This window comes from Trachypithecus francoisi, unplaced genomic scaffold, assembly GCF_009764315.1.
Source record: "Trachypithecus francoisi isolate TF-2019V2 unplaced genomic scaffold, Tfra_2.0 Lachesis_group12, whole genome shotgun sequence".
Classification (NCBI taxonomy): Eukaryota; Metazoa; Chordata; class Mammalia; order Primates; family Cercopithecidae; genus Trachypithecus; species Trachypithecus francoisi.
The window spans coordinates 109248258-109360823 of NW_022681457.1; the positions used below are offsets into that span (position 1 = coordinate 109248258).

General features: G+C 45.2%; 1 protein-coding gene across 4 annotated transcripts; it reads left to right on the forward strand.

Annotated features, from left to right (window-relative positions):
• Nucleotides 1-2611: 2611 nt before the first annotated feature.
• FBXO42 (F-box protein 42) lies at nt 2612-104080 on the forward strand. 4 transcript variants are annotated; one of them, XM_033228232.1, is made up of 11 exons: nt 2634-2851; nt 20235-20376; nt 37047-37313; nt 44839-44955; nt 56111-56245; nt 93590-93743; nt 94518-94628; nt 96908-97004; nt 97487-97543; nt 98551-98667; nt 99187-104080. In XM_033228232.1, the coding sequence occupies exons 3-11, from the start codon at nt 37064-37066 to the stop codon at nt 100297-100299; spliced, it is 2151 nt and encodes a 716-aa protein (XP_033084123.1). In that variant the 5' UTR covers nt 2634-2851; nt 20235-20376; nt 37047-37063; the 3' UTR covers nt 100300-104080. The 4 variants fall into 4 exon arrangements, with proteins under 4 accessions (XP_033084122.1, XP_033084125.1, XP_033084123.1 ...); XM_033228231.1 differs by lacking the exon at nt 20235-20376 and having other exon boundaries at nt 2612-2851; XM_033228233.1 differs by lacking the exons at nt 2634-2851; nt 20235-20376 and adding an exon at nt 34065-34086.
• Nucleotides 104081-112566: the final 8486 nt, after the last annotated feature.

The window sequence follows — 112566 nt, forward strand, 5'->3', positions numbered from 1 at the left end:
AGACCAACTTGGCCAACATGGTGAAATCCTGCCCCTACTAAAAATACAAAAATTAGATCTGGTGCGGTAGCTCACGCCTGTAATCCCAGCACTTTGGAAGGCTGAGGCAGGTGGAGCACGAGGTCAGGAGTTCGAGATCAGCCTGGCCAGCATGGTGAAACCTCGTCTCTACTAAAAATACAAAAAGTTAGCCGGGCATGGTGATGCGCACCCGTAGTCCCAGCTACTCAGGAGGCCGAGGCAGGAGAATTGCTTGAACCTGGGAGGTGGAGGTTGCAGTGAGCCGAGATCATGCCACTGCACTAGCCTAGGTGACAGAGTGAGACTCCGTCTCAAAAAAAGAGAAAAGAAATAAATAAAAAAAATAAAAATAAGGCCAGGTGTTGTGGCTCACCCCTGTAATCCCAGCACTTTGGGAGGCCAAGGCGGGCGGATCACCTGAAGTCAGGAGTTGGTGACCAGCCTGGCCAACATAGTGAAACCCTGTCTCTACTAAAAATACAAAAAATTAGCCGGGCGTGGTGGCAGACGCCTGTAGTCCCAGCTACTCTGGAGGCTGAGGCAGGAGAATGGTGTGAACCTGGGAGGCGGGGCTTGCAGTGAGCAGAAATCACGCCAGTGCGCTCTAGCCTGGGCGACAGAGAGAAACTCCATCTCAAAAAAAACCAAAAACTACATTTGGCAAATAGCAAATTGGTTGAACCCAGGAGGCGGAGGTTGCAGTGAGTGGAGTTGGTGCCACTGCACTCTAGTCTGGGTGACAGAGCAAGACTCTGTCTCAAAAAAAAAAAAACACATAGCGGCCGGGCGCGGTGGCTCACGCCTGTAATCCCAGCACTTTGGGAGGCTGAGGCGGGCGGATCACAAGGTCAGGAGATCGAGACCATCCTGGCTAAGACGGTGAAACCCCGTCTCTGCTAAAAATACAAAAAAAAATTAGCCGGGTGCGTTGGCAGGGGCCTGTAGTCCCCGCTACTCAGGAGGCTGAGACAGGAGAATGGCATGAACCCGGGAGGCGGAGCTTGTAGTGAGCCCAGATCGCGCCACTGCACTCCAGCCTGGGTGATGAGCAAGACTCCATCTCAAAAAAAAAACAAAAAACAAAAAACAAAAAACCACATAAATAAATAAATATCAGTAAATAAATAAATAAATAAAAACTACATTGGTTCGGTGCAGAAAGACTGGAAACTTGAAGTGGGGGCTTCCACGTTATAGGTAGATTTAAAAACTGTCTGATTGGCAATGAGTTGAAAGAGTTATCAATAGGCCTGGTGTGGTGGCACACGCCTGTAATCCCAGCACTTTGGGAGGCCAAGGCAAGTGGATTGCTCGAGCTCAGAAGTTTGAGACAAGCATGGGCAACATGGTGAACCCTGTGTCTACAACAAAATGGAAAAATTTGCCAGGCATGGTGGTGCCCGCCTGTAGTCCTAGCTACTCAGGAGGCTAAGGTAGGAGGACAGCTTGAGCCCGAAAGGCAGAGGTTGCAGCGAACCAAGAACTCATCACTAGACTCCAGCTTGGGCAACAGAGCCAGACCCTGTCTCAAGAAAAAACTTATTATCAATAGAAATGAATGTCTGGGTTATGATAAGGGTTGTGGACACCAAAGTTTTATCATGCATGTGAAGCCTCCAGGTGGCAGGCAGGCTCCAGAGAGAATAGATCGTAAATGTTTCTTACCAGTCTTAAGGTCTGTTGTGTTGATGTCAATGCTGGAGGGGTAATGAGGCATGTCTTATGTCCCCCTTCCTGTCATGGCCTGAACCAGTCTCAGGTTGGTTACATTTTAGACGGCCCTGGCCTAGGAGGAAGTCCATTCGGATGGTTTTGCGGGGGGTGGGGGGGCTTAGATTTTTTTTTTTTTTTTTTGGCTTACAGAGTTTAGATGGAAGCCTTTGACTCTGTATCTAGCATTTCCTTAGACCGTATGCTGTAGGGCTGGGCTCATGAAGGTTCTCACCTACACACCAGCTTGCTCCCTTGAGAAGGGGGACTTTGGGGGATCCTATCCCCTGCTGATAGCCAATAGGAAGTAAAGGAGCTTGGGAACCAGACATGCCTGAGTTTAAAGCCCTCTTTCCCGCGCCGCCCACCTTCACTGCTAGGTGTGTGACTCTGGTCAAATAATTGATCGTTTTCTGTGCCTCAGTTTCCTCATCTTAAAAGCGGAGCTAGTAAGAACTCACACAGTGGTTGCTACAAGGCTACGGTTAAGGGAGGCTTCTCTTGCACACCTCAGGCAGAGTTTCCCTCCCCTTGGCGATATCCATGGGCATTTACATCGGCCACAGCCCTCTGTGCTCATCGGGCCCTCGGGGTAGAAGTGAGTTAGTTAATTCCTGGCTAAACGTTAGTCTCAAACCACCGGAAAAACCACCTAGTTGCCCCAGACAGTTCAGCGGAGGGTGGGTGCGGCTATGAGGTAGACGCTAGAGACGCGGCGAAGGCGGGTGCGGAAGCCCAGCTACCCCCACCGCCTTTCACCCTCCAGAGAACCTAAGTCTGGGACCACGGCCCTTCTCAATATGGCGCCGCCCCCTGGCCGCCCCGCGACAGCCCGCCGCGCTGACGTGAGTGCGCGCGCATCCTCCGCGCCCGCCCCGGCGCATGCGCGCTCCGCGCTGTCTTCTCCCGGCCTGAGCAGCAGCAGCTGCGGCGGCGGCGGCGGCGTTTGAGTGGAGGAAGATGGCGGCTCCGGGCGGCTCAGGGTCCCGCCAGCTGTGAGGAGCCCCGAGCACGGCTATCGCGTCCTGAGGCAGAGCGCCTCTGCTCTGGCCCTGTCCCTGGCTCCCTCATTACCTTCGCCAGCGGAGCGAACCCGAGAGCGTGGAGCGGGCTGGGCCAGGTGAGGCCTCTCCTCCTCCCTGGGCCGCGGTGGGGAGCCGGCGCCTCATGCCCTTTATGCCCGGGACTGGCAAGGGGCAGCGGGCGCCCGGGGCCTGGCGCAGGCCCCGTATCCCGCGCGGAGGTCGGTCCTGGTTGGGCAGGGTGCCTTGCTATCGCCGTCCTCGAGTGAGGCGAGGAGGAGGAGAAGTCCTTTCCAGCCAGCCCTTGGGTCGGGAGCGAACCCACCCCCCTCCTCAGCAGGGTGGTTCTCGTCCCCTCATCCAGGCAGTGAAGGGGTCTGTGGCCCGGGCAAGGATGGCTTTAGGGTGTCAGATAATCCTTTCATTCCTCCTCCGAACCTTTCACTCCTATGTGAGAGGGGAGCCGGGGGTCGGGTGCGCATCAAAATTGGGGCTGCGGCTAGGGGCCAGCATCTCTGAACCTGCAGCTGCAAAGGGATAATTTTGGAATTGGTTTACGTTAAATAAAACACAAAAGGCCTTTCCTATCTCCTAGCTTGCTGCGTGTTCCCCCAGAGAAATGGGAACTGCGGATCTCCTTGCTTGAGACAGCAATCCATGCTGTGAATGTGGAAGGCTTCTCTCGGCGATAATTGTGTGTGCAAAGGGAACGGTGGAGGGTGGGAACGAATTTGTAAGCTAAGAGGAAACGATTGTGAGATCTTGATGGTCGCCGCAGAGTAACTTCAGCGCTGAGTTCGTTTGAAAGCTTCGGATTGTTAAGATTCAGAATAATCAATTGTTTTGTCTGTTAAATCTCTCGACTTCTATTAGGAAAATAAAAGCTTCATTTCTTAATTGCCAGCGTCTTTGAATTTTTCTGTGGTGGGATTCTGATCGATCTAGATGAAGATTCTGATACATTACCAGTTCATACTTGCTGGCAGCGACATTGTAACTATGTTGTTCCTTTTTGAGAACAACTTTTGTTGTTTAAATGCTAATTGGGAGACTTCGATTGTGTTTCTGTCATGTAGGGAAATCGGTTTGAAGCCTTGTGGTCTCTTCCTTGAGGAATGATGACTTCATTGGACTTGTATGGGGAATTGTTGAGGCATTTGCTTTTGCTTGGACACACGAAAATACCTTTTGTAACAAATTGGTTTTACTTGTGCTTAAGAATGATGACATCATGGATTTAAAGAGACAAGGAAAATTTGGAGGAAGTACCATCATTTAGAATTGAACATTTAGAATTAAGTCTGTAGCTCTTCGGCCATCAGTGATGCTGTGTTAAATTGCTAACTTTCAGTGTATTCATGTGTGTAATCTGATTGGGTGTCTTTTCTATTGTATGTTGTCATTTTATACCCAGTAACTGTTTGCTTTTGACAAGCCAATATAAATACATGATTCGATCTACATTGATCCATAGGCATGTGGCGTATCTTAAAAAGCTTTTCACTGTTAAAATGACAGCTCTTTTAGGTTGTTATTTGACCATTTTCTTTCTTTCTTTTTTTTTTTTTTTTGGTAGTCTCTCACTCTGTCTGTCACCCAGGCTGGAGTGCAGTGGCACAGTCTCGGCTCGCTGCAATCTCCATCCCCAGGGTTTAGCCATTCTCTTGCCTCAGCCTCCTGAGAAGCTGGGATTACAGGCGTGCACCACCACGCCCGGCTAATTTTTTTTTTTTTTTTAATTTTCGTAGAGACAGGGTTTCACCATGTTGCCCAGGCTGATCTCAAACTCCTGGTGTCAAGCGATACCCTGCCCCACCCCAGGCTTGAGCCACTGCGCCCAGCCTTTTCTATTTTTAAATCAAAGACTTTTCCATAGAAATTTGTCGATTTTCTTAGTGTCTTTGCTAAAGATGTAAATCTGAACCAGCAGCTTCTCTGTGGTAGAAAATTGGAGAGTTACTTTGCATATCAATTTGCTAATAGTCATGAAATTAATGCAGTAAAACATCCTGGTGGCTCATCATTATGCTTCTTGGCATAATATGTTGCACTGTTATGCTAAATCATCATCAGGTATTGATGCAACTTCATGACATCCATGACATCATTTGCTCTCCAGATTTTGACTTTTGCAATTCCTTACCTTAGTTACAAAAAGAACAGAATCGAAAAAAATAACTTAGGATGCTTCTTTTTGTCTGATTTCTAGAAGGGTCTTTAATAATAGCTTTATGTAGTTTAAACCCTTAGTAAGATTCAGAGCAGGGTGAGTCCTACCTATTATGGAGAGCAAGCAAAGAAAATGCTAGCAAAACATCTGAGTTTTATGAGAATACTGAGGTCCCAAGGAGAAGCTATCTCAAAGATGCACAAACATGTAATTATCTTTGTGATTTCAGGATTGTTTCAGTCATTGAATTAACTCTTCGTGAGATGTAGTTGTGCTCTTGTTTCCCGGCCTGGAGTGCAATGATGTCACTCACCGCAACCTCCACCTCCCAGGTTCAAGTGATTCTTTTGCCTCAGCCTCCTGAGTAGCTGGGATTGCAGATGCCCGCCACCATGCCCAGCTAATTTTTTGTATTTTTAGTAGAGACAGGATTTCACTACATTGAACAGGCGATCCACCTGCCTCAGCCTCCCAAAGTGCTGGGATTGCAGACGTGAGCCACTGCGCCCAGCCCTGAATTAATTCTTTATAAAATCAAAAGCCATTTGATTAAATAAAGCCCTTCCCATGATTGTTAACGTGGATCAAAACAGATAGTGTTTTGAAAGTGCTTTGTCAAATGTAAAATAAAACGTAAGTATAAAATTGATTATTCCTATTTATGAACCACCTACTGAGGGCCCTCCATATGGCAGCATTTTGGGAAGTAGGTACTAATTTTTTTTTTTTTTTGAGACGGAGTCTTGCTCTGTCACCCAGGCTGGAGTGCAGTGGCCGGATCTCAGCTCACTGCAAGCTCCGCCTCCCGGGTTCACTCCATTCTCCTGCCTCAGCCTCCGGAGTAGCTGGGACTACAGGCGCCCGCCACCTCGCCCGGCTAGTTTTTTGTGTTTTTAGTAGAGACGGGGTTTCACCGTGTTAGCCAGGATGGTCTCGATCTCCTGACCTCGTGATCCGCCCGTCTCGGCCTCCCAAAGTGCTGGGATTACAGGCGTGAGCCACCGCGCCCGGCTAGTAGGTACTAATTTAAGACAGCTTTTGGTCTGAAGTTGCATACAGTATGGCTGGGGAGCCAGACAAGGAAACCCGTTAAGTGCTATGTAGTCTAAGAAGTGCACTGAATCCAACCAAGAGAGTCAAGGAAGGCTTCTCAGCAGGGATGGCTTTTCCTCAGCCTTTCCTTTTATTCTGCAGAGGCTGCCTTTAGTGAGTGACTTGCTTTTTATAAAAACTTTAAAAAAATTATGTCATGAGTTCTTTTCCCCTTTTATTCGTTCACTGTCATGATACTTCCCACACAGTATGCCCCAGTTATGCATTCTCAAAAATCCAGCCATGTTGGGAAAACCTTTCTATATGAGTCATACACACAGGCAACAAACAAATATCGTAGCTGCAATTAAAATATCTCAGATTACTAAGTGATGACAACTTTAGAGTGATGGTGCTTTTTTGTTTTTGTTTTGTAAACTAGTACAAGAGGTACTGTATTTTTAATTTGATGACAATTAATACAGCAAATATTTAATTGTTATTCCTTACAATGTTGATTATAGGTGGTTGTTAGTACTGTCTCCTTTTTCCCAACAATAAATAAAATAAGAAGATCTTAATTCCTTTTTGATTGAAGGTGACCACTTAAGTGAGAATTACACCAAACTTTTTTTTTCATTTTTTTTTGTTTTTGTTTTTGTTTTGAGACCGAGTCTTGCTCTATCAGCCAAGCTGGAGTGTAGTGGCACAATCTCTGCTCACTGCAACCTTCCCCTCCCGGGTTCAAGTGATTTTTCTGCCTCAGCCTCCCAAGTAGCTGGGAGTACAGGCACCTGCCCCGTGCCTGGCTAATTTTTGTAGTTTTTTTTAGTAGAGACAGGGTTTCACCATATTGGCCAGGCTGGTCTTGAACTCCTGACCATGTGATCCACCTGCCTTGGCCTCCCAAGGTGCTGGGATTACAGGCGTGAGCCACCACGCCCGGCCAATTATACTAAACTTTTATAGAATCTTTGTGGATTGGTGTTGCTAGTAGCTTTGATACTGAACTTCTGTATCCCAGTACAAGTTATTCACCTTAGTGCTGTAGTTGTTTTACAATTAATTTAGCATGTTGTTGTCTATATTGCAAAAACTTCGAATTTTTGGATTGAGTGGAATTTTTATGTGGCACTGTATTATTGAACATAGGGAATCTGTATCTTAACTGAAAATGAGTGCTCTAAGGTTGCAGGTGATGGAAAAGTGAAGGCGATGTGTTCATTTTTCTATAATGTGACAGCTTGCTACATGTACAAAGATATGACTTACAGACAAGTCATTTAAAAATTGTCCAGCATTAAGCTTATAATACAGCTTATGACTTATAGGCAAGTCTTTTTTTTTTTTTCTTTTTTTTTTTTTTGAGACAGAATCTTGCTCTGTCACCCAGGCTGGAGTGCAATAGTGCCATCTCGGCTCACTGCAACCTCTGCCTCCCCGGTTCAAGCGATTTTCCTGTCTCAGCCTCCTGAGTAGCTGGGACTACAGGTGCCCGCCACCATGCCCGGCTAAGTTTTGTGTTTTTTAGTAGAGATGGGGTTTCACCACGTTGGATAGGCTGTTCTGGAACTCCTGACCTCAGGTGATCCACCCGCTTTGGCCTCCTAAAATGCTGGGATTACAGGCGTGAGCCACCGTGCCTGGGTTGTAGAGTTAGGGTTTTGCCATGTTGTCCAGGGTGGTCGCAAACTCCTGGGCTCAGGCGATCCACCCACCTCAGACTCCCAAAGTGCTGGGATTACAGACGTGAGCCACTGTACCCGGCCCAGAACTTTTTTTTTTTTTGTGAGACGGAATTTCGCTCTTGTTGCCCAGGCTGGAGTGCAATGACGCGATCTTGGCTCTTTGCAACCTCCGCCTCCCAGGTTCAAGGGATTCTCCTGCCTCAGCCTCCCAAGTAGCTGGGATTACAGGCACATGCCACCATGCCTGGCTAATTTTGTATTTTTAGTGAAGATGAGGTTTTTTCCATGTTGGTCAGGCTGGTCTTGAATTCCTGACTTCAGGTGATCCACCTACCTCGGCCTCCCAAAGTGCCGGGATTACAGGCGTGAGCCACCACACCAGGCCCGGAACTTTTAAGAATATCATATAGTAGGGACCACCCCTCAAACTTAGTGCCACTTTCTTTTTTTTTTTTAAGACGGAGTCTTGCTCTGTTGCCCAGGCTGGAGTGCAGGAGTACAATCTTGGCTCACTGCAGCTTCTGCCTCCCCACCTCCTGGGTTCAAGAGATTCTTCTGCATCAGCCTCCTGAGTTGCTGGGATTACAGGCACGCACCACCACTCCCAGACAATTTTTGTATTTTTAGTAGAGATGGTGTTTTACCATGTTGGTCAGGCTGGTCTCAAACTCCTGACCCTGTGATCTGCCCGCCTCGGCCTCCCAAAGTGTTGGTATTACAGGCCTGAGCCACTACTTCTGGCCTACTGCCACTTTTATAGCTGGGACTTTGAGGAGGAATTGCCAAGGGTTGTCTCATGGTTGGTGCTTGAACCATTCTAATATTTATGTGGTTTTGGTTTATCCTTTAACTGTTGGATTTTGCAATGATAAGCCAATATCTGCATATATTCTTTTTTTCCCTTACACAAAAAGTTTTCCTACTGTATACACTGCTCAGCATCTTGGTCTTTTCACCTAAAATATTTTAGAGATCATTCCATATTGGTACAGAGGTAATCCTTATTCATTTCCACAGCTACACAGTGAGGATATACCAGAGTTTATTCAACTGGTCTGTTTTTGATGGACATTAGTAAATAATGCTTTACTGCTGATCTTTTATAAATAAATTTTGGTGTGGTGCAATAGAAGTATTGGGCTGAAAGACAAAAGGTACAATTTCTATTTTTGCTACTCATTAGCTGTATGATTTAGGTTTTCTGACTTCAGTTTCCTCATTTGTGAAATAAGGGTTCAATTGCTCTATAATTTAAGATCTCCTGCTATACTATTTTGTATTTTTCTGCAAGTTTTATTAACCATGTTTTACGCCTATTGCTCAGTAAAGTGTATAAAGCATTATAAGAAAATCATAAACGAGAACATAAGGTTAAGTTTTAGAAGTCCTACTGAGGGTTGGCTGGGCGCGGTGGCTCACGCCTGTAATCCCAGCACTTTGGGAGGCCGAGGTGGGTGGATCACTTGAGGTCAGGAGTTTGAGACCAGCCTGGTCAACATGGTGAAACCCCATCTCTACTAAAAATACAAAAAATTAGCTGGGCGGGGTGGGCGCCTGTAATCCCAGCTCCTCAGGAGTCTGAGGCAGGAGAATTGCCTGAACCTGGGGGAGGTGGAGGTTGCAGTGAGCCGAGATCGCACCATTGCACTCTAGCCTAGGCAACAAGAGTGAAACTCGGTCTCAAAAAAAAAAAAAGAAAAGAAATACTACCAAAGGTTTTCTGGATTTGGATCTGTAGTGCGTGTTGATAGATTTAAGATTTCTGCTTTCATGCCTATTTTTCTGAAACAATCTCCAGGAAATCTACCTGGTAGGTGATTTTCAATTTTTTTTAATTTACTTTTTAAATGTTTTCTTGAGACAGGGTCTTGCTTTGCCACCCAGGCTGGAGCACAGTGGTATAATCATGGCTCACTGCAGCCTGGATATCCCGGGCTTAAGTGATCCTATACCTCAGCCTCACAAGTAGCTGGGACTACAGGTGTGAGCCAGCGTGCTTGGCCAGGTGATTTTTATGATCAGGCGAGCTTGTGAAGCAAAGATTTACTTCGTGTGCACATACATCACTCACTGTCCTTTAGATTTCCTGGGGATAAGATATAATCAAGACATTATCCACCTTTCATAAATTCATATCTGTTCCAGCTGTGCAGGTATTAATAAAAAATGTATAATCTGGTTACGGAGAAAATTTACATAAAAACATAACTATGGCTGGGCATGGTGGCTCACGCTTGTAATCCCAGCACTTTGGGTGGCCGAGGCGGGTGGATCATGAGGTCAAGAGATCAAGACCATCCTAACCAACATGATGAAACCTCGTCTCTACTAAAAATACAAAAATTAGCTGGGTGTGGTGGCGTGCGCCTGTAGTCCCAGCTACTCGGGAGGCTGAGGCAGGAGAATCACTTGAACCTGGGAGGCAGAGGTTGCAGTGAGCCAAGATCATGCCACTGCACTCCAGCCTGGCAACACAGGGAGACTCCATCTCAAAAAACAAACAAACAAAGAAAACTATAGCAATATGAAATAGTATGAAACTGTGTCAATAAGTAATGGTATAGATGGACTTCTGGAAATGATTAATGTGGAATGGAGTAGAAAATGACTTGTGATGGAAGGAGGTACTCTCCTCTGGTCTAGAGAAATGAGTGTTTAGGAGGCAGAAGCAGGAAGGCATTCCTTTGCCCTGACGACCACTAGAAAAACGATAAATGACCGCTGGGCAGGGTGGCTTAGCCTGTAATCCCAGCCCTTTGGGAGGCTGAGATGGGCAAATCGCTTGAGGTTGGGAGTTTGAGACCAGCCTGGCCAACATGGTGAAACCCCGTCTCTACTAAAAATACAAAAATTAGCTGGGGGTGATGGTGCGCACCTGTAATCCCAGCTACTCAGGAGGCTGAGGCAGGAGAATTGCTTGAACTCGGGAGGCGGAGGTTGCAGTGAGCCAAGATTGTGCCACTGCACTCCAGCCTGGGCAAAAGAGCGAAACACCGTGTCAAAAAAAAAAAAGAAAAGAAAAAAGACAAATGGAAATAAAACGTTCCATTCCATCACAGCATCTTGTTAAAATGTATTATGTTCTTTGCAGAATATTTTTCTTTATCAGTGGGGAAGCTGGCTTTATATGCCACCCGAGAGATTTGATAGGAGAATTGTGGGATTATAAAGTACTTTGAATTCCTCTTGAAACACTATTGTTACCATGCTTCTGGTCTGCTCACATTTAGTGAATTCCTGGAGACTGCAGAATAATCTCTAGATTGATGAGGCAAGAGGCTAGAGTCAGAACAGTTAGGTAGGTGTCTACTATTATAGTTCAAGTGTGGATGACAATGACCAGCATCAAAGCAGGGGGATAACAATAAAAGGTAGGACATTTTGAAGAAAGAGCTAATAGAGGAAAGTGAAAGTCTATATCCAAGACAAGATGTCATGCAACGTTGTTACTATTTTTTTTTTTTTTTTTTTGGAGATAGGGCCCATGCTCTGTTCCTCAGGCTGGAGTGCAGAGGCTCACTGCAGCTTCAACCTCAGTGCTCAAGCGATCCTCCCTCATTGGCCTCCTATGTCTCAGTCTCACGCCTGAGACTACAGGCGTGAGCCACTGTGTCTGGTCTATTCTTTTCTTTTTTGAGATGGAGTCTCGCTCTTTTACCCATGCTGGAGTACAGTGGCATGATCTCTGCTCACTGCAACCTCTGCCTCCTGGGTTCAAGCAATTCTCCTGCCTCAGCCTCCCAAGTAGTTGAAATTACAGATGCCTGCCACCATGCCCAGCTAATTTTTGTATTTTTGGTAGGGACGGGGTTTCACCATGTTAGACAGGCTGGTTTTGAACTCCTGACCTCAGGTGATCCGCCCACCTTGGCCTCCCAAAGTGCTAGGATTACAGGCGTGAGCCACTGTGCCCGGCCTGGCCTATTATTCTTTGGAGGGTGGTTTAAAATTAATTGCAATGACTGATTTATACTATCTCTTAAAAAGAATAAATGGAGTCATATGATTGGGTTCAAACCTGATTCTGTATAATCATGGGCACGTTAATTTATCTGAGCCTTAATTATCCTCATCTTATAAAACAGGATTGATAATATGTTTCTCATAGGTAAAGATTAAATGAGATAAGGCACCTGGCACATACTCCCAATACCTGTTGATTCCATTTTCTCATCTAGTGTTGACATCAGCTACATTTTAGTGGTTACTTAGGACCTTGATACTCAAGGTCCACAAACTGGCAGTGCTGGCATCATCAAGGTGAGAATGCAGAGTGTCAAGTTCCACCCAAGGCTTACTGAATCTGAATCTATAAACTAGATTCACATTAAAATTTGATAAGCATTGGAACCTTAGGAGATTTTGAATGAGATTTCCTCCTTTTCCTCTTTTCATCGTGAGAGTACCTAATGATTTGGTTGTTCTTTTATCTTCGGACAGTTGTTTTGGTGTGCACTCTTAGCTGAAACTATTTTAGATAAAATATGTGCACATGTGTTTGGAAAGACAGTCCAATTGCAGAAATGTTTATATGTATTATTATTTTCGAGACAGGGTTTCCCACTCTTATTGCCCAGGCTAAAGTGCATTGGCGTGATCTCTGCTCACCACAACCTCCACCTCCCAGGTTCAAGTGATTCTCCTGCCTCAGCCTCCCAAGTAGCTATTATTACAGGCGCTTGCCACCATACCCGGCTATTTTTTCTATTTATTAGTAGAGACAGGGTTTCACCATGTTGGCCAGGCTGGTCTTGAACTCCTGACCTCAGGTGATTCACTCGCCTTGGCCTCCCAAAGTGTTGGGATTACAGGTGTGAGCCACCGCACCCACCCCAGACATCGTTCTTCTATGAATATGTCCAAATTAAACCTTGGCAAAGCTAGGGATGGTGGCTCATGCCTGTAATCCCAGCACTTTGGGAGGCTGAGGCAGGTGGATTGCTTGAAGTCAGGAGTTTGAGACCAGCCTGACCAACGTGGTGAAACCCCTCTCTACGAAAAATACAAAACTTAGCCAGATGTGGTGGTGTGCGCTTGTAATCCCAGCTACTCAGGAGGCTGAGGCAAGAGAATTGCTTTAACCCAGGAGGTAGAAGTTGCAGTGAGCCAAAATCACGCCACTGCTCTCCAGCCTGGGCGACAGAGCTAGACTACATCTCAAAAAAAAAAAAAAATAAAAGCAACAAGAACAAAGAATCATAGAGGTGGGAAGAGAGAATATTACGATCATTTGGCTAAAGGAGAGAGGAATAGACCAGAGTGAGGAGAGGCACACAAAAAGTGAGATTAGGCCAGACGTGGTGGCTCATGCCTGTAATGCCAACATTTTGGGAGGCTGAGGCGGGCAGATCACCTGAGGTCAGGAGTTCAAGACCAGCCTGGCCAACATGGTGAAACTCATCTCTACTAAAAACAGAAAAATTAGCTGGGCATGGTGTTGGGAGCCTGTAATCCCAGCTACTCAGGAGACTGAGGCAGGAGAACCGCTTGAACCTGGGAGGTGTTCAGTGAGGTTGCAGTGAGCTGAGATTGCACCATTGCATTCCAGCCTGGGCTACAAGAGCGAAACTCCGTATCAAAAACAAAACAAGACAAAACTTGAATTTTCAAGAATAGGCATTAAAACAGTCAAAAAGTTTTTTTTTTTTCCTTGGTGCAATGGAGTCTCACAGTGTCACCCGGGCCAGAATGCAATGGCGCGATCTCGGCTCACTGCAACCTCCACCTCCCAGGTTCAAGCGATTCTCCTGCCTTAGCCTCTTTAGTAGCTTGGATTACAGGTACCCACCACCATGCCCAGCTAATTTTTTGTATTTTTAGTAGAGACAGGGTTTCTACTAAAGACCAGGCTGGTCTCGAACTCCTGACCTCAGGTGATCCACCCGCCTCAGCCTCCCAAAGTGGTAGGATTACAGGCCTTGGCCTCCCAGAGTGGTAGGATTACAGGTGTGAGCCACCGTGCCTGGCCCAGTCAAAAGTTTTTGACCCAGATTTGCATCATGAAGTTTAATACTACAGCAAAATTAAGAATAGATTGAAGAAGGAAGAAGGAAGGAAGTGGGAAACCAGCTAATTCTCTGTATTGCGACAGATTAGTTAAGAAGTGATATGAGCCGGGGGCATGGTGTCTCACACCTGTAATTCCAGCACTTTTAGATGCCAAGACAGGAGGATCACTTGAGCCCAGGAGTTTGACCAGCCTGGGTGATGTGGCGAAACCCTGGCTCTACAAAATAAAAAAAATTAGCTGGGCTTGGTGGTGTGCTCCTGGACTCCCAGCTTCTTGGGAGGTTGAGGCAGGAGGAGTGATCCCAGGTGGACTCCTGGCCTCAAACAATCCTCCCACCTCAGACTCCTGAGTCGCTGGGATTAGAGACACAAGCCATCATGTTGGTAGTTTTATTTATTTTCTTTTCTCTTTTTTTTTTTGAGACAGAGCCACCAAGCCTGGCTAATTTTTTTTTTTTTTTGTACAGACAAGGTTTTGCTGTGTTGCCAAGGATGGTGTTGAACTCCTGGGCTCAAGCTATTCGCTCACCTTGGCTTCCCACAGTGCTGGGATTACAGGAGTGAGCCACTGCATGTGGCCATTATTAAAATAGTTTTTTCTTCCTGATACTATCTTAGGATCACTGTTTACCCTTCTAGAACTCCATTTAATTTGTATTTGCTTTAAGGAATTTCAATGTTTAAGAATAAAAGAACTTTGAATGTTTTTGCATACCTGTTTGCTTGTATGAGTCATCTTCATGTACTATTTAGCATTTCTCCCATTTGGGGTTTTGATTTGTAGTTTGCAGCATTAGGAAGTAACAGAGAACTGGATAACTCATAACAACCTTGGTATTATCTTTTGTATGATAACGTTATTGTGTTGTTGAGAATTCTGTTAAGTGTATGTCAGTTTAATTTTAGTTTGTAAACTGATACAGACTAGTAAACATGAAGCAGAGAAATTATGTTCTTAGTTGTGGGTTATTTTATACTTTATTGAAAAGTGAACTGTTTAAAATAGACCATATCATTGGCCTTTTGCTCCAAGTGCCAGGGAGGTGTTCTCAGGGCATTAGTCTTATCTGTAGAGTCAGTCTTAAATGAAGTGAACACTTTTGTCTTCCCCATATTTCTGTCTGGTAGCTGAATTTCATATTATAAGCTATCTTTGAATATATTTGTATTCTATACAGTCATCACTGGTTTTCATAGAAATGGTATAGAACATAGCTTTTTGAAGTTTCTGATGGATTATTACTTTTACCATACAGTTGATACAGTATGCAAAATCAATTTTCCTGAGATCATAGCAAATTTATAGAAGGTCAGAGATGGAAATTAGTTTTCTGGATTCCATCCCTTTAAATGCTGACTCTTAAAATTGAACTAGTATTAACAGTTTTTAGCCATAACACTACCCATCTGAAATACAGTATGATTCAACACACATAAGAAGACAGTTGGTACTGGCAATTTTCACATTTCTGGACACCACATCTTAAAGCATATTTTCCTTAAAGGAAACTCGTGGCTGTGCATTTTTGCATCTTGATTGCTTTAGTGCTGTTGTGACTTTATTGGAAACCATAGCAATGAGAAGTAAATTGTAGGTTTTATTTTTTCATACTTTAATTACTTTTTTTTTTTTTTAGAGATGGTCTTATACTGTTACAGGCTGGAGTGCAATCATCAAGTGATCTTCCCACCTCAGCCTCCCACATAGCTGGGACTACAGGTGCACACCACCATACCTGACATTTTTTTTTTCTTCTTGGAGATGGGGGGGGGGGGGTCTCAGTATTTTGCCCAGGCTGGTCTTGAACTCCTGGCCTCAAGCAATCCTCTGGTGTCAGTCTTCTGAGTTGCTATGATAATAGGCATGAGCTACCACTCCTGGCTCTTAATGTGGTTTTTAATTAGGCAAGTGGTTAATAAGCAAAATTGTAACTTATGAAGTGGTGAAAAGTAGAAACTATCTGTAGTATTTATCTAATGTTGGCTAAGGTCTTGTAGGCCACCTCACTCAACAAATATTTATAGCCGGGCGCGGTGGCTCAAGCCTGTAATCCCAGCACTTTGGGAGGCCGAGACGGGCGGATCACGAGGTCAGGAGATCAAGACCATCCTGCCTAACACGGTGAAACCCCGTCTCTACTAAAAATACAAAAAAAAAACTAGCCGGGCGAGGTGGCGGGCGCCTGTAGTCCCAGCTACTCGGGAGGCTGAGGCAGGAGAATGGCGTAAACCCGGGAGGCGGAGCTTGCAGTGAGCTGAGATCCGGCCACTGCACTCCAGCCGGGGCGACAGAGCAAGACTCCGCCTCAAAAAAAAAAAAAAAAACAAAAAAAAACACAAATATTTATATAACTTGGAGATAATGAAGATACTATACAAAATAAATAGAAGGTCAGAGGAATACTTAATTGGCTGGAGGGGATAGGAGAAACTCAAGCAGAGGTAACTCTTACGTAACAGAGTAGGAATTTGTCCTACTGGCAAGTACGAGTATGGTATTTCAGCAAGAGGGGATGGCCAGCAAGAGCAGAGACCAGAAATGAGAAAGGAGTTTAAAGTATTTCACAAACAAGTACTTCAGATGACTGAATAGAAATCTGTTGGAAAAAGCCTTTACTCTTCTCATTGTTAAATTCGTGACATGCTTTGGTCACTATTGCCTGATAATTTTATTCATTTTATCAAAAATATTCATTAGTCGAGGCCAGGCACAGTGGCTCACACCTGTAATCCCAGCACTTTGGGAGGCTGAGGCAGGCAGATGACTTGAGGTCGAGAGTTCCAGACCAACTTGACCAACATGGTGAAACCCTATCTCTACTAAAAATACAGAAATTAGCTGGGCATGGTGGCACATGTCTGTAATTCCAGCTACTCAGCAGCTTGAGGCAGGAGAATCACTTGAACTCTAGAGATGGGGGTTGCAGTGAGCTGAGTTTATGCCACTGCACTCTAGCCTAGGTGACAGAACGAGAGACTCCATCTCAAAAAAAAAAAAAAAAAAGAAAAGAAATTCATTAGTTGAAATGGTGTTGATAGGAGTAGTTAAACCAAATAAGATTTATTTTTCAGGGTCCAGGAGAATAACTTTATTTGCTTACTAAATCACAATATAGCAATGTCATTTATTAAATCTTTTCATCAATTCCATAAGCATTCTTTTTTTGGAGAATAATAGATATATTTAATCTTCCTTCATTCAACTATGGCAATGGTAATAATAACAATGTGCCTTCCTTCTGTGTTGCAGCAATTTAAAAATTTTAACCTATAAATTTTAAGTGCAAGCAAAGCTCTCAGTGTGTGTGATTAAATTTATTGAAGGTGGCAAAGAGGGAATTACATTTTTATTTCACTTGTTTTTCCCTGTCCTAAATCTGTTATCCCAGAATGAACAAATATGCTATATCAGAAGTGACTAAATATTAGAGTTAATGAGCTATATATAATATACTTTTTTTTTTTTTTTTGGAGATGGAGTTTTGCTCTTGTTGCCCCGGCTGGAGTGCAATGGCACCATCTCGGTTCAACACAACCTCCACCTCACGGGTTCAAGCAATTCTCCTGCCTCAGCCTCCCAAGTAGCTGGGATTACACGCATGTACCACCATGCCTAATTTTGTATTTTTAGTAGAGACGGGGTTTCTCCATGTTGGTCAGGCTGATCTTGAACTCCTGACCTCAGGTAATCTGCCCGCCTCAGCCTCCCAAAGTGCTGGGATTACAGGTGTGAGCCACCGCGCCCGGCTGCATTTTTTTTTTTTTTTTGAGACTGAGTCTTGCTCTATTGCCCACTAGTGCGATCTCAGCTCACTGAAACCTCTGCCTCCCCGGTTCAAGTGAAAATCCTGCCTCAGCCTCCTGAGTAGCTGGGATTATAGGTGCCCACCACCATGCTGGACTAATTTTTGTATTTTTAGTAGAGAAAGGATTTCACCATATTGGCCCGGCTGGTCTCGAACCCCTGACCTCAGGTGATCCATCCGCCTTGGCCTCCCAGAGTGCTGGGATTACAGGCGTGAGCCACCACACCTGGCTGGTTTTTACTTTTGTCTTGTTTTTTTGTTTTTTGTTTTTTGTTTTGTTGTTGTTGTTTTTTGAGATGGAGTCTCGCTCTGTCACCCAGGATGGAGTGCAGTGGCGCGATCTCTGCTCACTGCAAGCTCCACCTGCTGGGTTCATACCATTCTCCTGCCTCAGCCTCACGAGTAGCTGGGAGCACATGCGCCTGCCACCATGCGTGGCTAATTTTTTGTATTTTTAGTGGAGACAAGGTTTCACCATAGCCAGGATGGTCTCGAACTCCTGACCTCAGGTGATCTGCCCGCCTCAGCCTCCCAAAGTGCTGGGATTACAGGTGTGAGCCACCACACCCAGTCTGGTTTTTACTTTTTAATTAAATTATTATTATTATTTGTTTTTGAGATGGAGTCTCACTCTGTCACCAGGCCAGAGTACAGTGGCGCTGTCTCGGCTCACTGCAACCTTCGCCTCCCAGTTCAAGTGATTCTCCTGCATCAGCCTCCCAAGTAGCTGGGGACTACAGGCACACGCCACCACACCCAGCTAATTTTTGTATTTTTATTTTATTTTATTTTATTTTTGAGACAGAGTCTTGCTCTTGTTGCTCAGTCTGGAGTGCAATGGTGGGATCTTGGCTCACTGCATCCTCCACCTCTGGAGTTCAAGTGATTCTCCTGCCTCAGCCTCCAAGCAGCTGGGATTACAGGTGTCCACCACCATGCCCAGCTAATTTTTGTATTTTTATTTTATTTTATTTTATTTTTGAGACAGAGTCTTGCTCTTGTTGCTCAGTCTGGAGTGCAATGGTGGGATCTTGGCTCACTGCATCCTCCACCTCTGGAGTTCAAGTGATTCTCCTGCCTCAGCCTCCCAAGCAGCTGGGATTACAGGTGTCCACCACCATGCCCAGCTAATTTTTGTGTCTTTAGTAGAGATGGGGTTTCACAATATTGGCCAGGCTGGTCTCGAACTCCTGATGTCAGGTGATTCACCCTCCTCAGTCTCCCAAAGTACTGGGATTACAGGTGTGAGCCACCGCACCCAGCCAATTTTTGTATTTTTAGTAGAGACAGTTTTTCACCATGTTGGCCAGGATGGTCTCAATCTCTTGACCTCGTGATCTGCCCGCCTTGACCTCCCAAAGTGCTGGGATTACAGGTGTGAGCCACCGTGCCTGGCCAAATTAATTAATTTTTTGGGGGGACAGGATCTCACTGTCACACAGGCTGGAGTGCAGTGGTAAGACCATAGCTCCCTGTAGCCTCCACCTCTTGGACTCAAGCCTTCCTTCCACCCTAGCTCCACAAGTAGCTGCCACCCCACCCAGCTAATTTTTAAAATTTTTTGTAGAAACGGGGCCTAGTCTGTGTTGCCCTGGCTGGTCTTGAACTCCTGGGCTCAAGTGATCCTCCCATCTTGGCCTCTCAGAGTGCTGGGAATACAGGCATGAGCCCCTGCACCCTGCCTACTTTAAATTTTTAACCTTCATTTCCCCATTATGAATTTCCTGTCATAGATACACAGAAAGTTTTATTTACCCAAGGTATACAGGAATGAAATTACTTTCTATCCATTGTAAAACTAGCTTAGTGTCTAGCTACATCGTATGATGATAATATAATAACTTCACCTAGGTGGAGACAAGTTAGGAAGGTAGCGGAAATTATACTCTACTGCTGGAAGTGAGAGGAAAACGTACATACACAAATTATTTGGAAATCTGCATTGGAGAGTCCCCTCTCCCCCCCCACCCCCGCCCCCACCAAAGATGGAGTCTTGCTCTGTTTCCCAGGCTGGAGTACAATGGCGAGATCTTGCCTCACTCCTGCCTCTGCCTCCTGGGTTCCAGTAATTCTGCCTCAGCCTCCCGAGTAGCTGGGCTTTCAGGTGTGTACCACCACACACCTGGCTAATTTTTCGTGTTTTTAGTAAAGATGGGGTTTCACCATTTTGGCCAGGCTGGTCTCAAACTCCTGACCTCATGATCTGCCTCCCTTGGTCTCCCAAAATGCTGGGATTATAGGCATAAGTCACTGCACCCGGCCTTTTTTTTTTTTTTTCTTAATCAGTTATATCAATATGAATTTGTGGATATTCATTTTGTACTTTGGGATTCATTGATTGATTGGTTGATTGATTTAGAGATGGAGTCTCCCTCTGTCACCCATGTTGGAGGGCAGTGGTGTGATCTCGGCTCACTGCAGCCTCTGCCTCCCTGGTTCTAGCAGTTCTTCTGCCTCAGCCTCCCGAGTAGCTGGGACTACAGGTGCACACCACCACACCTGGCTGATTTTTTGTATTTTAGTAGAAACGGGGTTTCACCGTTTTGCCCAGGCTGGTCTCGAACTCCTGAGTGCAGGCACTCCACCTGCCTCAGTCTGCCAAAGTGCTAGGGTTATAGGCATGAGCCACAGCACCTGGCCTCTACTTTGGGTTTTAATCCAGTACCAATTTATTTTGTGGCCCAGCTGTTTCAATTTTGACCATCAGGAGCTCTTTGATCAGTCTCCTTTGCCCCTTTTACACAATCCCATCAATTTTATTTTGTTTTGTTTTTAGGGCACTTCCTTACTTTGTGGCAGTACTGGATTCTCCAGGCTCTTATATATTTCCTATTGTTCTCCTGGATTTTGCCATTTCACCAAGGAGCCCTGGTTTCTTTTGTTGGAGAATGGCATTGGAAAGAACATCTGGGTGCTAGGTATGCTTATTACTTGTAGGCCCTTTCAGCTAACAGAACAAGGTGGTAGATGAGTGTATACTAACACATGTATATATATGTGTGTGTGTGTATTATGCACCAATTGTAAATATTTCTATATGTAACCATCTGTATCTATTTAAACATGAGTTCATCCTGTCTCCTACTGTAATCCATTATCACAGGATCATTCTATTCTCCTTCCTTGACTGTCTGTAAATTCCCACTCCAATAAGAAACTTGGGTCTAGCCATCTGCCAACTATCTACTTAATCGTTCAATGCCAGTATACATATATGGCTAGATTAGTATTGCTAGCCTCTACTTTTGTGAGAAACAACTTTGTCAAGTAGACACTAGTGCTTATATGCAGTTTCTTTTGCCTTTACAGTCTTACAGCTGCCCCTTGTTTCCAAAGTTACTTACGTTAACACCTTTTCCTCCACCCAAGGTGGTCTCATATATTAGTAATGTAGTTAGATTATTTTGTCATAATCTGGGAACCCCAGCCTCCTACACATGTGTTTTGTTTTGTTGTTTTAAATTACATCTATTAAATTTCACTCTTTGATGCTGTGGGTTTTGACAAATGTGGATTGTTAGCTTTGAGTCTTACCGGTTTTATAGAAAACCTTGGAATTTCTCATAGTGGCAATTGTCAGTATAAGCTAAGTGACTTGGATATGTCTATCATTTTGATTGTTTGAAACTCTTCCAGCTGGGCGTGGTGGGTCACCCCCCCCCTCCATAATACCAGCGCTTTGGGAGACTGAGGCGGGCGGATCACTTGAGGTCAGGAGTTTGAGACCAGCCTGGCCAATATGGTGAAACTCAGTCTCTACTAAAAATATAGAAATTATCCAGGTGTGGTGGTGTGTGTCTATAGTCCCAGCTACTTGGGAGGCAGAGGTAAGAGAATCGCTTGAACCCACAAGGCAGAGGTTGCAGTGAGCCAAGATTGTGCCTTTGCACTCCAGCCTGAGTGACAGAGTGAGACTCCGTCTTAAAAAACAAAACAAGCCGGGCGTGGTGGCTCAAGCCTGTAATCCCAGCACTTTGGGAGGCCGAGACGGGCAGATCACGAGGTCAGGAGATCGAGACCATCCTGGCTAACACGGTGAAACCCCGTCTCTACTAAAAAATACAAAAAAAACTAGCCGGGCAAGGTGGCGGCGCCTGTAATCCCAGCTACTCGGGAGGCTGAGGCAGGAGAATGGCGTGAACCCGAGAGGCGGAGCTTGCCGTGAGCTGGGATCCGGCCACTGCACTCCAGCCTGGGCGACAGAGCGAGACTCCATCTCAAAAAAACAAAACAAAACAAAACAAAAACTTTCCCATCTTAAAATAAAAGAGATCGTGTTTACTTTGCAGTAATTTATCCAGCTCTGCTCTTAGGATGGTCACTTTTCTGTGTTACTTGGATTTTAAAATGCTTTAAAGAATTGAATGGTTTGGGCGAAATACTTTAGGCTCTATCTTTAACTCTGAATCTATTTATCTTTCTAATTTTGCACTCCTTTTAATGTTTTTCTTCTGGGACTTATCACAATTAAAAGTTAGCATTTTTGTTTTGGTTCGGTTTTTGGTTTTTCAGCTGGGCTCCTGACGGTATTGCAGATTAACATAAAAGTGTAATTATGCCTTTGCTTAAGATTTATTTTTATTTCAGTAAATTCGTCAATGAAGAAGAATAGATTTTATGCTCTACTCCCAACTAAGATGAACTGTCTTACAGATGGCTTTGTGCTTATGGTCATAAGCAAGGCCATGTGAAAGTGTGGTTCAGTGAAGTCTTTGAACACTGAACACCTCAAGAGTATACTTTGCAGCCAGAAGTGAGTCATTAACATCCCTCATCAGTGAGGGACTTTATGATCTTCATTCATGAAAAAATCACTGATATTGATAAGGTGTCTACTAATGTGCCAGATGTGCAAAGATAAATATGGCTTAGTCTCTGCTCTCAAGTGGTGTACGGTCTAATGGGAAAAAAAGGAAGTTAAAATGACGTTTAGAAGTGGGTCACAGAGAGAGATGGTGCTGTGTAAGTGAGCAGGCTTCCTGGTTGACACGTTTTGGGATTAGAAAGATTAAATGGTTCATAGTAAACTGAATGTTTTCAGAGCAGACCTATCTTGTTTAAGGGCCTTTAGCCATTACTCAGATGACATTTGTGTAGTTCATCTCCATGTTTTGTTAGTTTGTTTAAATTATGTGAGTAATGAAAAGTGTAGTTGATTCTGGCTTATGTGTTTCAGATGACTTATAAATCCTAGAAAAAAAATCGCCTATCAGAATAAGATGATTCTGGGGCCGGGCGCGGTGGCTCAAGCCTGTAATCCCAGCACTTTGGGAGGCCGAGACAGGCGGATCACGAGGTCAGGAGATCGAGACCATCCTGGCTAACACGGTGAAACCCCATCTCTACTAAAAATTACAAAAAACTAGCCGGGCGAGGTGGCGGGCACCTGTAGTCCCAGCTGCTCGGGAGGCTGAGGCAGGAGAATGGCGTGAACCCGGGAGGCGGAGCTTGCAGTGAGCTGAGATCCGGCCACTGCACTCCAGCCTGGGTGACAGAGCCAGACTCCGTCTCAAAAAAAAAAAAAAGGCCGGGCGCGGTGGCTCAAGCCTGTAATCCCAGCACTTTGGGAGGCCGAGACGGGCGGATCACGAGGTCAGGAGATCGAGACCATCCTGGCTAACACGGTGAAACCCCGTCTCTACTAAAAAATACAAAAAAACTAGCCGGCGAGGTGGCGGCGCCTGTAGTCCCAGCTACTCGGGAGGCTGAGGCAGGAGAATGGCGTGAACCCGGGAGGCGGAGCTTGTAGTGAGCTGAGATCCGGCCACTGCACTCCAGCCTGGCGACAGAGCGAGACTCCATCTCAAAAAAACAAAACAAAACAAAACAAAAACTTTCCCATCTTAAAATAAAAGAGATCGTGTTTACTTTGCAGTAATTTATCCAGCTCTGCTCTTAGGATGGTCACTTTTCTGTGTTACTTGGATTTTAAAATGCTTTAAAGAATTGAATGGTTTGGGCGAAATACTTTAGGCTCTATCTTTAACTCTGAATCTATTTATCTTTCTAATTTTGCACTCCTTTTAATGTTTTTCTTCTGGGACTTATCACAATTAAAAGTTAGCATTTTTGTTTTGGTTCGGTTTTTGGTTTTTCAGCTGGGCTCCTGACGGTATTGCAGATTAACATAAAAGTGTAATTATGCCTTTGCTTAAGATTTATTTTTATTTCAGTAAATTCGTCAATGAAGAAGAATAGATTTTATGCTCTACTCCCAACTAAGATGAACTGTCTTACAGATGGCTTTGTGCTTATGGTCATAAGCAAGGCCATGTGAAAGTGTGGTTCAGTGAAGTCTTTGAACACTGAACACCTCAAGAGTATACTTTGCAGCCAGAAGTGAGTCATTAACATCCCTCATCAGTGAGGGACTTTATGATCTTCATTCATGAAAAAATCACTGATATTGATAAGGTGTCTACTAATGTGCCAGATGTGCAAAGATAAATATGGCTTAGTCTCTGCTCTCAAGTGGTGTACGGTCTAATGGGAAAAAAAGGAAGTTAAAATGACGTTTAGAAGTGGGTCACAGAGAGAGATGGTGCTGTGTAAGTGAGCAGGCTTCCTGGTTGACACGTTTTGGGATTAGAAAGATTAAATGGTTCATAGTAAACTGAATGTTTTCAGAGCAGACCTATCTTGTTTAAGGGCCTTTAGCCATTACTCAGATGACATTTGTGTAGTTCATCTCCATGTTTTGTTAGTTTGTTTAAATTATGTGAGTAATGAAAAGTGTAGTTGATTCTGGCTTATGTGTTTCAGATGACTTATAAATCCTAGAAAAAAAATCGCCTATCAGAATTAAGATGATTCTGGGGCCGGGCGCGGTGGCTCAAGCCTGTAATCCCAGCACTTTGGGAGGCCGAGACAGGCGGATCACGAGGTCAGGAGATCGAGACCATCCTGGCTAACACGGTGAAACCCCATCTCTACTAAAAATTACAAAAAACTAGCCGGGCGAGGTGGCGGGCACCTGTAGTCCCAGCTGCTCGGGAGGCTGAGGCAGGAGAATGGCGTGAACCCGGGAGGCGGAGCTTGCAGTGAGCTGAGATCCGGCCACTGCACTCCAGCCTGGGTGACAGAGCCAGACTCCGTCTCAAAAAAAAAAAAAAGGCCGGGCGCGGTGGCTCAAGCCTGTAATCCCAGCACTTTGGGAGGCCGAGACGGGCGGATCACGAGGTCAGGAGATCGAGACCATCCTGGCTAACACGGTGAAACCCCGTCTCTACTAAAAAATACAAAAAAACTAGCCGGGCGAGGTGGCGGGCGCCTGTAGTCCCAGCTACTCGGGAGGCTGAGGCAGGAGAATGGCGTGAACCCGGGAGGCGGAGCTTGTAGTGAGCTGAGATCCGGCCACTGCACTCCAGCCTGGGCGACAGAGCGAGACTCCGGCTCAAAAAAAAAAAAAAAAAAAAAAGAATTAAGATGATTCTGGCTTGTGTGTTTTAGATGACTTATAAATCCTTAAAAAAAATCACCTATCAGAATTTTTTTTTTTTTTTTTTTCTTTTTTGAGACGGAGTCTTGCTCTGCCACCCAGGCTGGAGTGCAGTGGCCGGATCTCAGCTCACTGCAAGCTCCGCCTCCCGGATTTACGCCATTCTCCTGCCTCAGCCTCCCGAGTAGCTGGGACTACAGGCGCCCGCCTCGCCGCCCGGCTAGTTTTTTGTATTTTTAAGTAGAGACAGAGTTTCACCGTATTAGCCAGGATGGTCTCGATCTCCTGACCTCGTGATCCGCCCGTCTCGGCCTCCCAAAGTGCTGGGATTACAGGCTTGAGCCACCGCGCCCGGCCAACCTACCAGAATTAACATGATTCTGGCTCGTGTGATTTAGATGACTTATAAATCCTTAAAAAAAATCACCCATCAGAATTAACATGATTCTGGCTTGTGTGTTTTAGATGACTTATAAATCCTTAAAAAAAATCACGTATCAGAATTAACGCAAGACTATATTTTTCCTTTCTTTCTTTCTTTTTTGTGAGACAGGGTTTGGTTCTGTTGTCCAGGTTGCAATACAGCGGTGCGATCTTGGCTCACTGCAACCTCTACCTCCTGGACTCAAGTGATCCTCCTACTTTGGCCTCCTGAGTAGCTGAGACTACAAGTGTGCACCACCACACCACGCTAATTTTTGTATTTTTTGTAGAGATGGAGTTGCACCGTGTTGCCCAGTCTGGTCTTGAACTCCTGAACTCAAGTGATCCACTTGCCTTGCTTCCCAAAGTGTTGGGATTACAGGCATGAGCTACCACACCTGGCCTCAAGAAGAAAATTTAAAACTCAAGTAGTTGTATTAACAATAAAGAGACTGGGCATGGTGGCTCACGCCTGTAATCCCAGCACTTTGGGGGGCTGAGGCGGGTGGATCACCTGAAGTTGGGAGTTCGAGACCAGCCTGACCAACATGGAGAAACCCCGGCTCTACTAAAAAATACAAAATTAGCCGGGCATGGTGACGCATGCCTGTAATCCCAGCTACTACAGGAGAGTCGCTTGAACTGGGGAGGTGGAGGTTGCACTGAGATCGTGCCATTGCACGCCAGCCTGGGCAACAAGAGCGAAACTCCGTCTCAAAAAAAAAAAAAAAAATTATATAAATACACACACACACACACACACCACACACACACACATATATATAATTTGGGCATTAAAGTTCCATTATACCTTCCTGTTTTTTTTTTTTTTTTTTTGAGACGGAGTCTCGCTCTGTAGCCCAGGCTGAAGTTCAGTGGCGGGATCTTGGCCCACTGCAAGCTCCGCCTCCCGGGTTCACGCCATTCTCCTGCCTCAGCCTCCGGAGTAGCTGGGACTACAGGCGCCCGCCACCGCGCCCTGCTAATTTTTTGTATTTTCAATAGAGACAGGGTTTCACTGCATTAGCCAGGATGGTCTCAATCTCCTGACCTCGTGATCCACCCGCCTCGGCCTCCCAAAGTGCTGGGATTACAGGCGTGAGCCACCGTGCCCGGCCTCCATTATACCTTTCTACCAAATAAAACATTTTGCTGAATTTAAAACATATGGTTCTCCATATGAAATTTTCGGCTGGATGCAGTGGCTCACGCCTGTAATCCCAGTACTCTAGGAGGCCGAGGTGGGCAGATCACCTGAGGTCAGGAGTTCGAGACCAGCCTGGCCAGTGAAACCCTGTCTCTACTAAAAATACAAAAATCAGTTGGGCATGGTGGTGCATGCCTGTAATCCTAGCTACTCTGGAGGCTGAGGTAGGAGAATCTCTTGAGTGAGTTCTACTGCACTCCAGCCTAGGTGACAAAGCCAGACTCTGTCTCAAAAACAAAACAACAAAAAAAGAAAGTATATTGATGGGTAGTTTGTGGGAATACTTTATTTTTCCATTTAAAAATTTTTCTGTTTTATTAAGGGAATCTTAATTGGGTAACACACTAATGAGTTCACCATTTTTAAAAACTGCAGCTGGTATCTGTTATGAAATTTGGTATGCTTTGTAAAATAGCTTCCTGACTTTGCTTGTCGTAATAGCTCAGTTTGCTAATAGCAACAATGGTTGTGCCAAATTACTGTTTCTAGGCTTTTTTTTTTTTTTTTGTCAAAACAGACTGTCAGTAATAAGGAGTCTCTAGATTATACGCTTTGTTAGTGTAGAATTTAAAATATTAAATAGTGTGTACTTACAATAAAAACAATTGGGTAAAAAATGTGTTTTTCAGTTTTAGGTTTTTTTTTTTTTTGTCTTAAAGGTAACTCTGTTTTGTTGTTGTTGTTGTTTTGGGACAGAATCTTGCTCTATTGCCCAAGCTGGAGTGCAGTGGCATGATCTTGGCTCACTGCAGCCTCCACGTCTTGGGTTCAAGAGATCCTCCCACTTCAGCCTCCCATGTAGCTGGGACAACAGATTTGCACTACCATGCCTGGCTAATTTTTTTTTTTTTTTTTTTTGAGGCAGAGTCTCACCAGGCTGGAGTGCAGTGGCGCAATCTCGTCTCACTGCAAACTCCGCCTCCTGGGTTCATGCCATTCTCCTGCCTCAGCCTTCTGAGTAGCTGGGACTACAGGCGCCTGCCACAACGTCCAGCTAATTTTTTGTATTTTTAGTAGAGATGGGGTTTCACCGTGTTAGCCAGGATGGTCTCGATCTCCTGACCTCGTGATCCACCCACCTCGGCCTTCCAAAGTGCTGGGATTACAGGCGTGAGCTACCGTGCCCGGCCAATTTTTGTGTTTTTTATAGAGACAGGGTCTCCCTTTATTGCTTTGTCTGGTCACGAACTCCTAGGCTCAAGCAATCTGCCCATCTTGGCCTTTCGAAGTGTTGGGTTTACTGGTGTGAGCCACTGCACCCAGCTCTAAAGGTAATTCTGTGAGTGGCAAAGGATATCAGCTTAAGGGACAATAATTTGACAATGTTTAATCCCTTTATCTTCTCCAATTTTATTCTTTGAAATCTACCTATTCTTTATTTTTGTTGTTGTTTTTTGATTTTTTGAAACAGAGTCTTGCTGTGTCACCCAGGCTGGAGCATAGTTGTGCGATCTTGGCTCACTGCAGCATCAGCGTCCTGGCTCAAGCGATCCTTGCACCTCAAACCCCCTGTAGCTGGGACTTCAGGTGTGCGCCACCATGACCAACTAATTTTTGTATTTTTTGTAGAGAAGAGTTTTGTCAGGTTGCCTAGGCTAGTCTCAAACTCCTGGACTCAAGTTTTCTGCCTGCTTTGGCTTCCCAAAGTGCTTGGATTACAGGTGTGAGTCACCACACCTGGCTTCTACCTAGTCTTTAAAACTCAGCTGAAATGCTTGTCTGTGAACCTTCCTTATACTGGTTGGAAGCCATCTCTTCCTTGAACCACTAAAGCTTCTTGTTTTGTCTCATAGGTCATTTATTATATAATGCTCTGTGTTGGTATTATTAATTTATGTATCCTTGGCTCTTACTGGGTCAATCTCTTTGAGAGCAAATAGTGACATATCTTCTTTTTGTACCTTGTATGGGAGCTAAGCACAGTATATTTTTTCTTTTTGTGTTTTTAATATTTGATAGTAGTCAAGCTTGCAATAAGCACAGTGTTTTTACATATAGCAAATGTTTCATTGATATTTGTTGGATGCACAGAGTAGGGTAGAATTTTTAATTTTGTCCTTTTTCTACTTTCTATAACTTTTTCATTTGAGTTGATACAATGATAATGGTGGTATATTCATAAGAAGGCTTATTGTCTTAGATTGAATCATTTTATGGTCTATATATCTCTCATTCAACAGTATTTTATATTTTCAAGAGTAGCATTTAGTACTTAGCCTACATTAGTGCTGCTGAGGTGGTTAATTTTATGAGTTCATAATGACATCTGTTCAGGGTTGCTGCTTTGTCCCTAAAACCCCAGAAGCCCTCATGCTGTGGGATGACTGTGGGTGCCTACATTCAGTCCAGTCCCCTATTATAAAATAACGACTGGGCACAGTGACTTATACCTGTATTCCCAGCACTTTGGAACACTGGGACAGAGGATCACTTGAGCCTAGGAGTTAAAGGCTGCAGTGAGCTATAATTGTGCCACTGTACAATTATAGCCTGGGTGACAGAGCAGAACCCTATCTTTTTTATTTTATTTATTTATTTTTTTGAGACAGAGTTTTGCTCTTGTCGCCCAGGCTGGAGTACAATGGCACGATCTCGGCTCACTGCAACCTCTGCCTCCCAGGTTCAAGCAATTCTCCTGCCTCAGCCTCCCAAGTAGCTGTGATTACAGGCATGCGCCACCATGCCCAGATAATTTTTGTATTTTTAGTAGATTCGGGGTTTCTCCATGTTGAGGCTGGTCTCGAACTCCTGACCTCAGGTGATTCGCCCACCCTGGCCTCCCAAAGTGCTGGGTTTATAGGCGTGAGCCACGGCGCTCGGCCAGAACCCTATCTTAAAAAAAAAAAAACCCATGCGATCTCAGCACAAAGGTGTTCTGAGTAGACATGTCAGTAAACCGTACACTCATTTGAATGCCTAGTGCTAAGAAGACAAAGATACCTAGGCCAATGGTCGTGTCCCCAGGGAGCTCAGATTCCAGTACATTCATTCAATCCGTTGGGGAAGCTGAGAAGGTCTAACACAAATGTGAAAGGTGAGAAGGACTTCTTTTAAACAGTTTCATGAAAACTACATTCACTGAGTTAGTATACTTACGTGTGAAAAGTTTATAGGGCTTCTTTTGGCATGAAAACAAGAAAAACTCAGGGTTTCAAAATGCCTCTATATCCTTGGGGGAATGAGTGATGATTTTGTTACCTAATCATGGAAGTGAAAAAGAAGTGCTATGCAAATTGGTGTTGGGCATGTAATTACAGAGGAGTTGCATCTGAGCTCACCCATGTGTGTTCTCCTTGGCATCTGTTCCTAGGGCCAAATTAGCAAACATGCCTTCAAAGGTATGGGGTTTGATGTTTTTGTGGAGGGTGTAACAGTTGAATGGTGGACATTGCTTAATATTGGCTATTACAGCAGTATGAATCTCTTTATGTTGGCTTGCTATTGTATTTTCAGACAATTTGGAAAGAGAGTGAGTTGTTTTATTGAATCAAATTTATTCTGATTGGGAAAAATAGTAATGTAAATAATCTTTTGCAGCCTCCATTGATTCATTTTGTTCTGTAACAGACCTTAGGCTTATAGTCTGTCAAAATGTACAAGGGAGCAACTGTATTTGAGATGCTGTATTTAATTTAAATGTCAACCTTGCAGCCAAACTAATCCATTTCTTTGGACTCTTTTCCTTGGTTAATTTTAGAACTGAGTGGAGGTTAAAAACATAGGAAAGTTAGGTTGGGCACGGTGGCTCACGGCTGTAATCCCAGCACTTTGGGAGGCTGAGGTGGGTGGATCACTTGAGGTCAGGAGTTTGAGACCAACCTGGCTTAACATGGTGAAACCCTGTTTCTACGAAAAATACAAAAATTTGATTATGCCACTGCACTCAGCCTGGGGCACAGAGGGAGACTCCCATCTCAAAAAAAAAAAAAATTAGCTGGGCATGGTGGCGCGTGCCAGCTACTTGAGAGGTTCAGGTGGGAGAATCACTTGAACCTGGGAGGCAGAGGTTGCAGTGAGCTGAGATCGCGCCACTTCACTCCAACCTGGGTGACAGTGAGACCCTACCTCAAAAAAAAATTATATATATGTGTGTGTGTATATATATGTATATATATTTATATATGTACATATGAAAGTTAATAAATCAGGGAAGTTAGCCAGTAGGAAATGATAATATACAAGGGAATGAGTAAGAGGAACTATGGGAAGTGGTATTTTTCCATACCATAAAAGGCATGGTTTGATTTTTTTTTTTTTTTCCCTGATATGGAGTTTGCTTTCGTTGCCCAGGCTAGAGTGCATGGCGTGATCTCGGCTTACTGCAACCTCTGCCTCTCCAGTCCAAGCCATTCTCTTGCCTTAACCTCCCAAGTAGCTGGGATTACAGGCACCTGCCACCACGCCCAGCTCGTGTTTTGTATTTTTAGTAGAGACAGGTGAAGGGGTGGCCTGCCCCTCCACACCTGTGGGTGTTTCTCATTAGGTGGAACAAGAGACTTGAGAAGAGAAATAAGACACAGAGACAAAGTATAGAGAAAGAAAAGCGGGGCCCAGGGGACCGGCGCTCAGCTTACAGAGGACCCACACCAGCACCAGTCTCTGAGTTCTCTTAGTATTTATTGATAATTATCTTTACCATCAAAAAGATAAGGGAGTGGCAGGACAATAGGATCATTTTAGGGAGAAAATCAGCAGTAAGACATATAGATAAAGATCTCTGTGACATGAATAAGTTCAAAAGAAAATGCTGTGCCTTGAGATGCATATGCAAACATCTCCATAAACCTTTTAGCAGTATTGCTCCAGCAAATCCCACCTTATTCCTAAAGGCGGTTTTCTCTTTGCTCAGTAAACAAAGCACACAATGGGTTTTACACGGAGATGTTCCATTGCCCAGGGACGGGCAGGAGACAAATGTTTTTCTCTTACTAGAGATTAAGAGAATGGTGATGACCTTTAACCACAAGCAGCCTTTAGGCACTTGTTTAACAAAGCACATTCTGTACAGCCCAAAATCCTTTAAACCTTAAGTCACCACAGCACATGTCTCTTACTTGGGGGTAGGGTCACAGATTAACAGCATCTCAAATACAGAACCAAATGGAGTCTCTTAAATCTACTTCTTTCTATATAGACACAGTAACAGGCTGACCTCTCTTTTCCCCATAGACGGGGTTTCACCATATTGGCCAGGCTCGTCTTGAACTCCTGACCTCAGGTGATCCACCCGCCTTGGCCTTCCAAAGTGCTGGGATTACAGGCATGAGCCACCACACTCGGCATATGTTTTAAGACAGGAATTTGGGCTGGAAATGGAGGTCTCTGTTGTTTGAAAGGCCTCCCTCCAGCAAGTCAGTCATGTTGAAAAACACCTTATCCACATGAGCATGGAAGGAGGCCTAACTAGGATCGTTTTTTCTTTTCTTTTCTTTTTTTTCTTTTTTTTTTCTGGGATGGAGTCTTACTCTGTCACTCAGGCTGGAGGGCAGTGGCATAATCTCGGCTCACTGCAATGTTAACTCCCAGGTTCAAGCAATTCTTTTGCCTTAGCCTCCCGAGTATCTGGGACTACAGGCACGCGCCACCATGCCCGGCTAATTTTTGTATTTTTAGTAGAGACGGGGTTTCACCATGTTGGCCAGGCTGGTCTCAAACTCCTGACCTTGTGATCCACCTGCCTCAGCTTCCCAAAGTGCTGGGATTACAGGCGTGAACCACCACACCTGGCCTGGGATCCTTTTTCTAATACAGTTTTCAGGAAACCCATTTTAATACTCTTCTGCTTTTGGGGAATGAAGGGAATTGCTCCCTTCTCACCATCACTGGCTTTCCCCCACACCACCAGGTGGACTTAAGCCGCTCCAGTCCTTCCAAGTAGCCACCAATTGCTGATTATCACTAAGATTCTAATAGCCACTGTGCTAGGACACATTTGTAGTATCATGAGCTTTCAGCCAGTTTGGTAGATAAATTATCTTGGAAGCAATTTTATGAGTTCATGTTTTCATTTTCCTTAATGTGATTCTTCCAGTTTTAAAAGATGTTACACATAATTAGTGCATGAATTACTGCAGTGGTAGAGATGAGGTAGGAGGTTTCTGTTCTCTGCTCTCCCCACTCTGTCATTTTTTGGAACATTTCAGATCTTTCTCAAAGCCCCTAAGTATATTTCGAGATTACTCTTCTCTTCGTCCCTGCCCCCCGCAATCCAGCTTTTCCCAATTCTGGGAAGAACTGGGAAGAGAAGACACTTATTATTCTTACTTTCATCAGTGCTAGAGGGAATGCTGGAAATTTGTAAAGTGGGGTGGCATAGTAAATAATATGGGTAGATGTGTGTGGAGCAAGGGAAATAAATGTATGAAAAATAATAAAAATATCCCTTCAAAAGGACTGTCCATCTGTAAGGAAGCTAGCTGAAGCTGTTAGCTCCTTTAGTGTCTGCCTCAGCTTTGGAGCCTTCTGCCAGTGGTTGAGCGAAGCAGTGATTAAGAGCCTTGCCTTTTCTGCCCAGTACTACATTCCCCTGAGTGGCTGTCTTTGCTCCCAAGCTCTCTGTTGGACAGGCTTTGTCAGGTCTGCATTGTGGTCTGATGGTTCCTCCTGCCCAGTCCTGCTCTTTCTGCACTTCTTCCAGAAGTTACTTACTATTAAACTTTTTTCATTCTGAATTCTGTTTAGCATCTGCTTCCTGGAGAATCTAATCTGCAACACAGTTCTTACATAAAACACCCTATTTCCTTCATTTTACTGGTTTTACCTCAGACTTTGCGTATCATGTCATAGGAGTATAAATGAGGTGCCTGCCTCTGTGTGTATGTTTTCTTTGTAGAAAATTTAGGGACAACAGATAAACACAAAGAAGACATTTTTAAAATTATTAATAATATTCTCACTAGAAGTAACTGCTGATAATGGCTTATTTTGGCAAACTTCATTTATTTAAGATGGAGTCTTTCTCCGTCGCCCAGGCTGGAGTGCAGTGGAGCGACCTCAGCTCACTGCAACCTCTGCTTCCTGGATTCAAGTGATTCTCCTGCCTCAGTCTCCTGAGTAGCTGGGATTACAGGCACATGCCACCACACCACATGCCACCACACCCGACTAATTTTTGTGTTTTTAGTAGACATGGGGTTTCATCATGCTGGCCATGCTGGTCTCAAACTCCTAACCTCAGGTGATCCACCTGCCTTGGCCTCCCAAAGTTCTGGGATTACAGGCATGAGCCACTGCACCCAGCCAGTATTTTGACAAACTTTAGAGAAATGCGTGAGTATTCAGCTCAGTAAATTTTTTACAAACAAAAAACATCTGTGTAACCAGTGCCCAATCAGGAAACAGAACTTTACTAGTACCTCAGATACCTTACTTGTAACAGCATAAATTTTGCCTCATTTTGAACTTAATATCATTGTAATCATGCAGTATATATTCTTCTTTTTTTTTTTCTACGAGACAGGGTCTCACTCTGTTGCCCAGGCTGGAGTCCAGTGGTGTGATCATGGCTTCCTGTAGCCTCGAACCCTTGGGCTCAAGCAATCCTCCTGTTCAGCCTCCTGGGTAGCTGGGACCACAGATGTGTGCCACCACACCCGGTTAATTATTTTTTTGTAGAGATGGTGCCTCACTTTGTTGCCCAGGCTGGTCTCAAATTCCTGACCTCAAATGATCCTCCTGCTTTGGCTTACTAAAGCGTTGGGATTATAGGGATGAGCCACTGTGCTTGCCCATTCTTCTGTGTTCTGTTTTTTGTTTTTGTTTTTGAGATGGAGTCTCGCTGTATTGTCTAGACTGGAGTGCAGTTGCCCAATCTTGGCTAACTGCAACCTCTGCCTCCCAGGTTCAAGTGATTCTCCTGCCTCATCCTCCCAAGTAACTGGGATTACAGGCACGTGCGCCACCAAGCCTGGCTAAGTTTTGGTTTTTTGTTTGTTTGTTTGTTTGTTGAGACAATCTCACTCTATTGCCCAGGCTGGAGTGCACTGGAGTGATCTCAGCTCATTGCAACCTCCGCCTTCCGGGTTCAAGTGATTCTCATGCCTTTACCTCCCTAGAAGCTGGGACTACAGGCATACACCACCATGCCCGGCTAGTTTTTGCATTTTTAGTAGAGATGGAGTATCACCATGTTGACCAGGCTGGTCTTAAACTCCTGACCTCAGATGATCCACCTACCTCGTCCTCCCAAAGTGCTGGGATTACAGGTGTGAGCCACTGCGCCTGGCCTAATTTTTGTATTTTTTAGTAGAGACAGGGTTTCACCATGCTGGCCAGGCTGGTCTTGATCTCCTGACCTCAGGTAATCCGCCTGCCTCGGCCTCCCAAAGTGTTGGGATTACAGGCGTAGGCCACCGTATCTGGCCTTTTATCTTCTTTTGCTTAACGTTATGTTTGGGAGATTTATTTATATGTATGTAACCTGTGGTTCTTTCCTCTATAATATTTCATGGCAAATGTACCACAATTTGTCTGTTCTGTTGTTGATAGACATTCATGTTCTAGTTTTTTACTGCCTGGATCTCTTATGATATTTTCTATTGTAAATATTGCCTTGTATTTGGTATTTTAGCAAGTGAAGCCTATTCTTGGAACATTTACTGTCTTCTTTCTTTTTGTTTGTTTGTTTGTTTGTTTGTTTTGAGACAGAGTCTTGCTCTGTGGCCCAGGCTGGAGTGCAATGGCATGATCTCGGCTCACTGCAACCTCTGTCTCCCAGGTTCAAGTGATTCTCCTGCCTCAGTCTCCTGAGTAGCTGGGATTACAGGCACGCTCCACTACACCTGGCTAATTTTTGTATTTTTAGTAGAGACGGGGTTTCACCATGTTGCCCACATTGGTCTCAAACTCCTGACCTAAGGTGATCTGCCCGCCTCAGAATCCCAAAGTGCTGGGATTACAGGCATTAGCCAGTGCACCCAACCAAGAATTACTATATTTTGTAAATGGAAGTAACCACTACTAAAAACAGAATGCTATAAATAGAATGATGTCTTTTGTTTCTGGCAAAGTTAACTCGGGGTCAATGCCGCAGTTGCAGGCACTGCTGGCGAGTATTCTCGGGGCAAACAGGAAAAAGGTTAAGTGACTCATCTTGCATAAAAGCTTAGAAAAACTGTTCTTTCTTTTCTTTCTTTCTTTTTTTTTTTTTTTGAGTTGGAGGTTCGCTCTTGTTGCCCAGGCTGGAGTGCAGTGGCACGATCTCAACTCACTGCAAATCTGCCTCCCAAGTTCAAGTGATTCTCCTGCCTCAGCCTCCTGAGTAACTGGGATTACAGGCATGTGCCACTCTGCCCGGCTAATTTTGAATTTTTAGTAGAGACGGGGTTTCTCCATGTTGGTCAGGCTGGTCTCAAACTTCTGACTTCAGGCGATCTGCCCGCCTTGGCCTCCCAGAGTGCTGGGAATGTGAGCCACCGTGCCTGCGAAAAACTGTTATTTCTTTCTTTTTTTTTTTTTTTTGAGACGGAGTCTTGCTCTGCCACCCAGGCTGGAGTGCAGTGGCCAGATCTCAGCTCACTGCAAGCTCCGCCTCCCGGGTTCACGCCATTCTCCTGTCTCAGCCTCCCGAGTAGCTGGGACTACAGGCGCCCGCCTCATCGCCCGGCTAGTTTTTTTTTGTATTTTTTAGTAGAGACGGGGTTTCACCGTATTAGCCAGGATGGTCTCGATCTCCTGACCTCGTGATCCACCCGTCTCGGCCTCCCAAAGTGCTGGGATTACAGGCTTGAGCCACCGCGCCCGGCCAAAACTGTTATTTCTTAACCCATATTCTCAGAATGTTATCTTTGTAGGACCCAGAGTTAGTTTTTCCTTCAAAGTTTGAAGTCTTAGATCATTGTTACTGGCCAAGGAGGCTAGTTGCTCTTCCCTTTGCTGTCAGTCAGATCCTTGAGTTAGAGGAATTGTTGGAGAACAAGTTTTCTGGTTTATGGTTATACCAGAACTTGGCTTCCACTCTGGTTTTCAGTGAAGAGAAAAAATGTAATCAGAAGCCTTTGGGTGTGGGCTTGGTATTTGAGCTGTACCTGTCGAATTAAGGTGGCTCACAACTGGTGTTGGAAAGTGCTGAAGAGCAAATTTCTTTTTTTTTTTTTTTTTTGAGGCGGAGTCTCGCTCTGTCGCCCGGACTGGAGTGCAGTGGCCAGATCTCAGCTCACTGCAAGCTCCGCCTCCCGGGTTTACGCCATTCTCCTGCCTCAGCCTCCCGAGTAGCTGGGACTACAGGCGCCCGCCACCTCGCCCGGCTAGTTTTTGTATTTTTAGTAGAGACGGGGTTTCACCGTGTTAGCCAGGATGGTCTCGATCTCCTGACCTCGTGATCCGCCCGTCTCGGCCTCCCAAAGTGCTGGGATTACAGGCTTGAGCCACCGCGCCCGGCCAGCAAATTTCATACTGAGAGTGGAAACGAAATTATGAAGAGCTTAGATGTGCATGCCTGAATTGTTTTTGAGCTGCTTTCAGTGCGATGCTGATATTTGTGTTTTACCTATTACAGCTTATTTGTGTTTTACCTATTACAGCTGTTGAGTGGAATGTCATGGCCAGCTCCTCAGACAGTGAAGATGACAGTTTCATGGCTGTGGACCAGGAAGAAACTGTGCTGGAAGGGACAATGGAGCAAGATGAGGAGCCCCACCCACTATTGGAGGCTGACGAGACTAGACATAATAGGTCCATGTCGGAGCTGCCAGAAGAGGTTTTGGAGTATATCCTGTCCTTTCTCTCACCATATCAGGAGCACAAAACTGCGGCCCTTGTCTGCAAACAGTGGTATCGACTTATCAAAGGTACTGTGGATAGGAGAAAGGTTTATTTATTGATTTCAAATTTCATTGATTTATTTTTAGACTCCAAATTTAGTTTTTTTCCTCCCTTAAATGTATTATGGTTATAAAATCTGGTATTAGACAATACTACATTTTCTTTTTTTTCTTACCCTGGTTAGTTTAATGAACAACTTTAATACTAAAGTATCTAATCCCATTTGCATTTTTTAAAATGAGGATTCTTTTTAAAAGCTTCATATTCTTAGAGTTGATCTGGTTAATCGTATTGTTCTTTTTTTTGTTTTGTTTTTGAGACAGAGTCTCGCTCTGTCGCCCAGGGTGGAATGCAGTGGCGCAATCTCGGCTCACTGCAAGCTCCCCCTCCCGGGTTCACGCCATTCTCCTGCCTCAGCCTCTAGAGTAGCTGGGTCTACAGGCGCCCGTTACCACGCCCGGCTAGTTTTTTGTATTTTTAGTAGAGATGGGGTTTCACTGTGACAGCCAGGATGGTCTCGATCTCCTGATCCATCCACCTCGGCCTCCCAAGTGAGTTAATAGTATTGTTCTTGAATGGGCAAAATAGAAATGGATATGGGATAATAGTAATAGCCAATGTGAACATAGCTTTTATCATGTGTCAAGCACTATTGTAACTACTTTACATTCACATAGCAAACTATGACTAGAACATACTGCAAATTGTTGTTGTTGTTTTTTTTTTTTTTTGAGATGGAGCTTGCTCTGTGGCCCAGGCTGGAGTGCAGTGGCCGGATCTCAGCTCACTGCAAGCTCTGCCTCGTGGGTTTACACGATTCTCCTGCCTCAGCCTCCCGAGTAGCTGGGACTACAGGCACCCGCCACCTCGCCTGGCTAGTTTTTTGTATTTTTTAGTAGAAACGGGGTCTCACCGAGTTAGCCAGGATGGTCTCAATCTCCTGACCTCTTGATCCACCCGTCTCGGCCTCCCAAAGTGCTGGGATTACAGGCTTGAGCCACCGCGCCCGGCCAACATACTGCATTTTATAGATGACAGAACTGAGTGAGGCACAGTTAACTTATTTACATGAGTAGTAAATACAGGATTAAAGATTCACATTCAGGCAATCTGGCTTTAGAGTCCATGCTCTGATTAAGGCTACATATTGTCTCTGAGTAGCTACTTTTAGCAACTGTGCTTTCTTGAAAGCATTTGTCACCTGATTTTATCTCTAAACAGCAAAGACCCTATGTACATCTTTTACTTTGTAAAATATGTTTCTTGGCCGGGTGCATTGGCTCACGCCTGTAATCCCAGCACTTTGTGAGGCTGACACAGCGGATCATCTGAGATCAGGAGTTCGAGACAAGCCAGGCCGACAAGGTGAAACCCTGTCTCTACTGAAAATACAAAAATTAGCTGGACGTGGTGGTGGGTGCCTATAATCCCAGCTACTGGGGAGGCTGAGGCAGGAGAATTGCTTGAACCCAGGAAGTGGAGGTTGCAGTGAGCCAAGATCATGCCACTGGATTCCAGCCTGGGCGACAGAGCAAGATTCTGGTCCTTTTTTCATCCTTTTCCTAATCAAGATTTCAGCTTTTTGCTAAATGTTTAGGTTGCTAGACATGCTGTATTTTTAATTAGCAGAAAGCAGTTAGTGGCTTCATTTCATCTTAAGGAGAAAGGGCCCACTTTTTGTTTGAAGATGATCAATCAAGTTGAGTAATTTTTGATCAAGCGAGGGTTGTCTCGATGTGTTCTTTCCTGGGGGAACAAGGCAACCAGAGATATAACAGAGAACAATCTTTAGATCAGAATCAATCAGTTTTAAAATGTTTTCCTTGCATCAAGGTGGTTCTCATGGGGAGGGGAGTCCTTGTCAACTCCCAAAATCCACCTAGAGGGCTAACAGCCAGCTATATTGAAACTACTCTGTGGGCCCTGTGCTTATTTGATTATAACTGCTAATACTGGCACACACAGCCTGCTTCTATATTCTGAGTTGACGAGCTCTTCAGGAGAGATTGGCTCCCTGCACTGTGGAAATACATGCTTTCACTTCTCAAATAAAGGGAGGAAAGCCACAGGTAAGGGACTGTGATTTAATCAAATTTATGAATTTATCCTAGGCTTTTTTTGGCAGACTTATTTTGGTTTTCTTTTCTTTTTTCTTTTCTCTCTTGTCCCTATCCTATCCTATCCTTTTCTTTTCTTTTCTTTCTTTTTTTATTTTATTTTTATTTTTATTTATTTATTTTTTTGAGACGGAGTCTCACTCTGTCGCCCAGGCTGGAGTGCAGTGGCCGGATCTCAGCTCACTGCAAGCTCCACCTCCCGGGTTTCCGCCATTCTTCTGCCTCAGCCTCCCGATTAGCTGGGACTACAGGCGCCCGCCTCGTCGCCCGGCTAGTTTTTTGTATTTTTAAGTAGAGACAGGGTTTCACCGTGTTAGCCAGGATGGTCTCGATCTCCTGACCTCGTGATCCGCCCGTCTTGGCCTCCCAAAGTGCTGGGATTACAGGCGTGAGCCACCGTGCCCGGCCTTGACCCGTTTTTTGATTGGGTTGTTTGTTTATTAATGTTGTTGAGTTTTTTTGTTTGTATGTTTGTTTGTTTGTTTTGAGATGGAGTCCTGCTCTATTGCCTAGACTGGAGTGCAGTGGCACAATACTGGCTCACTGCAACCTCCGCCTTCTGGGTTCAAGCGATTTCTGGGTAATTTTTGTATTTTTAGCAGAGACAGGGTTTCACTATGTTGGCCAGGCTGGTCTCAAACTCCTGATGTCAAGTGATTCACCTGCCTTATCCTCCCAAAGTGCTAGGATTACAGACATTAGCCGCCACGCCCGGCCCTAATATTGTTGAGTTTTAAGAGTTCTTTGGATATTCTATATAACCGTCTTTTATCAGATATGTCTTTTGCAAATATTTTCTCTCAGTCTGTGGCTTATCTTCTCATTCCCTTGACAGTAGTTTTCACAGAGTAGAAACTTTTAGTTTTAATGAATTCTGGCTTATCAATTATTTTGAGTAGGGGATAAGATCTTGCTTTGTCACCCACGCTGGAATCTAGTGGTGTGATCAGGGCTCACTGCAGCCTCGACCTCCCAGGCTCACGTGATCCTCCAACTTTAGCTTCCCAAGTAGCTGGCACTACAAGCACATGCCACCACACCCGGCTAATTTTTTTTCTTTTTTTTCAGATGGAGTCTCACTTCGTCACCCAGGCTGGAGTGCAGTAGTGCAATCTCGGCTCATTGCAACCTCCACCTCCTGGGTTCAAGCAACTCTCCTGCCTCCACCTCCCATGTAGCTGGGATTACAGGTGCATGCTACTACAACCGGCTAATTTTTGTTTTTAGTAGAGACGGATTTTACCCGGTTGACCAGGCTGGTCTCAAACTCCTGACTTTAAGTGATCACCCACCTCGGTCAGCCTCCCAAAGTGCTGGGATTACAGGTGTGAGCCACTGACCCGGCCATACCTGGCTAATGTTTTAAAAAATACTTTGTTGAGACAGGGTCTCCCTGTGTTGCCCAGGCTGGTCTTGAGCTCCTGGGCTCAAGTTATCCTCACACCTCGGCCTCCCAAAGTGTTGGGATTACAGGCGTGAGCTACCACGCCTGGCCATTCTTTCTTTCATGGATCATGTCTTTGGTGTTGTGTCTAAAAAGTCATCCCCAAACTCAAGGTCATCTAGATTGTCTCCTGTTATCTTCAAGGAGTTTTATGTTTTACATTTAGGACCGTGATTCATTTTTAGTTCGTTTTCATGAAAGATGTCTATATTCATTTTCTTGCATGTAGATTTTAATTTGTGTCACTTTTGGAAAAGGCTTTTTTTTTTTTCTTTAAGAGATGGAGTTGGCCAGACGCGGTGGCTCACACCTGTAATCCCAGCACTTTGGGAGGCCGAGGCGGGTGGATCACAAGGTCAAGAGATTGAGACCATCCTGACCAACATGGTGAAACCCCATCTGTATTAAAAATACAAAAAAAAATTAGCTGGGCGTGGTGGTGCGTGCCTGTAATCCCAGCTACTCGGAAGGCGGAGGCAGGAGAACCGCTTGAACCCGGGAGTTGGAGGTTGCAGTAAGCCGAGATCGCACCACAGCACTCCAGCCTAGGTGACAGAGTGAGACTCCGTCTCAAAAAAAAAAAGGGGGGGGGGAGGGGTCTCCCCGCCAGGCATGGTGGCTCACGCCTGTAATCCCAGCATTTTGGGAGGCCGAGGTGGGCAGATCACTTGAGATCAGGAGTTTGAGACCAGCCTGGCCAACATGGTGAAACCCAGTCTCTACTAAAAATGCAAAATTAGCTGAGTGTCGTGGCACACGCCTGTAATCTCAGCTACTTGGGAACCTGAGGCAGGAGAATCATTTGAACATGGGAGGTGGAGGTTGCAGTGAGCTGACATTGTGCCACTGCATTCCAGCCTGGGCAACAGAGTGAGACTCCTTCTCAAAAAAAAAAAAAAAGAAAAAGAAAAAACACACAGAGGTGGGGTCTCCCAGCCTGAGAACATGGTCAACCCCCATCTCTACAAAAAGAAAAAAAAAAACAGAAATTAGCTGGGTGTGGTGGTGTGTGCCTGTAGTCCCAGCTACTCAGAGGCTGAGATTGCTCAGAAAGCAGAGGTTGCAGTGAATGGAGACCGTGCCACTGTACTCCATGCTAGGTGACAGAGTGAGACCCAGGCTCAAAAAAAAAAAAAAAAGAGAGAGAGATGGGGTCTCACTGTGTTTCCCAGGCTGAAATTCAATGGCTGTTCATAGGTGGGATCATTGTGCACTACAACCTTGTACTCCTGGGCTCAAGCGATCCTCCTGCGTTAGCTGCTCATGTAGCTAGGACCACAGGCATACACCACTGAGCCTGGCAAAAGGCTGTCTTTTCTGCATTGTATTACTTTTGCTTCTTTGTCAAAGATCAGTGAAGGTTGGACAATAGTGGCTAACACCTGTAATTCTAACACTTTGAGAGGCTGAGATGGGAGGATCGCTTGAGCTCAGGAGTTAGAGACCAGCCTAGACAATATAGTGAGACCCCACCTCTATTAAAAAAAAATCAGGCCAGGCACGGTGGCTCAAGCCTATAATCCCAGCACTTTGGGAGGCCAAGACAGGCGGATCACGAGGTCAGGAGATCGAGACCATCCTGGCGAACACAGTGAAACCCCGTCTCTACTAAAAAATACAAAAAACTAGCCAGGCGAGGTGGCGGACGCCTGTAGTCCCAGCTACTCGGGAGGCTGAGGCAGGAGAATGGCGTAAACCCAGGAGGCGGAGCTTGCAGTGAGCTGAGATCCGGCCACTGCACTCCAGCCTGGGTGACAGAGCGAGACTCCGTCTCAAAAAAAAAAAAAAAAAAAAATCAGTGGACTATATTTGTTTGGGTCTATTTCTTAGCTCTCTGTTCTGTTCCATTGATCTATTTGTCTATTATTTGCAAATAACACACTGTCTTGATTACTGTAGCTTTTATAGTAAGTCTTGAAGTCAGGTTGTATCAGTCTTCTGACTTTGTTCTTCTCCTTCCATGTTTTCTTGGCTATTCTGGATCTTGTGCTTCTCCACATAAACTTTAGAATCAGTTTGTCAATATTCATGAAATAATTTGCTGGGGTTTTGACTAGGATTGCATTGAATCTATAGATCAAGTTGGGAAGAACTGACATCTTGACAATATTGAGTCTTCTTATCCTATCCATGAACATGGACTATCTCTTTCTTTAGTTCTTTGATTCCTTTCATCATAGTTTTATGGGTTTCTTCATACAGATTTTGTATGTATTTTGTTATATTTATATCTAAGTATTTCATTTTTTGGTGTGAATGTATATGGTATTATGTGTTTTAATTTCTAATTCTACTTGTTCATTGTTGTATGCTAACCTTGTATCCTGCAACCTTGCTTATTAGCTCTAGAAACAAGACAGCTTTCTTTCCTCTCCATTGTTATTTGTCTGTCTTTTTTTTTGTTAGTTTTTTAAGAGACAGGGTCTCACTGTCTTGCCCAGGCTGGAGTGCAGTGGCATGGCATGATCATAGGCATGATCGCTGCTGCCTTGAACTCCTGGGCACAAGTGGTCCTCCCTCCTCTGCCTCCCAAGTAGGACTACAGGTGCAGACCACCATGCCTGACTAATTTTAAAGTTTTTTGCAGAGAAACGGGGTCTTACTGTGTTGCCCAGGCTGGTCTCAAACTCTTGGCTTCAAGCTATCCTTCTGCTTTGGCCTCCTAAAGCACTGGGATTACAGGTGTGAGCCACTGTGCCTGGCCTCTCATCTTTTAAAAAACTTTTCCTGGTTGGATGCAGTAGCTCACGCCTGTAATCCCAACACTTTGGGAGGCCGAGGTGGGTGGATCACCTGAGGTGGGGAGTTTGAGACCAGCCTGGCCACCATGGTGAAACCCTATCTCTACTAAAAATAACAAAATTAGCTGGGCGTGGTGATGCATGTCTGTAATCCCAGCTACACAGGAGGCTGAGGCAGGAGAATCACTTGAACCCCGGGAGGCAGAGGTTGCAGTGAGCCACTATACTCCAGCCTAGGCAACAGAGCGAGACTCTGTCTCAAAAAAAAAAAAAAAAACTTTCTTGAGTTATGTATTTCATAATCCATTTTAGCCAGACATGATGGTGCTCGCCTGTAGTCCCTGCTACCCAGGAGGTGGAGGTAGGAGTATTGCGTGAGCCTGGGAGGCAGAGGTTGCACTGAGCCAAAGTCATGCCACTCCAGCCTGGGTAACAGAGTAAGACCCTGTCTAAAGAAAAAAAATAAATAAACAAAACATAATCAATTGTAAGCTAATTATTATCTCTATATTTAAGACAGAGAATGCTTTATTACAGTTTCCAACTATAGATACTTACTGAACACCTGTTATATTCCAGACATTGTTTTATCATATTCTTTCATAAGGCTAAATTATCCCCTAACACCTTTGCTTTGGAGCAAATAAGATCAATGATTTTAATATGTTGCTTTATGAGATAATATAACATAAAAGGGACTAGAGTTACAGTGTGAGCTAATTTTGTAATTTTTAATGTCACTTAACCTCCCTGGACTTTGATAAACCGAAAGGATTGCCTTTCAGTTTTAAAAAATTTCCTTCCTTTGAATGAAAATCAGATAAATTTGGAACTCCTCAAAGAAACTTGTCTTATAGGCCAGGCGTGGTGGCTCATGCCTGTAATCCCAGCACTTTGGAAGGCCGAGGTGGGTAGATCACAAGGTCAGGAGTTCAAGACCAGCCTGACCAATATGGTGAAACCCCGTCTCTACTAAAAGAAAATTATTCGGGTGTGGTGGCGGGTGCGTGTAATCCCAGCTACTTGGGAGGCTGAAGCAGGAGAATCGCTTGAACCCGGGAGGCAGAGGTTGCAGTGAGCCGAGATCACGCCACTGCACTCCAGCCTGGGTGACAGAGTGAGACTGCCTCTCAAAAAAAAAAAGAAACTTGTTTTATAAAAATGATAAAAACAGGTAATAGACACAGTTTTAATAATTTGATGGATAAGTTAAGTGTCTGGACTGAAGGATTTGCTCTTTCTGTCTTAGGTGTAGCCCATCAGTGTTATCATGGTTTCATGAAGGCTGTCCAGGAAGGAAACATTCAGTGGGAGAGCCGTACCTATCCTTATCCTGGAACCCCAATCACTCAGCGCTTCTCGCACAGTAAGTATTTACTGTGAAAGCAGATTCCACCCTGCCTGTGGTCATATTTCCAGAAACTTCTTTGGAGGCATGTTTTTTTGTTTGCTTTGTTTTTGAGACAAGGTCTCACTCTATCGCCGAAGCTGGAGTGCAGTGGCATAATCACAGCTCACTACTAGCCTCCACCTCCCCAGGCTCAGGTGATCCTCCCACCTCAGCCTCCTGAGTATCAGGACCACTGATAGTAGATAGTGCTGGGGCACGTCTGGTTAACTTTTGTATTTTTTGTAGAGATGGGGTTTCACCATGTTGCCCAGGCTAGTCTTGAACTGAGCTCAAGCAATATGTCTGCCTTGGCCTCCCAAAGGGCTGGAATTACATACGTGAGCCACTGCACTCGGCCACAGCATGCATTTTATCTGACTTTTAATTAATTATTTATTTATTTTGAAACGGAGTCTCACTCTGTCACCAGACTGTGATATGGTGGCGTGATCATGTGTCACTGCAGCCTCGACCTCCTGGGTTCAGGTAGTCCTTCTGCCTCAGCCTTTTGAGTAGCTGGGCCCACAGGTATGTGCCACCACGCCTAGCTAATTTTTAAAAAATTATCTGTAGAGATGGGGTCTCACCGTATTGCCAGGCTTGTCTTGAACTGCTGGGCTCAAGCAATCCTCCCACCTTGGCCTCCCAAAATGTTGGGATTACAAGTGTGAGCCACTGTGCCTGGCCATTATCTGACTTTTTAATGAAGAGAATGTAAAATGAGAGTTTATATTAATTTTATAACCCGAATTAGGGAAAAGTGTCAGCCTAAATATATTGTAGGCAGTTTGTTAATAATTTATATTCTGCTTTTTTTTTTTTTTTTTTTGAGACAGATAGAGTGCAGTGGTACAATCTTGTCTCACCACAACCTCCACCTCTCGAGTTCAAGCGGTTCTCCTGCCTCAGCCTCCCGAGTAGCTGGGACTACAGGCGTGTGCCACCACACCCAGCTGATTTTTATATTTTTAGTAGAGATGGGGTTTCGCCATGTTCGCCAGGCTGGTCTCGAACTCCTGACCTCACGTGATCCACCCACCTTGGCCTCCCAAAGTGCTGGGATTACAGGCATGAGCCACTGTACCCAGCCCTCTGCTTTTTCTTTTTTCCTTTTCTTTTTTTTTTTTTTGAGACAGAGTCTCGCTCTGCCCCCAGGCTGGAGTGCAGTGGCCGGATCTCAGCTCACTGCAAGCTCCGCCTCCTGGGTTCACGCCATTCTCCTGCCTCAGCCTCCCGAGTAGCTGGGACTACAGGCGCCCGCCACCTCGCGCAGCTAATTTTTTTGTATTTTTAGTAGAGACGGGGTTTCACCGTGTTAGCCAGGATGGTTTCGATCTCCTGACCTCGTGATCCGCCCGTCTCGGCCTCCCAAAGTGCTGGGATTACAGGCTTGAGCCACCGCGCCCGGCCGCCCTCTGCTTTTTCATTGGATTTTTCTCTACTCCAAAGTGGTCAAGGTGTTATGGTTAGAATTTTAAACATCTCACATTATCTAAGAGGAAAACAAAGGAAAGCTGTACATGAGCGTATTTCTAAGATCTTGCTTAGAGAGTAGTCAGGTTTTAGTACTAGATCATATAATGACTATTTTAACATAGTATATGTTCAGCAAAGACAAAATTTAAATGGACTCCTACAAAAATTTTGAATGTGACAAGTATCGATTGTAAAATACAAATTTGGGCTGGGTTTGGTGGCTCATGCCTGTAATCCCAGCACTTTAGTATGCTGAGGTGGGCAGATCACCTGAGGTCAGGAGTTCGAGACCAGCCTGGCCAACATGGCGAAACCCTGTCCACTAAAAATACAAAAAAAAAATAGCCGGCCGTAGTGCCACGTGCCTGTAATCCCAGCTACTTGGGAGGCTGAGACAGGAGAATTGCTTGAACCTGGGAGGCTGAGGTTGCAGTGAGCCAAGATTGCACCATTTACAGCCTGGGCAACACTAGCGAAACTCCGTCTCAGGGACAGAAAAAAAAAACAAATTTGGCCAGGCCTTGTGGCTCACACCTCTAATCTCAGCACTTTGGGAGGCCGAGGCAGGCAGATCACCTGAGGTCAGGAGTTCGAGAACAGCATGGCCAACATGGTGCAACTCCGTCTCTCCTAAAAATATAAAAAATTAGCCAGACGTGGTGGCAGGCACCTGTAATCCCAGCTACTCAGGAGGCTGAGGCAGGAGAATCCCTTGAACCCAGGAGGCAGAGGTTGCAGTGAGCCAAGATCATGCCATTGTACTCCAGCCTAGGCAGCAAAAGCGAAACTCTGTCTCAAAAAAAAAAGATCTTCTTTCTTTTCTTCTCTCTTCATGTGAACGTGGAATAAAGACCATTAATAACCACCTCTAAAACTGGGGACAGTATCTCCTCCTATGGCATTTGGAAATCTGTAAGAAATCTGTAAAGTCGTTGCTTACTGTCTTGACTGAAAAGCAGTGTAAGCATGAAGTAGGCAAGGGGCAGGGATGCACAGCATCCTGTAGTACATAGGACAGTCCTATAAATAAAAAATTATCCTGCCCCAAATGACAAGAGCTCCTGTTGGGAAATACTGCAAGTCTGAAGCGTGCAACTAGCCTTCCATTCTTCCACCAGCAAGCTTCAGCATTAGTGTGCTGCATGTAGTTTTCATTCTGCCTGCCTTTCAAGGACCTGGCTTGCCTTTTCAGCCTGACTCACTGCTGCATCCTTAGGTAGCCAGACTTCAGCCACATGAACCTCCTTGTTATGTCTTAACCTTACCTATTAGCCCTTCCCTTTTTTTCTTTTTTTAATTAGTTTTTGAAAATTTTAATGGTGTTTTGCCATGTTGTCCAGGCTGGTCTCGAACCCCTGAGCTCAAGCAATCTGCCTGCCTGATATGGTTTGGCTCTGTGTTCCCATCCAGATATCATCTCCTCCAATGGTAATCCATCCCCATGTATCAAGGGAGTGACCTGGTGGGAGACAACTGGATCATGGGGGTGGTTTCCTCCATGCTGTTCTTGTGATAGTGAAGGAATTCTCATGAGATCCGATGGTTTAAAAGTGGCAGTTTCAGCTGGGTGCTGTGGCTCATGCCTGTAATCCCAGCACTTTGGGAGGCTGAGGAGGGCGGATCACTTGAGGTCAGGAGTTTGAAACCAGCTTGGCCAACATGATGAAACCCTGTCTCTACTAAAAATACAAAAATTAGCTGGGTGTGGTGGCAGGTGCCTGTAGTCCCAGGTACTTGGGAGGCTGAGGCAGGAGAGTTGCTTGAACCCCAGTGGCGGAGGTTGCAGTGAGCTGAGATTGCACCACTGCACTACAGCCTCGGCAACAGAGCGAGACTCTGTTTAGGAAAAAAAAAAAGTGGCAGTTTCCCCTGTGCTCTTTCTCCTGCTGCCTTGTAAGAAGGTGCTTGATTCTCCTTTGCCTTCTTCCCATAAATGTAAGTTTCATGAGGCCTTGCCAACCATGTGGAACTGTGAGTCAGTTAAACCTCTTTCCTTTTTAAATTACCCAGTCTTGGATAGTTCTTTATAGCAGTGTGAAAATGGACTAATACACTACCTCAGTCTTGCTAAGTGGCTAGATTACAGGCGTGAGCTACCACACCCGGCCTGCCCTTCTTAATTGACTGAAAGTGTCCTGTTCTCTAAAAGTCATCTCAAAGATAAAATCAAAAGCCACATTATTTTACCAACTTCTCTCAGATTCCTCACCATAGATATTAAGCTCTTTTCTTCCTCTCTGCTTCCCTAATATACTGTTCTTACCTTCCTCCATTATTTATTACCATCTGTCTTTTGCTGTTATTACCTGTGTGAGAGAGGCTGCATGCTAAAAAGGAAAGACCTTTGGATGTGAGAAGCAAGTTTCTTGGCTTGTCTGACCCACAGTTTCTTTGCCTGAAAAATGGATATGACAAATTGTTTGTACCATAGATTGCTGAGAAATGCATTTAAGAAAACACTTGTCAAAATATGTTTTAAGGTCGAGGCAGGAGAATTACTTGAGCCCAGCTGTTTGAGACCAATTTGGGCAACATCTCTATTTAAAATTAAAATATATGTATATATTTTAAGCTGTAAAAAGGTAGGATGATGATGATGTCTCTCCCACAAGATTGTTGTCTACTTGAAGATAGACAGGCTATAGCCGGGTGCAGTGGCTCACGCCTGTAATTCCAGCACTTTGGGAGGCCGAGGCAGGCAGATCACAAGGTCAAGAGTGCGAGATCAGCCTGACCAATATGGTGAAACCCCGTCTCTACTAAAAATACAAAAATTAGCTGGGAGTGGTGGCAGACGTCTGTCGTCTCACTTACTCGGGAGGCTGAGGCAGGGGAATCACTTGAACCCGGGAGGCGGAGGTTGTAGTGAGTTGAGATCAGGCCACTGCACTCCAGCCTGGGAGACAGAGCAACACTCTGTCTCAAAAAAAAAAAAAAAAAAAAAGAAGATAGGCTCCATGTCTTAGACATTTTTGTGCTGTTTCTTTTTTCTTATTTTTTAGATGGGATCTCACTCTGTCACTCAGGCACCCAGGCTGGAGTGAAGTGGCATGGTCTCGGCTCACTGCAACCTCTGCCTCCCAGATTTAAGCAATTCTCTTGCCTCAGCCTCCCGAGTAGCTGGGATTACTGGTGTCTGCCACCACGCCCAGCTAATTTTTGTATTTGTAGTAGAGATGGGGTTTCGCCCTATTGCCCAGGCTGGTCTCAAACTCCTGGGCTCAAGCAATCTGTCTGTCTCAGCCTCCCAAAGTGCTGGGATTGCAGGTGTGAGCCTTCATGCCAAGCCCTCTTGTACCATTTCACGACACCTTTTTCATAGTTGATATCTAATAAATTTGATATCAATACATTTTGATACCTAATAATTTTTGTGGACTTAAGTGCAACAAAGGTATGCACAGTACAGCGTCTTTCCTATGGAAAAGTCTGGGACAAAAAAGGCAGGTGAAGTAAAAAGGCCTATTCTAGGGCCAGGTGCAGTGGCTCACCCCTGTAATCCCAACACTTTGGGAGGCCTAGGCAGGTGGATCACTTCAGGCCAGGAGTTGGAGACCAGCCTAGCCAACATGGTGAAACCCTATCTCCACTAAACATACAAAAATTAGCTGGGCGTGGTGTTGCATGCCTGTAATCCCAGCTACTTGGGAGGCTGAGGCAGGAGAATCACTTGAACCTGGGAGGCGGAGGTTGCAGTGAGCCAAGATTATGCCACTACACTCCAGCCTGGGCGACAGAACAAGACTCTGTCTCAAAAAAAAAAAAAGAAATTAAAGACCAATTCTACCCTTTTGATGAATGTGTGCATAGCTAATCATGCAAGCTTTAATTAATGTAGAATGTCCTTTTCAGATTGATGTAGGGGTCTCCTGAGTCCCCAACATCATGCTTTGAAAAATGTTTCAGTGTTGTAGGCGTCACATATAGTCAGGTAGTTCCATACACAATGCTCATCATGCTCCTGCAGGAGCCAGCAGGCCCAGACTAGATAACCACCCTTGCTTCTTCCATAGTTACGTAATTAGAGACCTTATCAAATATGTTCTGGCTTGTAGGTGTGAGACACATGGCAGCATAGTCTCTTTAAGCATGGGATAAATGCCTCAGGATCTTTCCCTGGAGACAGGTGAAGAAACAAAAGAGAATTTGACGTCTGAAAATACTAAAGCTTATCATTCATTTAGTGAGCATTTATTGAATGCTCCATACACCATGGAAAAGCTGAAACTACTGGAAGATCTTGCACTTGAGATGATTATAGAATAGCGCAGAAGTATTCAGAACTGTGAAGAACTGTTTGCTTGCTCTGTGTGTAATTAAATTGTGACCATTTGACTTGTATTTTAATAGGGATGATTAGTATGTATCTTGTAAACTAAGCCCATTTCAGAAAACTTGAAGAGATTTACCAGTTGGAATAGACATTCTCAGTATTATTTCTTAGCCTAGTATTCATACTGTACTGTGAGCTGTAACTGTATAGCACATTCTAATGGTCTAGATGTTCTGAAAGGAGAATGTTCTGTTTGGGTGGAGAACTTGTGAAAAGAGAAATTACTACTGGAGTACTGGGAGTTGCTCAAATTCTTTTTCCTAAAAGGTTCATTTGAACCTGCCCACCCCTCCAGATCAATATATAGGTGTCTTAAATAAAACACAGGCAATAAGTAAAGTTCAGTAGGCTAGGGTGCTTAAAATAGTTGAGAGTGGTGGGGCGTGGTGGCTCACACCTGTAATCCCAGCACTTTGGGAGGCCGAGGCGGGTGGATCACGAGGTCAAGAGATTGAGACCATCCTGGCCATCATGGTGAAACTCGTCTCTACCAAAAATACAAATATTAGCTGGGTGTGGTAGTGTGCGCCTGTAGTCCCAGCTACTCGGGAGGCTGAGGCAGGAAAGTCGCTTGAATCCAGGAGGTAGAGGTTGCAGTGAGCCGAGATCCTGCCACTGCACTCCAGTCTGGGCGACAGAGTGAGACTCCATCTCAAAAAATAATAATAATAATTAAGCATATTATTGATAGTTATTTTCTCATTCCATTATATCTGAGTTCTAAATATAGCTGCCTAAATTGACTCCCTTCCTCTCCCAACTTTGTTTATAATTGACTGCTGGTCACTGAAAATACAGTAGTGTGTGAAACTTGCCATTTTAGTGCCATTAGCTTTGCAGACTTTGGGCTGTGCCCTCCTCTTCCAGAAACCTTTGTTTGCTCAAGAGAAGCAGGAAAATGCCAATTACCCTATTTTAGTGTGGGAGTAAAATACCTGTGGTAAGGACCTCAGGGCCCAGCACGTTGGCTGGGTTTTCAGTCCAAATATAGAAGAAAAATGTGGGCTGGGCATGATGGCTTGTGCCTGTAATCCCAGCATTTTGGGAGGCCGAGGCGGGCAGATCATGAGGTCAAAAGTTCGAGACCAGCCTGGCCAACATGGGGAAACCCCGTCTCTACTAAAAATACAAAAAATTAGCCAGGCGTGGTGGTGCACGCCTGTAATCCCAGCTACTTGGGAGGCTGAGGCAGGAGAATCGCTTGAACCCGGGAGGTGGAGGTTGCAGTGAGCCGAGATTGTGTCATTTCACTCTAGCTGGGGCGACAGAGCAAGACTCTGTCTCGAGGGAAAAAAAAAAAAAGGAAAAATGTTTGCTACCTCTTTGAAAAATAAAGCCACTGTGTTCTTTTGCTACACTAAGGAAGCAGCTGCCAAGAGGTTATCTATGAGGAACCGGAAGATGTAACAAACCCTTGACTCTTTTAGTTATGAAATCATGGATTTGTTTTATTAAGCAATGTTATAATGAACACTAATTAAGTGTTCAGAAGTCATAGGACATTGGCCAGGCACAGTGGCTCATGCCTATAATCTCAGCACTTTGGGAGGCCAAACATCTGGCCTCCCAGATGTTGGACGGAGCATCTGAGGTCAGGAGTTCGAGACCAGCCTGGCCAACATAGTGGAACCCCGTATCTACTAAAAATACAAAAACTAGCTGGGTGTGGTGGTGGGCGCCTGTAATCCCAGCTACTTGGGAGGCTGAGGCAGGAAAATCGCTTGAACCTAGGAGGCGGAGGTTGCAGTGAGCCGAGATCATGCCACTGCACTCCAGCCTGGGTGACAAAGTGAGACTCCATCTCAAAAAATAAATAAATAAAGAAGTCATAGAACATTGCTAATTTCTTTTTCTGGAGGTCTGGAATATCAAGAGGAGAAGAATGTTCTTTTACTGACCCAGCCTGGCACCAGTTGGCTTATTTCAAAATTGCCCCATTTTTTAGGATTACTAGGTCAAGATAGGTCTAAGAGGACCATGATGTCTGGATTTGAGCTCCTTTAGTGGAGATTAAAATGTGGCTCCAGTAATTGTCCTCTTGTTTGTCTAATGTCTTCTAACTTGATCCTTTGTTATTTGTAGTTCTTTTGTTTTTTGTTTTTGTTTTTGTTTTTTGAGACAGAGTCTTGCTCTATTGCCCAGGCTGGAGTGCAGTGGCGCCATCTCGGCTCACTGCGACCTCCACCTCCCAGGTTCAAGTGATTCTCCTGCCTCAGCCTCCTGAGTAGCTGGGAATTACAGGCGCATGCCACCATGCCAGACCAATTTTTGTATTTTTAGTAGAGAGGGGTTTCACCATGTTGGCCAGACTGGACTCAGACTCCTGACCTCAGGTAATCCACCCGCCTCAGCCTCCCAAAGTGCTGGGATTACAGGCATGAGCCACTGTGCCCAGCCTGTTATTTGTAGTTCTTAACAGATCTGACATGTAAGCCATGGATTCATTGCACTTCTTAATAGAGTTCGGGGGATACAGTAAATATTTTGCGGGTATGAGCCTCTTGATGGCTAGATGGTATTTTATTTCATCACATCTGTTTTCTCTAATTTATTTGGTAATTTTAAAAGCCTGCAGCTCCATTATTCCACAGTGTCAGAGGTCAGATAATTTGGATTTAACCCTTCCACTGACTGAGATTATGGGGTTTAAGGCACTAAACATACTGCTTTCATTACCTCTTAACTTGCTCAGTTTTCTGACTTGGCCTTCTTACTGTAGAGAGTCCCAGAGGTCTAACAGGAGGACTGAATTAAGGGGAAAAAAAATGGTGAAGAGCCAGGCGCATTGGTTCTCACCTGTAATCCCAGCATTTTGGGAGACTCAGGCGGGTGGATCACCTGAGGTCAGGAGTTCGAGACCAGCTTGGCCAACATGGCAAAACCCTGTCTCTACTAAAAATACAGAAATTAACTGGGTGTGGTGGCGTGTGCTTGTAATCCCAGTTACTTCTACTCAGGAGACTGAGGCAGGAGAATCGCTTGAAGCTGGCAGGTGGAGGTTGCAGTGAGCCAAAATTGTGGCACTGTATTCCAGCCTGGGTCACATAGCAAGACTCTGTCTCAAAAAAAAAAAAAAAAAAAAAGACAGGAGGGAAGGTTATTCCCAGAGCTAGTGTATATCACAGAGGTAACTATAGCAGTGGCATTGGATGAGTCAGCAGTAGTAGCATTTCCCTTTTTCTGAACTTGGGTAACTAGTGCCAGAGTTCAGAAGAGACCTTAAAAATATTGGTGTGCTAAACTGAATGTGACCTATAGATATGCTAGATGATCATTAAAGCCATGCGCAGTGTAATGAATCTGTGAATTTCTTGTTTTTGTTTTGTTTTGTTTTGTTTTGTTTTGTTTTTGAGACGGAGTCTCGCTCTGTCACCCAAGCTGGAGTGCACTGGCCAGATATCAGCTCACTGCAAGCTCCGCCTCCCGGGTTCATGCCATTCTCCTGCCTCAGCCTCCCGAGTAGCTGGGACTACAGGCGCCCGCCACCTCGCCCGGCTAGTTTTTTGTATTTTTTAGTAGAGACGGGGTTTCACCGTGTTAGCCAGGATGGTCTCAATCTCCTGACCTTGTGATCCACCCGCCTCGGCCTCCCAAAGTGCTGGGATTACAGGCTTGAGCCACCGCGCCCGGCCTGTTTTTTTTTTTTGAGATGGAGTCTTGCTCTGTCACCCAGGCTGGAGTGCAGTGGCATGATCTCGGCTCACTGCAAACTCCGCCTCCTGGGTTCAAGCAATTCTCTGGCCTCAGCCTCCTGAGTAGCTGGGATTACAGGCATATGCCACCATGCCTGGCTAATTTTTGTATTTTTAGTAGAGTTGGGGTTTCGCCCTGTTGGCCAGGCTGGTCTCGAGCTCCTGACCTCGTGACCCGCCTGCCTCAGCCTCCCAAAGTGCTGGCATTACAGGCGTGAGCCACTGCGCCTGGCCTAAATCTATGAACTTCTTTTTCCTTTCCCCTTCCTTTTATATGACACTGAACCATTAGTTTCACATGAACATTGAGAGGTCTTTTTTAAAAAATTTTTTATGTTATGTTATGTTATGTTATGTTATCCTCCTGCATGCATGAAATGGATGGCAAGGAAAGCTTTGCTTGGGCCTCTTCCTGTAGTCCAAGACGGCAAATGCAAGACTCTAAGGAATGTGATCATCATTTCCAAAGGATAGAGACTGCAAGGTGGCAGAACCTAGCACTCGTGCATCTTGTCTAGACTCTGGCTTTAGTCTTTGTAGTTTTAGGGTAACAGTGCTTCTCATAGTCATTGCCTCTTTTTCTTAGGAATGCCTGGTGATGTGTATACAATCATCTAATCAAAAAAGGCTTTTCTTAGAGATCTTGGTGCTTTTTAAATGTTACTGTACTGGTTTTCTGGTCAGCACCGACCAGCATGCCTTGGTAGCTCTTGGATACGTATTGGGACCTAATGATTTCCATGCTTTTTCAGTCTGTTGCTTTGGGACTAGTCCAAGGCCATGCTACCACTGAGTTTCCCTCACTGGCCTTTGAAATTAATAAAAACTGTATTTCTTCAATCACATTGGACTTTCTGTTGGTTACTTCATAGTATTGATTAAAATAGTTTCATTGTGTGTCGTAAAAAGATTCATTTATTGGCCGGGCATGGTAGCTCATGCCTATAATCCCAGCACTTTGGGAGGCCGAGGCAGGTGGATCACCTGAGGTCAAGAGTTCGAGATTAGCCTGGCCAACATGGTGAAACCCCATCTCTAGTAAAAATCCAAAAACTTAGCTGGGTGTGGTGGCTTGCACCTGGGAGGCAGACGTTGCAGTGGGCCAAGATTGTGCCACTGCACTCCAGCCTGGCTGACATAGGCAGACTCCGTCTCAAAAAAAAAGATTCATTTATTGATTTGTGCTTCAGGTTTTATTTGAAAACAAAAACAATAGGAGGACTGTAGGAAAGGAATGGGAGGACAGAGTACATGTGTTGGCACTATCTTTGCTTAGCTCTAGAGGATAATGATGCAGATTTAGATTATGTAGCTGTGCTGAAATTTCCCTCATTTGAGCACCTTTAATCTGAATTATTATGTGTTCTTGCTGGACTTACACTGTTACATCATTATCAACTTGCTTAGTGTGCTCAGAAATAAAATTTTCATAGCTTTCCTCTGGACCTTGTTTTAAAGGGTAGTATATTGATCGACCTGAAGCCAAGAGTCTGGTATTAGAAATTTGGTACTTGGTAACAAAATTGCTGAATGTGTGAAATAAATGAGTTTTGAAAAGTATATGTTATGGTTAACATGTTGGAAGGGCCTCAGAATTTTCACAGCAGTTATTTGTGTATTTTCTTTCTAGGCGCATGCTATTATGATGCTAATCAGTCTATGTATGTGTTTGGAGGCTGTACCCAGAGCAGCTGCAATGCTGCTTTCAATGACCTCTGGAGACTTGACCTAAACAGCAAAGAGTGGATCCGACCTTTGGCTTCAGGTAAGAGATGAAATGCTGATCTTTGCCTCCTTACCAGGTGACTCCCTTGGCTTGGAAACTCTACCTGATCCTTTTTGGTGCTGGTCTCAAGGATAGGTTACTGGGACTCAGGTCCTTACGTTTAATGTGCCATGTAAATGATAATAGTAATATGCTTGTGTAAGTCTTTGGTTTTTGTTAAATTATACTTTATCATTAGTAATGGTGCCCTGCCATAATTGCTGTACTGCTGTGTGAATTCATTTGCATGGTTTTCTCAGGTATACTCATACAGGTGTGATACATCATTTGGTATGAGGTTGAAGTGAGAACAGAAACACGGAGTCGTGAGAACTGTAGTTGACTGACAGAAGCTATTGTCCCAGGGCTAAGGTCTCTGAATATCTTTTGTTGTTGCCAGCTCAGATATTTTGGGAGTGTATGGGACATGCCTCTGCTAGTTACTCTTAACAACCCAGGGGTGTGGGAAGATTCTACAGTAGGTACATTCCTGCCCAGTCCCACTATGCCAGAAATCTAGCAGAAAGAAACTAGATTATTTTCTAATTTTTGACCTAATCTCTTCTGGGGGGAAAAATAAAAACAATGGTTTTTGCACTCATGAGGCAGGGCAGTTTGAGGAGGCATAGATTGGAGGGGTTGGTGTGATGGAGAAATAGAGTCCACTGAATATAAAGTATTCTGCTAGGTTTGTTGGCAAGCTTTTCTCAAAACATTCATTTGGCTTTTTAGTATTAGGACTCAGTCTTAGTACTAAGGACATTTGGGTTTCCAGTGGGCAAGTTCCATATTTATTTAGGCCTTGCCTTACTACTTTGGAGGCATCGTGGTATATTAGATAGGATAGGCGGCATCGTGGTATATTAGAAAGGGCACTGAAGTAAGAGTGAGGGTACATGAGTTTCATTTCCTGGCTTAGTCACCAATTCTCCATGTAAGTATGAATAAGTTACTGCACCTCTCTGGGAGAAATGTGGAGTAGGACTAAATGACTCGTTTTAAATGGGCTAAGAAGGCTAGTTTATGTTTCCCTTTCTATAACCGCTACTGTGAATGTCTAGGCCAGGGGCTTAAACCTATTTATGAGAAGAAGCTATATTTTGCTTCCCTAAAACTTAAGTTCCTATTCCTTCCCCCTGCATTAGGCAAATATAGGAGGAGCCTACTGAGTGGATACCATGAGTGGAGCTGGGCTTTGTGTGGATGAAGTTCTTTATCAAAAAAAAATTTTATTTTTTTCGAGAGGGAGTCTGGCTCTTTCCCCCAGGCTGGAGTGCAGTGGCGCAATCTTGGCTCACTGCAAGCTCTGCCTCCTGGGTTCAGGCCGTTCTCCTGCCTCAGCCTCCCGAGTAGCTGGGAATATAGGCTCCCGCCACCAGGCCTGGCTAATTTTTTTGTATTTTTAGTAGAGAAGGGGTTTCACCGTGTTAGCCAGGATGTTCTCAATCGCCTGACCTCGTGATCCGCCCGCCTCAGCCTCCCAAAGTTCTAGGATTACAGGCGTGAACCACCACACCCGGCCTCTTTATCAAAATTATTGGCATTTGAAGGGTAGAAGGGTGGTGGTTCAATCTGCAGATGACCACTCCAGGAGCAGGAGCTCTTATATCCCCTTCTCTTCCACTTCCTGTCACAACCAATAAAGGCCGTTTATGCCATTCATAAAAAAACAAAAACAGAAAAAAACCCACAGACCAGGCCCAGTGGCTCACGCCTGTAATCCCAGCACTTTAGGAGGCCAAGTCGGAGGCGGATCACCTGAGGCCAGGAGTTTGAGACCAGCCTGGCCAACATGATGAAACCTGTCTCCTGAAAATACAGAAATTAGCTGGGCCTGGTGATGGGTCCCTGTAGTCCCACCTACTTGAGAGGCCGAGGCAGGGGAATCTCATGAACCCAGGAAGTGGAGTTTGCACTCTACCCTGGGCAAAAGAGCAAGTCTCCATCTTAAAAAAAAAAAAAAACCAAAAAACTATTGGAATAATAAATGGTAATCGTATAAAAAGTTTGACAGCTAGAACTATTTCAGGGCCCTGAGAATTTTGTACTTTGGAGAATAACCTTTTCTAGCCCTTTGTACCATACTGCACTTAGTGCACATTGATTAATATTTGGAGTTACAGCTTCTGTTTTGTTTTGTGTTGTTTTTTGAGACAGGATCTTGCTTTGTCACCCAGGCTAGAGTGCAGTGGCACCATCACAGCTTACTGCAGTCTCAGCTGAGTTATGGATTCTAAAATGTAGAAGATCTTCTCAGCCTAAGCATCCTATTGCCACCGTGCTTGGGATTTTGTACAGGTCTTACTTCAGAGGAGCTTTGATAGTTTCAGTCACAAAATACTATTATTGTCTTTATTTTGTAACCAAGCATTATGCCTTTGATAATTTAGCATGGATGGTGCTCTTTCTTGTGAGAATGGAGCTCTGGTTTGGGGACCTTCATAGCCTCTGCCAACTACTGTGCTTATTTCTCCCTGTAATATGGAGTAAGACTTTTTTTTTTTTTAAACCATCAAGTTTAAAGACTGCTTTGTGGCCAGGTGAAGTGGATCACGCCTATAACCCCAGCACTTTGGGAGGCCAAGGCAGGAGGATGTCTTGAGGCCAGGAGTTCAAGACTCGCCTGGGCAACATGGTGAGACTCCCCATCTTTACAAAAAATAAAAATAAAAAATTAGCCAGGCATGGTGGCATGCGTCCATAGTCCCAGACACTTGGGAGGGTGAGGTGGTGGGAGGATTACATGAGCCCACAGATACAAGCCTAGGCACCTAGGCGAGAGAGTGAGACCATGTCTCAAAAAAGAAAGAAAGAAAGAGAGGGAGAGAGAGAGAGAGAGAGATGAAGGGAAGAAGAGAGGAAGGGAGGAAGGAAGGGAAGGAGGCAGGCAGGGAGGGAGGGAGGGAAAAGAAAAGATTATGCTTTGAAATTCCCAAAGTAGAAATGTTGGAGAAATAACGGCTTCAATCATTTACATTCTCTATGGAATATGAATTTTTAAAAATAGAGCTTTTGGAATATTCCCTTTGATAAAACGTACAAACTCCTGAATGTTTAAAGTAATTTTCTAACAAAAATGTCTCAAAGAATCTAGTTACTCCCTCACCCTAATCTGCAGTTAGAGGCTAGTTTTAGAAGGAGGAAAACCTGAGCTTTTTGAAATGTCTACTTATAAAAAACAATTGTTTAATGGAGTCCTGGCTGGGCACGGTGGTTCACTCCTGTAATCCCAACACTTTAGGAGGCTGGGACAGGAGGATCTCTTGAGGCCAGGAATTTGAGACCAGCCTGGGTAACATAGTGAGAACCTGTCTCTACAAAACAATTAAAAATTAGCCGGGCATGATGGCATGTGCCTGTAGTCCTAGCTACTTGAGAGACTGAGGTGGGAGGATTACTTGAGCCCAGGAGTTCAAGGCTACAGCGAGTGATGATTGCTCCACTGCACTCTAGCCTGAGTGAAAGAGGAAGACCCTGTCTCAAAAAAATAGGCTGGTCTTGGTGGCTCTCGCTTATAATCCTAGCACTTTGAGAGGCTGAGGTGAGAGGATCACTTGAGGCCAGGAGTTCCAGACCAGCCTGGCCAACATAGCGAAACCCCATCTCTACTAAAAAGACAAAAAATTAGCTGGGCATGGTGGCATGCACCTGTAACCTCAGCTAGTCAGGAGGCTGAAGCATGAGAATCACTCAAGCCCGGGAGGCGGAGGTTGCAGTGAGCCAGGATCACACCACTGCACCCGAGCCTGGGTGGCAGAGTGAGACTCTGTCTCAAAATAAAAAACAGTCATATGAGATTCTCATTTAGGCAGAAACCCCACGTAAGATGCCCTGAGACAAGTTTGTGTATGCTATCATGAGTCCTAATCAAAATCACTTCCTAACTGAAACGTCAGTGAGTCCTTCTGAAAAAAACATAGTTATTTATAAGTCGTAGTGTACCTGACTCACTCATTTTAGTGCATCAAGGTGACTGAGGGTAGAGCACTGTCAGTTGTGAGGTTGTCTTTTAACAGAGTGTGTACAGGAAGGTAATAGTTGCTTTAACAGTGTTCAGACTTCAAAAGTGTAGCTGTTGGAGAAGTAAGAGCATCAAGCGAGGAGTGGAACACTTTTGGTTGGGAGTGGAGAGTCTTGATAGAGAATACTGCTGCATCAGATGTCTTTTTACATGTGTATTTTGGTCATGTGGTTATGAGACTAGAGCATTCTCCTGTTGATTGGTGTCTTAGTCAGCTCAGAGTGCCATACAAAATACCATAGACTGGGTAGCTTAAACAACAGAAATGTATTTCTCACGGTTCTGGAAGCTGGAAATTCAAGATGAGAGTCTGGCATGGTTGACTTCTAGTGAGGACTCTCTTCCCAGCTCCTAGTTTGCAGACTGTCACCTTCTCAGTGTGTTCTCATATAGCAGAGAGTGAGCTCTGGGGTCTCTTGTGCTTCTTTTTTTTTTTGGTCACTCTGTCGCGCAGGCTGGAGTGCAGTGGTGCAATCTTGGCTCACTGCAACCTCTGCCTCCTGGGTTGGAGCAATTCTCCTGCCTCAGCCTCCCAAGTAGCTGGAATTATAGGTGTGTGCCACCTTGCCAGGCTAATTTTTGTATTTTTAGTAGAGACGGGCTTTCATCATGTTGACCAGGCTGATCTTGAACTCCTGACCTCAGGTGATCAACCCACCTCAGCCTCCCAGAGTACTGGGATTATAGGCATGAGCCACCACGCCTGGCCTCTTGTGCTTCTTTTTTTTTTTTTTGAGACGGAGTCTTGCCCTGTCGCCCGGTCTGGAGTGCAGTGGCCGGATCTCAGCTCACTGCAAGCTCCGCCTCCCGGGTTTACGCCATTCTCCGGCCTCAGCCTCCCGAGTAGCTGGGACTACAGGCGCCCGCCACCTCGCCCGGCTAGTTTTTTGTATTTTTAGTAGAGACGGGGTTTCACCGTGTTAGCCAGAATGGTCTCCATCTCCTGACCTCGTGATCCGCCCGTCTCGGCCTCCCAGAGTGCTGGGATTACAGGCTTGAGCCACCGCGCCCGGCCCTCTTGTGCTTCTTTTTTTTTTTTTTTTTTTTTTTTTGAGACGGAGTCTTGCTCTGTCGCCCGGTCTGGAGTGCAGTGGCCGGATCTCAGCTCACTGCAAGCTCCGCCTCCCGGGTTCACGCCATTCTCCTGCCTCAGCCTCCCGAGTAGCTGGGACTACAGGCGCCCGCCACCTCGCCCGGCTAGTTTTTGTATTTTTAGTAGAGACGGGGTTTCACCGTGTTAGCCAGGATGGTCTTGATCTCCTGACCTCGTGATCCGCCCATCTCGGCCTCCCAAAGTGCTGGGATTACAGGCTTGAGCCACCGCGCCCGGCCTGTTTGTTTGTTTTTTAGCTGAGACCTAAAGAATGAAGAGTGGAGGGAAGTGAGAATGGCATGTGCCTGGTGCAGCAAAGAAAAAGACATGTGAGAGGAGCTTAAAGCAGACCTTTGTGGATGTAGCCTAAGGAGCAAGGGAGAGAGTGGCACAGGCGGAGTTGAGATAAAGACAGGAGCAAGCTTATTCACAGACTAAGGTGGGGACTCAGAAACCTTTGAGATTTTAACAGGAGGAATGTCATCTCTGGATTACTTTTTCTTTTTTAAAGAAACAATCTTGCTCCGTTGCCAAAGCTAGAGTGCAGTGGCACAATCATAATTCATTGACTGTAGCCTCAAGCTCCTGGGTTCAAGTGATCTTCCCACCTCGGCTTAGCTGGAGCCACAGGTTTGCACCGCCATGTCGGGAAATTTTCTTTTCTTTCTTTTCTTTTCTTTTTTTTTTTTTTTTTGTAGAACTAGGATATCACTATGTTGCCTGGGCTGATCTTCAACTCCTAGCCTCCAATGATCCCTCCTGCCTTGGCTGGATTACAGGCATGAGCCACTGCCCTTCCCTGCCTCAATTTACATTTTAAAGCACATTTTGCTTCTATTTAGGAAATGAAGGAAGGGAAGAAAGTAAACCAGACTAGATAGAAGGCCATCAATATTGACAAGACTCAGATGAGCATGTATCAGTAAAAAACTGACAAGACTTTTTTTTTTTTTTTTTTTTTGGAGACAGAGTCTGTCACCCAGGCTGGAATACAGTGGTGCAATCTCAGCTCACTGTAGCCTCTGCCTCCCGGGTTCAAGCAATTCTTGTGTTTCAGCCTCCCAAGTAGCTGGGGTTACAGTGGTGTGCCACCACACCCGGCTAATTTTTGTATATTTAGTAGAGATGGGGTTTCATCATATTGTCCAGTCTGGTCTGGAACCCTTGACCTCAAGTGATCCGCCCGCCTTGGCCTCCCACAGTGCTGGGATTATAGACGTGAGCCACGGCGCCCGGCCAAGACTTCTTAATGAATTAGATTTAGGAGCGTGAGAAGGCCAATCAGGGGTGACTTATGTTTCAGGTTTACACAGCTACATAGATGGTGGGGCCATTTACTGAAGTGGAAAATAAATATTTGGGAGAGGTTTAGTTTTTGATTCCTATTAAACATTTAAGTAGTGTTATCTAGTAATTCATTGTTATGAGAGTTTGACTTTTATTATTATTATTATTATTATTATTATTATTATTTTGAGACAGAGTCTCGCTCTGTCACCAGGCTGAAGTGCAGCGGTGCGATCTGGGCTCACTGCAAGCTCCACCTCCCGGGTTCAAGCGATTTTCCTGCCTCAGCCTCCCAAGTAGCTGGGATTATAGGCATGTGCCACCATGCCCGGCTAATTTTTATGTTTTTGGTAGAGATAGGGTTTCACCATGTTGGCCAGGATGGTCTCGATCTCTTAACCTCGTGATCTGCCTGCCTCAGCCTCCTGGGATTATAGGCATGAGCCACTGCATCTGTCCTATTATTATTATTTGTTTGAGACAGAGTTTCGCTCTTGTTTCCTAGGCTGGAGTGCAATGGCGTGATCTCGGCTCACTGAAACCTCCATCTCCTGGGTTCAAGTAATTCTCCTGCTTTAGCCTCCCAAATAGCTGAGAGTACAGATGCCCACCACCACACCCAGCTAAGTTTTTGTATTTTTAATAGAGACAGGGTTTCATCACATTGGCCAGGCTGATCTCGAACTCCTGACCTCAGGTGATCCACCCGCCTCGGCTTCCCAAAGTGCTGGGATTACAGGCGTGAGCCACCATGCACGGCCGAGAGTTTGACACTTAAAACAAAGGGTCTGACTTCCCTTAAATGACAGCACAGGCCAGGCACAGTGGCTCACACCCGTAATCCTAGCACCTCAGGAGGCTGAGTGGGAGGATGGCTTGAGGCCAGGCCAGCCTGAGGCCAGGATGGCTTGAGTTCAAGGCCAGCCTGAGCAACATAGCAAGAGCCTGTCTCTACAAAAATAATAAAAAATAAATGACTCTACAGTCCTTCTGTTCAGTTAAATTCTTCTCTCATCCTTCACTTGTTCATGTAACAAATATTCATGGATTGCCTACTATGTGCCTGATATTATTCTATATGCCAGGGACACATGAGTCAATAACTGACAAACATCTCTGCCCTAATGAGACTACATTCAAATGAAGGAAGACAGATTGTAAAAATGACAAATATATAACAGTATGTTAGAGGATGGAAAGTGCTATCGAGAAACTACAGTATGGCTAGGAGGACTATAACTAGGGGGATCAGAGAGAAGGCAACATTAGAATAAGGACTTGATGGGTACAAGAAGTGAGCCATGTGGGTATCTGAGAAACAAACGTTCCAAACAGAATAATCAGTGCAAAGACCTAGAGTTGGGAGTGTGCTTGATATAGTCAAGGAATATTTAGGAATCCACTGTGACTGGAACAGAGTGAACAAAGGAGAGTGCACAAGGAGAGGAGGTTGGACAGATAATGACAGGGATATATCACATATGTGAGGCTTTCTGGCTGTTGTAAGGATATTGTCATAGTCACTGAATTGAATGGCTAGTTTTTTAGGTTTCTGAGAAGAGGACAAATATGGAAGCAAGGAGACCAGTTAAAAGGTGGTAGCAATAATCTAGGCCGAAAATGATAGGCACTTGGAGTAAAGTATTCACAAAAGGGTGAGAACTGGGTGGATTTGATAGAGCCAAAGGGATTTGCTGATAGTTTGGATGTAGAGTAGGAATGAGAAAGAGAGCAATCAAGATGACTCTTCAGGTTTTTAGCCTGGGCATTTGAAAGCGTAGAATTATCATTAACTGAGATGGGGAAGACTGAGTGGTCAAGGTTGGTAAGGGGCAGGAGAGATGAGAAATTCCACTTGAAAGGTATTGAGTTTGAGACGCTTATTAGGACATCCAGGTGGAGATATATGTGTATGGAGTTCAAGGCAGACACACAGGCTAGAGCTAGCCGTGTAGGGCTCATTAGCATGTTAGATAGTAATATAGTTTGGCCCTGTGTCCCCACCCAAATCTCACCTCAAATTGTAATCCTCATAATTGCCATGTGTCAAGGGCAGGACCAGGTGGAGGACATTGGATCATGGGAGTGGTTTGCCCATGCTGTTCTCATGATAGTGAGTGAGTTATTGATGGTTATATAATCGTCTGGCATTTCCCCTGCTTGCACTCACTCTGTCCTGCTGCCCTGTGAAGAAGGTGCCTGTTTCTCCTTTGCCTTCTGCCATGATTGTAAGTTTCCTGAGGCCTCCCCAGCAATGCCAAACTGTGAGTCAATTAAACCTCTTTCCTGTATAAATTACTCAGTCTTGGGTATTTCTTCATAGCACTGTGAGAATGGACTAATCCAGATGGATTTAAAGCTATGAGACTACATGAGATTACCAAAGGACTGAGTAAAGACAGAGAATGGTATAAAGACCAGGCGTGGTGGCTCACGCCTGTAAAATCAGCACTTTGGGAGGCTGAGGCAGGAGAATTGCTTGAGCCTAGGAGTTTGAGACCAGCCTGGCCATCTCCTCAAAAAATTTTTAAAAATTAGCTGGGCATGGTGTGAACCTATAGTCCTAGCTGCTTGGGAGGCTGATGTGGGCGGGCAGGGATGAGGGGAGGGGATCACCTAAGTCCAGAAGGTTGAGGCTACAGTGACCCATGTTTGTGCTACTGCACTGCAGTCTGGACGACAGAGCAAGTCCTATCTCAAAAAGAATAACAACAAAAACAAAAAAGAGAATGGTGTAAGGATTGAGTTTGGGAGACTCCAGCATTTGGAAATCAGGGGACTCGAAAAGGAGCCACCCAGTAAGGAAGGAGAACATCAGAGAATGTGGCATCTGGGAAGCCAGCATATGAGGAAAGCATTTCCAGGAAAGGAGGAAATAATGAACTGCGTCAAGAGGTCCAGTCATGTAAAGACTGAGAATTACCCTTAAATTTAGTACAGAGAGCTTATGGGGGTGAGTGATAAGGATGGAAACCTGTTTATAATACATTTTAGAAAATGAGAAGACAGTCCGGGTGCGGTGTCTCATGCCTGTGATCCTAGCACTTTGGGAGGCCGAGGCGGGCAGATCAGGAGGTCAGAAGTTCGACACCAGCCTGACCAACATGGTGAAACCCCATCTCTACTAAAAATACAAAAATTAGCTGGGCATGGTGGCACCTGCCTATATAATCCCAGCTGCTCAGGAGGCTGAGGCAAGAGAATCGCTTGAACCCAGGAGGCAGAAGTTGCAGTGAGCCAAGATGCGCCATTGCACTCCAGCACAGGCGACAGAGCATGGGAAGACAGAAGTTAAAGACATTGAGTATAAACAATACATTGATTTTTTTTTTTTTTTCTTTTGAGGAATTTTGCTAAAGGAGAGCAAGGAGCTGAAGTGCTAAGTGGAGGTAGATGTAGAATTGAGAGGTTCGTTGTGTTTGTTTGTTTTTGAGATGGGTTCTGCAGTGTCCTGGGGCTGGAGTGCAGTGCCGTGATCCCGGCTCACTGCAGCCTCCGCCACCCGGGTTCAAGCAATTCTCTTGCCTCAGTCTCCTGAGTAGTTGGGATTATAGGCATGTGCCACCATGCCCGGCTAATTTTATTTTTGTTTTGTTTTGTTTTGTTTTTTTGAGACAGAGTTTTGCTCTCGTTGCCCAGGCTGGAGTGCAATGGCGCGATCTCTCCGGCTCACCACAACCTCCACCTCCCAGGTTCAAGCGATTCTCCTGCCTCAGCCTCCCAAGTAGCTGGGATTACAGGCACGTGCCACCACGCCTGGCTCATTTGTATTTTTAGTAGAGACAGGGTTTCTCCATGTTGGTCAGGCTGGTCTCGAACTCCTGACCTTGTGATCCGCCCACCTTGGCCTCCCAAAGTGCTAGGATTATGGGCATGAACTGCTGCACCCAGCTGGTGTTTTTAAGATGACAGATTTTATAGCATATATGTATGCTGATGGAAATGATCTTCCTGGGGGAGAAGTTGATGTGGATAGAGGGCGAGAATGGTTGGAGCAGTATCTTCAAGTCGTGAGAAACACTGAATCAAATGGAGAGGTTGGCCTGAGACAAGAACATTGACTGAATATCTGTATGAACAAGAGGGAGTATGTGATTGCAGGTGCTGGTGAGTGGGTAGTTGTGGTGGATCCTGGTGGAAGTTCACTATTGATCGCTTTATCTCTCAGGTAAAATAAATGAGGGTAGAACAGAAACCACTGGAAATCCTGGCCAGTAATTATGAATGTATAATTATGTACATTGTAGTCTTTGCCAAGTGATTCTAGAAAGTTGAATGTTTCACCTTTCAGTATTGTCTGAAGGTAACACCTTAATTCTTAATCAGATTTGTATGACTCAGCCTTTGTTCAGTTCCCAAAACAAATGAGCAGTTCTTGAGACAGGTACTTTAAAAGACTAATGTTTAAACCACTGTTTCTGAAATAAATTACCCTTTATTCAAACTCAGGCTGATTTTAACATCTGTTCAATGTAGAGTCACCGTAAGTCATACTGCCTTTTTCAGTTACTTTAAATCAAGATAGAAATTTTACATTTAAATTAAAACTGGTGTATTCTGATTTTCAGAACTACTTAGAGATTAACCCAAACCCATTTACAAAAATGGAACAAATTTCAGTTTTAAAACTTGCCACAGGCCAGGCGCAGTAGCTCATGCCTGTAATCCCAGCACTTTGGGAGACCGAGGCGGGTGGATCACGAGGTCAGGAGTTCAAGGTTCAAGACCCAGCTGCTCAGGAGGCTGAGGCAGGAGAATCACTTGAACCTGGGAGGCAGAGGTTGTGGTGAGCAGAGATTGCGCCATTGCACTCCAGCCTCCAGCCTGGGCAACAAGAGCGTAACTCCATCTCAAAAAAAAAAAGAAAAAAAAGAGAAATAACTGTCTAGCAAAAACTGTCCAGAGTATTATTGTTTCCCTTATAGTGTAAATGATACCTTAAAAAGGTATTACATATGGGGCTCTCAGTCTCATTAATGAAGCTTACTGTCATGTGTCTAGTGGAAAAGCTTAGTCCTAGGTTCTCTTCCCTGAGCCTGTGGTAATATCACCAGAAAGTATCTAAACAAGGGAGTCTGGGACTGATACCTGGTATCAGGTATAACTAGAGCAGCTGACAGTAGAGTCTATTCTAATAAAAAACAAAACAAAAACAAAATAAAGACGGTAGAGTCTATTCTGGGAAAAGATTTCCCAGTCCATCCGTTGGCTTAGGTCTCAAATGTCAATGCTAACATTGAAATAGCTGGATGTGGATTTTTTTTTTTTTTTTTGAAATGGAGTTTCGCTCCTGTTGCCCAGGCTGGAGTGCAGTGGCGCGATCTCCAGCTCACCGCAAACTCCGCCTCCCGGGTTCAAGCGATTCTCCTGCCTCAGCCTCCCAAGTAGCTGGGATTACAGGCATGTGCCACCACGCCTGGCTAATTTTGTATTTTTAGTAGAGACATGGTTTCTCCATGTTGGTCAGGGTGGTCTTAAACTCCCAACCTCAGGTGATCCTCCCGCCTCGGCCTCCCAAAATGCTGGGATTACAGGCGTGAGCCACCACACCCAGGCTGGATGTGGATTTTTAAAAATTATTTATTTTTGAGACAGGGTGTCACTCCATCACCCAGGTTGGAGTACAGTGGCACGAACATGGCTCACTGCAGCCTCGACCTCTTGGGCTCAAGCCATCCTCCTGCCTCAGCCTCCTGAGTAGCTGGGACTATAGACTTTAATATGCCACCAAGCCCAGCTAATTTTTTAAATTTTTTGTTGAGACAGGGTCTTGTCCTGTTGCCCAGGCCAGTCTCGAACTTCTGGGCTTAAGTGATCCTCCTGCCTCATCCTCCCAAAGTGCTGAGATTACAGGCCTGAGCCACTACGCCCAGCCTGGATGTGGAATTATTTTATTTTTTATTTTTTTGAGGCAGAGTCTCGCTCTGTCACCCAGCCTGGAGTGCAGTGGCAAATTTTGACTCATTGCAACCTCTGCCTCCTGGATTCAAGCAATTCTCCAGCCTCAGCCTCCTGAGTAGCTGGAATTACAGGTGTATACCATCATGCCCGGCTAATTTTTGTATTTTTAGTAGAGACAGTGTTTCACCGTGTTCGCCAGGCTGGTCTCAAACTTCTGAGCTCAAGTGATCCACTCGCCTCAGCCTCCCAAAATGCTGGGATTACAAGCATTAGCCACCATGCCCAGCCTGGATATGGAATTTTAAAAAATAATGTATTAGTAGCGGGGGCAGGGAGGAGGAAGAAAGAAAAAAAATAGAATAATGTATTAATGTACTTGTTGCTATTCGACTCTGCTTTTTAACATTGTTTTGCACCTAAACACTTTATATATTTTTAAAATTATAATATGCATATGTGTTAGGAGAATGCCAGATCTGTGGCCCTGGGGAAGAAGTGGATGATGATTAACTGCTGAATATCAGACAGTAAAACAAGAGGACACACGTGCCTTTCAAATATACTCCTAGCTTCTATTCTGTCTTAAAAGCAAGTGATCTCATTGTTTTAATATTTTCTTTGTGAATGAGACAATGCAGTTCTACTCATTTGTATTTATTACCAAAATGTATTAATATCTGTCCTTAGCTCTTTCTCCTCCATGTTGAAAATCCTGTCTCCTTTAACTTGTCATTGGGTCAAACTCATGAGCCTTTTCTATTCTTTCTTAAAACCATCTAAAATAAAATCCTCGTATTTTATAGAGAAGTAGGTAGTGTCAGTGAAAATAAGCAGTGACTTTTCTTGGAATTCTCAGCCTTCAGATCTACATGTTATGATCCTGTCTGCCTACCATCTGGACAAACAGTTTTTGTTTACTCTTGGGTTCACCCATGGAGTAAAACTCTCAAACCATCTAGCATTGTTTCTCTTTATTCTCAGGTATTCGTGTAATCTCCTCCTAACGATACTTCATGTTTTATTACCACAACAAGTTTCATTTCATATGATGCCTTATCCTTGTATATCTCCAGTGCTATATAGATTAACTTTTTATGTCCTAAATGTAGTTATAAAAGGCTAATCCTAAGTGGGAGAGGAACATAAGAGTCATTTCTAACTTCTGCCTCCCAGGAATGACCCTCTTGGTTTCAAGGACACTCAGTAGTGTCATGGACCAATTCATGGCTCGTACTCAATGTTTGGCTGTTTAGTTTCTGTGTAATTTGGATCAGGCCATTTTTTCAAGTTTTCCAGTTTTCTGTTTTTTTTTTTTTTTTTTGGAGACGGAGTCTCGCTCTGTCGCCCAGGCTGGCGTGCAGTGGTGCGATCTCGGCTCACTGCAAGCTTTGCCTCCCGGGTTCACGCCATTCTCCTGCCTTGGCCTCCCGAGTGGCTGGGACTACAGGCTCACGCCACCACGCCTTGCTAATTTTTTGTATTTTTAGTAGAGACGAGGTTTCACTGTGTTAATCAGGATGGCTAGAATATGAGATCTCCTGACCTCGTGATCTGCCCACCTTGGCCTCCCAAAGTACTGGTATTACAGGCACAAGCCACCTCACCTAGCCAAGTTTCCCCATCATAACTGTGAGGAGATGTGCTGCTCCTAGGTAGGTAAGAGCTGTCATGAGTCATTTATTGACTTATAAATATCACCTTGAATTCTAGGAGGCTCCTTTGCTCTTATTTATTTATTTATTTTGAGACGGAGTCTTGCTCTGTTGCCAAGGCTGTGCAGTGGTGCAATCTTAGCTCACTGCGATCTCTGCCTCCTGGGTTCAAGCAGTTCTCCTCCCTCAGCCTCCCAAGTAGCTGGGATTACAAGCATATACCACCACCACGCCTGGCTGATTTTTTGTATTTTTAGTAGAGACGGGGTTTTGCCATGTTGGCCAGGCTAGTCTCCAACCCCTGACCTCAGGTGATCCACCTGCCTCAGCGTCCCAAAGTGCCGAGATTACAGGCATGAGCAACCACTCCTGGCCTCCTTTGTCCTTTTAAAACGCAGAAGCTATTTCTCATTCCTCCTTAAGGAGATGAACTCTTGAATTATGGCTTTTTATTTTTTGTTTTTCCTTTTCTGTTTTTGGGTAAGAGACGGGGTCTAGCTTTTTGTCGCTGGGTGGTGTACAGTGGCATGATCATAGCTCACTGCAGCCTCAAATTCCTGGGCTCAAGCGATCCTCCTGCTTCAGCCTCTCAAGTAGCAAGGACTACAGGCATGTACCACCATGCGCGGCTATTTTATTTTATTATTTGTGGAGACAGGGTCTCACTATAATGCCCAGACTGGTCTTACACTCCTAGCCTCAAGTGATCCCCCTGCCTTGACCTCTTGAAGTGCTGGGATTACAGACATGAGCCATCGCCCCTGGTGTACTATGCTTTAATTGATTCTGCTTTTCAAATAAATTGTGGCCCTGATAATTTCCTCTTTTCTGTAGTTCTCTCTAGAAGTGATGATAAGTTGTGGGTTTTATATTTGATTTGTTGGCTTATATGTTGTGTCCCTTTTTTGTCTTCTCTCCTATTTTAGTAAGCTTTCTGAAATCCCACTGCTGAATCTCAAAATGTTTCTTACTGTTTGATTTACGTATGTGAGTTACAGGGTAGATGCATTTTATGTGATGAATGGGTTCTTAAAAACCTCATATAATGAATTTTAATTCTAATAATGGATTGCTGATATTTCTGCTTACTGGCTAAAGTAATTGGTGGTCCATGTGACACCAGTAAGAACATGGTTTACAGTTTATCACCAGCTTTTACATTAGCGATTCTTTTTTAAAAAACAATATTATTCTATTAAGACATAATTTGATAGCTGGGCGCAGTGGCTCATGCCTGTAATCCCAGCACTTTGGGAGGCTGAGGCGGGCAGATCATGAGATCGGGAGATGGAGACAATCCTGGCCAACATGGTGAAGCCCCGTCTCTACTGAAATACAAAAAATTAGGTGAGCATGGTGGTGGGCGCCTATAGTCCCAGCTACTTGGGAGGCTGAGGCAGGAGAATCGTTTGAACCCAGGAGGCAGAGGTTGCAGTGAGCCAAGATTGCGCCACTGCACTCTAGCCTGGAGACAGAGCAAGATTCCATCTCCAAAAAAGAGGGGGGGGGCATACATTACTTATAGTAAAATGAGCAAATCTTAAGTGCATAACTCAGAAATTTTGTTTTTTACATATGTATACAGTCATGTCATCATTACCTAGGTCAAGATACGAAAACTTTCTTCACCTCAGAAAAGCTCCCCCTCATGCCCATTTCCTGTCTTTACCACCCCCATAGAGTTCAGCTCCTATTCTGACTTCTAACACTGTGGCATTGTTCTGTTCTTTTTTTTTTTTTTTTTTTGAGACAAAGTCTCATTCTATCACCCGGGCAGCAGTGCAATGGCATGGTTATCATAGCTCACTGCAACTCCAACTCTTGGGCTCAAGCAGTCCTCCTGCCTCAGCCTCCCAAGTAGCTGGGACTACAGATGCATACCACCATGCCTGACTAATTTAGTTTTTGTAGAGATAGGATATTGGTATGTCTCCCAGTCTGGTCTTGAATGCCTGGTCTCAAGCAATCCTCCTGCCTCAGATTCCCAAAGCATAGTTCTGTGTTCTTGAACTTTGTGTAAATGGAAGTCTACAGTAGGTAGTATTTTGTGTCCAGCTTCTTTCTTTGAACATGTTTTTGAGATTCATCTATGTGGTTGTATCTATCAGTAGTTTATTCCCTTCCATTACCGTCAGTGTTTCTTAATATGAATATATCACTTTTTTTCTTTTTTGAGACAGAGTCTCGCTCTGTTGCCTAGGCTGGAGAGTGCAGTGGCACAATCTTGGCTCACTGCAGCCTCTACCTCTTGGGCTCAAGTGATCCTCCCACCTCAGCCTCCCAAGTAGCTGGGATTACAGGTGTGCACCACCACACCTGGTTAATTTTTGTATTTGTGTTGAGACAGGGCTTCACCACATTGTCCAGGCCGGTCTTGAACTCCTGGGCTCAAGAGATCTGCTCACCTCAGCCTCCAAAGTGCTAGGATTATAGGCATGAGCCACCATGCCCGGCCCCCAATTTTTTTTTTATTATTTTTTATTTTATTTTATTATTTTTTGAGAAAGAGTCTTGCTCTGTCACCCCGGCTGGAGTGCAGTGGCGGTATCTCGGCTCACTGCAACCTCCGCCTCCCAGGTTCAAGCAATTCTCCTGCCTCAACCTCCCGAGTAGCTGGGATTACAGGTGCCTACCACTACACCCGGCTAATTTTTGCATTTTTAGTAGAGATGGGGTTTCACCATGTTGACCAAGCTGGTTGCGAACACCTGACCTCAGGTGATCCACCCGCTTCGGCCTCCCAAAGTGCTGGGATTACAGGCGTGAGCCACGGCGCCCAGTCTTTTTTTTTTTTTTTTTAACTTGTTCTCCTGTTGATGGATACTTGGGCTATTTCTACTTTGAGTATAGCTGCCATCAACAATGTTTGTATGTTTCAGTGGATATATGCACTCATTTCCTACTTGTCAGCTTTAAGAGATATTCTAGACATGGCAAGCATCCCACAGAGCGCTCCATTTCCTTAGTCCTACTCCATCTAGAAAGATCTGATGGTATAACTAAGTGTTACAGAGGTTTAGGGAAGAAAGACCACTTGGCTAATAATAAAAGATACTAATTATTAAGGGCTAGTGACCTAAAGTAATGTGAGGAAGATACTGTAGGAGGGAGGGAGGCTCGTTAGTAATACCATAAAAATGATGGGTTTTGTGCCAGGCAAGCATACTTTTTCATTTGAGCCCTGTCACTTCCTGGTTACCGGTTGTTTAACCCCAGTTGCCTTACCTTTAGGGTAGAGATGGTAATACCTACCTTTCATAGTTTTTGTTCGTATTACATACAATACAGTACTCAGTTGGAGAGCGTTTCTGGGAAATGATGATGAAGTTGACATCTTTATATACACTGAGATACTAGCTAAGGAGTAATCAGGTTCTTTGGATGAGAGGTCTGGCAAACTGGCTTTGTCTCTAGGGAATCTGAAAGAAACAAAAAGAATCAAGACAAGAACTTTACATCCATTCAACAGGATTATTTTTGCAGTTGCATGTTCTGGGGACCCTGGTTGATATTTTCATGAAAATGAAATATTCATAAGAATTCATCAAATGCTAGCTAGCCATTGTTCATACAAAGGCTAGAAGTTATAACATCAGGAAAAGCTATGGATTTTTATGTACACAAATTTTGATGACTAACATGTCCTTTTACCCAGAATCCTACTTGCTGCCACCTTGGGTCTCAGGGATAGGAAAGGTAGTTACGGATCAAAGTGTGGCTGACAGGATCCTGCATAATCTTCCTCTCTCCTCACCTCTACCTCTGTTCATACTCTTGCTCCTTCAGCCAAGCCTTTAACTACTAGAGAGTTGCAGTGATCCACCGGGCATGGTGGCTTACGCCTACCCAGCACTTTGGGAGGCCCAGGTGGGTGGATCACTTGAGTAAGGAGTTCGAAACCAACCTGACTGACATGGTGAAACCCGGTCTCTACTTAAAATACAAAATTAGCCGGGCGTGGTGGTGCATGCCCGTAATCCCAGCTACTCGGGAGGCTGAGGCAGGAGAATCGCTTGAACCTGGGAGGCAGGGGTTGCAGTGAGCCAAGATCGTGCCATTGCACTCCAGCCTGGGTAACAAGAGCGAATCTCTGTCTCTAAGAAAAGAGAGTTGCAGTGACCCTTACAGCTTGCGTCTCTGTGGACATCTGGCCAGACTTCATGCTTTACATGTTAGACATTAATCATTTTGGTCTACAGAGTACTATTTTTTTTTTTTCTTTTTGAGACGGAGTCTTGCTCTGTCCCCCAGGCTGGAGTGCAGTGGCACAATCTTGGCTCACTGCAACCTCCACCTCCCAGATTCACATGATTCTCCTGCCTTAGCCTCTCCGCTAGCTCGGACTACGGACGCGCACCACCACACCCAGCTACTTTTTTTTTTTTTTTTAAAAGTAGAAACGGAGTTTCACCATGTTGGCTAGGCTGGTCTTAAACTCCTGACCTCAGGTGATCCACCCGCCTCAGCCTCCCAGAGTGCTGAGATTACAAGCATGAGCCACTGCACCCAGCCTACAGAGGACCATTGAGCATCCAATGACTATGCTAGGTATGCAGGTATAGTACTAAGTAACAGGAGTTCCTAATCCTAAGCGGTTCTCCATCTAACAGAAGAAAACCAAACACTTCTGTGGTAAAGGAAGAGAGGGCTATGGATAGCCATTGAAAAAAGGCTATGGATGAAGGTAAGAGAGTTTGGTATGTCCATGGACTTACAAATAGGTTGGGTTTTCCTGAACCAGGATATATGAGGGGAGAGTGGTACAAGTGGGTATTAGAAAGGTAGTTAGGGGCCAGGCACAGTGGCTCACGCATGTAATCTCAGCACTTTGGGAAGCTGAAGTGGGCAGATCGTCTGAGCTCAGGAGTTCAAGACCAGCCTGGCCAACATGGTGAAACCCTGTCTGTACTTAAAATACAAAAATTAGCCAGGTGTGGTGGCGTGCACCTGTAATCCCAGCTACTTGGGAGGCTGAGGCAGGAGAATCACTTGAACCTGGGAGGTGAAGGTTACAGTGAGCTGAGATCATGCCACTGCACTCCAGCCTGGGCAACAGTGCTAGATGCCATCACACACACACACACACACACACACACACACACACACACACGGTAGTTAGGGGTCAAAGTATGGCCAAACAGGGTCCTGCATAATCATCTTGTCCCCTCATCTCTCTGACCTCTGCCTGCTGCATTCCTGCCCCTCGCTGTATTTTAACCTCACAACTGGGCCTCTGCTCTTGCTTTTTCTGCCTGGAACAGTTTTCCTGCATGTCCTTGTGACTCTCTCCTTTACCTGCTTCACAGGTCTTTATTCATATGTCTCCCTCTATGAGGCATTCCCTAACTACAGTTTGAAAGGACAACTTCCCTGACTCCTGACTCCTTTTCCTCCTGTTTTTTTTTGTTTTTTTTTTTTTTCCCTCGGCACTTACCACCATATAACACACTTTCTTCCCCTCAGCAAGCTATACGCTTCCTGGGGCCGAGGGCTTTTTGTCTGTTTTATTTACTGCTGACTCTAGTACCTGGCCATATAGTACTTGCTTAAAGAATGGAATTTTGTGTGTGTGTGTGTGTGTGTGTGTGTGTGTGTGTGTGTGTGTGTATCTCATGTTAAGTAAGGGATTTGGAATTTATCTTTTTTTTCTTCTTCTTTTTTTTTTTTTTAAGAGAGAGTCAGAGTCTTGCTGTATTGCTCAGGCTGGTCTTGAATTCCTGGCCTCAAGTAATCTTCCCACCTCAACCTCACAAAGTACTGGGATTACAGGCGTGAGCCGCTGCACCTGGCCTGGCTTTTATCTTGAAGGCTATGGTGAATAAGTGAAGGATGATGAAAAGAAAGGAACATGATTATATTTATGAATTCATCCCCAGTCTTCCCTTGGGAATTATTTTCTGGACAAATCCTAAGCACTTCAGCGTCCAGTTGTTAGGCTTAATTAAATTGTTTTCTCCTTTTATTTTTATTTTTTATTTTTTATTTTTTTTGAGACGGAGTCTCGCTCTGTCGCCCAGGCTGGAGTGCAGTGGCTGGATCTCAGCTCACTGCAAGCTCCGCCTCCCGGGTTTACGCCATTCTCCTGCCTCAGCCTCCCGAGTAGCTGGGACTACAGGCGCCCGCCACCTCGCCCGGCTAGTTTTTTGTATTTTTTAGTAGAGACGGGGTTTCACCGTGTTAGCCAGGATGGCCTCGATCTCCTGACCTCGTGATCTGCCCGTCTTGGCCTCCCAAAGTGCTGGGATTACAGGCTTGAGCCACCGCGCCCGGCCTGTTTTCTCCTTTTAATGCTGCCTGACTCCATCTAGCAGAGACACTGGAAGTGATGGGGCTTGCCACGGTTTGAATGTTTGTTTCCTCTGAAACATGTGTTGAAAGTTCATCCCCAGTGTAGCAGTATTGAAACGTGGGGTCTTTAAGAGGTATTTGGGTCATGAGAATAGAATGGATTAATTTGTTCCTGGATTAATGGGTTAAACTGGGAGTGGGGACTGGTGGCTTTGTAAGAAGAGAAAGAGGCTGGGTGTGGTGACATGCACCTGTAATCCCAGCACTTTGGGAGGCCTTGGCAGGCGGATCACTTGAGCTCAGGAGTTCCAGATGAGCCTAGGCAACATGATGAAATCCTGCCTATATCAAAAATACAAGAAATTAGCCAGGTGTGGTTTGCATGTCTGTGGTGCCATCTACTTGGAAGGCTGATGTGGGAAGATCACTTGAGCCTGGGAGGCGGAGGTTGCAGTGAGATTGAACCACTGCACTCCAGCTTAGGTGACAGAGTGAAACTCCATCTCAAAAACAAAACAAAACAAGCAAAAAACAAAACAAAGAATAGACCAGGCATGGTGGCTCACGCCTGTAATCCCAGCACTTTGGGCAGGCCAAGGCAGGTGGATCGCCTGAGGTTGGGCGTTTGAGACCAGCCTGACCAACATGGAGAAACCCCATCTCTACTAAAAATACAAAATTAGCTTGGGCATGGTGATTCATGCCTGTAATCCCAGCTACTCGGGAGGCTGAGGCAGGAAAATCTCTTGAACCCGGGAGGCAGAGGTTGCAGTGAGCCGAGATCACGTCATTGCACTCCAGCCTGGGCAACAGGAGTGAAACTCCATCTGGCACATGTGTAATTCTAGCTACTCAGAAGGCTGAGGCACGAGAATCGCTTGAACTGAGATCATGCCACTGCGCTCCGGCCTGGGGAACAGTGATACTCTGTCTTTTTTAAAAAAAAAAAAAAAAAAAAGGCTGGGCTCAGTGGCTACCACCCATAATCCCAGCACTTTGTGGGGCTGAGACAGGCAGATCACCTGACGTCAGGAGTTGGAGACCAGCCTGGCCAGCATGACGAAACCCCATCTCTACTAAAAATATAGAAAAGTAGGCAGGTGTAATAGCTTGTGCCTGTAGTCCCAGTAGCTGGTGCCTGTAGTCGCTTGAACCCAGGAGCTGAAATTGTGCCACTGCACTCCAGCCTGGGTGACAGAGAGAGACTCTGTCAAAAAAAAAAAAAGAAAAGAAAAGGCCAAGTGCAGTGGCTCACACCTGTAATCCCAGCCCTTTGGAAGGCCGAGGTGGGCGGATCATGAGGTCAGGAGTTCGAGACCAGCCTGGCCAACATGGTGAAACACTCCCATCTCTGCTAAAATACAAAAATTAACGGGGCGAGGCCAGGCGCGGTGGCTCAAGCCTGTAATCCCAGCCCTTTGGAAGGCCGAGACGGGCAGATCACGAGGTCAGGAGATCGAGACCATCCTGGCTAACACGGTGAAACCCCGTCTCTACTAAAAAATACAAAACACTAGCCTGGCAAGGTGGCGGGCGCCTGTAGTCCCAGCTGCTCGGGAGGCTGAGGCAGGAGAATGGCGTCAACCCAGGAGGCGGAGCTTGCAGTGAGCTGAGATCTGACCACTGCACTCCAGCCTGGGCGACAGCAAGACTCTGTCTCAAAAAAAAAAAAAAAAATTAACCGGGTGTGATGGTGCATGTCTGTAGTCCCAGCTACTTGGGAGGCTGAGACCGGAGAATCCCGGGTTCAAGTGATTCTCCTGCTTCAGCCTCCCGAGTAGCTGGAGTTACGGGCATGCGCCACCATGCCCAGCTCATTTTTTTGTTTTTGTTTTTGTTTGTTGTTTTGTTTTTTTAGTAGAGACAGGGTTTCTCCATGTTAGTCAGGCTGATCTTGAACTCTCAACCTCGGGTCATCTGCCTGCCTCGGCCTCCCAAAGTGCTGGGATTACAGGCTTGAGCCACTGCTCCTGGCCTGTTTGTTCTTATTAAAATGATGTGCTTTTGATTAAGAAGGAGTTAAGATGTTATTTAAGAGAATATTTTTTTAAGTTATTATATTAGCTCCTCCTTGACCCATGGACCTATTCCTGGTTAACCTTCTTTGTGAGGTGGTGGTTCTTCCTTGTTTCCTCTAGCCCTTTGCAGTCCTGTAACAAACTGGACCTGTGATGGGCTCAGGACATGTGAATGACAGCAGAGCCAGTAGGTTCCCTTAGAAAAGGAAGGAATCCTTCCTGTTTCTTTAGAAAGTTCAGATGCTGGGATTTTTCCAGAATACATGTTTTTCTAAGCTGTATACACATTACTTCCTGCTAAAGAGAAGAGTGGGAATATTTGCATAGCAGAGATCTGGGTAACTTTTGGTCCTCCCAGGGAGAGACGAAGTAAGATTTCACCGTATTTCAGTTTGGTTCACTCTCAGGACTGACTGGAGTTTTTCTGTTTTGACACCAGGCCAGAAACTTTATGACTGGTAACATTGTTTTCACTTCTTAAAGTCCCTACTTGAAAGCGTACCCCCCCCCATGCCCCCACCCCCATTAGGACTGCAATTAACAAATTATCAGATTAAACTGAGACTTTGGACCTCCTCTCCTCCCTCAGAAATTGAATCAAAAGACTACTTGAAATGGTAACAAGGAACTATTACTGGTGTTCCTGTTGTTAATGTTTAGCTGGTAAGTGCTGCCCTATTCATCAAGTGGTCTTTCATGCGGTTTTGTTAAGAAGTGAAAACAATGCCAATGGAGAATTTCCTTTAGTTCATGCCTGTGGCATAGACAGACAAGATCTAAAAGTTTCTCATGCCCATTACAAAAGTTCCTGTTATTTGGATTTTTCATAAATGACCCATAGAATGATATTTTAAAAGATGTGAATATAGTTGTAATAATAATGTACACCCTGCATCCTGAGATCCAGACAAGTTTTATCTAATACCAGTGAATGTTGATGTCAATCAGTAACTTTTCTGGCCTTTTTACAATTGAGGAGTAAAATAGGAAGAAAAAAAATGGAGTGGGTAGAGGGGGAAACCCAAATAAATGTTTGACTTTAACCCCACCCAAAGGTCGGCTGATGCCTCTAGGGTATGTTATGATTAGCTGGAGCCGATTCTGATCTCAGCTCATGAGGGATCTGTAACCATTTGGCTTCCGTGGATGGCTTCAATTCAGCAAACATTTTCATAAGAAATAGTCCCTGTCTTCTGGGATAGTATCATCTTATTGGGGAGAATCTAAATGGATAATTTCAACACGGCTGATTAGAACTACAATTAAAGAGCACTCCTGGAAGCAGGAGTTTAGGGGTTCTGTAACTTTGTATTTACTTCCTGTTTCTTTCTTTAACGCATTATGTACTTGTATCTTCTATGGGCATTTACATAAATGCAAAGACCTGTAATTATTATTGGCCACATTGATGTTAAGTTGGAAATATTTTTATTACCAGAAGAGAAACTAGTATCTGTTCCAGATAGAACCCCCTTAGGCCGCAGTATTTTGGAGACCATTCTGAATAGTGGTCTTCAAGGTGGTCATGGTCAAGACAGACTTTATACTCATGAATTTTGAAGTGTTTTTCTCAATTATCCTTTTATCCCTCCCTCTAATCACAGAACCATGAAACGTGCTTTTGTTGCTGTTGTTCCCCTTACGAAGTATTGCCTGTAAAATCAAAATAGTTTTTAGTAAGCAGTTAAATTACAACTCCAGCAGTTTTTCTTTAAGGGATCTGTTTCCTTCTAAGTTAAATGTGCCGGGATATCCTCTAATGCCCTCTAGGCTTTCTGATTCTGATGCTAATATGGTATTCTGGGAAATATCTGTCCAAATTATTCTTCCTGCTGATCTCTGAATTCCTGCTATCGAGGTCAGTCACTTCACACACTACCATGATGACAACTTTACCAAGCCAGATGCTTACTCAGAGCTTTCCAAGACCCAGCTTTGGTTTCATCAGCAAAATCCATCCTTCCCACCCCCTATACACACGCCAGTTTGAGGCTCCTCACTACCACAAAACAAAACAAAAAACACCGCATCTGTGGGTTGGGTTTTAGTTAACTGGTCTATCTGGCATTACTTTGCTCTCAAGGCCAGTTTTGTGTGTGAAGGAGCTGGAGTTACAAGTGAATGCTTTATATTGAACCCACCCTGAGAAAGCGAGTCTGCGCAGAGTGGTTAAGATGGGGAGTATGACCTGAACCTCATACTTTATTAATCCCATTGTTATTTACTGTTCTTTTTGGCAAGTAACTATAATTTTTTTTTTTTTTTCTGGAGACAGAATTTCGCTCTTGTTGCCCAGGCTGGAGTGCAATGGCACGATCTCGGCTCACCGCAACCTCCACCTCCCAGGTTCAAGCAATTCTCCTGCCTCAGCCTCCCGGGTAGCTAGGATTACAGGCATGAGCCACCACGCCCAGCTAATTTTGTATTTTTAGTAGAGACAGGGTTTCTCCATGTTGGTCAAGCTGGTCTCGAACTCCCGACCTCAGGTAATCTGCCTGGCTCAGCCTCCCAAAGTGCTGGGATTACAGGCATGAGCCACTGTGCCCAGCCAGGTTCTTTATATTCATACACAGAGTGTACACACAGAAGATAAGTCTGGAGAGGTTCAGTGTTAAGAAAAATCATCCAGAACTTGGAAATAAGGCAGAAGGATGACTAGATACCCTTTTATTGTCCTATTGGAGCATCATCTAACAGGCTCACGCAAGAATTATTAAACTCTCTAGGACATGGTTCTCAAAGTCTACTCCCCAAACCATCAGCATCACTTAAGAACTTGTTAGAAATGCCACTTCTCAGGCCCCACCCAAGACCTACTAAATAGCAAACTCAGAGGTGAGGCCCAGCAATCTGTTTTAACAAGTCCTCCAGCTGCTTCTGATATAGCCAGTTTGAAAACTACCCTAGAGCAATGTAGCTTTTTTTAACTTGCTGTTTATTGTTAGTTAGGGCTTAGGCTTTGTGAAGTTACATGTAAATTGTAGATTTTTGCCTGTAAAAGATACAGATCATTTCTGTCAAATAGGAAGATTAACCCAAAGGTTACAGTTTACTGTCCCATAGATGTTAACTAGTTTTTTTTTGAGACGGAATCTGGCTCTGTCGCCCAGGCTGGAGTGCCGTGGCCGGATCTCAGCTCACTGCAAGCTCCGCCTCCCAGGTTCACGCCATTCTCCTGCCTCCGCCTCCCAAGTAGCTGGGACTACAGGCGCCTGCCTCGTCGCCCGGCTAGTTTTTTATATTCTTTAGTAGAGACGGGATTTCACCGTATTAGCCAGGATGGTCTCGATCTCCTGACCTTGTGATCCGCCCGTCTCGGCCTCCCAAAGTGCTGGGGTTACAGGCTTGAGCCACCGCACCCGGCCAGATGTTAACTAGTTTTGTCCTTAACTTAGCAGACTTCTTTAAGAAACAGGGGGTTTGCTGTATATGGCCTAGGCTAGACTGCAACTCTTGGGCTCAAGTGATCCTCCCATCCCAGCCTCCCAAATAGCTAGGACCACAGGCACACCCCACCACACCTAGCTAATTTTTAAATATTTTGTAGAGACAGGATCTCACTGTGTTGCCCAAGCTGGTCTGGAACTCCTGGCGTCAAGCCATCCTCCTGCCTCAGTCTCCTGAGTAGCTGGGGGCTACAGAGGTGCATGTGCCTGGCTCTTAGCAGACATTTTAGCGTGCCTCTTTTCCTCAGATTCTCTTTTGAATTAGCACTACTTCCTGCTTACTCCCTTATTAATAAGTTAAATATATCCTAACACATGTATACTCTATATATGTGTGAAAGACATGTTTCTATTTTTTTAAAAAAATACTATACTTTGAAAACAGCAATGAAAATAGCCATTTTCCATGGGGTAGAAAGGGTTCTGACTTTTTCTTTTAAAAGTTCTATATTGTTTATTTTATTTGAAAGTGTTTTAAAGCACTTTCATTTTCTTAAAGAAATAAAAATAAGTAAATAAGTCAGTTTCTCCCCAAAAGTCTGAAGTGTATAAGACTCGAGTAACAGTTCTATTTGTTGAGAATGTAAGTGATATTGAGAAAATGGTAGGATTGTAAACCTGCTTCTCATCTTGTGACATTTGGCTATTATTGCCTAAGACACTGGTACTCAGAGCCAACTGTGTAGTATGCAGATCAGGACCAAAAGGCTTTGTGAGCCATATAGAGCTCCTTTAGGAGGACTTGAAATGCATTTTTTTTTTTTTGGATAGGGACTTATCTGAACCTAAACGTCCAAGGACAAGGGATTAACTCTTCTTTCATTAAATAACCCTTTAGGTTGTATTTCTTGATTACTCAGAACATGGAATTTGCTTTTTTTTTTTTTCTTTCTTTTTTAGTTTTCAGGTAGCACCTAGAACAGTTTCTGGCTCAATGTAATAAGCATTATGCATTAGCTTCAACTACCATTATTATTCATCTGTAAAATGGGACTAGTAATAATACCTGCATTTTAAGGTTATAGTGATTAAATTAGATAATAAATATAAAATTCGTAGTACTCAGTAGTTAGCACATAATAGGCCATCAAACAGTATATTTATAACACCTTAACAATAAACTAATACTAAAAAATGATCATACCATGGAGATACAAAAATATTTTTTAGACTGGGCATGGTAGCTCACGCCTGTTATCCCACCACTTTGGGGGGCCAAGGCAGGCGGATCACCTGAGGTCAAGAGTTCGAGACCAGCCTGACCAACATGGAGAAACCCCGTCTCTACTAAAAATACAAAATTAGCCGGTGGGTGGTGCATGCTTGTAATCCCAGCTACTAGGGAGGCTGAGGCAGGAGAATCACTTGAACCCGGGAGGCGGAGGCTGCAGTGAGCCGAGATTGCGCCATTTCACTCCAGCCTGGGCAACAAGAGTGAAACTCCATCTCAAAAAGTATATACATATATTTTTTAATCATGCATAAAATACAGGCATCCCCAATTAAAACAGGTGATTGTTTTATCTTGTTATCAAATAGTTGAGCTGCTCTATTTAGTCCTGGGTTCTGTGTAAATAGAAGATACAATTGTGGGAAAGTGGCATAGAAATCAAACTAGGATTTGGAACTGCTTCACTGTTTAACCAGCTTCTTTGCAAAGGTAAACAAGAATGCCATGTAATTCTACCACTTTCACATGTGAAATTTTCTTCTGATTTCATAGGAACCTTGGGAAACGTCTGAACTGATTAGCAGTTTTAGGGAATGTTAGTTCTGTTGTATAGGGTGTCTATCTGATTATCCAGTTTCCCACAACTGCCTTTTGGGCTCATGCTTTGTTTTGAAATTTGTTCCATTGATCATATCTGCTGTGCGATTTAGGAGGCCTTTGGTGTGTTTGGGGAATGAAGCCCATGAGGATGACTCCTGGCTCTAGGGGAAGAGGCTCAAGTAACATGTTCATCTATGTTTGATGTGGGCACATTTGGTCCTGTGGTGCTTGATGGGAACGACACCCTTCCTTTCTTCACTTTTGTGCAGTAATGGCACTTAAACTGAATTTAGAAGCCCAGTGTCCTCATTATTTTGAAGGCAGGCCAAGAAATGTCCTAATGAGTATAAAACCTTCATTTTATAAGTGTTCTTGCAGGAGGAGTATTTATTTCATCATATGTCACTATAGTGGTTATGTGCCTTTTTAACTATCGATGTCACCTATTCCCAGAGTACTCCATGTTGTTCAAGATTTCCAGTTTGGCCGGGCGCGGTGGCTCAAGCCTTTAATCCCAGCACTTTGGGAGGTCGAGACGGGTGGATCACGAGGTCAGGAGATCGAGACCATCCGGGCTAACCCGGTGAAACCCCATCTCTACTAAAAAATATAAAAAACTAGCTGGGCAAGGTGGCGGGCGCCTGTAGTCCCAGCCACTTGGGAGGCTGAGGCAGGAGAATGGCGTAAACCCGGGAGGCAGAGGTTGCAATGAGCTGAGATCCAGCCACTGCACTCCAGCCTGGGGGACAGAGCGAGACTCCGTCTCAAAAAAAAAAAAAAAAATTCTAATTACTCAGGTGCTAGTGTGGCAGATCTGTGTGTTTTAATAAAAATGTATTAAACCTATGTGCTGTAACTGTAACTGCTGTTTGAAATGAATTACATGCACATAGGGGCAGTTCTTCAAAGTCAAGACTTGACATTTTATCTACGGCTACTCCATATAAAAGTTATTGTTGGCCTGGCGCAGTGGCTTATGCCTGTAATCCCTGCACTTTAGGAGGCTGAAGCAGGTGGGTCACCTGAGGTCAGGAGTTCGAGACCAGCCTGGCCAACATGGTGAAACCTCATCTCTACTAATAATACAAAAATTAGCCAGGCGTGGTGGCACACACCTCAAATTCCAGCTACTTGGGAGGCTGAGCCAGGAGAATCGCTTGAACCCGGGAGGTGGAAGTTGTAGTGAGCCAAGATTGTGCCATTGCACTCCAGCCTGGGCTACAAGAGCGAGACTCCGTCTCAAAACAAAAAAAAAAATGTTTCTGTTAATAATATATGGCCATGGTTTTCTTTTGTTTTTTTGTTTTTTCCTTGAGACTGAGTTTCACTCTTGTTGCCCAGGCTGGAGTGCAGGGGTGCAGTCTTGGTTCACAGCAACCTCCGCCTCCCGGGTTCAAGTGACTCTCCTGCCTCAGCCTCCCAAGTAGCTGCGATTACAGGTGTGCACCATCATGCCTGGCTAATTTTTTTGTATTTTTAGTAGAGATGGAGCTTCACCATATTGGCCAGGCTGCTCTCGAGCTCCTGACCTCAGGTGATCACCCGCCTCGGCCTCCCAACGTGCTAGAATTACAGGCATGATCCACCATGCCCGCCCCGCCGTGTGTTTTTAAAGAAAGTTTATAGGCACTCTTTTTTTTTTTTTTTTCTGATGGAGTCTCGCTCTGCCATCCAGGCTGGAGTGCAGTGGCGCAATCTGAGCCCACTGCAAGCTCCGCCTCCCAGGTTCAAGCGATTCTCCTGCCTCAGCCTCCCAAGTAGCTGGACTACAGGCGCCCACCACCATGCTCGCCTAATTTTTTGTATTTTTAGTAGAGACAGAGCTTCACCGTGTTAGCCAGGATGGTCTCAATCTCCTGACCTTGTGATCTGCCCGCTTCGGCCTCCCAAAGTGCTGGGATTACAGGCGTGAGCCACTGTGCCCAGCTTAGGCACTCTTTAAATGACTTGCTTTTCCTGGAACTTAAAAAAAAATGAGGCCGGGCGCGGTGGCTCAAGCCTGTAATCCCAGCACTTTGGGAGGCCGAGACGGGCGGATCACAAGGTCAGGAGATCGAGACCATCCTGGCTAATACGGTGAAACCCCGTCTCTACTAAAGAATACAAAAAACTAGCCGGGCGACGAGGCGGACGCCTGTAGTCCCAGCTACTTGGGAGGCGGAGGCAGGAGAATGGCGTGAACCCGGGAGGCGGAGCTTGCAGTGAGCTGAGATCCGGCCACTGCACTCCAGCCTGGGCGAGAGAGCCAGACTCCGTCTCAAAAAAAAAAAAAAAAAAAAAAAAAAAAAAAAAAAATGAATACAGTTATGTAATTTGAATATGGCTTTTCGTGTTTTTTTTTGAAGTTCTAATAGAGACTTATTGTTTGTTTTCCAGAACTCCACTTTGGCTAAAGAGAATGTTATTCTTTGATATAGAAACTACCAAAGTTATGGCTCACGCCTGTAGTCCTAGCACGTTGGGATGCTGAGGCGGGCAGATTGCTTGAGTCCAGGAGTTTGAGACGAGCCTATGCAACATGGTGAAATGCCATCTCTACTAAAATCACAAAAAACTAGCCTGCCGTGGTGGCACGTGCCTGTAGTCCCAGCTACTTGGGAGGCTGAGGTGGGAGAATCACCTGAGCTCAAGAAGTCGGAGTTGCAGTTAGCTGAAATCAGTCACACCACTGCACTCTGGACTGTAGCCTGGGCAACCGGAGTTAGACTCTGTCCCAAAAAGAAAAAGAAATTGCCAAAATTCATGGATCCCTATAATCTCTGATCTCACCATGTGTACTGGCCCACGGTCTGGGCTCACTGCAACCTCCACCTCCTGGGTTCAAGCGATTCTTCTGCCACAGCATTCCGAGTAACTGGGACCACAGGCACACACCAGCACACCTGGCTAATTTTTGTATTTTTAGTAGAGGCATGGTTTTGCCATGTTGCCCAGGCTGGTTTCAAACTCCTGGCCTCAAGTGATCCACTCGCCTCACCTTCCCAAAGTGCGAGGATGAGAGACTTGAGCCATCACACCCCACCTGATCTCACCATAAATTCATTTGATTTATAGACTTTGCATTAAGATCATCGAGAGGGAATTAAGGACCATCTGCTTTAAACAAATTCAAAGTGAAATATGAGCCAGGCATGGTGGTACACTCCTGTGGTCCCAGTTGCTCAGGAGGCTGAGGCAAGAGGACTGCTTGAGCTCAGGAGTTAAAGACCAGACTGGGCAGCATAGCAAGACCCCATCTCAAAATATATATACACACACACACACACACATATATGAAATACGTAGATTTTTAGAAATAATGGAAGTAGGTGTTCTTTTTTTTTTTTTTTGAGACGGAGTCTCGCTCTGTCGCCCAGGCTGGAGTGCAGTGGCCGGATCTCAGCTCACTGCAAGCTCTGCCTCCCGGGTTCACGCCATTCTCCTGCCTCAGCCTCCCGAGTAGCTTGGGACTACAGGCACCCGCCACCTCGCCCAGCTAGGTTTTTTTTTTTGTATTTTTTAGTAGAGATGGGGTTTCACCGTGTTAGCCAGGATGGTCTCGATCTCCTGACCTCGTGATCCGCCCGTCTCGGCCTCCCAAAGTGCTGGGATTACAGGCTTGAGCCACCGCGCCCGGCCAGGAGTTCTTTGTAAAGGCTTCACAATATCAATTCTTAAAGTAGCAATAATTTAAAAGTATCCAATTTGCAATAAATATGCTGCCAAATATTTTATGGGTAATCAAGGTCACATAAAATATGAAATACCTGGGCCGGGCGCAGTGGCTCACGCCTGTAATCTCAGCACTTTGGGAGGCCGAGGTGGGCGGATCACAAGGTCAGGAGATCAAGACCATCCTGGCTAACACAGTGAAACCCCGCCTCTACTAAAAATACAAAAAAAAAAAAAAAATTAGGTTGGGCCTGGTGGTGGGTGCCTGTAGTCCCAGCTGCTCTCGGGAGGCTGAGGCAGGAGAATTGCTTGAACCTGGGAGGCGGAGCTTGCAGTAAGCTGAGATCGTGCCACTGCACTCCAGCCTGGGCGACAGCAGAATGAGACTCCGTCTCAAAACAAACAAACAAACAAACAAACAAAACTGATACACCTGTATCCTTGACTTCTGGTTGCTGACCTCACTGTATAAAAGCTGTATGTTGATCTCTGGCCCCTCATTTGTTCTTGTATGGTAAGTTTTTTTCCAGTTCATCCACAAATTGAGGTGGGGGTATACAATTGATTTAATTTTCCCCTACTTAGTTGAGATAATTAAGATGCTGAAATTGAGGTATTTAACTAAGATGCTGCTACACTTTGTGACATAAAACAGGCCGTGGAGATAAATTCTAGATGGAGGAGTTCTCCCTTTTCGTGGGATAAAAAGTAGAGGGAAAAATTTTGCCTTTCTAAAAGGTCAAGATATCTGAGGTGTCGTTTTGGAAAGCCTTTACGTAAGATAATCCTAGAGGATCTCTTATATTGATTTATCATTATCACTGGCCTCAGCTTACCTTTCCCTGGAGCATTCAAAGAATAAGTAAATGGTCCTATATTAGAGATGGAGTGTGTTCCAGAGCGTTGTAGAGAAAAAGAGGTTCTAGGAATAGCCTTCTGTTTAATTTATTTCTCTCTGACTAGGTTTTTGGCTTTATCGGATTAAGATTTAAGAAAGAATTTCTTCAGCTTTGAAACACTAGACCTTTTAAGGCATCAGACTTGTTTGTGGCAACTATTCAGAAAGAATGTATCTGTATGCATGAAGTGCAGCATGATATATTCTGACTTTAAAGCTCATTCTTTTAAAAGAATAGCTGGGTGAGGTGGCTCATGCCTGTAATTCCAGCACTTTGCGAGGTGGCAGCGGTGGGAGAATTACTTGAGATTAAGACCAGTCTGGGCAACATGGAGAGACCCCTGTCTCTACAAAAAAAAAAAAATTAGCTGGACGTGGTGGCCTGTGATTGTAGTCTTAGCTGCCTATGAGGCTGAGGTGGAAGGATCCCTTGCACCCAGGAAGTCAGAGGTGCAGAGCCATGATCAGTCACACCACTGTACTCCAACCTGGGCGCCAGAGTGAGACATCATCTCAAAAAAAATAAAATTAAAAATTAAAATCTGGAATAAATGGATTAGAATCCTGGCTCTTCACTTATTATTTCTATGACCTTGGGCAAGTTATTTAAAGAGTTGTGTCCTGGCCGGGCGCGGTGGCTCAAGCCTGTAATCCCAGCACTTTGGGAGGCCGAGACGGGTGGATCACAAGGTCAGGAGATCGAGACCATCCTGGCGAACACAGTGAAACCCCGTCTCTACTAAAAAAATACAAAAAACTAGCCGGGCGAGGTGGTGGGCGCCTGTAGTCCCAGCTACTCGGGAGGCTGAGGCAGGAGAATGGCGTAAACCCGGGAGGCGGAGCTTGCAGTGAGCTGAGATCCGGCCACTGCACTCCAGCCTGGGCGACAGAGCGAGACTCCGTCTCAAAAAAAAAAAAAAAAGAGTTGTGTCCTCAGGTTTCTTATCTGTAAAACAGGAATAAAACTAGGAGTTTTAGAAGGATTAAATTAATTATTACATGCAAAGCACATAAAAAGCTGCGTAGTAATTGGGCCAGGCACGCTGGCTCACAACTGTCATCCTAGCACTTTAGGAGGCTGAGGCCGGTGGATTGCCTGAACTCAAGAGTTTGAGACCAGCCTGGGCAACACGGTGAAACCCCGTTTCTACTGAAATACAAAAAATTAGCTGGGCGTGGCAGCGTGTGTCTGTAATCCCAGCTACTTGGGAGGCTGAGACAGGAGAATGGTTTGAACCTGGGAGGTAGAGGTTGCAGTGAGCTGAGATCGTGCCATTGCACTCTAGCCTGGGTGACAGAGCAACATTCTGTCTCAAAAAAAAAAAAAACTGCATAGTACATAATAGATGTAGATGCTCAATAAATATTAGTCATTACATCAGTAGCAGTAGTAAGAGTTATAGTAACAATAATTGTCATTTCTCTTGGAGTTAAGTTATTCATCTATCCCTACTACTTTCCCATACTCCCCAAACATAGGCACGCTGTTGACAAAGTTAAAACCTTCTTCTAAAACAGTGCTGTTCGATAGAACTTTCTGCAATGATAGAAATGTCCTACATCTGTGCTCTTCAGTTTGATAACCATGGGCAACATGTGGCCAATGGTGACTTTGTTGGGCAGTACAGATCTAAAGTGTAGTCTTTCCTCTAGTTTCATTATATATGCTGTGTTTTATGAATACTTTTTAAAATTCTGTGAATGTCTCCCCTTTAAATATATATATGTATATGTGTGTGTATATATATATATATATATATTTTTGAGACAGAGTCTTGCTCTTTCACCCAGGCTGGATTGCAGTGGTGCAATCTCAGCTCACTGCAACCTCCGCCTCCTAGTTTCAAGCAATTCTCGTGCTTCAGCCTCCTGAGTAGCTGGAATTACAGGCATGGGCTACCACACCTGGCTAACTTTTTGTATTTTTAATAGAGACAGGATCTCACCATGTTGACCGGTCTGGTCTCAAACTTCTGACCTTACGAGGTCTGCCTGCCTTGCCCTCCCCAAGTGCTGGGATTACAGGTGTGACCCACTGCGCCTGGCAAGAGGTATATATTCTTATACTGCATTTATAATTTCTTCTTTTTTTTTTTTTTGAGATGGAGTCTCGCTCTGTCGCCCAGGCTGGAGTATAGTGGCCGGATCTCAGCTCACTGCAAGCTCTGCCTCCCGGGTTTATGCCATTCTCCTGCCTCAGCCTCCCGAGTAGCTGGGACTACAGGCGCCCGCCACCTCGCCTGGCTAGTTTTTTGTATTTTTTAGTAGAGACGGGGTTTCACCATGTTAGCCAGGATGGTCTCGATCTCCTGACCTCGTGATCCACCCGTCTCGGCCTCCCAAAGTGCTGGGATTACAGGCTTGAGCCACCGCGCCCGGCCTGCATTTATAATTTCTTTAAGCTCAGTATCTCAAATCCAAATCCACATTCTAGCCTAGAAAGTTTACATTACTACTTTGCTGAAGCCTGTGATGTGTTTATTTGTTTATTCTTTTTTCTAACTGTTTCATAATACTGATGATTTCCAAGTTAGAGGCAAGAACTTGGAAACTTTGTCTGGTATTTCACAAATTAATTTATTTTAGAGCAACATTTGTGGTTTAACTAGACTATTATATTACTTAGGCTTTCTAATTGGGCTAGGAGATAGATCCCCTTGGGGAGGTAAACGTTTTTGACCAGGAACAATAAGGCTATATGAAGGACAACAGCCTCCTTAGTCACTATTCTTGTGGGATTTGGGGATAGAGAATACCTCAGCACTTCAGATTGATGTGATAACTCTTCCTAGAGAAGTTTTCTGGCTGGGTGAGGTGGGTAATGCCTATAGTCCCAGCACTTTGGGAGGCTGAGGCGGGAGGATCGTTTGAGGCCAGGAGTTTGAGGCCAGCCTGAGCAACATAGCAAGACCTGATTACTACAAAAAATTTTTTTTAATTAGCTGGATATGATATTACGTGCCTGTAGTCTCACCTACTCAAAAGGCTGAGGCGAGAGGATTGCTTCAGCTTAGGGAAGTCGAGGCTGCAGTGAGCCATGATCGTATTACTGCACTCTAGCCTGGGTGACAAAGCTAGACCCTGTCTCAAAATAAATAATAAATAATTAAAGACTCATTTCTACAGTCAGATCCTGTGGTCTGGATTAGTGTCAGTTTTATTTAGGAAAGTATTCAAAATAGCTGACATGGATGGGCACAGTGGCTCACACCTGTATTCCTAACACTTTGAAAGGCCAAGGCAGCAGGATTGCTTGAACCCAGGAGTTCGAGACTAGCCTGGGCAACATAGGGAAGCCCCATCACTACAAAAAAAATCAGTCAGGCATGGTGGTGCTTGTCTGCATTCTGAGCTATTTGGGAGGTTAAAGCAGGAGGATCCCTTGAGCCCAGGAGGTCGAGGCTGCAGTGAACCATAATTGTGCCACTGCACTCCAGCCTGGGCAACAGCAAGACCCTGTCTCAAAGAAAAGGAAAAAGAAACTAAAAATAGCTGATGCCAAATGGTGTTCTTAGATGCTCACCCCGTACTCTTGAGGACTGGTGCCTTCTCAGTAAATCGTATTGTTCCCCTAAGTGAGATCACAAGAAAGAGTCCTCTGCTCTGCCTTCTGAACCTTGAGACTTTTTGTAAGTGACACCATTAAAGCAATCTGAGCAGGGCTTTTCAGTGTTCCCATAATGTGCTACTGAAAGAGGAAGCAAAGCTCTCCACCTAGATTGGAGCATCTCCACTGCTGTCAGGTCCGTGTAGTGTTGGGATTCCTTCTGCTTAAGATCTTGAAAAATGAATCCTGCAGTTTTAACCAAAAAGAAAAAAAAAAAAGATTTTTTAAAAAAAGCATTCTCTTGGGAGGCCGAGACGGGCGGATCACGAGGTCAGGAGATCGAGACCATCCTGGCTAACACGGTGAAACCCCGTCTCTACTAAAAAAATACAAAAAATTAGCCGGGCGAGATGGCGGGCGCCTGTAGTCCCAGCTACTCGGGAGGCTGAGGCGAGAGAATGGCGTAAACCCGGGAGGTGGAGCTTGCAGTGAGCTGAGATCCGGCCACTGCACTCCAGCCTGGGCGACAGAGCGAGACTCCGTCTCAACCAAAAAAAAAAAAAAAAAGCATTCTCGGCCAGGTGTGGTGGCTCACGCCTCTAATCCCAGCACTTTGGGAGGCCAAGGCGGGTGGATCACCTGAGGTCAGGAGTTTGAGACCAGCCTAGCCAACATGGTGAAACCCTGGTCTCAACTAAAAATGCAAGAATTAACTGGGCATGATGGCAGATGCCTGTAATCCCAGCTACTCGGGAGGCTGAGGCAGGAAAATCACTTGAACCCAGGAGGTAGAGGTTGCAGTGAGCCAAGATGGCATCATTGCACTCCAGCCTGGGCGACAAAGTGAGACTCTGTTTCCAAAGGGAAACACCTGGATACTGGGACAAGTTACTTTGGTCTTGAGCAAAACTAAAGGTGACATGTAGAGTGAGGGATGGGGAGAAATAGCAATTGTTATTTCAAAGACAATAGATTTTGAAAAATTATGCTCCTGTAAGACATTTGTTATCTCTCAAGTTTTCCCTCACAAACCAAACTTCGTTTTTTTCAGAATTTGGTCAGTGTAGCCCAGAGGTCCAGCCTAGATGGTGTTTGGTGTAAGACTCATGGTTTCATTGGAATTCCTTCACACCAAGCCTTGAAAGTTTGTGCCATTTGTGCTAGGCTGAGGCTGTCTGTTTATGTGAAGCCCATAGCTAGGGGCCTAGAGGTCCCTATGTTAACATTTGACTCACAGGACAAATAAGAACTGTGTTCTGCCTCCTTTTCTTTACCTGTGTTTTGTAACAAGTTATTTTTAAGTTGCATCCAGGCATCCAGCCTCTATATATACTTCTCCCTGATCCTCTACCTTCTTTCTTTTCTTTGTGACCTCTGTTAAGGGGATGGGAAGGGATGCTCATTTGTTGAGCACTTTCTATGTGCCAGGTATTATGTTAGGTGCTTTGAATATACTATTTAATACTCAAAACAGCCTTATGAGATAGGTACTGTCATCCCTAATTTTAGGTGAGCAAATTATAAACATGAGAGAGGCTAAGTAACTTTCCTCTAATTCAGATTTCTCTGTGTTAATAATAAAAGACATGTGAATTAGTGACGATTTTCTCTCAGACTCTCAAACCCAGTTTTCTTTCCACCTTTCCTCTGCGCTTTGTAGTATTAGTTCCCCTTTGGTTACTTTTCCAGGGAAAGGTGATCTATGGATAGCCTAACTACGGATTTTTGTGAGATCCTGAATGCTAACCGTGGTGTTACTGACTTTCCCTAGGGTCCTATCCTTCCCCCAAAGCTGGAGCAACTCTGGTCGTGTACAAGGACTTGCTAGTGCTGTTTGGTGGCTGGACGCGGCCAAGCCCTTATCCCCTACACCAGCCAGAGAGATTCTTTGATGAAATACACACTTACTCACCCTCTAAAAATTGGTAAGTCACAAAGATAAACTCTTTAAATCTGGAAAAAAAGACCTTAAATCAGTGGATTCTTTGTTTTTTTGAGTTAAGTGTCCCTTTGAGAATTAGATGGAAAGCTGTGGACTCTTTTCCGAGGAAGGGGAAAAATGTACATATACACAGATTTTACCAACAGTTTCAGAGAGTTTACAGGACTCCCTTAGAACTCTGCATTTAGAACCCTTATTCTAAAGAGAAAAAAATAGAAGAGATTTATTCCTCTTTCAAGAAAAATGAATAAGCCAGTTGAAGAACAGTGAGCTCTTCAGCTTTGACTGCTAACACTCCAGGAGTGTTATAGATCCAGATGATTCTTTACTCCTAACTGTGTCTCCAAGACTTACTCTGAATTGTTTTTCAAACATACATTTCTTAATGACAGCAACTGCTGTTTCTTGTAATGGAATACTTAGTACATGGCGCTTGTTAGCTGTTACTGATCAGGACCATAGGGAGAGGTAGCAGGTGGCAGGTGGTGCTCTGTCAGCAAACCATGATCTTGTCTCTTGTCATCGTTTTCTCATCTCTCTCCCTCCAGACTATTTACGTTCAGAACTTGAAAGTGAAGATAACTTTAAGCAAACTTACAGGAAAGGCATAAATACCTTATGCCATCCTCTACTTATTATCCCAACAAATCTCTGCTGATGGTGATAGGATTATCATTTTAAATGGAGGCCTGCTTTCTATTTTTACATAAAGCGTGTAGTGCTGACTTCTTGGCTTCCTCCTGTCTTTTTACATTAGGTGGAATTGCATTGTGACAACCCATGGGCCACCTCCCATGGCTGGCCACTCCTCCTGTGTAATAGATGATAAAATGATTGTCTTTGGTGGCTCTTTAGGATCCCGGCAAATGTAAGTACATTTGGTTTGCTCCATATGAGCCTGAAGGTAAAATACTCCTGGGAATAACAGGCTTAAAAAGTGAATTAGGGACGGACCAGGTGCCTAATTCACATCTGTAATCCCAGCATTTGGGGAGGCCAAGGTGGGTGGATCACCTGAGGTCAGGAGTTCGTGACCAGCATGGCAAACATGGTGAAGCCCCATCTCTACTAAAAATAGAAAAATTAGCCAGACGTGGTGGCACACACCTGTAGTCCCAGTTACTTGGAGGCTATGGCAGGAGAATCGATTGAACCTGGGAAGTGGCGGTTACAATGAGCCAGGATCCGGCCGGGCACGGTGGCTCAAGCCTGTAATCCCAGCACTTTGGGAGGCCGAGACGGGCAGATCACGAGGTCAGGAGATCGAGACCATCCTGGCTAACACGGTGAAACCCCGTCTCTACTAAAAAATACAAAAAACTAGCCGGGCGACATGGCGGGCGCCTGTAGTCCCAGCTGCTTGGGAGGCTGAGGCAGGAGAATGGCATAAACCCAGGAGGCGGAGCTTGCAGTGAGCTGAGACCCGGCCACTGCACTCCAGCCTGGGCGGCAGAGCGAGACTCCGTCTCAAAAAAAAAAAAAAAAAACAATGAGCCAGGATCGTGCCATTGCCTGGGCAACAGATTGAGACTTTCAAGAAAAAAAAAGTGAATTAGGGTCAGTATTCCTGAGCATGGCTCTAATTAATCGAATTAGTTATCTCATCCTAGCATTCTATTCTCTGATCCCTTAATCACAGACCAATAAGTTTAAAAATTTGCTCTGTAAAATCATAGTTACGTAGAATCTCATTGACACGTGGTTCTGTTCAGTAGGATCAAATTCATGGAACCTCCACCTTGCCTGCTGTACTGTGCCTACAGAAGGCCAACTTCCGAGAAACAGATTGCTTTACTTATTCTACTTTATTACTCAGCTCTTTCACTTTTGGACTTTAGAGGAGGAGAGGGGGAGATTGACAGGACAACTGGAAATGGCGGGCCCTCCAAATGTGATAGGTTGGTTGAGCCACATGTAAAGGGCATGAAAAGAAAGAAAGAAGGAAAGAAAAGAAAAAAAACCAAATGGGATGGGTTGTGGATTGGGTAGGAGCAGGAAACCTGTGTCAGGCATGACACTTCCGTGATGTCATTCTCCCTACCTCCTGTCCTCTCCACTTCTGGCCATACTGGACAGCTCAAGCCATAGTCAGGAGCCAGAACATTCTATCTGTATCACTGTCTGATTCAGCGGTAGCAGAAGTCGTGGTCATTTCCCCTGTGCTCTGAAGGAGAAGTTGATGAGCTGTCAGCAGCAAGACCATCCCACCCCTGTCCTCCCTTAAGACATTTCCATCTTCATATTTTAAAACAATTATGGAGAGAGATTATAGGAGCTACTCTCCCAGTGAGAGAGTTTAGGATTTCAGATGTTGGAACTATTGTTCCTATATTTTTGTGGGTGAATCCATGACCTTAAGTGACCATAAAAGAGAGACTGCCATCCAGGAGTCTGTCCTTGTCATGTTGGTCCTTTGAGGGTTAGAGATGCCAGTTTGTCCTTGATAAAACTGCAGCTTTCATAAGTCATTGTGAAATTACTTTTTGTAGCCAGAATCGATAAAGCTTTTAACTCCTGGACCATGAAGCTGCCTTTTGAATCATTTTTTCTCTTCTTTGTGGTTTTTGCTTTTGAAAACTGTAGCTTGACCAGTATCTATTTCCTGCTGTCACCAATTAACTATTTTTTTAATCATCTGCTTTTACTTCAGTTAATAGATGGTTTAAAAAATCATCTCGTCAGGTACTAGTGTCTGGCCGCAGACATAGCTCAGATGAGGCCTTGTGGAAAGAGCAGAGGGAAGGTCTCAGGATGACTGCTAGGGAAAGTAGGGGAAGAAAGATACAGTGTAAGAGCTCAGTAGGAGCATAACACTTTGCTGCGCATCTTTATAAAGGTCCCTTCATTTATATCAGCTCCTCAGAGAGTAGTAACAGTCTTTTCATTTTATAGATAAAGCCAGAGTTAGAGAAAATTAAGTGACTTGTTCAGGCTACAGAGCTTGGATTCAGCAACATGGTCTTTCTGGTTCAGAAGCCCCTGAACTCTGAGTAGGCCATCTGTAAAACCTGCTCCAGCCCACACAGTCTGTGAAAGTGAAAATGGTATAAGTTTGCCAAATGGGCACAGGCATCTGGAACTCCCCAGCCACCATTATGGTCCGTGGGAGCTCCTAACTCCCTTTATCCTTCTGTCCTTAATTCACAGGAGCAATGATGTCTGGGTCCTTGACCTCGAGCAGTGGGCGTGGTCCAAGCCGAACATCTCCGGCCCCAGTCCTCATCCTCGAGGTGGCCAATCTCAGGTGCTCAGGAATTAAAATAACTATTCAGCAAACACTGTAGCATCTTTCAGTTAGGACGGGAGAGGGAGGAGGGAGTCAGGTAAGATGCCAATATACACTAAGCCAAAGCAAATGTATCATTCTTTTTTACTGGTATTTATTTGTCAACTTCTAATTGGTCATATTATTTATAGTGGTTTTATATTATGCTCCTTCCCAAAGCATTTACTTTGCTGTGTCATTTCTCAAGAGAATCTTGCATTTTATGTGGTTGACATTCATGTTAATATTTGATCAACAAAGAATGTATCCTTTCTGGTGAATTATCAGTAATTTGTTCACAGGGATCAGAATTGACATGTTTTTAGGAGAATGGAGAGGTTATGGTAACTAGAACATTCCCATTTGGGAGCTAGGTAGGCTATTTTCATATACCAGTGAAGCATAGAAAGTCAGAAACCTGTGTCTTTGTAGGTTTATTTTCAATGTCTTCCCCTCCCCAGATTGTCATAGATGATGCAACTATCTTAATCCTCGGAGGGTGTGGCGGTCCCAATGCTGTGAGTATTGCTTCTGTGGCATTCCCATGTGCCTGCTGCTAAGTGTTCAAAACCTGTTTCCCCTGTCTTCTTCTCTAGGAGTATACAAGACTATTTCCATGGCATTTTAATGTAAGGAATGCTTTTTGGGTTTAGCCTTTGTATTTTCTGGTCTTTGTTTCTGCTCTTTTTTAGGGTTGAGGGGATCCTTTTAATCATATATATTTGTCTCTTGAATATTCATTTCTATATTCTTCCTATTCCTATTTCCTTTTTAGGTGATAAAGTTTACTGCTATCATTTTTTCAAAGGGGAGAGGGCATTGGAACAAAAAAGCAGGTTGATAACTGTCAGAGTTCACACAGAATTTAAGAATGCACATTCAGGGCTGGGCGCGGTGGCTCATGCCTGTAATCCCAGCACTTTGGGAGGCCAAGGCAGGCGGATCACGAGGTCAGTAGATCGAGACCATCCTGGCTAACATGGTGAAACCCTGTCTCTACTAAAAATAAAAAAAATCAGCCGGGTATGGTGGCACGCGCCTGTAGTCCTAGCTACTTGGGAGGGCGAGACAGGAGAATCACTTGAACCCGGGAGGCGGAGGTTGCAGTGAGCTGAGATCACGCCACTGCACTCCAGCTTGGGCGAGAGAGCGAGACTCAGTCTCAAAAAAAAAAAAAAAAAAATGCAGATTCAGAAAGTTGTGGATATGTATTATTTATCCTCTCCTTCAATCCCCAATACATACACATAAAATTATGGGCAAGTGTCAAAACCACTTACAGTTGATTCATGGGTCACAAGCACAATTCCATATGCTAAGCCAGTGGTAATATATGAATGAATGAAAGCATAAGTGGATGCATGCACAAGTGAATAATTAACTGAGGATTTTGCTATTCCTTCTGAAGAGCCCACATCCTTTCAAGACCAGACAGGACAGCTTTGAGACTACAACTCTGTGTGTGTGTGTGTGTTTTGGAACACATATCACACCTGAGTCTTGTCATTGGTTTTTTCTCTTACAGCTGTTCAAGGATGCTTGGTTGTTGCACATGCATTCTGGTCCTTGGGCCTGGCAGCCACTCAAGGTAGAAAATGAAGAGCATGGGGCCCCAGAACTGTGGTGTCATCCAGCATGCCGGGTAAGCAGGCAGCTGACAGGCCAGCAGGAGGACAGGTCCTAAATTGGAAAACCACATTACTTTGTCAGGTCTCAAAGAAATTTGTACAAAAATAGAAAACACCTTGGTGTCACAAAAGAAGTGAACATTAGCCATAGCTCCTTTGGCATTTCTCACTAAATGGGAAAACTTATGGGGGCCCCACTCATTCGGTAAGTCCCAACTTTAAGCATCTGTTTGTCTCTGAAACTTTCCCTGGAGTCCTTCTCCTTCTAACAAAAACTAATTGTTCCCTTCTCCCCATTTTCCCCACCCCTTCTGTACACATATCTCTAATGATAGCCTATGTCACACAAAGCAACAATGGTTCCCATGTCTGACTTCTAGCGTAGAGGGCAGACTACATCATTTTCATCTTCATATCTGAGGTACCTACAAAATGTGTGGCACATTACAGATGCTTATGATAAAATGTTTGACAGCTGAATGAACAATCAGAATCATAGAAGAGTCTGTGAGCACTGGTCCTTTGTCTTCCAGGTGGGACAGTGTGTGGTGGTCTTCAGCCAGGCTCCTAGTGGGAGAGCCCCACTCAGCCCCAGTTTGAACTCTCGCCCATCACCTATCAGTGCCACTCCTCCAGCTCTCGTTCCTGAAACCCGAGAGTACCGCTCTCAGTCTCCAGTAAGAAGCATGGATGAAGCTCCTTGTGTTAACGGCCGCTGGGGAACACTGAGACCCAGGGCTCAAAGGCAGACTCCTTCGGGTTCCCGGGAAGGGAGCCTTTCCCCAGCCAGAGGAGACGGCTCTCCTATCCTCAATGGTGGGAGTTTGTCTCCAGGAACAGCAGCTGTGGGTGGCTCTTCTTTGGACAGTCCTGTACAGGCCATATCTCCAAGTACTCCATCTGCTGCTGAAGGATACGACCTAAAAATGGGACTTTCTTTGGCCCCCCGACGAGGATCACTACCAGATCAGAAAGATCTGAGATTAGGATCTATAGATCTGAATTGGGATCTGAAACCCGCTTCCAGTAGCAATCCCATGGATGGCACGGACAGTAGGACAGTTGGAAGTATGAGACACCCTCCTGAACAGACAAATGGTGTGCATACCCCACCTCACGTGGCCAGTGCCCTTGCGGGGGCTGTCTCCCCAGGTGCCCTGCGTCGGAGTCTGGAAGCCATCAAAGCGATGTCCTCCAAAGGCCCCTCGGCCTCTGCAGCACTAAGTCCTCCTCTTGGGTCTTCTCCAGGCTCTCCTGGGAGCCAGAGTTTGAGCAGTGGAGAAACAGTGCCCATCCCTCGCCCAGGGCCTGCCCAAGGAGATGGACATTCCTTACCTCCCATTGCCCGCCGCTTGGGCCACCACCCTCCACAGTCCCTAAATGTTGGCAAACCCCTATACCAGAGTATGAACTGCAAGCCCATGCAGATGTACGTGCTAGACATTAAAGACACCAAGGAGAAGGGGCGGGTCAAATGGAAAGTATTTAATAGCAGTTCTGTGGTCGGACCTCCTGAAACCAGCCTGCATACTGTGGTACAAGGCAGGGGTGAACTCATCATATTTGGAGGACTTATGGACAAGAAACAGAATGTGAAGTACTATCCAAAAACAAATGCCTTGTACTTTGTACGAGCAAAGAGATAATGTGTTCTAAACCCCTTTCCTTTTCTGTGGCTTTTAATTTGGAATTTTCCAGTGTGTAAGCATTTGGACTGAGAATTGGGAAAACAAAATTACTCCCAGAAGCCAAAACTCTTTAATTCCCAACCGAAGTCACTCCAGGCTGGGATCAAATCTCCATTAAGAAAAAAATTATATATAAGTATATATATATATATAATATAGCCAACTCTGTTTACAAAAAAAGGGAGAGATCTCCATCCTGGTTCAGATAAAATTGTTGCTGTGTTTTAACAGGGGCTGGGTTGCCTTTTTCTACCTTGCCGGTAACTAGACCAAGAAGTTAGAGAACAGACTAACATCAGTAACTTTCCAAAAGAAACTGAAGAGCCCCCTGTAAATCTTTATGTGGCCTTCTTGGAGTTAAAAAATAAAAGGGCATATATAAGTTGCAAAGGTGTAGGTTTTTAGACTCTCATGCTTCAGGTGCTGTCAGGGTAAAAGTAACTGTTCTTCCCCTTCTCCTCTTAAAACCACAGAGGACCTGTGACAGCTCTGCAGAAATGCCAGTGCCTGGCCCCCTCCTGCCCTTTATGGCTGAGGAAAGTTACCCAACAAAGGATTTTATTCCACATCTGTGTGCCGGGTCATCGTGAAATAATGTTTATGCAGCCGACATCTGTCCGCCTAGTAATGTCCATTGGTCTTTGGAGTGCTCCTTATGTGTCTCAGAAAACATTTTGTGTCTGATTGTGGAAATTTCTGACAATCAATCATACTTGGTTGCAAGTTGCCAAAAAACATATTTATTCTCCTCTTTCTTCCCTTAGAACATGGTACTTGGAAACTGCCTTTTCCATTCACTTACAGGCTGCTTTTTTCTTCTGCGTTTTTTTTTTTTTTCATATGTGGATTTTTTTTTAAAGTCCTAAAACCTGTCTTTCTGTTTCTTTTACAAAGCTCAGGTGCCTACAGAAATCAGAAGCTGCTTAGAAATATTTGTGGAACCTTTTCCCTTATGTCACTAGGGGGCCAGGAGGGAATTCTAAGATGTCAATATTGTGAGAAATCTTTGAAGCATCAGAAGATACTGTTTTTTCCCTATAGGCTTCTTTTTACTTCCAGAGCACATTGAGCATGCTCATCCCGTATTTGTAGGATGTGGAAATTGATTCTGGAAGGGAATTCCTATAACAGTTCTTTTTAGAAATGTTTTTTCCTTGTTGTGACATATATTCCTCTTCCTGGCTATCGGCAGGTGATGGAGTTGAGAATCATGTACTGGACTCCTTGACGCATGGCTGACCTCAGGAACAGCTCCTTCCTTTGCACTTGTCTTGTTCATGTATCACCCAAATAGGGCTTGGGTTTTTACTTTCACTTCATTTCTGAGATTAAGGTGTAACCAAGTAGAGCATTTCTTTGCTTGATACAGAAAGTTACTAGTCTCAACCATGGCCTGGGCATAAGAGATGTCAAAATAAGTTTATTTCAAATAGCATCATTTAAGTAGGGATTTTTGGTGATTTCTCATCAGTGGAAAGAGGATTTTTGTTTTGCCCATAGTATTTAAATTTCAAAACATCACCTTTCCCACCCTGACACTCCCCTTTTTATTATTAGCATTTCTCAGGCACAAAGCCTGCTGCAACTGGCCCTGGGTCCTGGCTTTCAGCCAGCATCTAGCAGCCTAAGTGTACTGATAAGTGTGTTTTCTCCTGTTATATGCTGAATCCTTTCCCTTAGCCATTAGCTTTTACGATGTGGTCTTGGTAGGAAAGCCACCCTGGTGCCAAGCCTAGCTTGTGGGGAGTGGTATGTGTTCCAGAAACTGCTCTCTCTTTTCCCTTCAATGAGGAAACAACATGTGTCTACTTAGGTGGCATCCAACTGCTTGGAGCTCCACACTTCCCTTTCCCGACTGGGGCTCTGGTGCTCTTGCCAATCCTTGCTTGGCAAAGACTGTTCGATCATGTGGGGTCCTTATTTACAAGGGAAAGCTGGGCCAGAAGGTTAGCAATTCAGTTGTTACCGCTATTGCTGTACCTTGTGTTAGGACATTGTGTTTGTGCATGGACTGTGCCTCCGAACTCAGTAGTTCCTATCTAAATATAAAGTATATTAGAAACCTGAAAGTACAGAATCTCAACCTTGTAGTCTTTCCCTTAGTCCTATGGCCTTCCTAAGCCAGCTGTTAACGTGTTGATTCCTTCCACTTCCCCCAAGCAGGCAGGCAACAGAGATGTTGATTGTTTTAGAAAGTAATCTGGTTCCTCTGAACTCCATTGAATTCCAGTTTGACCCACACTACCTGGAACCGGACTGTTTGCTTACAGCTTTTTAAGAAAAATCTGCTTTGTCTGCCCCCATTATGTTGGTCTTGGTAGCTCCTGGGCACTGTGGGCATGTACCATGGGAAAGTGACTCAGCACAGTGAAAGTGATTGTCTCCTCAGGCCTCCGGAAGCCACCTGTGCAGTGGCCTTCAGGTATCTCGGCCAAGATGAGCATTTCCACAACGCCGTGGATGCTGCAGTCAGGCCAGATTGAACCATGACTCCGTTTTTCACATGATACCAAATTTGTCTTAAAATTCACTGAGAAAAATGAGACTAAATTTTTTTTAACCCTCAGGAGCACCTGAAGCAAATATTTATTGAATATTCGTTTTGTTTCTACTTGAAGCTTTAACCCCTTCCATTCCTGCAAGTGTGCCTTTTGAGAGCTCCCATGGCCTAGTGACTTCACTGGTCACCTTGTCCATCTTATGTAAGAATTTTAGTCTCTCCCTACCCTCTTGGACAGAGCTTCCTGTCCTCTCATTTCACAGGTTATGCAACAGAGGGTTCTGTGTTTTCATTCGTATTTCCACCCTTCACTTGGTTGGTAGACTCCACAACCCCACCTTGCCCCACACTTAGGGAGCACAAATTTGGTGTTGAAACAAACTTAAATTTCATTTTAAGGCAATACTGGGCTTACTCTCCTCCCAACCGTCTGTGGATTGATTTGATTTTAATGTTCGAGTTTTACAGCAACAGCTGAAAACCATGAACTATTCTAGGAACTGTGTTGGAACTCTTTAAATTAAAGAAAAGAGGAGGAGGAGGAAGAAAGAAAACCAATTTAAGAAACCTTGACTTTGGAGGACAGAAAGCCACCAGCCAATGGAGAACAAAGAGATGTTTCCCTTTCCTTTCTTTCACCTTGTCGTTCTGGGTTTCCTTCTGCTTCACTCTTTTCCTTCCCCCTTAAAAGTGGTATTCCTGGTTGGTCTGTCTGTCCTTGTGCTTGTGGTGATCCTGGCATGGTGATGTGCTCTGCTTTGCATTATCCGTGGTCTCTTACCAGCGCACAAGTCAGTGGGGAGGATCTAAATACCTGGGGGTGAGGAAACTGAACTTCCAGGCCTGCGTCCCATGTAGCCTCTCCATGAACTGCAGAAGGCATGTTCTGCATGGTTACCAGTAAGTGGCTCCCTCTCACCGTGTTCATTGTCAAATGAGAGCAAACTTCAGGTGTTGGCTCCATTGTACACTCTACTTGCTCTGCTCCCCTCCCTCCAACCAGGGTTCATGTCCGTGCACACCCATGTGCCCTGGCGAAGCTGGTGCTGTGAGTGATGTTTCCCATCCAACTCAGGGATGCCAGGTGGCTTACCCTGAGATAGTCATTTTAGGCACATAACAGTGTAGGAATGAGAAATGGATTTCATTGATATTTAAATCTGTCAATTTCATTTTTTGTTAATGTTTTCCCCTGATGACTTTTTAGCAATTTAACAAATAAAATTAAATGGACAATTGTCTTAACTGTTTTATTAGCAAAAAAAGAAAAAGAAAAGAGGTCTGCCCGGGCACAGTGGCTCACGCTTATAATCCCAGCACTTTGGGAGGCCGAGGCAGGCGGATTACAAGGTCAGGAGTTGGCCAGGAGACCAGCCTGGTCAACACAGTGAAACCCCGTCTCTACTAAAAATACAAAAATTAACCAGGCATGGTGGCAGGCACCTGTAATCCCAGCTACTTGGGAGGCTGAGGCAGGAGAATTGCTGAAACCCAGGAGGTAGAGGTTGCAGTGAGCTAAGTTTGCACCACTTCACTCCAGCCTGGGCAACAGAGTTAGACTCTGTCTCAAAAAAGAAAAGAAAAGAAAAAAACAGGTTGAGCACACTGGAAGAAAAATTGTCTTGATAGGAAACAGTCGAGGTTGGAGATTGAAGGCACAGTAGTTGGAAAGAGATACCTTCTCTAGGGTGTTGTGTTTTCAGGGAGAGGTGGAGAGTTGCCACTCCTTGGGGACAATGCCATTTAATAATAAAGCAGCTTCCTCCATCACGCTTGAAGGGCCTGGTGTTTCAGAGTCTCAGTACTAACCTGCGGTGGAGATCTAAGAGTGGTCATGAGCTTGGAGGAGAGGCCCAGGGGCCAGGACAACATTTGCATCTTCCCTGGCCCCCTAAGCAAAGATGAAGACAAAGGGCCCCAGGGGCATGAAACGGCACAGCAGATGATGGTTTGGAACACAGTCCTGAAGCTCCGAAGGCCTATGGCTTAATCCTGCCTTTCCCTACTTACTACTTAGCCTTGGATACAAGTTGCCTCATCTGTAAATGTAGTTGCTTCTACCTTATAGGAGCCTGTGGGTTAATTGAAGTTGTATGTGAAAAGCGCCACCGCAGTGCCTGGCCCGTAGTAAGTTTGCAGCTACTGCCTTCCACTGCAGGGCCAGCACAGCACTCCCCAGCCAGGGTTCTTGTTTTTCTGGATACAAAAGGGCCAGTGGGCTGGGCATGGTGGCTCACGCCTGTAATCCCAGCAGTTTGGGAGCCCAAGGCAGGTGGATCCCTTGAAGTCAGGAGTTCGAGACTAGCCTGATCAACATGGCAAAACCCCTTCTCTACTACAGATACAAAAATTAGCTGGGCATGGTGGTGCACACCTGTAATCCCAGCTACTCAGGAGGCTGAGGCAGGAGAATCACTTGAACCCAGGTGGAGGCTGCAGTGAGCCAAGATTGCACCACTGCACTCCAGCCTGGGTGACAGAGCGAGACTCCATCTCCCAACAAATAAATAATAAAGGGCCAGAGGCCTATGCACATTTGGGTGTAAATTAAAAATCTGGCTGGGGAAGGGGAGACAGTGCAGGAATCAGCACCTCAGCCTAAGGCTTTGCCTTCATTACTCCTCCGGTGAGCATGAGAAAGTTTCCTGAAAGTGGTAGGCTTTGAGCACCCCCAGGTCTAGGCAGGACAGGAAGCATCCACCAAAATTTTGCCCGTGAAAATCCCGCAGGCTGGCCTCTGCATGGTGCTGCCGCACACGACTGGGTCTTACCTGTGCTGTGTGCCTTTTCACCTCCCCCAGGCCAAGGAGAGCCTCCCAACTAAGTTCTGCATTCTGGTCTCAGTGGCCATTACTACTACTCTTCCCACAAACACTGCCAGCATGTCAGTGGATGCTGTGTGAGGGTCTGACTACCTGCATGGGAGGAAATGACAGAGATGATTTATGCATCAGATCAAGATTGGAACAAAGGAAACGAGACATAGTTCTGTGGACTCAGAAGGGACTTAGAGGCAGTAGGACAGGACAGACCTAGGTTCAAGAGCTGACTGTCACTTTGAGCTGGAGCAAGTCATCCTGCCTCATTGAGCCTCAGTTTTATCAGTAAAATGGCAATGATGGCAGCCAGCCTCACAGGTTAGCAATTCAGCAGGAACCAGCCAAGAATCATTAATCCATTGGATGGGTGTGATTCCCCAAAAGGCCACCTGAGGGCACCCTGTGAAAGGCTTCAAGTGTGCTTGGGTGATCTGTCGGAGGCAGTCTTGAGAAGGAAAGCAGATGGGCAGGAAGAAGAAAACGCTTGCCTGTTTCTCCCCTCCCTCTGTCAGTTAAGCCTGGGGGGCACCCCTCCCTGCCCCCTGCCTTGTTTCAGGTACCATCTCCCGGCTGGCCTACCTGCCTTCCCTGCCCCAGCCCTCAGCCGTGGGAAAATTAGTCTTCCTCATGGGCTGGGCTCTGGGTCCAGAACCTGTTGGCATGCACAAAGCCAAGTTCATGTCTTAAGTAAATGCTGAAAAGTCCTAGCAGAGTGTGTTCTGCACCCACCAGGGAGCCTGTCTGCCCACCTACTGCAAGGAAGAGAAGGAGGGCTCCTTTCTAGCAGAAGCCTGGGGAGAGGGAGGATGCTCCTGCCCGAGGACATGGGCTGTGGCCCGTTGACAAGGCCCAGAAAGCCTGGAACTGACTGGGAGACTATTCACTCTCAGCAAGCATTCCCTGAACATCTTTGACGCCCGAGGCACTGGGACACACAGAAGACACAAAAGAGGCCCACCCATGAAGGAGCTTACAGCCTAATCACAAACCAGGGAGGTGTCACATGGGCTAAACAAAAATGACAAATCCTGAGCTTCTAAGGTCAAAAGACAATCCAGGTATCATACTAAAAAGATACCAAAGGGGATGGAGTCAGTGGAACCATCTGCAACCAGTGCAGCCACCCAGGGCCAGGACAGTTGTTCGGGAAGCCAGAAGCCAAGAAGTTAGCCTTCTCTTTGCTTTGTTGTCTTAGTTGCTTTGTGCTGCTATCTACCACAGACAGTGATTTATAAGCAACAGAAATGTATTTCCCACATTCCTGGAGGCTTAGAAGTCCAAGCTCAAGGCACCGTTCAACCTTGGCGTCTGGCGAGGGCCCGGTCTCCACTTCCAAGATGTTGCCTTGTTGCTGCTCCATCGCGAGGGCTGTGTCCTCACACAGTGGATGGGACAAACTGGCCCCTCAAGCCTTTCCATAACGTCGCTAATCCCATCATGAGGGCTCTGCCCTCATGACTTAATAATTCCCTAAAGGCCCCACCTGTTAATACTGTCACAGTGGTGATTAAACTTCAACATGTGAATCTGGCGGGACGTTCAGATCATGGCACTTGGCCTCGTCCTGCTGACCTGTGGCAGGGGGGCAGATGAGGATAGGGCCTATCTGGGGCATCCCAGATGGGTGGGGTCTAGGCCTTGATTCTGGCAGTCAGTAATGCAGGATCTCGATAAGCCTATAAGCCTCAGCAGCCAGTGGTCAGGGCTGAGAACAATGGAGGGTGACCCATGTGGACTTGATGACCAGAGGTCATCCCCTCAGATGTAATGGGAAAGGAGCTCCCGAGCGGAATCCATAGTGGGAAGAGAACACTTAGGACCGCACGGCTGAGGCCACAGCAGGGGCACAGAGCAGAGTACTCTCTGCAGCAGAAGGCCCAACAAGAGATGGCGTCCAAGGAGTAGCATCCCGCCCCAGCCATGCTTCCCTGGGATTTGGGCAAGCCTCCCTGCACACTGAACATGAGCCTCAGGGCGGGCTGGAGGAGGGGGTTTCTGGTTCCTCTGTCTCTCCTGGGTCTGAGCCCGTGGTTGTCATTGCTCAAGGCCCTGCTGTCTGTCCACAGCATCCGGACCGCTCATCCGTCTACACCCATTGCTTCAAGCTTGGTCCCTCCTCGGTTGGTAATGTCCAGCTCTGCTCAGGCCGCTCACCTGCGCTTTCCATTCCAACAGCTGCTGTGAGTGTGTCCTCTCTGGGCAGCCCCCCATCCTCCCTCACTCCCCAGGGGCTCCTCCTCTGTCCCTATACGCTTCCTCCGTGCTTCCCCCACAGTTAGGGGCACCACCATCCATCCAGTCACCTGGGAATCATCCCGGGAACCGGTGATCTGAGGACGGAGAATTGACCGCTGAGCTTGGCGACAAGGTTGGTGCCCTGACCTGACTTGATTAACTGGCTGTGGCTCCTGCTTGGAGAATGGCCTGAAGCCCGGTGAGCCTGGCGGAAGGACTGCAAGGAGGCAGGGCAAGCATTCCAGGTGTGAGTGGAGCATTCCTGGTGCTAGGCCATGCTGAGGGAGGGGTGGGCGTTATTCTAGGTGCTGAGGGGATGTTAAGCCTGGTGTCCTAGCTGACCTCCCACCCCCCACCCACCCAGGATCCTCAAGCAGGGCTCTCCATGCCTCATTCTCACCCCAGCTCGGCCTGTGTGTCTACCCACCTGGGCCTCCTATCCACTCTGTCAAGTTGGTGACTGTGTCCTTGCCTTGTGGAGTCCTCTCAAGGTCTTGTGGGGACTTTGTCCAAGAGATGTTTAATATTTGTGGGGAGACCAAACCAAGAAGAAATGAGTGGATTAATCAGAGGGCTCTAGGCCAGGCACGGTGGCTCACACCTGTAATCCCAGCACTTTTGGAGGCCGAGGCGGGCAGATCACGAGGTCAGGAGATTGAGACCATCCTGGCCAACATGGTGAAACCTCGTCTCTACTAAAAATACAAAAATTAGCCAGGCGTGGTGGCGTGCGCCTGTAGTCCCAGCTACTTGGGAGGCTGAGGCAGGAGAATCGCTTGAACCCAGGAGGTGGAGGTTGCGGTGAGCCAGTGGCACTCCAGCCTGGTGACAGAGCAAGACTCTGTCTCAAAAAAAAAAAAAAAAAAAAAAAAATCAGAGGGCTCTAGACTAGAAAGGTCCTTAGGGAGATGTTCTACGTGCTTTGCTTGAGGCCCTGAAAGGAGAAGCAGCTGGCTTAGGGGGACACATAGTTTAGTGGTCAGAGGGGCGCAGGAGAGCAGAACTCATAGACCAACATGGTCCACAAGCGTCCTTCTGAAACACAGTTCTAAACATGTCACTTTCAGGCCCCAACAGTCGGCTGGCCTCCTGTACCCAGCAGCAGTGTTTACGTGAGGTCTGGGGACCCTGTTATGGACTGATTTGTGCCCCTCTCCACCCTGATCCATATTGAAGCCTTAGCCCCCAATGTGACTATATTTGGAAATAGTTTCTTTAAAGAGGTAATTAAGGCTGGGCGCGGTGGCTGATGCCTGTAATCCCAGCACTTTGGGAGGCCAAGGCAGGCAGATCACTTGAGGCCAGGAGTTTAAGACCAGCTTGGGCAACATGGCAAAACCTTATCTCTAAAATAAATACCAAAAAAAGGCCAGGTGCGGTGGCTTATGCCTGTAATCCCAGCACTTTGGAAGGCTGAGGCGGGCGGATCACCTGAGGTTAGGAGTTCAAGACCAGCCTGGCCAACATGGTGAAACCCGTCTCTACTAAAAATACAAAAATTAGCCGGGCGTGGTGGCAGGAGCCTGTAATCCCAGCCACTCGGGAGGCTGAGGCAGGAGAATCGCTTGAACCCGGGAGGCGGAGGTTGCAGTGAGCAAAGATCGTGCCATTGCACTCCAGCCTGGGGGACAAAATTGAGACTTTGTCTCAAACAAACAACAATACAAAAAAAAGAAAAAAAAAATTAGCCAGGTGGTGGTCCTAGCTCCCCTCTGGGCTGAGGCAGGAGGATTGCTTGAGCCTGAGGAGGGTGAGGCTGCAGTGAGCTGAGATCACACCACTGCCCTCCAGCCTGGGTGACAGAGTGAGACCCTGTCTCAAAAAAGAAAATAAAAAGGTAATCAAGGTTACATGAGACCATAAGCATGGGACCCTAATCCAGTAGGACTCATGTCCTATTTATAAAAGGGGAAGAGACACCGGGCATGTACAAGCACAGAGAAGAGGCTATTTGCAAGCCAGGAAGAGAGGCCCCACCAGAAACCAACTCTGCTGGCACCTGGATCTTGGACTTCCAGCCTCTAGAACTATAAGAAAATAAATGTCTGTTGTTTAGAGTACCCAGACTATGGTACTCTTGTTACAGCAGCCTGGGCTGACTGATACAGACCCCAGCTTCAGAACTGCCTTGTGGTTTTGTCAAATCTGCAGGCTCACAGTCCTATCCAGTCCCTGATGCAGAATGTTGGGGTTAGATGTGTGAACCCCAAATGTCTGGACAGGTCACAGTCAATTTGGAAAGTTTATTTTGCCAAGGTTAAGGATGTGCCCATGACACAGCCTCAGGAAATCCTGAGACATATGCCCAAGGTGGTCAGGGGTACAGTTTGCATTTATACGTTTTAGGGAGACATAAGACCTCAATCAATATGTGTAAGATGTACATTGGTTTGGTCTGGTAAGACAGGACAACTTGAAGCAGGGGCTTCCACTTTAGAAGTACATAAGAGACAAGGCCAGGTGCAGTGGCTCACGCCTATAATCCCAGCACTTTGGGAGGCCGAGGCAGGCAGACCATGAGGTCAGGAGATTGAGACCATCCTGGCCAACATGGTGAAACCCTGTCTCTACTAAAATACAAAAAAAAAAAAAAAAAAAATTAGCTGTTCGAGGTGGCGCGTGCCTGTAGTCCCACCTACCCGGGAGGCTGAGGCAGGAGAATCGCTTGAACCCCAGAGGCAGAGGTTGCAGTGAGCTGAGATTGTGCCACTGCAATCAATCCAGCCTGGGCGACAGAGTCAGACTCTGTCTCAAAAAAAAAAAAAAAAAAAAGTAGATAAGAGACAAAAGATTGCATTCTTTTGAGTCCTTCATCAGCCTTCCACTAAATACATAATTTATTTTGTTTATTTATTCAGCTCTGTTACCCAGGCTGGAGTGCAGTGATGTGATTCTGCTCACTGCAACCTCAACCTCCCAGGTTCAAGCAATTCTTCTGCCTCAGCCTCCTGAGTAGCTGGGATTACAGGCACCTGCCACCACAGCTGGATAATTTTTGTATTTTCAGTAGAGACAGGGTTCACCACGTTGCCCAGGCTGATCTTGAACTCCTGACCTCAGGTGGACTGCCCACCTCGGCCTCCCAAAGTGCTGGGATTACAGGCATGAGCCACCGCACCCAGCCTTTTTTTGTATACTTTTAGAGATGAGGTTTTGCCGTGTTGCCCAGGCTGGTCTCAAACAGCCTCCCAAAGTGCTGGGATTACAGGCGTGAGCCACCGCACCTGGCCCCAAGAGGACTTTACATCTTCTCTGGGTTCCAGATTAACGGGCATGTTATTCTGCCAAGTTGCTTCATCTTCTCACAGGCTCACTGAGCCCTCCATGAACCAAGGACAGGGGTGGATGTGAAGTCTGGAAATCCAGAGATAGTTTAGATCCCAGCCCTGCCACTGAGTCACTCCTGGGCCATGGAGACAACTGTGAATCTTCCTGACTGGGCAGATGTGATGACAGCTGCAGCAACGGGAACCATGTGACCTGGAAGTATGGTCAAAGGATTCCAACTGCAGAATCCTGTAGAAATGGTTATTCATCTTGTTTTTCTGCCTAACCAGTGTGAGCAAGTTGAGAGAAAGCACCTTGTCTTACACATCCCCATCCCCTCTCAGACATAATGGGCCTTACCCATCCTTGTCCCCTCTCTTAGGACATAATGGGCCTTAAAAATCTGTGAGTTCATAGTCCTCTGGCTGCTTTCTGCTTCCCTAGGAATAGCCCTCCTAGTGGCTAGGGGCAAAGTTGTAAAAACAAAAAACCCAAACTGGTAGAATAGATAAGTACTTTAGAGTTAGGTAAGCGTGAAGCGTGGGGGATTTTTTTGTTTTGTTTTTTTGTTTTTTTGACAGAGCCTGGCTCTGTCAGTCAGGCTGAAGTGCAGTGGCATGATCTCGGCTCACTGCAACCTCCATTTCCCGGGCTCAAGCAATCCTCCCATCTCAGCCTCCAAGTAGCTGGGACTACAGGCGTCCACCACTGTGCCTGGCTAATTTTTGTATTGTTTTATAGAGACAGGGTCTTACTATGTTGCCCAGGTTGGTTGTGAACTCCTGATCTTAAGCAATCTGCCTGCCTCGGCTTCCCAAAGTGCTGGGATTACAGGCGTGAGCCACACACCAAACCAGCTGTGGGTTCTGAGTCGGTTTCACGCTGACTAGCTGTGCAGTGTGACCTCAGACAAGTCATGTTATGTTTCTGAATGTCTTCATCAGTACAAGAGGGTAATACTATTTATACAGGTTTGTTTATAGAATTAAATCAGGTGACCTCTGTAAAGCTCCCAGTGTCTGGCATTTCGGTGGCCTTCGGTAAAGCTTAACTCCTAGATTATTCCTTTCAAAGCAGTGATTTGCCCTACTTGAAGGCATTGCGGGAAGATAATGGTAAAAATTAAATGTAATAGACAAACTCTCAGTAATGACCCACCTGTACCCTTTCCAACCAATGGGCATTTACTGAGCACCCACCTTCTGGGTAACAGGCCTGGTATCCAGTGCTGGAAGGGTGGACGGGAGCTCAGAGTTTCAGAGCTGAAAAGTCAGCCCCAGGAGGGCAGTGACATCTTGCTGGCCACTGTATTTCCAGCCCTTAGAATGGGCCAGGCACATAGTAGGTGCTCAGTATTTGTTGAACGAATGAATGAATGAATGAAAAATACAATCCAGCGGGCCT

Excerpts from the sequence above, each read along its gene's own strand:
- FBXO42 (XM_033228231.1), top strand. The coding sequence starts at position 37,064 with ATGGCCAGCTCCTCAGACAGTGAAGATGACAGTTTCATGGCTGTGGAC. Across the intron at positions 56,246-93,589 it reads GATCCGACCTTTGGCTTCAG|GGTCCTATCCTTCCCCCAAA; the intron begins GTAAGAGATGAA and ends GACTTTCCCTAG. Across the intron at positions 97,544-98,550 it reads GGTGTGGCGGTCCCAATGCT|CTGTTCAAGGATGCTTGGTT; the intron begins GTGAGTATTGCT and ends TTTCTCTTACAG.